This window comes from Python bivittatus, unplaced genomic scaffold (genome assembly GCF_059951505.1).
Source record: "Python bivittatus isolate LINGU-HERP-01145 unplaced genomic scaffold, Pbiv_v1 ctg000070_np1212, whole genome shotgun sequence".
NCBI lineage: Eukaryota > Metazoa > Chordata > Lepidosauria > Squamata > Pythonidae > Python > Python bivittatus.
The window spans coordinates 39,581,705-39,725,883 of NW_028277034.1; the positions used below are offsets into that span (position 1 = coordinate 39,581,705).

Genomic DNA, 144,179 nt, shown 5'->3' on the forward strand with positions numbered 1-144,179 from the left:
AATGGTGATTTACTCTTTGTTACTACAAAACATTGAAGTTAAAAATAAAATTTCAAAAGAAAAATATCACAATGTTAGAGTTAGTTATTAAGACTAAACCTTGAATGCCATGAAAGCTGTCACTAGAAAGCACTGTATTGGAAAGTATTACAAGGAATGTAACATATTTGAAAATTGATAATATAAAATTGGATGTCACTCTTTAAAACTTCTGGTTTCGACAGTTAGAATGCAAAATGAAGTTTTTATTATTAGTGTAATTAACAGAAAATAACTTCCTTTGACCAAACAAAAAATGTAGAAACTGCATTTATATAATATCATTTATCTCTTTACAAATCCAACAATCCTGGGCCTAATTTGATTATAAGCCATTTTATAACTCATTAAGAATGAGCTAAAGAAATAATTGATTAATCATTCAATTAAAGAACTAATTAACTGATTAATTAATTAAACATTATTACAGATTATCTTAAAGAAGAAAGGAAGAATAGGTAGCATCATAACATATTTAAAAATGATAATACTACAGTGAAGAAGTCTTTTGGACATGAATATTACAAAGTTTAAATTTATGTACGTGCCTTTCCTTCAGGAACTCAAGCATGCCATCATTATACTTTTGCCCATGAGAACCCTGCAAGGCATGCTGGTCTGACAGAAAATTACTGCCCCAAAGTCAGTTAGTGAACTTCCATGCTTGAGGATGAAATAGAATCTGGGTCTCTATATTCCTAACACAACACCTTAACTACTAAGAATCCATACCAGATCCATAATATCTGAATTATATAATAAAATACTCACATGTGCAAACATTTCATACACATTGATATAAACACATATCTGATTATTCCTAAACCAAATAAACACTTTCAGCTGTTTTCAGTATCCAAGTTTATTGTGATATTAAACTAAGATTTAAAAAGTCATTGTATTGTCAATGACAAGACTGAGCAATTTTTAAGAAATTATATATCAATCTGGGTTTATTTCTAAATGAAACATAATGGATTTAGTTAGAAGAGTATTTAATGTAATACGTTATGCTAACTACAGTAAAACATCACTAGTGTGCCATATTTAATTCTTTTTAAGTATTTCATGGACTGGAAGATACATGTTTTTAAAAAATGTTATTAGAAATGAAATTTGGGAATACATCAAACAAGTAAAAAATCTGGGAATGCATCAAACAGAAAGTTAGAAAGTTAGAAAAAAAAATTTAGAAGAAACACAGGACTTGGATATCTGCCCTGAAGTCCAGCTCCTATTATAGGAGTTACTTTGAGACCTAGAGTTTTCCAGAGTAAGAATGTTTGTTATATCAACAGACAACTACCACTAGCACCAAGCTTGAAAAACAGAAAGCAAAGTGTCTGTTAAGACATAGGAAAGGGTAGGAAAAGAGGTGTTGGATTTAAAGTGCCATAGGAATAAGAGGGGACTGCATTCTTATATTGATAGAGGACAATAAAGTGACTCCATGTTAGAATGCAATAAAGATTAATATCTAGCTGTGCTGTGCAAAGTTCTGGTTAGCTTCTGCTAAGTTTGAGCTCAGGAGATAGGCAGTTTGATTTCCCTCGTTCCTCTTCTCACATTAGCAGAAGAAGAGCCTATCACCCCACCTGTCCATGAGTCAGAACAATGGCTATCAATTCCCAAGGGATTCTGCTGACTCTCGAAGAGGTAGCCAACAATTTGCTTCAGAATCAACTCCATGTGGATATCCAAATGGACCATCTAGTGCTGACTATGATCCAGTTAGCCCAGAAGGTGGGACAAAATACATCACACCCGAGATGGGCTGTCTTGCAGTGATGGCCCCAAAAGACCTACAATAGTTACAGCAATGGCTGTTCAACCTGGGTTGCCTGCTTCCTTGCCCAACAAATACAATGGAACTCCAAGCATATTTACTGCCTTTCTCACTCAAAAAATGTTGTAGATGTCTCATTGAGCCTGGGCGCATTTCTTGACTAAGGCAGTGTAGTTGGACAAGCTGTTTTTTGATGGGTGGGATGAGGTTGTGCTAAGTTTCAAAATTACATTTTTCTTCTTTTGTCTGCCTTCCAGATGTATGCCTGTAGTTATGTAGGCACATCTGGCAAGATTTTGGCCATCCTAAAATGCTTACAGATTGGTACATACAGTACATAACCTGAAGAAATAAGTTGGGGGATTTAGATGTTAGTATAGCCTTAAGAATAGCAGTAGGAATAGAATTAAAAGCAAGATCTGAGGGACTACTTTTAAGATATTATTAGAAACACCTGTGCACAAGTAGAATCCACTAACAGCACTTTATTCTGAAGACAAGGGCATAAATTATTCACTTTTATAACCGTAAAAGTCACTTTAGTTGATGAAAATTTGCTATGTTGTCTGATAAGTTACTATCTTTTCCATCCTCTGACAGAGCACAGCCTCTTGACTGATGAAACAGCAAAGTAGACGTTCACCTTATTGTTTTAGGCAGGGCAGACTTGAATAATTACACTAACATTAAATTGTTCCATCACACACAAGGCGTATACTAATGCTGTGGACAATCTGGCCATTGAACACGAGGGTGCCTTCTTAATACCCTTTACAGTTCACTCAACAACCAGATGCTCCAACTGTACTTGGCCACCATTTTGCATGTTCCAGTTATTTTGGAAATGGACTGGCTTCAGACTCACAATTACCATATAATGTATATTGGAACAATAATGGCATTACCTTTGACTCCACTGATGGCAGACTGATAGACTTCAAGGATTCAGATCCTCATCAATCACTGCTTTGCAGGAGGGGGCTCTACAATTTTGTCCTCCAAATATTGCAGATATATTTAGGAAAGGAAAAGTACAGATGTCTGATTGTACAATTAATTTTATTCCTGGAGCTCCAATTCTACCTTTACTCTACATATGAAACAAAATTGAAAGATGCTAGAAAAAAAATTTTCTAAAAAAAAAATATATAGAAGAGATTATTTGTTCCTCCTCCTCTGTCACCAGTGCATTTTTTTTGTCAAGAAGACAGACAGTTCCTTATGTGCTACCCATGACTTCTGGTTACTTAACTCTTTAACCATTAGCAATAATTATCATTCTACCTAATTTCATAGTTTTTAGAATACATAAAGAGCATGCATCTTCACTAAGTTAGATATCAGAGGGATTTACATTCTATTCATATGAAGGATGGGATTGAATACATATTAATGGCTCTGGCTTTTGGGGGGTATTAGCAGTTTTCCAAAGTTTCATGAATCACATTTTTTATGATACCTAGACACATTTTTAATAATTTATCAGGATGTTGTCTCATTTACTTAAAGATCCTATTTTCCACACGGACCATGTTTGCAGATCAAAGTTTTGGAACATCTCTGTGACAACAGCCTATAGATTAAATTGGAGAAATGCACATTTTGATCTGCCTGTGTTGGACTATTTGGAATACCATATTTCCACTGGAGGAAGGTAGTTAGTTAGATAGAACAAAATTTCTATATCCCAGTTTGAGTGAAGGTAGTTTATGCAGAAGAAAAATAAAACCATCAGGATAGTTCAATGGGCATTTTGGGGTGTTTAAAATGATCTACCTTCTCTATGACTTTTGGCAGCCTCATGTCCCTGCTGACATCAAAAATTATATTTCATCATGCTAGACCTGTCAATATACCAAACTTTAACTCAACAAAGTTCCTCCACTGTTCAGGAATACAATTTCCCAAGACTTCATAACTGAGTTACCACTGAGTTTCAGCCTGGAAACCTGACATCGACTGCATCATTACACATACCTGAGCTCCAGCCCTATTTCTAGAGAATCATATTATCTGTCAGCCTCTCTGCTTTAGATAAATGTGAAAAGGGTAACAAAGCATTTTGTATGCCACGAAGTATTATTAAAATTACTTGAAATTATTTAAAGTGGTTCTGCTTCTTCCCAATAGAACACTGTTGATGGTTTGTTTTGACTTCTGATTTCCTTCTTCACATTCAAATGCCTAATTTAATGCTAAACATGTCCCCGTTAATGAACCAAGTATTTGTCATTAGTGTTTCAGGGCTGTAAAAATCCTGACAGTAGTAATGACTAAGAAGACAATTAATCTTCCTTGAGAAAGAGGAGCACACATGAAGGCAATCAGATGATACTTTAAGCATAATTTTAATATCCTACAGTCAATTTAACCTTGAAATGCATATCAAGTCAGTGAAGTGATTCCTTCTGTTGCATTGGCTACGAATGGTAAAGTGGCAATATAGCATTCAGAAGACTCATCATTTTGTTTTACCTCTGTTATTCCACTCTTGCTACATTCCCAAATAGCATATAACTCTGGCAAAGGTGGATAGCTTGTGTCTTTCAGATATTACCAAACTGCAACTTTCACCATTCTTCACCCATTCCCATGCAACAGGGCTGCTGGACCTGTTATTCAACAACAAGTGGCTATTCACAGAATTATACCCCATAGTTTAATACTGGATACCATTGGATTTGATTTCCTATGTATATTTTGTTTTTGCAAATTCCATTGTAGCACATGCACAAATGGAGCAAAAGTTGGCCCCAGTAAAGGTCTTCCTTTGGATAGAAGATCTTCTATCTCACATCAGACCACACCCCAAAAGAAAGAGTGAGACCACCAAAATCAAGTCCTTTGTATGGAGGGAACAGAGGCCATTATTCCAAGCCCAAGACGTGTAGGGGAACTATCTAGAGGCTTTTTATGATTACAGTGGGATAGAAAACTGATAAATAAATAAATTAGAATCATATAAACAGAGAGTTGGAAGCAGCCATCTGGACCATCAAGTCCAACCTTCTGCTACATACAGGAATCCACACTAAAGTATTCATTACAGATGGCTGAAAGAAAGCCCATATTTTTCTGGTGGTTTCACTGTCACACTATTCTTATTGTTAGGAAGTTTTTCCTTCCTTTCCACTGGAACCTGCCTTCCTGTAATTTGAATCCATTATTTCTTATTTTCTTCTCTGGAATTTAAAAAAAACAGGTCTTGATCTTCTGTACGATATCATATCTTTCATATGCTACCATATCTGTCCTCAGATTTCTTATCTGAAGGCTAAACATTCCCTGAACCTTTCATTTCTCTTCATTGGTGTTAGTTTCTGGACTTCTGATCAGCTTTGCTATTGTTCTCTGAAGCTTTGTAGGAGGAGGAGGTTAATTTGAGCAATTGCCTCACTCTACACAAATGGAGGGGTGCCAACCAAAGAATATTTCAATATCTGACATGATCTGATGACTTTGAATTCTAGGCAATAAAACAATTTAGCTAAAATATAATTCCAAGTGCAATTTCAATATTTAAAGTTTTCCTACCATTTTGTTTACTTGTTAATAAATTTTAATGGATAAAAATTTGATAGAAATTAAAGCAACCTATACTAAAAGGGAAGTCAAATGAATATTCTGTCTGCAGCCTCTCAGAGTTTTAAAAAACTCTTGCTTACCCCAGATCACAGATCCCCAGTGGGGAAAAAGATCCCTCTCAGATAACTGAGGCCATTTATAATCTTCCTACTTATCTATGTAATACCTGGTTGACTACTATGAGAAACTGGTTTGTGCTGGGCTAAATAGTCTTTTGACTTGGGCTAGCAAGCAATCTTAGATCAAATATATTTCCATTGGACTTGAAGTCACAATTCAGCACATAATAAAGAATCATCTGCTTTTTTTCCCCTGCTAAGTAATTTTAATTTTCTTATTCATCCCCTCTTCTTTCTCAGTGTTTACATAATTATTTTTAATCTTCTATTTGATATTTCATCCACTTTTTTTCTGGAAGTTTTGCCTAATGCATTATTGGTAACAATTCTGGTCATTGGTATTCATTGTATTCATTGCACTCGGGAGTGGGGAGGAGAAATGGGCCAGACACAGGAGAGAATCCCCACAGACATTTCTTGTTTCCCCACCACCACCACCACCACCACAGGGCAGAGAGAATGGAGAAGAAGGGATTACAAGAGAATAAGCAGGCACACAATGGGGAATACACCAGGCTGTTTGTGTAGCATGCTAATGGCTACTGGTGCCAGCACATTGCTTTTGATGTGTATTCCCCGTTGTGTGCCTGCTTACTGTCTTGTAATCCCTTCCTCTCCAACCCCTCTGCTCTGCAAGGGGAGAAAAAGAGAAAAACACAGGTCAGACACAGGACAACGCATACAAACTATAATGGCAATCACACGACTGAAAGACAGTACTGTCATAATTTCAAATGGCCGCTGAACAAGGCAGTTGGTAAGTGAGAACTACCTCTAGTTGAAAATCCTCTTCAAAGGTAGCCCATATAGACCATGTTGCAATAGTCCAAATGGGAGGTGACCAAGACATGAATAACCATGAGCAGGGTGCTTGATGTGATTGTCCCTGACAGGCTTCTCTTTGTGGACTAATCCTGAATACTTCCTTGGTTTACCAAAGATCTCTGGGAAATGAAGCAGCATAAGAGATTCTGAAGCACTAGTAGGAAAAGCAAAAAATGATTGTGCCAAGTATGAGCTCCAATTTGAATCTACATCATGGCAATAAAGGAGGCAAAACTTCATTATTTCTCCTCCCTTTTGCAACTGTGGGTGTTCAGCCAGCAGCCTTGTTTAGGGTGGCCAACTCCCTTCTAGGGAAGGGGCAGCAGGTAGATCTCCCTTCTGGCTGTTGTACCTGATTAGCACAATGAAGTTACTCAGTGTACAGGAATGTAGAGATAATGTTGATGAAGAAAAATATAAGCTGTTAGAGGGAAGAACGCTAAGGGAAGAAAGATGACAGCTCAGTTCTAGGAAAGTAGAAAGTGCGACAAAGAACTCAGAATAACCCCACCTTGATTCTGTTTGGTATAAATTAGGACAAAGAAATTGACAGGTTTCAAGTTTCTGTTGTCTACTCTGTAGCAATAAAGTAGCATTCCTGGAATCAGTTCAGTATCTGTTTCCATAACTCCCCTATGCAAGGAGAGGCTGTCAGTGTCTTGACCCAGTGCATGGATCACAGTGGCTCTGAGCCTCTGGATGGGTCAAAAGAGGCTGGAGTTGAACCCAAGTGTGACATAGTTGCTGTATGTTCACTGATGTTCTTTGACATTTTTGGAGTTGTCTCTTTTCCCATGAAAGAGCAAGTCCATAACTTAGGGGCCCTCTAGGACTTTCAGGTACTGCTCATTGTGTAAACGGAAACTGTGGCCAGGATGACATAAAATGTGAGCCCTGTTCCCTGGGCCTTGAATTGGCTTCCCATATGTGTCTCAGTGCAATTCAGTATTATCTTAATTTTTAAGTCCTACATAGCTTGGCACCTTAATCCTTGCAGGACTGTATTCTCTGACTAGTTTCAACCTGCTCAATTTGTCCATTCCAGGAGAACCTGCTAGTCTACAAAATAAGGGGCATGGAAGCATTCAAGTGCTTTTCTGTTACTGAGCTTTGGAATAGCTCCACCATCACCAAAAAAAAAATCAGTTTGCACATTGTTGGCTTTCCACAAGCTATTAAAAACCAAATTATTCTGGAGAGCATGTGCTATTAAGTCTTGCTATCAATTTTGCTGTTTTTGTAATTGTTCATATGTTACCTGCTGACTGCTTGTCTTCATTTTGTATTATAGATGTGTTATTGTGTTCCTTGTATTGTCATTTTTATTTTTATTTACTATACCACAGGCATTTTATTGTATTGTGGACAGATATATTGTAAACCGCCAACAGTCTTGTCAACTGTGGTGAACATAAATCATATAAATAAATAAATGGGCCATCCTCTGATCCCTGAGTCAGCAGAAAATTGCACTGACCCAACTGAATAAAGCTGGCAAGTGGTGTTATCCTTACAGTTTTAATGCAAGACAAGTTTCAGAAAATGATTGTGGACTCCTCTGGGTTTGTCTCCCTCACACCCAAGCATCACCTGCAACAGGACAAGCAACCATCAATTGTTCTCCTTAACTTCTGATGGAGCAGGCTTGGGAAGTTGGGCAACTATCTGGGGTGGAAGGTTTAGCCTCTCTTCAAGTTGCCCAGGTGACAAGTCAGAGGGGTGCTTGTGATCTATCATTCAGGTGATTTCTGAAAAGGTGTCCTGCCTTTTTGAAACAGTGCTAAACCCATGTCTGAAAATAGCCAGTACACAGGTTGCAGGCATGGAGAAACGGCATCAACTGAAGTGAGACGTCACTTTCCCAGTCCATCAGGAGACTACCAAAGAATAACCCCTTTCTTTCTCTCCAACATAAACATGACATAGCATACAGGTAGTCCTTGCTTAACAACTGCCCTGTTAGCAACTGTTCAAAGTTACAATGGCACTGAAAAAGTAACTTTATGACCAGTCCTCACTTTTACAGCCATTGCAGCATCCCTGCAGTCATGTGATCAAAATTCAGACGCTTCGCAACCAGTGGGCAGTTACAACTGCTGCAGCATCCCACAGTCACATGATCACCATTTGCACACTTCACAGCTGGTTTCTGACAAGCAAAGTGAATGGAGAAGCTGGCAGTAAAATCACAATTCACAGTCACATGATGTCTCGCTTAACAACCGTGGTGATTTGCTTAAGAACCTCAGCGGAAGAGTCCAGCGCAGTCACCCAATATTTTGCTTAACGACTGCGTCACTTAGCAATGGAGTTGCTGGTTCCAACTGTGGTTGTTAAGCAAGGACTACCTGTATTTACAGTAAGGGAGGCAGGGTCCAAGCAGAATATGATAGAGGACAAGCAATATAGTTTGTGTTTTAAAGATTCAGTCCGTACTGTCTATTCAGACTTGCAGTGGCTTTTCAAATTCGCCCAGTGGGGGCATTTTTCATACCCACTGACTGCTGCAGCTATGGTTAACTACAGTATATGTCCTACTTACAGAAGATAGCCAGCTATTTAAAAAAAAAAAACGGTCTGTCTGAAGGTGTTTCCCATATTAAGAACTTCACAGTCCAAGATTTAAAGTTTAGAGTACCATGGAAGGGAATGGGTTTGGGGCCCTGAAGTTGCCTAGCAACAGCTTAGAGAAGACTAAATTGATATAGATATCACTAGTCATGGGCTTCTTTTCTACTGTGATGTGGTCATGGTATTTCTATTTAAAAATTAAAATAATTATAACATTACATCCATATATATATAAATCAGTACATGGACACTTTATGCTTAAGCTGTCCATACCCTTAATATATGTTGTAGGGAGGAGGGGAATGATTTATTTCCTAATTATTGGCAAGGCATGAATGGCCTTGCAAGCACCATCACCTTGAGCTCCTATGTGAAAGACAGATATAAACCCAGTACAGTACAGTACAGTACAGTACAGTACAGTGGCTTGGCTTGGCTTGGCTTGGCTTGGCTTGGCTTGGCTTGGCTTGGCTTGGCTTGGCTTGGCTTGGCTTGGCTTGGCTTGGCTTGGCTTGGCTTATCCCTGCCCTTTCATCATACAAACCAGGGTTTGGCTGAGCTGTAAATACAGAAATCTTGAGGGACTGCAGAAGTAGTATGATTGATGGGACCAAGTCATGGCATATATTTGTGCAGCCACATTATTTACACATTTGCACACATACAGCCCCACACCATGCATCACCCATTCATTTATTCTCACTCACTCATGCACAAACATGCATGCATACAATCTTAGGATCACTGAGGGGAAGGGTAAATTTAAAGGCTTTCCTTCCTCACTTCTAGTGATCATTACAACACTGCCATTGTTCTATTTCTATTAGCATTACAATTATTTTGCTACAGATCACTAGCAGATAAAAACATCTCACTCAGCCTCCAGTCAGCCCTCCCCAAATCAGCATTACCTCATTGCTAATACTAATACTTAACTATCACTGAACTAGGTGGCAGCATCAAGTCAAACTGAGTTTAGCTAGAAGGTTGACCTGGGTTAGTACTTGAATGAGTGACCATGTGGGAAGTCCAGGACCATAGGGTAGGTTGCAAAGCTGAAAAAAACATCCTGGAGGAAGGCGGTGGCAGATCCCTTCTGTATCATGCCAAGGAAACTCCATGGATATGTCTGTATAAATTGCCAGGAGCCAAGGAGGAGACTTTTTCAGAGGAGACTTTACTTAATACCAGTAGTAAAAAAAGATTAGGAGAGAATGCAACTTTCATTTTTAGAAAGACTGATGTTTTCCAGGTGTTCTTTCTAAAAGTTGCATGGAGCAAGAGAAAGGCATCAATGCCCTATAGAGTGTTTCTTAGAGGGGACAGGCTTTAAAAGTGTTCCCTAACCCATCTGGATGATTCTTTAAAGGATTGCTGTTTCTCCGTTGCAGCCTTGCTCAGGGGTGGTAGATTAGCCAGACAGCAAAGGAAAATGATCGGAATTCCCAGGCCTCAGTCAGTTCCAGAGAGAATGGCTGAAATCCATAGGCAGCTTCAGGGCCACAGGCTTCCTGTCTGTGATCATCAGAGTAATCAGAGTAATTCTTGTACTAATTGTTGTAATCTGTTCAGATCTAAATAACTTGAAATGTTAATTATTTTGACACAGTTTTCATAATACCTTGTTTTGCAGCAATTTGTTCCTGACAGCATTACCTCTGGGTATTTTTCATAAAACCTCTTCTTTTAATAGCTCAAAAAAGTTGTCAGAAGCATGAGTTGCAAAATAGTTCCACTGATGCCAAACTTTAAAGAAAAGGGTGAGCTCAAAATATAAAAACTATTCTTGGTCCTGCCAGACTCTTGCAGGAGATTCAATGGGGCCATTACTGGGCAAGTCAATATTCTAAAGGAGAAGACAGATGCATTCCTTTTATCTTTCTAATTTAAAAAAAAAAGAAAGAAAGCCTTCTGCACATATCCTGTCAATATATAGCTTACATTCAGACAGCTTTGTAAGTTAACAGAATCTTTAAAAATGAATGAATCCAATAAACGTGTTCACTAAGATAATGAAGCTCTAGCTGTTCCTTTCAACTTGGATTGATCAAGGATTGCCAGCTCAGGAAATATAAAGGGGGGGATGCTAAGAAGCCTTTACATTTGTGCATGGAGGTGCAGGCTGTACGTGCGCCCAGCCTATACATGCCTATAATATATTGTACAAAAAGAAATGGAAAACCAAGGAAGGTTCAGATTGAAGAGTTTGGAGAAATCAAGAGAGCTGCCTACTCAAATGCTTATTAAGGTCTCCCCTGAGCACCATGCATTATTTAATTGCATCCCATTAAATTGCCATGTACCCCCTTCTCAGAGAGTCTTCTGAGGCAGCTGGCTGTGATCAGCAAGTTACTGAGTTGGAATAAAGAGTCCTTCAGATCTACTATCACTGACCACAGGGTACTTCCTTTCAAATATGGATCTGCTGTCTAAATGCTGCTCAACCCTACAAAACATAGGTGGCAGATGGTTAAAATTCTAGTAACGACTAGCAAGTGAATTCCTGCCTTGAGAACCAAGACTCCTTGTAATGGCTTATTGATGAGAAAAATCCTCTGAGTAGGAAAAGCCTGGTGGCCACTAAGCCTTAAGACTCCAGGAACTCGTAAGCACTTTCAGATCTAGACTGCTGGCTTCTAGAACAATATCTATATACAGGTAGTGCTTGGTTTACAATGGCAATTGGGACCAGAATTTCCATCGCTAAGCAATGCAGTTGTAAAGTGTGACATCATGTGACCACACTACTTAGTGACAGCAGTTCTGGCAATCCCTGGTTATCCTTGTTAAGTGAATCACAGCAGAACATTAAGTGAGGACCACATGTGACCACAACTTCCAACTTCCTGCCAGCTTCCCCATTCACTTTGCTTGTGGGAAGCTGGCAGGGAACAACAGAAATCACAATCATATCACCACAGCTCACTGTGACATTATAATCATGAGCTGGTCATCAAGTGGCCAGATCGTGATCACATGACCACAGGGACGCAGCAATGGCCAGAACTTTGAGGACCAGTCATAACTACCACTCATTCAGTGGCATTGTAAGTTTGAATGGTCACTGAACAAATGGTTGTTAAACAAGGACCACCTGTATTCGTTTTCTGTTGATTGTTTTGCCTTACTTCCTACCTGTTAATCTACCAGATTCCCTGTGGGGGCTGTTAGAGTCAGATGGGGAATAACAGAGTAAGACTGAATTGCTCCAGTATGCAGTGGCTTTGGATTTGCAGCCTAAAGATTCAGGAGAAATACCATCTTTGTCTCCAAATGGAGCTGCCCTCCTCCATTTAGAGGTTGGTTGCAACCTGGGGGTCCTCCTGGACTCACAGCTCCTGCTGTAACAACAGGGGACAGCTGTGACTAGGTGGGCTTTTGCAGAGTTATAACTTGTGTGCCAATTGCAGTTATTCCTGGATTGTGAGGCCTTGTTTACAGTCACTAACCCTAGTCACCTCCTCTTAGGACTACTGTAATGTGCTGCATATGGGACTGCCCTTGAAGAACATTCAGATGCTACAGAATGCGGCTACCCAGGCAGTGATGGGTGTATCTTGGCATACTTGCATGACCACACTGCTAAGGGAGCTACACTGATTGCCAGGCAGCTTCCAGCTGCAAATCAAGGTGCTGATTGTCACTATCATAGCTCTACATGGCTCTGGACCTAGTTATCTGAGGGACTGCCTTCTCCCCTATTCATCTGCCTGCCCTCCAGGTCCCATCCTTTCATGACTGCCATCTGACAGGGCTTTGGAAGTGGGCTTTTTTAACAGTTCCCCCCACCCCCTTTCTGGAATTCCTTTTCCATGGAGATTCATTGGCCCCATCCATGTAGAGAGCCATGGAGATGGCCTTGAGGGAAATATTCAGAAGTTATTACAAAAACAGAAAAGGCAGAAGCATTCCTTGAGCCTTAGGAAAGAGATAATATTTGGAAGAGAATCAGGCAGAAGGGGAAGAAAAACATACAGAGACTAGCAAGATGCTGTTAATCTAGCCTGTCTCAATAAAGCTGCATTCTAGTCTCTTTGTGGAGTCTGTTTCTGATCTGAACAACCTTGAAGGGCTGACAGTCCCTCCTGGGCTTTAGAAAAGCTGTTAAGACCCATTTGTACCCTATAGCACAGGAAGAAGAGAAGCTTTGGTTAGAAATGGGGTTATGAATGCACAGATTGTCCTTTTGCTGCTTTCAGGTTTTTATTCTGATTGGTCTTCTTTTGTATTTTTGCTCTTCTTTTTACTGATGTTTTATTCTACCTGGAGCCCTTTGGGACTGGGCCACATTCATTAAGTAAATTTTTAAAAAATTAAAAATTTCAACCAATTCTTAAGTTATAGTCAGTACACAGGAAGTAACACCCAGGTTAGCTGGACCTTAGTCTTCATACTTTTCCAATTTCTGCACTAAAGTGAAAAAAAAAAGTACACATTTAAGAAATCTTGGTCAAGTTTCTAATTTTCTGAAGGTTTTCATTCATTTAAAAAAATGAATTTAGGATTGTTACCATATGAAAAATGATGATAGGTCCTGAAAATTCTCTAATTCCCTATGAATATTTGCTGATACAGATTATTTTCACCAGGGAAAGCTATCTTCCAAGAAAGGTTAACTTTTATAACTTACCCTTTTATTTTATTTTCTATTGCTCAGTAAGGCCTGGTCAGCTTATTTGACCTGAAAATCACAGCAGAAATTTAATCCATCAGTTAAACAAAAGTGCTAAAAGATTAAAAAGGTGATTCTCTGGATTAAGATATACACCCTGGTGGTGATGTCAAAGGGCTACATCCAGCATGATACTGTCTTTGCCTACTCCATTGACTGAATTCATGGATCAATCCATGATGCATATCTCCTGTCAGAAATTGCAAGTTCTGAACGTAACTTTCTGAAATAATGATCCCTGCAACTTGCTTATCTGTATAGAACAATTTTCTTGGAATTCCATTTCACAAATTCAGTGGTCATCAGTTTTTCTGAACAGAACAGATGGTGCACTTAGAATCTGAGGATTTTTCAAATCAAAGGACTGGGGGACCTAATCATGCTACTTTGCTTTCATGATATTGGTACAGCTGTAGATTAAAGAAAAGTACTATCTGATATATAACCTCGAAGTACATCAAAACTGTATGCTTCAAGTTTCAAAACTGCATGTTCTTCTTCTTTTTTAGTTCTATGCTATTGACCAGTTAATTAACTGCTTCAGCAAGGGTGAATCATGCAGCATCACTGAGGAAACCATGCTTATCTTGTTGTTTTTCAGATATTGTGAGAAACAGGGATACTCAGCTGATAGACTTTTGTTCTTATGCTTCCACATTTCTCCATATCTTTGGGAAATGTCAATCCAATAAAACAGAGGTTGTTTACAGAGATTCAGTTATTTTTCTCATTCAGTTTGCCTACTGAGGACTGACGTTCTTCATGATTTCAGATTCAATAATTTTGGAATGGGAAAAAGCCACCCTATAGAGAGAGATGTAAACCTTGTTGAGAAGAGAATTCCCCTGTGTTAAAGACATTCAGAGAATGCAGCAATACTTAGTCCCTCTAGAACATCATGCAACATAACAATCTATATTTTAAATCACATCAATATACTCATTATATCAGCATGGAAACTCATTTTGTTTACTGGCTGTTGTAGATAGCAAGGTATTTCAGTTCTTTTCTCACAAAACCACATTAAAATCTCAAGTGACCTGGATTTCATTTTTATACTAACAAAACCCTGCATAATTGTATGCAATGACATGGGCAAATTCTTTTCAGTAAATGATTTAAAAGAAAATACAGTCTCAGTAATTCTCTAGGACTTACTGTATCCATTTTTTTTTTGAAGAATCCTATAGTGAATTACAAATTTCACTCAAATTCCTTTCATAGCTACAAATAATGAGGTATTCTTTTAGATTAAAAACAGCTCATTTTCCATTTATTCTCTGGATGGATTAATTTATTAGACGACACCATTGATGTACATGGCAAGTTCTCAAGTTAAAGGTGGTACAGATTTTGTTCTCAAGAAGTTTACACCCATTCTAAAGTAGACGGGGAATCAGCCAGGGAGGCGGGGAGGGGGGGTTCTCTAACAGAATGGCTGAGCCTATGGGCAAAAGGTTGGAGGCCTAAATCTCCTCTTCCAAGCCCCCTCTTGCCTACATGTGCCAGTTCCATGTCCTGCCTTGGTACAGCAGCTTGGTAGTTCACTTTCCTCTCAGAGAGAAGCATATACTCGGAAAGGCATCTCCCTGCAAAAGACAAAATGAAAACATCCATTTTCAGCTTCAACTCACTGGTAAAACATTCAGTGGCAAAGGAGATAAAAATAGAGAGCTCTTCCAAAAGTAGCATCTGGAAAGGCTCTCCCACAGAGAAACTATAAAGGACACTACAAGGTTCTGAGTACATTCCAGGATCATAGATCTGCTCATACAGAAGCACTTTGTGCCAAGTTGCATAAGAACACTTGATCTACTGAGCATAAACATACAAATATCAGAGACAATGAAGCATTAATTAGCAGACCCAGAAATTAAAGCAAATAAACCATTGTTAGTGAAGAACAATTAATAAAGCCTAGTTCTTAGCTAACTTTTCCCTTTCTTCTAGACAATAGACTAGCCTTGGAACAGATGTCTACCTCTGTGACAGTTTGTAACCTGGAAAATCAAATTTCATTCAAGTTCCAGCTTAACATATGTCTGAGAATGAGGGTAGGTTTTAAATCCCACTCATTTCCAGCCCCTCAGCCAGCAGCCTTTGCCTGATATTAAAAGGAGAAACTTTTTCTAACTAGCAGAGAAGGTGTCAAACTCCTGACAGCCAAGTGCACCCAAACATAGGATTTGTATGGAGGCTTCTCTAACCAGATTTATTAAAAGGAAAAAAAGGATTAGGTTACAGAAATCGCAACAATAGAATATCTTCACTTTTAGAGCCAATTTAGAGCTTTCTCCATTCCTTTAGTAACAATCCTTTGAATATCTAGCTCAGTCCTGGTTATCAATGTTCAAATACAGAAGAATGTGCAAATGAACTTGCAGTATTTTCCACAAAAACATTGGAAGAGAGTTGGGAGATCTGCCTGTTGCAAACATGCCAAAACCCATTTGTTTTGTGGGTTGTGTATTCCATATCTGGAAAGTAGCTGTCAATCTTGTGAACACTGGATGGCATCATAAGAGAAACTACTGTTTATTAGCCATTTCATTGTCTAAGAGAAGCAACTTCCTGAAGTAGACTGTAGTCTCAGAGATTACATGTTCTCCTACTACTAAGATAATTGGATAAGAAGCCTTTCAATAGAAAAAAAAGCAAGTGATTGAGATTGGCATCAGAATCTGAAGTCTACTCTCCATGGCAATCTGGTCTTTAAAAAGGAAAAAAGATGAATAAGCATGACTGGAGAAAGATGAGTATGACTACAATGTTTCAATTACAATGTCTAGAATTCAGTTTAACAGTACACAAGGCCATGTTCCAATGTGAAAAGCAAAGAGTGATAACCAGCAAAATATATGGTCAGTGTTCAATAAAATCCCAAACTGAAATGTGCAAAGGATTAGCATTTGAGTAACTTGTGCATTGACACCCACTATATGTCCTTTTTGTTTAACTCTAATGGTTAAGTTTTTTCCCCTTTCTTAAATCTGAGGTTCTTATAATAAATGGGTATTACAGAATTTGCAGCTAGGGGGAGGAGGATTGCTAGAGACCATGGCCTTTTGACATAATTTAAATGTGAGACAGCAGCAATCACTTCTTGCTGGTTACTCTTGGTGCAATGTCCCCTTCATTTCATGTTACAGTCGGTCTTTGTTTCTATGACAGGACTTCTCTGGGCTGCTATAGTAAAGTAACATTTAAAGTAACAATGCTATTAACTAAATATTTGTAAATAAAGTACCTATATCGGGACAAAAAGATCAGTGGCAAAGTAACTATGCAACCCCTCCATTTTGAGTTGCTCCGCATTGCAAACCTATATTAATTCACTTGGGATAAGTGAATTTATGAGATTATATTTCTGGATAAACACCAATACCATTGCACTGAACAAGCCTTGGAGGGGGGGAATCATCTTTATACCAAATACTAATTATTCTCCTTTAATGAATGGTACCTGAAATTTTCCATCATTTATCTTTCTTCCTGTTAGCATTGTCATATTTTGTATGTCACTATTAAAAATTGAATTAAAAAGAATTGTACCTGGAATTTCATAAGTGTACAGGAGATACAATATTAATTTTGCCCAAAACTTCAGGAGCTATTCATCTTAGATGTATGTGAAACTGATGTTTCTGTGCATGGAAAGTATCAACTGGAGAGGACCTATAAATAGCCCTTCCACTTACAGAAAAACACATCCACAGATTCCTTTTAAATTCTACATCTTTTTTCATAACAGAACAAAAACATGGTTGCAGAGCAATCTTAAAGCTACTTCAGGCAGAAGCAAGGAAGAAACGAGATCATTTCACTACAGTATCTTGAAGAACTCACATTACCACACCACACATTCTTAGAGCTCACATGAATAAAAGGATCCCAATGAAAGCACTGAAGACAAGCAAAACAACAATGACCAGAAAAAAGAACATTGACTTTTGCCAGCCTAATTGGAGGCCAAACACTCCCTAACAGTTCTCAACTAGTGAAATGTAAAAGCAAGATTAATATGGTATTCTCTGTAGCACCATCACTGGGAGTTTAGGAAAATCAAAGTCCAAACCCATTTGGAGACACCAGATGGAGAAAATTATGATACAGTATGCTAGCTTTAAATCAAAGGGCACTTCCAAATCACCACCTATTTCTTCCACCAACTCTCAATGCAAGGAGCAAATTATCCCTGCTTTTTCCCCATAGGACCTGGAAAAACAAAATCCTTCATCTCTGTTCCATTAAATAAATAATTTTGCTTGCATCCTCTTTTTTGCTGTGTACACTTGACTGATGACATGTTTAAAAAATCATAGTAGTTCCTATGAAGGAGTGCCACGAAGCCATCAAGCCACCTTCTTCTCTGAAAGATCTGCTAAGGCAGTGGAAGCCTAGGAGCTGGGAAGCCCAATGAAGCAAGAGTTCCTGCCAGCAGGGTAACAGTTCATCACTACAAACACACATACCAGCCTCATCCAGCTTTAAATAAACCATAGAGGAGTCATTTAAAAAAATGTCTCAGCTCTGAAAACTCCAATCACCAAGACTGGAGCTGCTTTAGCTACCACAAAGAGGCAGCACATGGAAGTGCTTAAACACAGATGTATGTTCATTTGAATTCATCAGGATCACTTAGCATAACCATGACTATGTAACCAATACAAACTCTGCAATATGTATTGGTTATCATTTTCCAGGGCCTCCTTGCCAACTAAACATCCAGTAATGCTGATTAAAGGAAGCTAAATACAGACAGAAGTGTGTTCTTTCTTTAGTGTAGCACAGTAGCTTTAGTGTGAGTCATAATCTGGATGGTTTTCATTCAAAACCTAACTCAAGTTTATTTTCAGTTCAGTTCTTGCTCCAAAGGAAATGCTGCAAGAACAGTTTTGTTGTGTTTTCAGGGGAAAGAGGGGCATTTCCCTTTGGCAAGAACTCCCACATTATCCTACCTGCTACTTCCTGGGAGGATTTACCCCAATACAATGGTATCTTGGCTTCTCATTCTCTTCAGTCTTCAGGTGGCATAATTTTGTTGCCCCCTCACAGCATTTTTTTTCTCTCCTGTGAAAATAAGACAACAAAGAGAATGGGAAGTAGAGTACAACCTGGAGGACCAGTTTCCTCACTCCCATATTGGCCAACTCCTACAGAAGACAAGGCCATTGGCAGTGTCCTGACTTAATTCTGTTGTAGGAACCACTGAAAGAAGGCTAGATGCCCTGTATGATAATCATTAGCACAGTGCTCTTGTGTCTTTACATCCCTTGATGCCTTCCAGAGTCCCTGTCCCAGTTTATTCTTTCATTTTTTAAGCAAGAATGAAATAAGAAGCCCTTTGAAATGAGTCCTTTGAAATGAGCCTTCCATAAGCAAGATAGGAAATTTTAAGATTCCCCAATTAGATCCCATTTACTCATCCATGAGTTACACCTTGATTGATTGATTGATTGATTGATTGATTGACTGACTTCTATATTTCTAAGTTGCCCTAGTCCACTAGGACCCTGGACAGCAAACACTACAACTGACACACACAAAACAATAATGTAAAAGTCAAATTAAAATTAAATATACAAGAGGACAAACTGGGGTCAGAATACCTGCTGGAAAAAAATTGTTTTAACTTGCCTGTTAAATTCAAGAAGAGTGACCCACCATCATCACTTCTGAGAATAAGGTGGGCCATCAGTGAGATGGCCTGTCATCTGGCCCATACTCCATGGACCTTGTGGAGTGGGAGGACCCTCAACAGGTCCTCTCTAGGTATTTGTACCAGCCAAATAGAATCAGGCATTGCCTGATATAACCTAGTGCAGCACCATGAAGAACTTTAAAAGTATGACTAGCACTTTGAATTGGGCCTGTAAGCCAGCTGGCAACCAAGGCAATTATTCAGGATGGGTGTAATTCTACTGGAGAACTAGCATGGCATAGTGATTAAACTGTTGAATTAGGAGCAAGAGACTCAGATTCTAGTCCACCCAGCCACAGAAGCTCAGTGGGTGATTTTGGGCTAGTTGCTCTTCGGGTTGCTATTGTGGGAACAGATAGGAAGAGAGAGCACTATGTATGCCACTTTGATAGAAGTGATAGAAAAAGCCAGATAGAAATGAAATATATAAATTATATAAAATACTCCAACAAGTTGTCTAATCAGGAGCCTTCTGAACCAGATGCAGCTTCCAAATCATCTCCAAAGACAGCCCTATGGAAAGCACATTACTGTAGTTTAACCATGTGGTGATCAAGGCATGAATTGCCATCGCCAGAGCAACTTGACCAAGGTATGGGCATAATTGGCCCAGCAGCTGAAGGTAAGAAAAGCCCCCTCCCCAACAGCTATGACTTCCAACTGCTGTTTCAGCAGGAACCATGAGTCCAAAAAGACCCCTAGATCATGCATTCCTTCAGGGCGACCACTATAAGAGTAATTTATTGGGTCCAATGTTAAAGGAATGCCCCAATGCTTACTGGCAACAACTAGCTCAGTCTTGGCAGGGTTTAGTCAGTTTGTTTCATCTCATCCAGATTCTGATTGCATCCAGGCACCAATTTAGGACTTCCACAGCATTCATCTTAGCCTGGGGTAGCAATACATAATTGTGTGTCATCAGCATATTGGCAACACCTCACCCTGAACCAGCAGGCAACCTCTCCCAGCACTGCATGTAGGTGTTAAATAACATGGGGAGGAATCAAGCAACATCATGTCTGCTCATTTTCTTGGCCAACACTTTGAATCTTCCCTTGAGTGTTAATCAACTGGCCTTGCTAACAGATGGTCCAACAGCTGTGGACTTATTTGGAACCCTTGCTATGTATCAGGAAAGGGGAGGGATGTGCAGTCTGGAATCAGAAGCTAAGGGCAGCGGGAGAGAAAAACCAGTATTGATAGATTGTCTCCATTCAGAGTGGCTGGCTGTGAGGAGCAAAAGGCTCTGAAAGAGCTTTGTTGCAAACTAGTGCAGCTATTGCTTCTGGCAGAGTTGCCCATATCTACCTCCCATCACCTCTGCTGAAGGGGTTAGTACCGTGTAGCAAATTTTAACACAAGGAAAAGTATTTTGCAGAGCAGCTTAATCTGTAATCAATGGGTTGTGGGTTTTTTGTTTGTTTGTTTTACATTTAGAATATCCAAAGATGCAACCACATTGCTTAAAAAAAGACTCTACTACATCCCTCTTGGGTCATATTATTGATTTAGGCTGTATTTCAAGACTCTCCACACAATTTGAGATTTTTATTTCATGTACTCTGTAATGCGTTCCTATGTAAATCCTATTCTGCCTTTCAGTTATCCAATATAATGGGAATTCTTGGATCAGGTTAGAACAAGGAATGACATTCTGTAAAAGGGAAAGGCTTATTCCTCACCAGCTACGACATTTGAGAGACAGGCTCTTAGTTATAGTCCAGGTGCTGTTGGCCTACAAGTCCCATTATCCCCAGTGATTAGCTACGTCAGGCGCTAAGGATTGGAGCTGCATTCCTACAACATTACGATATCTAAAAACGGGCACTGCTTTTATGGGAGAATACTACTCCATGCTACAATCCCAATTTATATTCCATCCCTTTCTGGAGCTCATATTTACTTTTTCTTTAAAAAGTAATTCCATTATTCTATTAATAGTTCATCATTTGCAAGGTTAAGGAAAACATGAAAGTGCCATATAAAGCCAGTATATATGCTGTTTAAGAGTAAGCATTGAAAGCTAAATAAATGTCAGCTGTTCAACAGTGCTGTATGATTGAATGCATGAGCAAATTAAATTGAATAATTCCCTCCAATCAGACTCAGCTAAGTACACTGCTAATGGTTTGAGATTTTCCAAAGGACATCTGCGGATCAATGGGGTGTTGTTCTGGTTTTGGGGCTTTTTTAAATTGTTGCTCTGTGTTATTTCATTTTTTGTACCATGGATATTTTAATTTGTATTGTAATTTTATTATTACTGTTAGCCATCAAGGGCCTTGATAGATTCAGCAGCATACAAATCTAATAAATAATCAAATAAAAGACAAAATAAAAGTGATAGTTAAGAATGTTAAATTTGCTAACACTCTAATGTTAGTTAGACAGCAATTGCAATGTTACAAAATGTCGTGGAGGGGATGCAGAGGAAAAATGTAACTCTCCTCCCTAGAAAATACAGTATATGCGTAATCTATTTATGTTTGTGATTTAGTATAAGCCATTTTGTCAAATTCTCACTTTTATGCTTTAAGCAGATATTCGTGCCTCAGCAACATTCTTACAAAACGTACAGAGAATAAAGATGAGCTTGGAGTTCAGCTACACACCATGTTAATCATGGTTCTTCTGAAAAATGAAAAACAATTTTTTTCTGCTTCCTGGCAGAGCCAGCATGGAATTCTGGAATGTGACAGACCCTTTGCTCTATGTTGAGGCCCTGACAGAATTCTTTTTTAGTAATGCCGCTTTCTCCCACCTCTTAATGCATATAGACAATGTTGATGGCCCATTCTACATTTGAAAGGATTAAGGTTCCTTGAACCCTATTACATGCTGCCTATTTGTGAAAAATTAAAACTACCTGATGATTTACACTATATGCAATTTGATCTTGACAATGTAACTGAAAAGAACAAAAAGAATCATAACCATATGTTTTCTAGGGAAGAGAATTAATCTTTTCCTCTACATCTTCTTCAGTCAGAATGCTTCTCATACTTCCCTAGTTATTCACTGGCTACTCAGTTCCAGAGTAGAGCATCATTCATATGGGAAATTACTATATGCTTCCTCTTTCTCTTTCAGCATTTCCCATCCTGAAGTCCTCTAAATATGTTAAGACCCAGCTCTCAGAATTCTCCTAAGTCAACTCCATATGTCTTAGCAGTCCCAACATATCTGGAAGCACTAAGTTGAGGATAATTGTTCTATGTATTACGGATGAACTGAGAGGCTGTGAGTTTACAGAATTAGGGAAAAACAGAGGCTACTTCCAAAAGAGTAATCCTTGCTCTACAATCAAAAGGCATAGCTAAACTCTCACATCCTTTTTATTAAATGGCTTCTTTTTCTGATAAAAAAAGGAAGATGAGAGGAATTATGAAAAAACATAAGGTTTCAAATGAAAGAGAACATCATCTGGATCTCTTGTAAAATTCCATAAATGAGGGCAGAGTAACTGCATGATAAAATATTTTCTGGAATATCCTAATATTTATTCTAAACAAGGGTGAGAGAGCCATTACGATTTTTTCTCTATTCATATAGAGATGAATGACCCAATGCATGCAGTCTACAAAAGCCACCAACACAGCCTCCAGAGCCCCTTCAGATGCTGCTGCAGAATATTTGCCTATTATTTTTGAATTGTGTGCATGCACACATACAGAAACACATATCTTTTCTATGAATATATTAACATACATTCTATGAATGTATTCTTCTATGAATGTATTCTATGTATTTTAGTAAATTCAGTTCTGCAAAGGGATTGAAAGTTGTGGATGTTCCTCAGGACACTGTTGTTTTGCTGTTGTTGTTTTAATGGTGGATTGTTGCTGGTTTTTGTAAGCTGCTTTGAGCCTTGTTGGATTTAGTGGCATGTGAACTGTAGGAATAAAATAAAGGTATTTAGCTATTTAGATTCCGTATGATTTACAATCTGAAATGGGATCAGTATAATATGAGATTGTCTTAAGCCATAGCAGAAACCATTTCAGTGTGTATCTTTAGCTTTGAAAGTGCTGGTGAATGCAATTGCCACATAAGTGACTATGATTAACCTCATTCAAATACCTTGATTTTGTGAATAAAAGTCTACATTATCATGATGAGGTAAAATGGAGAACCTCATTCTTCAATGATTGCATGAACTTAGATTTTGCAAAAGACTAAAACAGCAATACATAATGAAATTCATTGTCTTAGCTTTCTTTTTGCAATTATTTTACACTATAGAAAGGAATCGAGTGAATCATAGCATGAACTGATTTTCTGGATCAGTTTTCTAACTCTAAGGTGGTGTTTATTGCAACCCTAATTAGTTTTTAATTTCTCTCTGACGGTCTTTTGTGGAAACAGGATTATGAAATGGTTGTCTCAGATGCTGTACTGTGGATTGCTAAATAAGGCTGAGAACAGAAGTAATGAAAGTGAAATTGATCTGGATTCATTTACATTTTAAAAGATTTTCCAAGTCCCTAAAAAGCAATTGTGCCTGAATGTGTTATGCTCAACTACTACAAGTAACATCTCTTTTGAGTTCTAGACACATCCATACGGTTTTCTTGGGAGCATCAGAGAAATGGCTCTTGGTTTCTTCAAGGATGTTTTCTGACTTCTCAGTCTAACCTATAACCCTTTTATGCCCTGGCAGTCCAATTACTAACCAGCCCAACTCTGCTTACCTTCTGAGCCTAGGCAAGTTCAAACAGGTGCTGCCATCCTCTAAGTTCAAGTAGTAGGCTGTTCATAGGCTATCAAACTGAACGGTAGGGCTGTGCAGTTTTGAAAATGATTCAGAAGAGATATTCTAGACTTCACACAAGCACAGCACCCTTTTGCTGTCCATTAAGAGCCCAGCCTGCTTCAAGCTTCACCATGAGTATGAAAAGGAAGGTCCTGCTGCTTTCCAAGTCATCTTAACTATAATTAGTGGGTTCTTGGAGCTACAGCATCTTTTTTCAGGCTCACACAGAAGCTTGAAAAACAGTCTGCTTTAATGAACAGCAGAGAGGTGCGGTGTTTGCCATCATTTGAGGTCCATGTAGGTAATTTCTGACTGACAAACCTACTGAGCAAGTTCATCATATTAACAAGGACGCAAATAAAAAATGGGCAGGGCTTGGTTTGCATGGTCACAGTTGCTATCTTGACTTTTTTTTTTATCCTTCCCCCTTTCTGGATGCCCCTGCTTTATTCTGCCTACTACATATCTGCTATTTCTGTTTTATATATTCTGCTACCACTACCCGGTTTTTAGACATGGTCTGGAGATGGGATGGACTTTAGTGGTCTCATTGGCTGTACACAGTCAGAACAATATCGAACTGGTTCAGTTCACTGCCAGACTGGCAGGTTACTTGACAGTGGCCCACCACTACAGGCTTGACTGGCTGGTACAGCAACTTATCATTCTTGGGGGAGGGTTTGGGTACTCTATGGCCCAGCCCTACTGCTTGCTCTTATTTTATTTTATGATTCCATCAGGATATATGACCCTTTAGCAGCAATTCAGGCCACAGTGATACCCCTGCACCCTCAAGAAACTAATCACAAACAATCATGAAGTAACAGAAGGAGCGATAGAAAGACAGGAGCAAAGTAGGCAAATGCCACTACACACAGTTAAAGCCTACAGCTGGGGACAAAGACCAAGAGGCCACATCCAGATTCTGCAACCAAATTTCTCAACAGATGCAAATCATTAAAATTAGCTTTGATAAATAAGTTAACAGGAGTCAAAGGTTCCCATCTGGATGTATTTCATTTCATATGCTTTGGCTCCACAGCTGATAAAAGAGAAAAAAGAGGTAATCATGTGTCATAGTATTTTATACTGGAGAGTGACCTTCATTCTAATAAATGGAGCCAACAGCACTGCAACTCCATATATATTTTGTACAGGAGCTCAGACAGCTTACTCCCTGAAAAGTCCTAAAATGCTGAAATCTGGTGAATGTTGTTGATGTGTTTCACCTTAAAACAGGGGTAGTTAACCTAGATCCCCAGCAGTGTATGCATACCTCAAATCCACCTGTCATGACTTCTGGAGTTCTCCCTGGCCTCAGTTGTGGGAAGCTGGCTGTACTGTTTCCTGGCAAGAAACAAAAGAAAATTATAGTATAAGCCCTAAAATAAGAATTTTAAAAAATACACCCTAAACTCCTCCACCGTCCAGTCCAAATAGTCTCGCTTCCAACCCTCCACAACATTCTAAAATCCTTCAAACAATGGCACCCCTCCAAGCATACATCCAAACTCAGTGCCACGATGGAAAAAAAAAAAAATTGGCTCTCGCCACCAAAAGGCTGCCCATTCCTGCTTTAAAGCAAAGATGGATGCCCTAGTTCTGATTGGAGCCAGTGTGAAAGTGAATTTTTAATGTTTTCCCAACCTAAGATTCCAGCATCAGGCTTGATAAGGGCACCTGCTTCTCCTGAAGGGGGCAGAGGAATATAGAAATTAGGGCTTTGCGGTGATCTAGATTTGAAAGGCAAAAGGGGACTCAGAGCATGCATGAGCACACTTACTTCCGCTGCCAGCACTTCCTAAACTCAAATGCATTGCTTCTTGGGACTGTGTGCAAGCCCAGAACAATCACATCATTTCTTTAAGGAATTTTTGACAGTTGTGTTGTGCTTTCTCATGCGTGTTCCAAATCATTGTTTTTTCCCTCCCAAATTGCATCCCTGCACAGCTCTAATAATAATCTGTCTTAGGCTAGGTATAACATCTCTGACCTACAGAAAACTCTAATGCATTCATTTGGGACAGTATCAGCAACACAGTACTTGGCTCTCTCCGACCTTCTGTGCAAAAGTACTAGTCCTTTTTAAACACAGCCTACCACTTTTTGAAAGGACCATTAAACGTGTATTAAAAACAGACCTTATGGTCTTCCAAAAGAATGCTAGACCCGTGTATGCAAAGTGATGGCATAAAGTTTGAATAGTGGTTTGTGAAGTGCCAGTTAGACGTTACTCATGCAGGTGCCTCGGTGGAGCCTGGCATCATATCTCCCCTGAGCCCAAGGCAAAGTAGCCATGGATGGGAGTGTCCCGTGACTGGAGAGAAGGGACAGGCCTATGGCAGCTGAAAGTGCCTAATAGGAGCTAGGCAAATTCCCAGCATCGATTGCATATCACCAACATTCTCAATTGTTGTAGAATATCTGTATGACAAATTTGTGTTGGCAGAAGATAAAGAGCACTAACTTTAAAACTAGAACAGCTAAAGTATAGAATGCTTCTGCAGTGGGCAGGGAATGAGACAAAGACTAAATCATGAGAGTATGTCCTCTAAAAACCATTAATGCAACATCAAGGAGCAAGTGGCAGCTGTGGCCAGGAAAGCTTTGGCACAATTCGTCAGTCCTTAGGACGGGCACCTCTGTTTGGACTACAGTACTGCAATGCTCTCTACATGGGGCTGGCCTTGAAAACTATTCAGAAGCTGCAGTTGGACCACAGTGAAGCAGCATGGACAGTTATGGGCATGCCATGGGATGCCCACTTAACATTGCTGCTTCAAGGATTGCACTGGTTACCAGTAGGCTTCCAGGTGCAATTCAAGGTGCTGGCTATCTCCTATAAAGCCCTTTCTGGCATTATCTAAGGGAATATCTGTCTTCCATATCTTCTGCCCATCCTACATAGTCAGCATGCTTCGGATCCTATTGATTAGGCAGTGCCATCTGATGGGACTCAGGAAATGTGCCTTCTCTGTCACAGCACTGCTCCCTGGAATTCATATAGCCCCCACATCCTGACCCCTTTTAAACAAGCCCTTAAGACCTAACTATTTCCCCAGGCCTTGGGTTAGAGCGGTTGGTGGAGCTTCTGTGGGATGTTTGTCTTGGTGGTGTTGAGTTGTTTTGTTTTTCAGGATACTTGTTTTGAAGGATCTTTCTATTTTTCTATTTTTAATTGTCTCATATTATTCCCCATCCAGTCAGCCCAACTCAGATCAGGGATTAAATCAGGGACCTTTTGAATGCCAAACAATGTTGCCTGGAGAACTGATGCAAGAAGGTGGCATCCTTGCAGAATGTCCTTTGTGTTCCATTAGGTTTCCAATAAAGTTAAATGGTTAATAAAAATACATTTATCTCCTAAACACACCCACATCTTCATTGGTTGTGCTCATGCTACCAACTTAACTGGGCTAAACAAGAAATATTGTATGATAGACTGAAAAGTGAATCATTTTAGCTCAAAACTCTTCTACAATTATTTAGGGCCAGAATTATGCCTCCTGGTCAATTCTGTCATCCACACAAGGATTAAAGGGTGAACAAAGCATTAACCTTCTCTTCCTGCTGCCGGCAGGGAGAGGAAGTGCTAGAGTATGTTCACAAAAACATAGTGAAACTGAAAAAAGGAAGAAAGGGGAAGATAAGCTTCACCAGCATTGTCCATAGTGGTGCATAATCTGCTAGGCCATTATTATTTTCAATTTTTCTTCCAAAGAAAAAGCAAAAGCAGGAAGTGACATTCTTCCAGCCATCTTCCAGTCATCTAAGCATACAAGAATGTGTCTTGGTCAGCTGTAGGGTCACGCATGTTTCAGGCATGATTAGGAGGTAGCGTTCCAGATCTCAAGCAAATGGGAGCACATTGGCCCTCTGGAGTTTATAAAGCAACTCCTCTTTTATCAGACCTTTCAGATGCCACCCCACATTCTTTCAGACTCATAGAGAAGTGGGGCTGTTTAATGAATAACAAAGATATGCTGTGCTTGCAAATGGTCTAAAACAATTCTTCCCAATCATTTTGGTAAATTATCCATCGCATCCGATGCCTGCTAATGTATTGTTTGCTTCTGCAGGTTTAATTATTAAAAACAACACCACATTCAAGTGTATTTTTCCACTGAACATTTTTCTTTCTTTCTCCTTATTTATCAGTCAGTAAAGGACAGGATAGCTAAGGATGCAATTATTTTCCCTGATTCCTGGGAATAAGTCCCATTGAAAGGGCTTATTTATGAGGGGCATCACTAGGATTATGAGGGGGTGGTTATTCTTCTGCTCTGCATACTCCACAAATCGTTTGCCTTAATGTTCATGATTAGGAATCTTAATAAAATAATTAATGGGCAGTATTTGGGTTGCTGATTTGTCTGGCTGATTTTCTTAAAGAGAGAAAACAGTTTCTTCATTCACTCTCAAGAAAGCACTGCTCTATGTTTCAGAGCTATAATAGGTTGCCTTGGGAACAATCTTATGTTGCTAACATCTGTTGGGAGCAGTTCCTACTGCTTCTGGAGCCCATTCATAATTTAAAAAAGAATGTAATGGCTGCAGAATCTCAACTTCATTCTACAATGTTCTGGAAATTTTCAATTTCTTTACTGTGTTTTCTAGAACAAATAGGTTTTCTGAGATAAATACAGCCTAATCTAGCTTCCCCAAATGATAGCCCTCCATATCTATACCTATACCTATATCTATCCATCTACTAAAATTTATATAGCCACCCCTCAATACATGACTCTGGGTGGCTAACAGTCAATTAAAAGCAGCCAACAATAAACAAAGACAACTTAAAAACAACATATGGTACTTGGAGTTACTCAAAAAGCATAAAACTACAACACCAAGACAGGATCAGAACAGCCTAGCCCAATGCCCAGAGGAAGAACTAGGTCTTCAGCAGCTTACAAAAGGCCAGCAGGATCAGGACCATCCAAAACTTGGGACTATAATACCCAGATTCCCAGATACAATTGCCTTAATTATCTGATTAAAAAATATGGGGTTTATAATCACAACACATCTGGCCAGCATCATGTTATGGAAAATTGCCCTAATCAATAGATAACTTACTAGACATAATATTCTTTATAGATAGAAGATATCAAAATAATATTTGCTAGATAGGAAAAATGTGAATATATATTAAACTTAGGTATTGTATATTTAAGATATACATAGAAACATACACATCAGACTATTCAATTTTGGGTGAGCAAGTTATCCAAACGGAGGAAATACAGTAAGAAATAGTAAGCCAAAGAAATTAAATGCACAAGATAAGAAAAAACACTGCAAATAATTTTGTATTTATTTGGATTTTTTGTAGTTATTTTGGTTTATACCAGCAGCATTCACCATAATTCTCTATATTTTTCTCTTATTACAAATCATCCTTGATTCCATCACATCCATACATTGCTTCATGGATTGCCTTTTATTCTTCAAACTTCTAATCTTTTTCTGAGTATCTTGTCAATCTATTCAGTCATGACTTTCTTAGTTATCCCCTTCCTCTCAATTTGTTCACTTTCTTCATATGTTTGGCTATTCAATCTTCATTTTTTCAGTATGACCAAACCATCTCAACATACTTCTCTCATATCATCACTATGTTTTGTGTTTAATCCACATTCATTAACACCTATTCATTCTTGACCCTACATCTTCTTGTTTTTTTACATGCACTTCTTAAATACTAAATTCCCACTGTATTTAACTTAATTTTATGTTTCTTCTGACATCATACCCAACTCTTATTTCCATATAACAAAGTGGACATAAGCATACTTTTACAAACAGCTATTCTGGCTTCCTTCAACAAACATTCATCCCTCACAAGAGATAAGATAGCACAGTTTTTATACCAGCATTTGCAAATCTTAAAATTTCCCCATCGTCTCATCTTCAGTAAACATTTGAACAAGGTACATAAAATCATCTACTTTGGTTTTCCATCATTTATATCTAACTTGGAATTGTCCTCTCCATTTTCCCTGACAACATAGCTGTCATGATCTTTGACACATTAATTTTCAGATTCATACTCCTCATTCCATCATATAATCTATCTAACATTAGCTGCAAATCGTTCAGGTTCTCAGCCAACAAAACAGCATCATGGGCATACAAAAGTAAAAAGTACATTCACATTCCCAACCATCATACTCTAATGATTCCTTTTATGTTAAAGTGAGTTTAAAAAGAAAAGGGGATATCACATAACCTTCCCTTACATCTTGTTCAATGTGGAACCATTCATTAATGGTTTATAAACCATTCAATTATCCTCCTGCAGGCCTTCTGGGTGGCTGCCCCAGTCCTTTGGAACAACCTCCCACTGGTGATCAGAGAGATCCCAACCTTTTAGCCTCCCAGAGGACTGTGAAGACCTGGCTCTTCCCCCAGGCATTGGGCTAGGATGGGGGTTGAGCCATAAGGATGTTTGGTCTGGCATCTGCGGAGAAGGGTATTTTTAACTATGTTTTATGGATTGTTGTGAGCTGCCTAGAGTCATTGTATGAGATAGGTGGCCATATAAGTCCTGTAGATAAATAAATACATAAAAATAATAATAATTCATTCCTTTTTCATTTGCCATTAATGTAACTCTACACAACTGTCCTTACTTTTACCAAGCAGCTTTCACATCCTCTTTCCTTTTCCCAATTCCCATTTGGTTGTGAGATAAATCTATCTTGTAATACTTGTTCACACAAGACTCATACTTCCTCTTCCTAAAGTGATTCTATTTTCTATTATGCTGCTTTCTTTTGCTTTCCCTTCCCTTCCCTTCCCTTCCCTTCCCTTCCCTTCCCTTCCCTTCCTTATGTCCATTTTTCCCAAGTTCCACTCTTGACACAACCTCAAAAAGGTCTGGCCCACATTCAGAATCTCTCATCATCCTTACATCCTTTACTAATCTTTCATCACAAACAATCTTGCTTTTAGATTTATAGTATTGTTTTGCCATGCATATATATCAATAGACATGTTTAAACCATATACTAAAAACAGACCTTTTCTAAGCAGATACTTACCAAACCATCTTGTAACATTTGGCAGCCAATGTTCTTGACTAGCAGCAAGGCACCTGTTCTCATGAGGAGGGTGTATTAATGCTGCAAGGAAAAAGTGTTGGGATACTTGCATCCACGTCACCTGAGACATTTGGTCCAATCAAGATGGAGTGTGCATTTCTTACCTGTCCTTCACTGCACAGGTGGGAGTCAGGTGAGAATGAGAGGGCCTGCTGCTGTAGACCCAGCACTTCCCATGATGGAGGACCCAAGTGGGTGCTGCTTCACATCAGACTGCTGGAGATGGCTCATACGGCAGATAAGGTGAGCACAGCTAGGAACCACATAGCTGAGTGCTGGCTACCTGTGGCAGCCAAATCTCAACTATGACTTCATGGACCCAACATGTGACGGGCAACCCATTAGACACATGTTGTTAATATCAGCTGCACTGCTTCTATACTGCTTCTGATTGTGCAGGATGGTTTTGGTCTCTCAGTACTCTTATGGACAAGTACCATAAGATCACTCTGAAAAACATCAAGTTTCATTTTTTTAACCAATATAATGGGAAACATTAATGTCAGAGTAGATATAATTACTGCTAATAGCCTTATGCCGGCCCATTTTAATTATTATTCTGAGCTTCAATTCTCAGTGGAATTGATAGGTTTTGTAGGAAGCAGAAAGGTGCCAAGATTCAGTTGTAGAAGCTTTGTTTCCTAATACCAAAACTCAGCTGTGGAAATTTTGAGCTGAAAGTAACCACATTTGCAGAGTGCACTTGAGTAGATACCAGAGCCAAACTAGATGAGATACTAAATATGTAAGTTAGAACTTCATTATTACTAGTAATTGCAGAATTGGGGCTGTAGCATGAAAGGAGTGAATTAAGCCCATCCAATGCAGGCTTGTTAAAGTCCCACACAACCAAGTTGTTATTTATAGAATAAAGCTTCCATCAGTGCCAATGGAACACTGTGGGTTTGGACTAGATCAGAGAGAACTAGGTACATGTACCCATTTAACCACAGAACGTATTGGATGACTTTATGCCAGTAATTCTCTTTCAGGCCAATGTGCTGTTGTAGGGATAAAATATGGGGAAAACCCCATGTACACTGCCTTGTGCTCTCAGAGAAAGACAGTATTTAAATGTCATAATGAATATTTTAAAAAAACAAAACTGCTACCCAGATAGTCATATCTAGCCATGATTGATTGATTGACTGAAATCACTTCTGCGTAATTTTATGGAATGAAAAATCAATTTGAAATTCTCATCTATTGGAATTTGAAATGTGTTGGGTTCAAGTAAAATATGCTTCTGTATATCTGGAAGTCTCCTCCATAATTTCATTTCATAAAAACGAGTGTATGGCCATTGCAAGGTTGACTCTAGAGGATGTCAGCCCCACGAGGTGGACCAGACCGGGAAATCAACTCTACAGGAAGACCAAAGCTACACTTTATTGAGATTGGCTATAATAACAAAATCTTGCAAGTCTGATTGTGCTGTACCTCCTCCACTTCTCATATCCCACTGAATAAGGGAGTTGTCTGTCCAAGCCGCTTCCAAATATGTCAGCCCTTCGAGGTCAACCAGACTAGGAAACCAAAGTTATGAACACTAATACTACTTTTATTATAGGATTAAAGTAACAGAATCTTGCAAGTCTGAAAGTGCTTCCCCCGTTCCTGCCTTTATCTACAACAGAACTATGGAGACGTCCAATCTGAGACATTTTCTCAAATTACATTTGTGCTTTGGACTCAGATTTCTTTCATCTGATTGTTGTCTTGGTTGCAGCTCTTCCTCCTGTTCCTCAAGGTTATTCTCACAGCCCATTACATTATATTATCTTGTTTCCCAGGGCTTAAAGAATGTTTCAGCCCCTTTTGCTTATTCTTGCATATTTCTGTCAAAGTTATCTTCCTACTCTCTACAGACCCAATTCTTTTCTGTGCAAATATTTTTGAGTATAAATAGTATGCCCTTTATTTTTTCCTTATTTATTTATTTATCCAATTTTAGAGGCCACCTGACTTCTTAATGACTCTAGACAGCTTACAAATAAAAAAGTTAAACAACATATGAAGATACAAGTAAAAAGAACCCTGGCAGACTGGGGAAAAAATACACCAAGCCATTTGGCAGACAGAACAAATATAACAAAAAGTGACCGGGGGGGGGGGGGCAATCACCTAATCCCAAGACCTGGGAGATCAATCAGGTTTTTAACAGTTTCCTAAATGCCACAAGGGTGGGAGCCACACACATCTCTGAGGGACATCATTCCAGAAGGCAGACACTGCAGTAGAAAAGGTGTGCTTCCTGGGGCCACCAAGATGACATTGGTTAATTGACAGAACTAGGGTGCACCTATTCTGCCTGATCATACTGGGACGCAAAAACAAATGGAGATAGGCAGTCTCTCAGATGGCCCTACTCTATGAAATGAGGGGTTTTAAAGGTAATAATCAGCACCTTGAATTGCACCCAGAATCTGGCTGGTAACAAGAGCAACTTGTGAAGCAGTGGAGTCACATGAGCATAATGCAACACTCCCAAAGCTGCCTGGCTGCCATATTCTGAACCAGCTGTAGCTTCTAGATGGTCTTCAAAGTCAGCCCCATATAGAGCACAGTATAGTAACTGAATTGTGAAGTGACCAGGGCATAAGTGACTGTCTGAAGAGCACCTCAGTCCAGGAAAGGGTGCAACTGGCACACTAGATATACCTGTGCAAAGGCTCTCTTGGCCACAGCTGCTTCCTGCTCTTTAAGCAGGAGTTGAGAGTCCAAGAGGACACCCAGATTGCACACTGATCTTGAATGGGGAAGGGCAACCCTATTGAGAATTAATGATGGAAAATCCCCAGAACCAGGGGCACCAAATAAGCGTAGCCACTCGACTTTGTCAGGACTGAGCCTGAGTCTGTTCCTCCCCCTCCGGACCCACAGTCTCTATTGAGTCACCAGAGTCAGTTTTCACAAATACATTTTACTGAGTGATCTGATTGAGGAGAAACTAACTGGCTTCTGTAAGTACTGAATATGGATTTTTGTCAGCTGACATAATCTTACACAATCACGACTACTAATATGGTTTAATTAAACTGTATATCTCCATGCTAACTTTACAGACTCCATTTACTAAGCTTTTAAAATGTAAACAAGTACTTCCCCTAAAAATGAATGTGAATCTGGAAGCAAATTGTCTGGATGTAGTTCAGTTTATCTTACAGACTTACAAGAATCCAGGTCAAAGCATTTGCACAAATACAGTCTCTGCATAAACCTCCTCCAATATAGATGTGCCCACCCACTTCTCTTTATAATTGGGTTATTGGCCCACTATTGAACTACTCTTACTGTTAGGATGGGTTTTGCTTGGTTGGTTGGTTTATATAAATTAATTTGGGATCTGGCTTCCTGTGTCCATTATTTTGCCTCCTATACTCTGGAATGATGGATAACTGGTCTTCATCTTCTTCAGTGTGATGTCCTTTCAGGTACTATCATATCTCCCTCCCATCTGTTCTTCTCATTCCCAACTGTTTTTTCTTTTCATTTTCAATTCCTTCAGTCTTCCTTCAAAGGAATGATCTTCTTTTCCCCAATCATCTTTCTTTCTTTTCTCTGAACTTGCTCTATTTTCTTTGAATCCACCTTAAGAAGACAATGTGTGAAAAAGACTGCTTAGCAGAAAGGGCAATGTTTCTCTAATAGTTTTATCCATTACTAGATTCCAGCTGACTGGTGAAATGGACATCCAGGGGGTCAATGATATGACACCCTCCTAATATGATAGATTTGGGCCTGATATACTTAATACACTTTAAGACTGAACAAAACCCAGATATACGAAGACAGACAATGTAAACTAAGATCAGTTGTGGCATATTTTAAGTCTGTACATATAATTCTGTTTCAATCAATGACATAAATGTTGGAAGGATAGCTTTACTAACATCCAATTCTGTCTTCTTGAAAACCAGTTCTACAATCAGAACATACTAGGTATATCTCTAAAGCAACTTCCATTTCATTGACATATTCCCGCTCCCTTCACTGATAGTTCAGCTCTGTCCAACCTTACACCTTCCAGAGAAATTGGGTGGGGTGTGGAATTCTGAGTATAGCAGTCCCATTCACAATATATCTGGAGATCCCTAGATTGAGGAAAGATGCCTTACTTTGTTATGACAACATCTGGAATGGTATTTAGCCCTTATCTGCTGTAGATATCTTTATTTGCAGCTTCACAAATGAAAAATTTGTCTCTTTAACATTTAGTTCTATAATAACTGGACCATCATAGAATAGAATCCAACCCAAGGAGTCCTCTTGTTTTCATCAAGTGGGTTAGAATTTACTTGTGCTTAATTCTCCAGTTAAAGTCATTAAGAGATAATGTTTTGATTTGTTCAGACAGTACTGGCAGTATTTTTTAAGAATTTTCTTTACTGAAATATTAATGTCACTGGGCTAGAAGCAAGTTCCCTCTTTTTGATAATTTAGAAGGGCTCAGAACATATATATTTTTCCCAGGCCTTTTAATGCCCCCATTTTAGCATTTGTGTTTTGTGTATCTATTCTCATTATTCATCTTATTTTATATTTCATGGAGATCAGTGATGTTTTTATTGCATTTTGTAAATCACCCAAAGTTGTTAAAGCAATAGGCAACTTACAGATTTTCTAAATAAATAATGTTGATGGCATGCAAATCTATGCACCTAAAACTGCATAAAAATTAGACAGTTGGCTGCTGTATTAAATAGTCTGTTTTAGCATCCAAAGTTGATGGTGAAGCTTCTATCTTTTCTCCTCCACTCAGAATCACTCCAGATTCTATTCTAAATGTGCTATTTTGTTCCAAGCAGCAGCTGTGCTGCCTATCAACCCCCTGGAGAAGAATAGCTTCCTCCCCAAGCCCTAATAGCATTTCCACATGGGGAAGGGACTTTGAGTGGCTGCATTAGTCTTTCTGCGTTCAGTTGCAGCACGGTAGCCATTTAGTTTCATCAGCCATTCCAAGGAAGATGTATACTGTATGTGTGAGACTAAGTCTGCATCACACAAGACTATTTTTGTAAGTGATGGGCTCCAAGCAATTCATTATCATTAAAGTTTAACATTCTGTGTTTTTTAAAGAAATTTGTTAAATTTCAACAAAGAATAAAATATAAGAAAACAGACAAAAGGGGGAATGAAAAAAGAAGATCCGAAAAGAGGGAAATTTAGAGTGCAGAAAAGAAAAAGTAAAAAGAAACAGAAGGATAACTTCCAACTTTCTTTGGTACAGATACAAATATATAATACATTCAGCTCGTACTCTAATGTATAATCTATAGCCATAAAAAATATCAGTCATCAAATCCCAAAATTAAAATTTCATTTCAAGCAAAAAGTCCAAAAGCAGTTTCCAAATAGAAGCAAAGCCAGTCAAAGTCTTTTCTTTAATCAGAGTAGTCAATTTGTTCATCTCCGCCGACTCCATTAACTTCACCATCCATTCTTCCGTTGTAGGTATTTGGGGGTCCTTCCATTTCTGCACATATGAAAGTCTTGCTCCTGTTATCATATAGAGAAATAAAGTCCCATGTTTTCTTTCAGTCTGTTTATCCAGCATACCTAAAAGAAAAATCTCTGGTTTCAATTGTACATCCATTTTTAAAATTTTCTGAATCAAAATACATATCATATCCCAATATTTCTTAGCCTTCTTATAAGTCCACCAAAGGTGATTAAAAAGTACTCTCACATTGATTATATTTCCAATATATATTGGACATTCCTTTATATATCTTAGATAATTTATCCAGTGTTAAATACCAACGATACATCATCTTATAAAAATTTTCTTTCAAATTGTAGTTAACTTCAATCCTTTAGTCCACATATTCTCCTATTGATCAAACATTATATTGTATCCAAAATGTTTTGCCCACTTAAGCATACAGTCTTTAACATATCTTCCATGTTCCTTTTCAACAAAAGTTCATACATTTTGGCAATAACATGTTCATCATTAGTACACAAAGCCAACTCAAATTCAGTTTTCTCATAAGTAAAATCATGACTCTTCTTGTCCAGTCTGAATCTTTCTAACTGGGCATAGGGGGACGCAGTGGCGCAGCGGCTTAATGACGCTGAAAGTTGCCATCCAGAAATGGTCGACACTTCAGCGGTTCAAGCCCAGCCTTCACACAGCAGAGTGAGCTCCTGCTTCCCCCCCCCGCCCCCAGTTCCTGTCAACCTAACAGTTCGAAAACTTACATGAGTGGATAAATGGGTACTCTCAGTCCGGTGGGAGGAAAAATGCTGGCAGCGCCTTGCAAAAGGAGTCGGGAGCAGTTACTGGTAGCACAGAAGCTGCGCTCGCCCGAAAAAAGGCGCGAAGCAACGGAAACCCTGCCTCCTGCACTCACCAGCTGGGCTCTGCTCTAGGAAGGAGGCCATGGCAAACCACTTCTGAAACACCTTGCCTTGAAAACTGCAGGGACTCGTCCTGGCAGTTGCCGCAGAATTGGTCACGACTGAGTGCGGATAAAAAACAAAACAAAACTGGGCATAAGTAAACCATTGGCAGGTATGACCTTCCAGCTCCAATTCTTCCCTCATCTTCAATTTAGGTTCTTCTTCAAAAAAAAAGTCAATAAATCTGCATATATTGACCATGTTTGTTTAACTATCATTTCCATTCTACACAAAGTTTCTTGAGGTGACAATCATAAAGGAATTTTGGGAGACAATCTCACTTTATATCGATTCTCATTGTGTTTTAAGTGTCTCTTTCTTTGGCAGATAGGCAATATCTCTACAGCGGGAATAGCCTCCAAGTTTCCTTTCTGTGATCTCTGAAACATTTTTGACATAATTGTTGAAAACTGATAACAATGTCCCTCTGTGGTAAAGTGGGGAATAGATGAAAACTAACACAAGTCCTAAAATAGATTTATTATTAAAACAAAAAGCAAATTGCCCCATATGTCTTATACAGCCCTACTCACTTTGTGCCCCTCCCTGCCTGCCTAAAATAGTCAACTGGAGCTTTGGCCTCCAGAAAGTTGTTATGTCTACAGTATTCTGGAATAATATCTGTATCTGTATCTGTATCTGTATCTGTATCTGTATCTGGCCCAAATTATCGTTGCTTTGTCACAAAACTCACACAAATGTTAAGTCCTTTCAGCATTTAACTAGAACTGTTCTACAAAATAGGAAAATTGTTTTTTTAAAAATGCCCAAAGCCTTTCAACCTATACAATGTTCTTCAGCAACTATAAATATACAACCTGGAAGAAACCAAATCAGATCAAATGGACTGATGTTAGTTCTAAATATCTAAATTCAGTGGCTTGATAAAAGCACATCGAGCGGACAGTGTTAATTGTTTTAAAGCTGATTTGCCAAGAGACCAACTGGGCTAGGGATCAGATGTTTAGTCTTTTATAATCCATGCCTCAAAGATAATCTAGTGCTTTTTCTGAAACCTTCTTTTCAGTTCTATTGTAGTAACAAGGAAAATGGGTCAGATCCAATGGCTAAATAGCTGAGCATTATTTCCACTAAAATCAAGCGGCACTAAATTGTCATAACTATTTGTTTCACTGATATCCACAGAGGCTACATTTAAACAACTTAGCCTGTTTCCACCCCAATGAAAACTGAACCATAATTTCTAGAGACACTGGTCCCAGTTTTCTGTACTGTCCAATAAAATGACTTTGTGTAAAAAGAATGGTGTTTAACCCTTTCCTCTCTTGTAACTAAGCCTGGTTAGGAAAAAAAGTAAGGACATTTGCTAACTATGTATGAAACAGTCCCATATGATGATGGCATCTTTCTCAAATTATTAAAGAGAACAGCATTTCACACACTGGTCTTACTTCTGTCTTGTTTCAACCATTCCCTCACAGGGGAGGGGGGGCTCACCTGCTGCAAGGAAGTGCTCTTCACACAGAGGTTCTCCTTAACACAGAGAGAAAGGTCAGGAACACAAACCAAACTCTATTCTATAGACATACACATTTAGGGCATGGGTGTGAGATGAGATATGTAGCCCATGGATGCCACTTCAGTCTTAGCGTCTGAATAAATTAAAAGTAGGAATACTTCTTGGTAAAGAGGGCTAAGAAATATGTAGAGAAAAATAATATATTTATCAGCTTACCCAATTGTTTCCTACTCCCTTCATAATAAGATTCTTTATTTGACCAAGCCCATTTAGAATATAGTGCACAATAAACTTTATTTATTAATATAAGGAATTAATAAATGCAAACTCTGCATTGCTTCATGTGAACAATATGTTATACCATACCATAATACTCTGATGTGGCTGCCTCAGACAACCAATCTTCATCACAATTTTCTGGCTCAGTAACTAAAATAACTTGGTATAAGTAAATTTGATTTATTCAAGGCAGAGACTATCTCTGATTCATCTGCCAAAGATGGCTTTATACCTTTTCAAATAATGTCAGAATGATACATTTCTCCTTCTTATGTTTTAAAAAGAAGCCTAGAAATAGAGAAAAGAAAACATTCTTTCTTTCCAGAATTAATTGATCTAAGGGATTTAATGTAAGAATGATTCTACTGGGGAAAAATCCTTCTTACAATAGCTTCCAACATTTTACTGAACAACTGATCCCTGACCATAACAGTATTTTCATGTACATTTCATCCTACTGTAATACTTCAGCTGAATTTCCCTAACAGAACGTGCTATCTTCACTTTAACTCCTACCATATTCAACATTCTGTCCATGGCTGCAGTTATATTATTTAGTTGCTTGCTTGAATTTCACACCAGACAACATTGTTGGAATATAGCTGCCATCTGCTGGGCACATGACTTGCTATATTTTTCTGTCTGCTTCTGAACAGTCAGCTGCAAAAGTTTCCACATCTATATCCTTCACTGTCCGCATCAACTGACTTATATATTATGCCGATCTATCTTCATGTATATTGTTCTTCTTGAACTTGGGGCCTTCCAGATATATTTGCCATATGCTGGCTAACAATCTTAGGAATTAGAGTTCCAACACCAGACAGCACCAGCCTGAGGAAAATTGCTGTATATCATGAAATATATGTGCATGGATCTAGCATTTCACTAATGCTAACATGTAAGGCCAAGACAAGGTGAAAGCTATCATTTCTGACTCATATTCCATCTTCCCCTTGGGTTTCCCAAGGCCAAGACCAAGGAGTGTATTGGTTTCCTGCTGAATGGTTAGGCTGTCATCATTGGTTTTAGTTGTAGAATATCTCCTTCCTGCTCTGGGTTTTGAGGCAAAACAGGAAATGTCATTTCCCTTATAAATGTAAAGTACTGTGTTATGGTAGGAAAAAAAAACATACTTGGGTCTGGCAGGTGATCTGGTTCTTGCAGAACTTGTCTCAACCTAAACTATAACCTATCTGTCTAAACACAGTCTTTTTGCTATGTAACTGTTCTCATTTCTCTCAGTGGCAGCTGACAGATAAATCTCTTCCTAGACCAGAAGATCTCCTTTCAGTCTATATTTCTGCTTTCTACAACTGTTTGGTGAAACTGTCCTACCAAGATGTAAATTGACTCTTCCTGTCAAGAAGTAAATTGACTCTTTATTAATAATTCCCTATTACGGTGTTTATTTTCCCTATCTTCTAAATCCTCAATGAGACAGTCTAGTCACTGCACAACCTTTTCTTAACCCATAAGCATACATGTTATGGGGGGCAAATGAGTGAGTCATGTTGCAAATATTATGACTTATTTTCCCATCCTTGTCTCAGAAGTTGGAATCAAAGTATGTAAGGCAGAGTCATTGTGCACATGTTGTCATTGTTCCATGAATATGGCTTGCTGAAGACTGTAGAATTGTTTGCAGTGCATAACACCAAGCATGTAACAACATTCCACATGGAGGTACAGATATTTATTAGCAAAAAGCAGGTGGCAGCTCCAGATGATTCTTTCTGGGAAGAGACATCTCCATATAGTCACCAGAAGTTAAGTTTGACTCAAGGGACTCTTTATCTAATTAATTTTGAGGCAAATAAAGAGCCAGGAAACCCATGTTGGACCATGAAGAAGGGGAGGAGGGAAATCCTTCAGTTCTCCTCAACACCTCCAGCTGGGTTGCAAAGGGGTTTATGACAATATCCAAAAAAGGCTTCACACAATCGTGGGTTTTCTGTTCCTTATTTCACATACACCATCATGCAAGATGATCTGGAAATGACGTTGAAGTAGCCAAGAAAAGGTGCAGAGGATCCCCCAGGGTGTACCATGCAGGCAACAGAAAAGCTGCAACAGGGTCAAGGCAGAAGAGTTGAGAGTGACCCCTAGTCAATGGAGCGATTTGGCTTATCCAGGACACCTGGGTGGTGTCTCCTGGGTCTCTTTGGAGGGAGGCATGCAACGGACGTGCTCACCCAACAAACTCAACGATCTTGGGGTTCAGCTCGATTCATGCCTTGGGTAACCCAGCCAACTGGATTTCAGCACCGTGGGTGAACAGCGCCCGGCGGTCCTGGCCGGCCGTTTCTCGGGGCTACCCCTCGCGGCTCCCTTCTCCGCGGCTCCCGGGCAGGGAAGAGGCCGGAGCGTCGCAGCCAATCCGCTCTCCCTAGCAACAGTGCCCGGTTGACCTTGGCAACGCTCCGCGCAAACTGCAAACCGTGAAGCGTTTCTGCAGCGGAAGGCGCCGGCGGCGGCAGACCCCGCGCTCGCCCACTTTACCAAATGGCAGACCCCGAAGAACCGCCGGTGCCCGAAAATGAAGGGAGCCTCGAGCCCCCCAGCCAGGACCAGCCCGACCACCCCAGCGAGCCCGGCATAGGCCACGGCTCCGAAGCGAGCCAGCCGCCGGGCCAGGTACCCCTTCAGCCTCAGCGAAGCGCTATCTACCAGCCCGAGCAGCCGCGGCTGAACGTCTACGAGCAGCAGGAAGGCAGGGGCACCCAGTACCAGCCCCAGCAGGCCAGAGGCGCCCTTTTTCAAGCAAGGGGCGGCATTCCGGATTCGAGGGGCGGCGTGTCTTGGCAGCCGCCGCAGCAGATCGGGAGGGGGAACGTTCAACAGCCCTCCACTCCCTCCGGAGGCGCGCCTCCGGATCAGGGGTGTCTGCCGGGGGCGGAGAGCAGCGTTCATGGCTCGGCCGCCAGGAGCAGCCACGTCCTGCAGTCTGAAAGCGTAGGCCATGGCCCTTATCAGCCCCATGAACCTGGATACCTGTCTCAGCTGGGGATGATGAGCTTATACGAGGACCAGATTCCAGATCCGGGCCCCCGGGCTCTGGCGATAAAGAATGCCAAAGCCTACCTGTTGAAAACGAGCGTCAAAACGGGCGTGAGCTTGTGAGTAGCAGCAGGACCACCTCTTGGCCAGGAAGGCTGCCCCGCGGGCACCGATGGTTCGCGGGGAAAAAGCAAAAGAAATTGCAGGCAGTACTGGGTTCACCCACCCCGCTCCGTGTAACTTTTGTGGTTGTGGGAAGCCAGCCCTTGTGAGTTTTCAAGCCACAGATTAAACTGTGGTTTAACATATGAGCCAACGGGTGCATTTTAGAGCTGGACTGGGAAGCCAATCACAAAAGAATAAGAAATCTAGGGATATCTGATCTCTGCTGCAGAAGCCCGGCTGGACACTAGATGGCAGCAAAGAGACAGAGGAAACGTCACACCTTTGCATCCAGACCTGGATGTTTGCAATCCAGATCTGATAAACGTGCCAAATCTGCAACTCCAAAAATTACCAGAACTGATAGAAGAGGTTGATCTTGTTTATCTCCAAGCCCTTTACTTAAAGATATTAACCCCCATCCCTTAAATATTATAAAGGAGTACTGAGCTTTTAAAAACATTTAAGTTGAAAAATAATCATTTCCAAACATGTCGCTGGGTTAGTTTGCTTCAGTAAAACCTGAGTTGTGTGACCTATCTCAAAAATTAATACTTTTAATAGGTCTACTATACCTTGGTGGCAAAGATCCACATGACTGCTAAATGACAGCAAAGAGTTTTCAGTGTCTCTTTACTGACATCTGGATTTTTGAAACTCTAAATTTGTTATGGTACACACTTGTGGATTGCGCTATAATAAATTTAGCCCACTTCATCAGATGCATAACATATTACCTTGAGAACTGGACTGCGGACCATAAAAGTTTGTACCATTATTTATTTCCTATTAGATGTATATTATGCCTTTTGTACAGGAGCTCCAAGTAGTGTGCATAATGTTCCCACTTACTGCTTTTCCCTTGTGAGGTAGGTTGGGCTGGGACAGAGTTACTGGCCAAAGTCACCCCGTGAGCTTCTGTGATGGAAGGTGGACTAGAACCTGGGCCTCCTTCCTCCTAGTCCAACACCTTAGCCATAACAAAATTTGTTATGTCTTCAAGGTGTCATAGGTCTTCTTGTTTTGACAAACATGATTTTAAAGCTAATGAACTAGCATGGGAGAGAAACTGCCAGCGATTCGTGCTAGTAGTTGGTCAATGGCAATTCTTTCTCATAATTACATAGGTATGACCATCTTGCTGACATGTTGGCAAAGATTCTAGAAGAACGACCTGAAAATCCAGCAGATATAATTGAGAACATCAGTAAGGACATAAAGTGTGCTCGATTCCAGAAGAAATTGGACACCCTCCGAGATGAATTTGAAAAACATCCAACATTTGAAATGGCTGAAATGTATAAGACTCTGTTCCAGAGGGGTGGTGGTGATGGCACAGATCAAGAACCAGAAGAGGAATTGGTGAGTCAATCCAATATGTAAGCATGAAATCATACAGACATTTCCCTTCCTTAGAATGTGAGGTGTAAGATAAATGCTTGAACAAAGTATTTTCTTTTTCTTCCCTCCTTTAATTTCCATCCCTCTCTCTCTCTCTCCCTTTCAACTGACTCTTTCAATATACCTAAATCTTAGAAATTCACAGGTCATACCAGTGGGAAGAGTTATTTATATGTATTTTTAGAAGCTAATAACTTCAGCATATCTAAATTTCAGCATGCTCCTTTGATTTCCAAGCTGCTAAGCCCATTAATGGGAATGCCATCAACTGTTGCTTTGTGGAATGTTTCTGCTCATATTCCAGCCTACTCAGTTATCCTTTGGCTATTGGAAGAGAAGACAATAATCACCTATTTGAAACCACTTTGGCTATATAAGAATCTGTACTTAGAGAGGTGCTTGTTTTGACTACATACTATGCCATGTGAAATACGTGTATATGGAAGAAACCAACCTATACATCTAAGTTAAATTAGTACCAGATATGCTAAGGTGCAGATTTAAATTAGTCTTCAAGGGAAGTAAATGTTTGCTGTACAGCAGAGATAGGCAATTTTATGCCTTTGAAATATTTTGGACTTTCTCCAACCAGCATGGCTATGGCCATGTAGCCCCAAACATTTGGAGGACATAAGATTGTCTGCCTCTGCTACATAAACTTACCAGAAGGGCATGACATCTGAGGTGGAAATCTGATTCAGGATTGGGACAGGCCTGTATGTCTTATCATTCTAAATCAACCTGATGAACAGCACATCTGGAGGGCACCATACTCCAGAGAAGGCAGTTCAAAATATAACATTATAAATCAGCAATTGACCTTAGCAAGGGATGTGTACTCATTCTGCAGAAAGAACTGTTAGTGCTACCTTCAGCTTCATTCAGAATTATTGGCTCATATTAAATACTTAATAATAAACCATCAGCCCTAACTGGCATATTTTCTTTGATTGGGAACAAGTCCTTCATCCTCAGTTGTTCTGAGACTCTATACAGGCTCATTTGTCCACATCTGGATCTGAATCTCTTCTTTTTCTTCCCCATTTAGCTGCAGTTATTGCCAAGAAGTAGTCATTCCTCCCCAAATCCAAACTATTAATTAAAAAAATAATAACTTTGCAGGGTATGAGTCAATCACAAATAAAACTTAAAAACAAAGGTCTTTCAGAGCTAAAAATGGCTACAGTAGTTTTGACACTATGCCCTTTTTTCCTTTTCCTTAATTATTGAAAAGTGCAATAAAAGCTGCAAAAATTATTTAAAACTATAAACCCCTTACAGTCTATGAACATAGAACAATAATGCCAACCAGGGAGAAATGTGGGTCCTTACCTGTTATCCAAAAAATCTGATGGAACAGATACATCTTAAACTGATCCAGAAACTTAAAAATCTCCAAACAATAACTGAAGAGAAAGAATACTTGTTATTAAGAATAAATCTTAATGTATAATGAATTTTTGGCAGATATGGAACCCTAAAGCAGATTCCCACTAGATTTTAGTTGACAGGCAGATATGTAATGAGTCAGGCACTCTGATATATGTTCTTTGAGGTCCTTGTTCTCAGCCTTTTTTCCCCACTGTTTTTGAAATCAGGCTAATTTATTTACACATAGAATCCAAAGTTATTTTTTTAAAAAAACAGTAACTATAATAGGTGAAAAGCAACCAAAAGACCTTCATGGCAATGGGATTAATCAGTGTTGTACAAAGGAGATAGATAAATAGACAGAGAGACAGACAAATCTTCTATCAGTAGCAGATACTGTATTCATTCATAAATACTGTATATATTTAAATTACTAGGGGTGGAGATAAATGTTTGTGGGATTTTCCACATAATTTTCATAAACAATTTGATAGGGTTTGCAAAACCAGCTGTGATTTAGCTGGTCAACCTGATCAAATGGAGTATTATTTGCTGCCCCAATTAACGCAGTAAAATGTTCAGGGTGGAGCCCTGCACTGTAGCCTTGTACATACTAATTTTTCAAACCTATTCACTGCAGTAAACATTACATGAGAGGAAAGTTGAAAGGCTATGTATTGCTTGTGAGTGAATTCTATTCAATTCAGGGCATTGGGTTAGGTCATAAATGTGTTTAGGATTGTTCCAATAAGAATAAATGCTTATATATAATGACAGACTATTTCATTATTATACTTATCTAATTGAAGGTTTTCCCCTTTAGCCAGACACTCCTCTACCCAATGTAATGGAGACAGCCTACTATTTTGAACAGGCTGGAATTGGTTTGAGCTTGGAAGAATACTATCACATATTCCTTGCCCTCAAACAACTGGTTGCCACCCATCCAATCCAGACCTGTCGCTTCTGGGGCAAAATCCTAGGTATTGAAGCAAACTATATTGTAGCTGAAGTCGATTTCCGTGAAGGAGAAGAAGAGGAAGAAGCAGAGGAAGAAGAAATGCTTGAGGAAGGATTAAAAGAGGTAGCTGAGGTCAGGGATGAAGATGAAGAAGAAGATGAAGAAAAAGATGAGCCACCAAAACCCAACTACAAGCCACCGCCAGTAATACCAAAAGAAGATTATCGGACTGGTGCTAATAAATACACTTATTTTGTTTGCAATGAACCAGGCAAACCTTGGGTGAAATTACCCCATGTGACCCCTGCTCAGATAGTGAATGCCAGGAAAGTTAAAAAGTTCTTTGTGGGAAAGTTAGATGCCAACATTGTGAGCTACCCACCTTTCCCAGGCAATGAGTCTAATTATTTGAGGGCACAGATTGCCCGCATTTCAGCAGCAACACAGGTCAGTCCACTCGGGTTTTATCAGTTTGGAGAAGAAGAAGGGGATGAAGAAGAAGAAGGCGGAGGAGGAAGAGACAATTACGAAGAAAATCCTGACTTTGAACCCATTCCTGTGCCAGAGTTGTTGGATACCTTTTCTAACTGGGTGCATCACGTACAGAATATTTTAAAACAGGTATGCTTAGCAAAATCTGTACCTGTTGCTAAGTAGTATCAAAAAATATTTCAGAACCCCAGTAGAGCTGTAGTATCTATCAGTTAAAACTCTAGCAATTTTTGTTTTCTTATACATTCCAGAGAAAACTTCTATGAAATTTTCTCCATAATTCAAATCAATGGACAAGGATGGAAGCGTATTGTCGAAGGCTTTCACGGCCGGCATACGATGGCTGGTGTGGGTCTTCCGGGCTGTGTGGCCGTGTTCTTGAAGTTTTGTTTCCTAACATTTCGCCAGCATCTGTGACCGGCATCTTCAGAGTGCAGGAGCACAGACAGGAGCAGGGCACAGAGAGAACTGCTCCTGTCTGTGCTCCTGCACTCTGAAGATGCCAGTCATAGGTGCTGGTGAAACGTTAGGAAACAAAACTTCAAGAACACGGCCACACAGCCCGGAAGAGCCACACCAAGGATGGAAACCTTTATTGGTTTTGATCTCCTTGGTAATATAAGTGTTTTACATGCTCATTAAAAACATTAAAAAACAAGCACAGAATAGCCTTTCTTCTGCTTGTGTTCCCCAAGCATGGATACCGAAAAGTATCAGAAATAGTATAATGCTGGAAATTATATATTTATCAAAAAGTCACTGATAGCCTAATCTGCCAGTATTTATGTATAGAGATCCTTCTACTGATGTTATCTGCCTCTCACCTGTTATCTGCATTATAGTATTAATGATATGAAACAGGTGTAAGATTCTGATAGGGGAATAAGGGCAGGATAATCAACTTTACCTTATTTAGCCCTGCCATGTAAGTTTACTTAGGCTCTGGGATTAGATATATAAATATTGATGGTTTCTGGAAATTGACTATTTCTGCTCTATCTTAAAGCAATGAAATGGGAAATATTATCAGAATTCTGACAATGGAATAATAATTATGCATCCATATGATGGTTTTACATAATTATGCTTAATGTAGTTCACAAAGTATACAAATTAGCTTTCTGCAGTATTCTGAGCTACAGCAGAAGAGGATGTTTTAGATCTGCAATATTATTGTTGTTGTTATATATATAAAAAGGGGATATAAAAATATAACTCAACATGGTGAACATACCTTAACCTCCTATCTCTTCTTTTTCCCCACAACCACCACCCTGTGAGATGGGTTAAGCTGAAAAAGAGTGACTAGCCCAGAGTCACTAGCCAAAGCTTGAGATGGGCAGCTATACAAATTAAATACATAAATAAAGTCACCCGGCCAGCTTTCATGCCAAAGAGATGAAATTTAGAGTGCACTAGGCCCTCTACAACAAAATGTATGCACTTGTAAATAGGAAGTGTGATTGAAGATATTTCATAAATCTCATATGCTTACCAAAACATTCCCAATTATACAATACAAATACAAAATATTATATTTCTCATACATAAGAGAAAATGCAAATATATGACTGAAAAATGTTAAATATGTTCCTGCAGGCTTGGCATGATTTTAAAACACCAGGCAGCTCACTGGTCCTGCCAAAGCCTGACTGAGGAAAGCTAAGATAGGCCAGAGGCCAGTGGAGAGGAATTTGGAGTATGTGGTGGCCTTGTGGGCAAATGAAAACCACGAGCGGGCTTTTTTATCTTCCATGGTAGCAAAGGAATATTGTCCAGCTGGATAACTAAAAAGCCACCAACCTTGCTGTACTGTGACTCTTGTTCCTTTGGATGTAGGGGCGCTGTACCTGGGTTAATCCCTATCAAAAATCAGAGGAAGAAGAGGAGGAGGAGGATGAAGAAGAGAAACCAGATGAGCAAGAGGAGTTACAAGAAACAGGACCTCCACTTCTCACACCACTCTCTGAAGATGCAGGTACTACAGCAGAAACATAGGTTTTGTGAACATGGATGTTTTGGCCACTGAGAAAGTAGGCAATGGTCAATAATTGAGTGATTTTGCTAAAAGAAATCAATTCATCATATTTATTTATTTTATTTCTATAGCCACCTATCTCAACCAAGTGACTCTGGGCAGCAAACAATTCTAGAACAATAAAAACAATTAAAAACAATACAAAAATAAATATCTACGGCAGCTGAGAAAATTATCATACTTATCAGTATAGCCAGGAGACGGGGCCCTTAACACATTCTGGGCCCCAGGCCTGGGCACATAGCCAGGTCTTTAAAGCCTTAAGAAAGCCCAGCAGGGCCAGGGCCATCCTAATCTCTGAAGGGAGGATGTTCCAAAGGACATGGGCTACAGTTGAGATGGCACGTCTCCTGTTCCCTGCCAGCCAACATTTCTTGGCTGACGGGACCCGCAGCATGCCCAACCTGCCAGACCGAACTGGACAGGGAGAAACTATTGGGAAGAGAGAGTCCCCCAGGTAACCCGGTCCCAAGTCATGCAGGGCTTTAAAGGTGACAACCAGCACCTTGAATTGCACCCAGAAGCACACCAGCAACCAATGCAGCTTATGCAGTAGTGGTGTTATATGTGTCACATATCTGACACCATTTACTACCCGTGCAGCCACACTCTGTACCAGTTGAAGCTTCTGAATGCTCTTCAAGGGCAGCTCCATGTAGAGCACATTGCAGTAGTCCAAGCAAGAGGTTACAAGGGTATAGGTGACTGTAAGCAGGGCCTCCCAGTCCAGGAATGGGTGCAACTGGTGGACCACCTGGAGGTGTACAAAGGCCCTCCTAGCCATGGCTGCCACCTGCTCTTTGAGCAGGAGCCATGAGTCCAGGAGGATCCCCAGATTGCATACTGGGTCTATCTGGGGCAGTGCTACCCCATCCAGAACCAGAGATGGAAAACCCTTGTCTCCAGAAGGTCCAAATACCCAAAGCTACTCCGTCTTGCTTGGGTTGAGCTGAAGCCCATTGTGCACCATCCAGGCCACTACAGCCTCCAGACACTGGAACAGGACATCTATGGCATCATTCAGAGGGCCTGGGGTGGAGATATAAAGCTGGGTATCATCAGCATATTGATGATACCTCACTCCAAAATGACGGATCACCTCACCCAGCGGCCTCATGTAGATGTTAAACAGGGCAGGAGAGAGAACCGAGCCCTGAGGCACACAATTGGTACATAATTAAACTTTTTAATAAAAGGACATATTTTTCTACACACAGGACTATAGTGTCTGATCTTTTTCTTTAAGTTTATCCTGATACCATAATTTGCTAACAAAATATTTCTCAGTTATCCCAAAATCAACTTGTTTCTTAACAGACATTCAAAACATCCCTCCATGGTCTACTGAAGCTACAACACATTTAGTTCCTCAATATGCCCTTGCTTTCCTTCAAGCTAACTTGTGGCCTGGAGCATACTCCTTTGCTATTGGAAGGTAGGCAACAAGGATCAATTTGATTTTCTGATTGTTTTTGATTATAAAACCTCTGTTTTGGAATTTTCCATCTTAATATTTTAATATTTGACTTCCTTATTTATAGAGAACCTATAAGACACTACATTTATACACTTTCCATTAAAGTCAAGCCAGTAGAATTTAATGAGTAAACATTCATAAAATCATCTTTTCCACAACAAAATTTTGGATCAAGCTAAGTGGTGTGGTATACATAAATATAATACAATACATCCTTTGTCTCTTTCTGTTTCTAGCTATAAATTGTAGCACTGATCTGTTGGAAAGAAATTAAGGAGCTTGGGATTCACTGTGTCTGTCCATCAGCAAGATAGCTCTCTGAAAACAGAACAGAATGGGGTGGAATTTGTGGGGGAATGAGAAGCCAACCTGCAAAATAGGTTGCATCTAGCCAGTGTGTATGGAGAAAAAATTCCAGAAAAAAATTCCCAGTAAATCCCTATGGGAAAGGGAGGGTAAAGTACTGTACTAGATTCCTTGACGGAAATATGCAGAAGCTGTTGCCTGGACAAAAGGGGATGAAGCATTTTTTAAAGTCCAGATGGCCAGATGACATTTGGAAGCAGCTCAGACAGAGATCTCCCTAATTCACTGAACTATAAGGAAGAGGAGGTACAACACAGACTTGCAAGAGCCTGTTATTACAGCCAATCTAATTTTATTTATTTATTTATTTATTTATTTTATTTATTAATTTTTTCAACCGCCCATCTTCCCCCAATGGGGGAACTCTGGGCAATTCACAACAAACATTAAAAACATAAAATATATAAATACATAAAAAATTAATTAAAAACATTACTAAAGAGAAGGAGAGACCAAGAGGATGAAAAATCTGAGGCTGGAGGCAGAAGGCCTCTATGGGGCTAGCCATCCCCATGCTTGAGGTATTCCCACCCCACCCCAGGCCAGGTGGCAGAACCAGGTCTTCAAAGCCTTACGGAAGGCCAGGAGTGTGAGGGCCAATTGCACCTCCAGGGGCAGAATGTTCCAGAGAGCAGGGGCTACCCCAGAGAAGGCCCGCCTTCTGGACCCCGCCAGTCAAAGTTCTTTCACTGAGGGGGTCTGAAGCATGCCCTCTCTGTGTGATTGGGTGGGATGGATTGAAGTTATAGGGGAGAGGCGGTCCCTTAGATAACCTGGTCCCATGCCATGTAGGGCTTTAAAGGTGATAACCAACACCTTGAATTGGACCCGGAAGCAATCTGGCACCCAATGCAGCTCACGGAGCAGAGGCGTTACATGGGCCCTCCTTGGGGCTCCAACAATAGCCCGCGCAGCTGCATTCTGGACCAGTTGTAGCTTCCGGATACTCTTCAAGGGTAGCCCCACGTAGAGCGCATTGCAGTAGTCTATCTGGGAGATAACAAGGGCGTGAGTGACTGTTCGAAGCCTTCCTGTGGAGTTGTAGTTCCTGGTCTGATACTGTATATCTAGTGGGGCTAACAGGCAGCAAGCTAACTCTTCCATTTTAAGCCCCCTCCCACCTCTCTCCTGATCACATGACCCAGGGGGCAAGATTGCCCTGTGCTTCCCAGTACACTGGAGAAACACACTTATATGTAACATGGAGACACATACTATGGCCATGGTTGGTAAGAGATTAGAAAGAATTGTAGAAGCCATGCTTTCCTTACTGACTACTTTTTCCAAGCCAACATAATGCAAGGAACAAATTATATAAAGGGGATTGGGATTATTGCAATGGATTTGTCAGCACAAGAACCCTCTGAAATCTCAACAGAATGGGACCAAATTTGGTGTGAAGAAGCTGGCTAAAGAAAGGTCAGATTTAAAAAATGTGCCAGATTAAACTGGGAGGGTGTGGAGAAAAAAAATCCAGAAAAGTCTCCAATGGATCTCTCTGGAAGAGGGACATCTTTGTTTTAAGACTTCCTCCTTCCCAGGCATGTGACTTAGCCTGGATTGATTATTAAGAGGTTGGAAACAATTCCCAAAGCCATATTCTGCATGCTTTCCTCAACTTGCTCACACCTGATTTCTGGACCTGCACAATCTGCTCAGCATTGACCAGGAAGGTATAGCCACACCAAAGAGGACGTTTGTAATGTGTTCTGAGTTAAGGGTTGTTGTAGTGTTAAATTAAGCATTGTCTATAACCATGTTTTAATTCCACCGCTAACTAGAAAAGCAGTACTAAAGGGCCCTATTATACAAAATGTGTGTTTTGCATTAGTTTAGGAATTTTCAACATAGAGCTTTTTAATTACAGTGATGCACTATCAAACTAACTTTATAAACTGATATCTTAAAATTGATATTTAACAAAAGATGTCCATTTCATTTGCCTGAGTTTCTGGTTTTATGAAACAAAGCCAAAAAAATTAGTTCAACCATGAAAAAGAAATTGCTAAAGGCCAAACTAGATGTCACACCAATGTACGTTTTGTTGATAGCTAATAAGCTGCCAGTTGTGTAGGCAGAAGAATACCACTCTATGTATTTTTAAAGCTATAGTCTTGCATCTGTTTTCTGGGAGTAAACCCCAATGAAGAAAATTTGAATAGATGTGCTGTGCTGCAAACCTGCAACACATGCAGAATGGGCAAAAGAAGGAGAAAACCTGGTGGGACATATACAGTGTCTAGTCTACATATCAGTTTTCCCCATTTTGGTGCAATCCAGATCTAGTGATCATGTTGGCTGGGAATTCTGAGGCTTGGGAGTCCCACCTTGATTGGAAAAGAGTGGTATAGATTAGGGGGCTGGAGGAGAGGGGTGTTACCAATTAGATGTGTATTTTCATTAATGTTAGGATCTTCTGCTTTTTCTTTTAGGAGATTTGATAACATCTACATTGGCTGGGGTCACAAATACAGTTCAGATAATTTCAACCCTACATTGCCACCCCCAGTGCAGAGTGAATACGTTACTGGACCTGAAATCACTGAAGCATTTGATCCAACTGTGGAAGAAGAGCTTGCACTCAAGGCTGCACAAGAGGAGGCCCTGGAAGCAGAAGAAATGGAAGAGATGGAGGAGGAGGAAGACGAGGATGAGGATGATTAAGTTTGAAAGAGTTATGTTAGTTGTACTAGTTTTCCTAGGGATTGATAAACTTTTATACACATGTATTCTGATAAACACTGTATTGTATAATATATAGCTTATTTGTCAATTTCAAATAGTGCTTTGTGATGTTTTGTTCTGAACTGATATTTGATTGTGGGAAAACATCTTTGCTATGTGCAATATAATTCTATTATCTATTTTTGTCAGAAGTAAATCCCATTTTCATTGGGATATTTTCCCAGGCTTTACTGCCCTTCACAATATCAATAAATAAGGCAGCAATTTTAAGTACCCTTTAAGTACAGCCTTTGCTAACAGGACTTGCTTCTGAGTAAATAACAATTTATCAAATCCCTCCCTCACCCACAGGGTATAGTGGTTTTACCTTTATGATGTAAACTTTGACTGCATAAACATGACACAGAAAGCTGGAAGGCTTGGTTAAAAGGACAGGCCACAATGGTAACTCATATTTAACCAAGCTTTGCCCCTCTGTCTTCAAAAACCAGAACTTGTAATCTACCACAAATCTTGGATCCAGATCCCAGTTTTCAGCATACCTTTGGGGCAGCTGTTTCAGTTAAACAGGTTAAGCCTAGACTTCCATCTGATACACTCTAAAATAGGAACAAATGTTAAGATATGAACTTATGAATGTGGGCACAAAAGTATTTGATTATATTTTATTGCATTAAAATTTAATGTACTGTGTGCAGATACCAAGAAGCCAATTTGGTGTAGTGGTTAAGGCACCAGGCTAGAACCTGCTGGTCATTCTCTCTCAGCCATAGGAAGGAGGCAGTGGCAAACCACTTCTGAACAACCTTGTCAAGAAAACTGCAGGGATTTACTCATCAGAAGTCAACGCTGACTCAACATGCACACACAAGCAAGTTGGTAATGGGAGCATACAAATTGAATAAATAATCCAGGCTTCTCGGGTAGGTATGGTGAACTGAAGACAGCTCTCCGAAAGCAGAGCCAATGACCACTGCAAAGACCAAAGAACTGGTGAGTAGACCAGCTCCCTGGAACCTCTCCAGATAAGGAGAGGATGGGAGATTGCCCACATGTGCTCTGGAAGTCTGCTTCTTGTGAGGAAACCACAGGACAGGGGTCTCTTGCGAGTCTGAGTGCCAGGAGACGAAGGGATTAGCCATCTTGCTCGCAACCACGGTGGAAACTTTTAAAGGACACTTAAGTTCACAAACCTCAGTTTCTAATCACTTTTGGAAATTGCTCATTAACTACTTCTAAGCTATTAAAGACTTTTGGAATGACAAGTTTGAAAATGTCAGGTGAGTCTGCCTTTAATCCTGAATGAATAAGTTTAAGAATTTAAAAAATCTGAAATAAACAGCAAAAAGCTAAATAAGATTTTGATCTTAGAAAGTTATAAATGTCCACATAAAATTGGAATATTTTTTGTTATAAATTTTAATTGTATATTTATTTATTGTTTTAATATGTTGTGAGCCGCCCAGAGTCCCCCATTGGGGAGAAGATGGGCAGGGATAAGATAAATAAATAAATAAAAAAAAAATATTGAAACTCTTACAATAAGATTTTGGAATTAATTATAAAGTACAAACAGCTTCTTGTGGAATAGATCCTGTTTTGGTTTATATAAGACAACACATAATTTTATGATTTTAAAAACTGGACACTAGAGGGGACTAAAGATTTTAGGTAAAGATATATAGGCCTGCAAGATGGTTATGACAATAAAAATACTAAAGGAGACTTTTGAAGAATGGAATCAGAAAATAGTAGCCACAATATTAACTATGTCAGTAATGATGTCTGCTTCCATGGATAGATGTCCAAAATATGTTATTGAAGAAATTACAGATGTAGAACAAGTTTTACCTGACAAAATAGAGATGGTATTGAAAATGGATTTACAACTGACACACCAAAAGAATGATTTGGAAAAAGATGTTTCACTGGATCTACTAAAGAAACTGGGTGAGGTTTTAAAATTTAAAAAGGAAATACAAATGACAAACCAAGAGTGACCTGGATAATTTTTTTCCTTCTGGATTTACAAAAGAGACTTGTTAAAGCCTTGAAGAGCTCTGTGCGATGGGACAAAGAAAAAATGAAATCAAACACTACAACAATATTTTAACGAACTAAAGATTAAGACTGTTAGAAGTAAAAGGAAGGAAATACAAAGTTGGTTTATTTGATCAAGGTTGAAATAAGATATGTTGTTTTGGCTACCCTTTTTGGACTTTCTGCTGACACCAGGACTGAAAATCCATGTTTTATGGATTTGTTTATAGATAAGAGATGGGATATGAGATGAAGAGATAAATATAACTTTAGAGAGGGTGAAAAGGTACTAAATTTGTTTATACTTGTGATGAAAGTTAGAAGTCACTTCTTTATATATTTTTCTCTTTATTATATTCTTTTCTCTTTCTTTTTCCTGCACTATTTACAATCTTTTTAATCTCTCCATTTATTTTAAGTTTAGTTTGTATTAGATTTTACTATTACAAAAATTCTTAATCAAAATTATATATATGTAAAATAATCCACAATAAGCTGCATTGAAACTAATTAACAGGAGTTTAGTTAGGCATCACAGCTAATTACCTCACTTTCAGTGTTACTTTTCATGAGTAAATTAACAAACAAATAACTCTGAAATAGCATGTTTTGAAGAAAAAAGCAGTTCAGGACAGCAATAAATCTCAATTTATTCCTGTTTTAATTAAATTAGCTTCCAGCAGTTATGATACATCACCAAGACAAAAACAAAAAGAACAATATTTCTTAACTGCTTAACTGCTTTTGTAATCTCAATAAAGAAACACTTTCTTAAATATGGAACTGGTGGCAATCCTAGATAACCCACACACATTGCTTAAAACCACACACAATATAAAAAGCTCATAAGCGTTTTTCATATATGAGAAATCCGTAGAGTCCATGTTTTCATTCCAACGACAACACGTTTTATGCGAATCCCTCCCTTATTTTCCCAGCTGGTCGTCTTTCAGCCTTTGCTTCTCCCAGAGGGAGCACATAATCAATCACAGCGAAGTTAATTTTTTGATTTCCTCACAAGATCAGGTCGGACTACACGTCTGATCACAACAGCGTTTCGGTCTGGCCTGCAGCTCGTTCGGCCTTCTGGTTCTCTGCATCACGCAATCCCAGAAATTCGGTTTAGCACAGGGTTCCTCAACCTTGGCGACTTGAAGATGGGTGGACTTCATGGCTGGCTGGGGAATTCTGGGAGTTGAAGTCCACACCTCTTTAAGTGGCCACGGTTGAGGAACCCTGGTTTAGCAAACCACGACAGTTATATTGACCCTGGCTAAACGCACGTCCAGTACAAGAGGAAGCGGAGACGCTACCCGAACCACCCCAAGGCCTGGGACATCATTAAGGTTCAGAGATAAAATTTTCGACAAGCCGGAGCCCCATGGACTTCACAGCACTTCCGCGCTGTTTTCTGAGCTACAGCTTTCCGCGGCCTCAAATCCCGCGCGCGGAAAACAACGAAAGGTCTCTCGCGTTACAGCGCTTGACACAAGAAGGACCCAATCAGCATCCACCTTCCCGTTTCTCCTGCCTGCTAAGACCCGCCTTTTTAACTTATCAACACCACAGCTTTTTTTTTTTTTTGAAAAATAGCAAGGAATATAAACATCGTTGCTTCATTTTTCACGCTCTTGCCCACAGGAAGAAAAGAGATCGGAGTCCATGCAATATTGCCTTCTGATATTATGATTAATTATACCCTTTTTCCTCCTTACCACCCCTCAAGGGGCCGGATCCATTCGCCCTTTCCTACAACCCACTCTGAAATAATGGTTCAGTCCATCTTGGGCGGAAATGGGTGTCGCATCGCCAACCGGCCAATCAGAAGAGTCCTGGGAGAAAATTCAAATACTGAAACTCAATTTAAAAAGAAAGGTGGTAGGAAGGGAAGCGGGGCGAGATGGTGGAAGAGGGTGGTGTTACCGTTTGTGTGAGAGTGCGGCCGCTTATTGCAAGGTGATTTTATTTTTATTTTTGGATGTGAGACAGGGATTTTTGGATGTCTCGTTTGTTGCCTTTCTTTTATTTGCTGGTTTGGGGTCTTTGATCGTGAGTTTTGTAGTCGCCTTTCCTCCACGAGTTCAAGGTAGCATATGTAGGATTCTCTTTTCCAATTTTCCCTTGCAGTACGGACCTTATAAGGTAGGTTAGACTGGAGGAGGGACAGAGAAAGAAGAAACTGGCCTTATCCAGTATATAGGAAGGGAGCAGACCCCTCACCCCACCTTTCTCTGGGTCAGTATAGTGAAATGTTTAATATTGAACTATGATCTGGATGGCTTAAGTTCAGGTTTAACCTCACTATTCTATATAGTTTTCTTGAAAATGTGTCTCTGTCTGAAATGCAATCGTTGTGGAGAAAATCTGTCTATATGATTGCTTAGAGTTGACACCGACTTGATGGCATGTAATCAATCGATCTGAAATGCACCAGAAAAGACTCCTAATCGCCATAGAGGACAAGCAGCAGTTCTAAATAGCAGTGAATCAAATGGCTGTTATTCCCATTTTATACTTGGGTAAAACTACGAATGAATTCTGTACACTGTTTCTCATGTTAGTTTGCACACTAAGTTACAGAGCGTAGCATGCATTTCCCAGAAGTTTTAATATCAGAAACTACGAACATTGTACCTGGGTAAGACCAATCAACTTAAAGCTCATTAAGGGGCATGGCAATTTTTAGGGAAGAGGTTTCTCTCTATTCCTGAAATAGTCTACTAACCTGAAAACCCTGATTTGTTCTTTAAGAGAAAATGAAGACCTTGATGAAAAGGGACAGGTTTCATGGAAAAGCGAAGACTGTACTGTATCACAAATAGATGGGACCAAGTCATTTGTCTTTGGTAAGCTCTTGATAAGTCCTGAAATGTGTATTTGTGTGGCATTCAACATTAATATCTGTAAATTAGTAGAAGAACTCACAAATGGTATTTCTTGATTAATTAAAAATGCTATACTATATTTATTAACTAATACTCCTGACCTTAGTATATACATGCATACTGATTTTTTTTAAGAGAAGCATTGAATATAATTCATTGTTTCAGTAATCTGCATTTTCTTTGGTGGCTACAGGTGGCATATAGAGAGGGAGGATGTCTCTCTTCTTCCTAAGCCCAGAACAGTAACACTTGTAAATGTATGGATGAGTAATAACACTTGGACTAGTTGCACTGCTGGCACTGCTTTATCTTCTACTGCTGGTCATGCTACATTCAATACTGCCTTTAATTTTTACCTCCAAGGAGTAGCTGTTTTTTGGATCGATTCGGTTAGGACAAAGATGGGCAAATTGTAGCCTGTAAGATTCAGGTGCCCCTTCTCTGTATTTCCATGAGTCATTCTAGTGAAACTTGGCAACAAATGGGCTAATTTTTGTGACATAAATTTTCATTTAAAAAATAAGTTAGGCAAAATATGTAGCTTAAGGTTCTGTGAGGTAGAAAGCATCTATTGTATTGATTTATCCTCTAAAATATTAACAGTCCTCCTATTGATGCTCAAATATCAGAGGAGCCCTTCTTGGAATATGGTAGATTTGTTCAGCAGTCATCATTCTGGTGATACATCTGTTACTTTTCTTTATGTTGTCTAGCTTAGTTGTCTCTTTGAGTTCTGCCACTTAATATCATAAAACTTCTGTTACTTTCAGCAAATCCTTTAGATTACAAATAAGAGATTTCCCTGTTTGTTCTTTTAGTCTTTAGCCCTTTTTCTGATTTTCCGCTTTCCAACTGACTTCATTTTTCTGTAGTTCCTTTGCTAGGAATTTTATGACCTCATTCTGTCTGATCTTTTGTCTCTGGTGAATTTTCTTACATCTTCCTTCATCCCTAGAAAGATGAACTACAGTGCATTTTCCAGGTTATATTCAGAATAAATTGCATGTCTAATCATTAAATATGATATGAAAGATAATCAATATCTGTGATTAGCATAAACCAAATAACTGCAAATGCTAATATCTATCATACAGATCATTCATTATACAGTACAATTGTTGCTCACTATTGGCATAATATATCCTCAAGGAATTGGTTTTGGAGGACTGAATGTGAAATGCTGGTTTAGCTTACAAAGTATTAGCCTGATATTTTCAGGGACTGGGTTCAGTATCTACAAATTAAGTCTGTTTTTCTTCTTTTGAAGATCGTGTGTTCCACTCTGAGAACAGTACAAAGGAAGTCTACCAAGGTGTGGCTGCTCCTATTATCAAGTCAGCTGTTCAGGGATATAATGGTACTTTAATCATCAATCCTTTTGCATACTTCTGCACGTGGCTATTGATTTGAGCTAATCATTCTGCTTCTTTTTAGGGACTATTTTTGCTTATGGCCAGACAGCGTCAGGGAAAACCTACACAATGTTGGGTACCCAAGATAGTCCAGGTATCTTACCCATGGCAATTAATGATGTCTTCAATACTATCTGCAGAGTAAGTGATTCTACTGAATGTTTATATTTCAGCTACCCAAATAGTTTTGCAGAAACAAGTAAAACTAGTATTCCTAGCTTCACTTATGCCAGTATTTTTCGGAGTGTGTGTCATGACCTCCCAGAGGCTACAAAAAAATGAATGGAGGGTTACCAGAGAGTCCCCTTCTCTGATTTACCAGCTTCATGCAAAAATATGCTGAGTTCAAACCAACTCTCCAGAGCCCTTTATGGAAGCTGTGAATGTTCTTTTGATTTAACACCACTCATGTGCCTTTTAAAGGAAGAGTAATCAGGGAGGATTCTGTGCAAAATTCTGGCCACCTGACCTGACCTTCAGTCTGTACAAGGATTACAGTGGAAAGGATGAGAGGAGGGGTTGGGGTATATCAGTGGGTCTGCCAGAGCCAAAACCAAACTACAGCATGCTCAGAGTTCTCACTGGAAAGCGTGCTCATCTGCCCAGAAAAAGTTGGGGTCATACAGAACTCATTGGGAGGCTAGACAAAAGGATGTGGAGTAATCTCATTAGTTTGCTTTCAGATGTAATTAGCCATGCCTGAAAAATAATTTTGGGAGAGTGCCCACAATATGCTTTCAAAATTCAAAACAGCAGCTAAAGCTTTTTAATCTTATAGAGAGAGTAGGGTTTAAGTTCACTGCACATTCTGTAACTTGGGACTGTTACAAGTTGAGGAACGGTAGAAGACTGCATTTTAGCCAGAAAATTCTTATGGATAATAGTGTGTTATCAATGTATAAATTTGCCTTTCTTTAAACATGAATCCTCTGATGTTGGATTGCACCTTCCATCATCACTGACCAAGATGGCTGGATGTAATTAGAGTTGTAGTCTAGCAAGTAATAAACTATGGCTGGGAATACAGATAGGAAAGCTTTATGATTAATGGCATTGAGAATAAAAATATATTTGCAGAACAAATTGTCTTTAAACATATTGATGAATGCAACATCTCATAATTTTTAGATTCCAAATAGGGAATTCCTACTCCGTATATCATACATGGAAATTCATAATGAAACTATACAAGATTTGCTATGCAGTAACATTAGGAAAAAGAAGCCATTAGTTGTTCGTGAAGACATCAATGTAAGTACATGAGGCCAAACAGATCCTTTCATTATGGAACAATGTGGTCTTGAAATCAACCTTGTTGGCAGGGTGTCTGCTTTATTCTTGTGTGGTTCTGGTTTGCTAAAATAATTCTGTTCTGAAAATTGGCAAATTCATTTCTTTGGTTATAAATCCAATGTACTATCTTAAAATGTAGTGTCAGAAGACTGATCTGTAGATTCTGATCAGTCAGTGCCGCAGATGAGTCAGGCTTTTAAAATTTCTAATAATTTAACAAAAACAACCTTGGGGGAAAGATGAAGCTGTTGTGTTGTTTGAGTTCTCTGAGTATGTTTTGGGTTGCAGATGTTTCATTTCCATATTAGGTGTCATAATCAGTGTAGGAGAACTAAGGATGCTTAATTATGCTGCTGAAACTAAGGGAGGGAGAAGCATTGAGAGGGAAAACATAGGTTTGAATAACTTGGAAGGTCATCCTTGGATCCTGTAAATATCATTTTATTTAAGTATTTATTTCCAATATTTGTATGCTGGTCATTGCCAAAGGTTCTAGGTGGCTAACAATTAGACACGTGTTAGGAAAAAAATCTCAGTAAAAACAAGCCCACTGGTGGTGGAGGGATATCAATAGCATCATAAGGGGGAGAGAGAGATAGATGAAGTCATGTATCCACCAATGCATTCCAGCATTGAAAGCATGCCTTCTTCCTAGAATAAATGGAAAAACTGGAACCTAACTGCTCCCTGAAACCCAGGAGGGAAGAGGTAGACTGGATATCCATAGAAAGGGATTTCTAAAGTATGGGAGTAGTGATAAGAATGCCTCTGTTCTAGCTCCCATTGGATGGTACTGCAAAACGCTATAGTAATCAAAATGTGTCCACAACAAGAGGCTGAGTTTGATACCCCCCATTTTCAGATCACATTGCATTTGCCCCAGGACAAAAACTAGATCTAAGGTGTGACCTCCCATGTGTGTTGGGCCTTTAATAAGTTGGGTCAGGTCCATGGTTGTGGCCATGAAATCCTAGGTAGCTCCAGACTCCTCACCAAAGGAAAGCAGGTTGAAGTCTCTCAGCACAAGCAGTCTGGGAAACTACACAACCATCCATGTGATAAAGGTGAGCCACCAGGGTAAGGGCAGATGCCACTGTGCAGCAGGAAGGATGGTATACAAGGATCAAACCCTTTGGGCCCTGCTGGACAAATAGGGTCTCATATCTGGTTATCTGTGGAGTAGTCCCTCTGGATGCCAGCAGAGTCACGTGGATGAAAATGACTACCCAACTCACCTACCTGGGGCCATAGCTTCAGGCCATAGCTGGAGTCAGACCAGAAACCCATGTGGGCAGTTCTCCAAGAGGGAAACGTCCCCCTCCTCCCCCAAGAAGTGTTGATGATGCAGGCCATATCTGTTCTCTCTTCCATGATTAAATCATGGATGAAGATGGTTTTTATTACAAACAGACCTGGTGTTCCACAAAGTCCTAAAGCTCCAGAGACCTGAAACCCTAGCTCTTGGGATGAAGACTGAGAACTGGAAGTGGGAATCAATCAGAGATATCTATCCCTCCTTTCCTAAGTGTGGCCCACTCCCAGCCTTCCACCATACCTCCCATTGCCCATCACAACCCATGCCCATCTTGGTGTCCACCATTTGCTAGACCAGGAAAGCACTCAAGCATCAGCGCTTCACCCAATCACCTTTGGTGTCTCTTGAGCTGTATAATCGTTCCATTTACCCCATTTTCATCCACACAACCCACGTTCCATACTACTGTCACTAGAAGTAGATTGATATCCAGTACAGAAGATGCCCCCCGTGAGTGTTTTCATGTGAGGTGCAATCTCTAGGGAGTCAGGAATAAAGTCCAGTGTCCTTACAATCCCAGATTGCGATTAATAGTAAGTCTGTAACATAACACCTACCCCACCCCAGCAGCTGCAGACCTTGATCTCCTGCAACAAACCAAAACATTCCTTGGAGGTCCCAGCTACTCCTCCTCCTAGGTGTTATGGCCCTGGAGGAGGAGGAAGTGGAGCCATGGGCATTTAGTAGCAACAGTCCTAGAGTGGGTGATTCCAGCAGAGTTGAGGCCAAGGCTCCACTCTGGCTGAGGTGGATCTAGCAAGCTCCCAGAACTCCTTTCTTGCACCCACTGACAGCTTGTCAGACTCTGAACTTCAGCTACCCAGTCCTAAGCAGAGGCGTGTGATAAAGATCCAACACCCAAAAGCTGAGCTCTGTAGGTTGGAGAGACTTGCCAAGAAGCAGGTCAGCAGAAGAACAGTAATGTACCTCAGTTGGGTAGAGGCTTGGCATGGCTGATTTATTGACCTCAGTCCCTGAGAGAAAACACCGAGAACAAGTTTCAAGTGTCATCTCTGCCGTGTTTTCCTTGCTGTGCTTAGAACTCTGGATTCTGCCCCATCGTGTCTCCTGCCTCTGCCCTTGGATTCATTGTTTGATTAGATTCCTGATTTCAACCTGTACCAAGCCTGTTGACTAGGTTTGCTGTTGCCATCCTAAAATGCTGGTAAAGAGGACTTTTTTCTTCCAAAAGACTGTTCTGCCTAAGCTCCTATATCACTGGACTGGCAGGTATCCAGCAGTTCCAGCACAGATAATTGGTTGTCTGGAGGCATGGGGTGATCCAGGAAACTAAAGAAGCCAGAACAGCTGAGGCAACCAGACTCAAGATGGCAGTTGAGAATCTGAAACTATTCAGGTCTCCAGACTGGAGAGCAAATGGACTTCCTATGCTTAGAAAAAGCACCTATGTCCTGGTGTGCTACAAATCAAGGCCATGGCACACCACTTTCTTCCAGCCTCCACTCTTGCCTCACCATTGGATTGGCCTCCATGCCTCTAGTGCTGCTCTCCAGCAAGCCTCCCCATTGCAGCCACTCCCTCACCAATCTCCATTTCTCCGGGCTGTTCCTGGGCTGGCCAGGGTTTTATGAAAGTTTTATTCATGATTTAGCCAGAGTCAAACATTGAGCCCAATTAGGGATGCAAAATACAATACTCAGAACTGATATAAACTGTTGACTGATGTAATAATAACCTAATATTTCAATCTCTTGTAGAGGACAATCTATGTTGAAGATCTGAGTGAGGAAGTAGTGGTTTCTCCAGAGCAGGTTATGAGCTGGCTGGAAAAAGGAGAAAGTAAGATTTCCTATCTGACATGGTTTAAGCATACAGAGCATTTTATGCGAATCTCAGGTCTCTAGACCTGTTAAAAGTCAGGCCTGAGCATCTGCAAATGAATACACACCATCTTCAAGACACTTTTGCTTATCGTCTCCTCTCTAGAGCATACATAATATGCAGATAGATACCCCACCACACAATCTCTCTTCCTCTTGCACACAGAGAACATGCTTATGTGTGCTCACATATATAATTTTCTTTCTGCCTCCGTCAGTCACACACACAAACATACGTGCACGCATAGCAATGAAAGCACTATGCTGAAACAGCCACTGGTGGTACAGTAAGTTTTAGCCCTTTCATTAAAGATAAAAGATGAGGAAATTGCTGTGCTGCTGCCACCACTCACAGCAGGAGTGGGTGATCTGCCTTTTTGGGGAAAGTAAAGAGCTGCTATGAGAATTCCCAGGAAAGATGTGCAAAATTGGAAGGGTTATGTAGCAGTCTGATGGGTATGGGAGCTGGGGGGGAGTCGTGTGTCCATAGGCATCATCTGCTGAGCCCTAGAATAAACCAGTTCTGTATCTGATTTTTCTTCTAAACAGAAAACAGGCACTATGGTGAGACAAAAATGAATGAGAGAAGCAGCCGTTCTCATACAATTTTTAGAATGGTAAGTGATTGCTAATTTTTATGTTCCTGCCTTTTAGTTCCTGGCTAGGTGTTCAGTAGCATCTGCCACGCAGCTACTAAATAAGCACGTTATACAAAAAACTGAATGGTACTTCTCTTCCACCAGGTAAAAGAACCTGGGCTGAGGGCCGTATAGATTGAGGCACTTATGTTTTTAGTGACTCCTGTAGGACAAATAAGGCCACAGGCATGATGAAGGAAATCCTGACCTCAAGGTTTTGGGATTTATGATGATAAATTTAATGCTCCATTGGTGACTTTGAGTAGCATGTTCTTTATTGATTAGAAAACCTTAACATTGTTGCCATCTAGTTTCTTAGCATAGATACGACAAAACCTGGTTTAATACATGATTTCACAGAATCATAAGGTTGGAGGTCTTCAAGTCTGGCCCCCAGACCAGACCAGGAATCCTGAGACCATCCCAGACAAATGGCTGTTCAATCTTTGCTTGAAAACTACACTGATAGAACACGCATAATTTTGGAGGCAGGCTGTTCTACTGGTTGATAGCTCTCAGGGTCAGGAAATTCTTCATTATTTTGAGGTTGAATCTCTCTCTGTACAGCTTCCATCCATTGGTTCTTGTCCTGCACACTATGAAGAATCAATCCACACCCTATTTCTTGGGATAGCCCTTCAGGTGTGAACAGACTCTATGATGTTTTCCCTTAGCCTGTTCTTCTTTATACTTTGTACTGGGCATTATTTTCTAATAAATACAGGATACTGATAAATAAAGTAATTCCTTATGGGAAAGTATATACAATAATTAGCATCACCCAGAGATGTGTTGGGACTGAAACTCCAAGGATTCTGAGACAACATGGTTTTTGAATGGTGTCAGGCTGGGAAAGGTTGACTGTTGTTCCCTTAAGGTAGGGGAAATTAACCTGGTGCACACAGTGTACTACAATTAGTGTGATCTGTGATTCCAGTTGTGGCTTGGTGTTATGTGAACTGTAACTTTTTTTAAAAAAATAGTTCAAATAATCATGAAATATTAATTAATCCTAGATTAATAATTGGTATACATTTATGTTTTATTACTGTGTATTGTACATTGGGCTGCCTTGGAAAGCAAACTAGACATTTCAGGTAGTGCAAAATAGGCTAACTGGATGAACTTGCTGGTACAGGACTAGTTAATATAATCATATATTTTGTCAGGGTTTTGGTATCTGCACAGACCCAATTCAAAATGCTGGTTAATTTTTAAAATTATAAATAGAAGGAGGTTATCTGATGAACATCTGTAGTTTTTTACTTATTTGGACTCTAAGACCATTGTTTGGGCTCTCCTCCAAGTGTTCCTTCTTAAGGGTACCAGGTTTGGACTACAAAACTCTAGATGACTACTGTATGGCAGGAGAGGTCTTTCAGCTGTCATCAGGCGGTCCTCCAGTTTTTTGTAGCCCTACTACTGCCAGATAGGGTAAGATCTTATTAAATTATATTGATTTATCTATGACATGCTTTCCAAGAAAAACTTAGAACCACTGAGTTGGAAGACTTTTTAGGCCCTCAAGTCTATCCTGTATTCAGAAACTAAATTAAAACATCTCAGACATCTAGTCTTGTCTGAAGCCTTCCAGAGAAGAAGACCCTACCAGTTCCTTAGGTAATCAGAGCCTCTGTAAATTGCTCTCACTTTAGGATGCTTTTTCTGAACTAGAATCTGTGTTCCTATAACTTAAGATCATTACTCCATGTCCTGCCTTCCAACCGTATACAGATTAACTATGGCTTACTATTTTGAATGACTTGGATGTCACTTACACAATGCCTTTTTCTGTATTAGTTGAATGCCTATGTATTCTTCCAGGCATTTTAAGGACTTTTTAAAATAGTGTTTTAGATCTTGCATTGCTACTGCTCTTATGTTCATTTTGTTTGTTTTTGTTTGATCATGTATGTGCATTTTAATGTTTATTGTGAATTTTTTTGTCTAGTTCTGTTCTCTAATATATGAAAGTGCTGCTAAATCTGGCTCATGGTACTACTTTTTTTTTAAAGATCATTGAAAGCAAAGAAAAGGATACTTCTAGCTCAAGCTATGAGGAAGCTGTAATGGTTTCTCATTTGGTGAGTTATTTGTAAGAAAGCACATGACGTATAAGTGGGATATGATAGTACACTGGTGTAACTTTATAAATATTAAATAACATTTATTTATGCTCATCCATGTGTCTGGTTTAAACTCAGAATGGATAAGCTCATAAATTTCTAATATGCATCCTATCAAATTGTTTATGTTAAAACAGTAGCAGGAACCTCACTTTTTTATATTAGTGCTTTCTGAATTTCAGTAAGTTTGACTCATCAGTTCCAATAATTTATTGTGCTCTTCAGCAAATTCCATTGAAGGCAAAAGGGTTTAAACTTTCTAAGTGAACTTAAATAAAATCTAAGCCTAAAAAACTCTGTCTTAATTTTTCAGAATTTAGTAGATCTGGCAGGAAGTGAAAGAGCTAGCCAAACAGGGGCTGAAGGTATGTGTCTGCTCTTCAGTGAGATTTTCTGTAAATCTGTAGTACCTTGTTCTTAATTTGCTGTATTAAGTAGATTACATTCATTTCCTGCCATCCTTCAAAGGTACTTAGATTGGCATGGACATACAGTAGGGTTCTCCCCTTATCTTCTCCACAATCTGTAAAGTAGAGAGATTCTTCCAGAGAAACTCCTGTTTTGAATTAATTATAGTCATGTGGAATAGAGGATAACATATAGTTGTCCATTCCTAAATGAATAGCTCTTAATAAAGGAAACATATTGATCACCAAGAACTGTAATGTTATATCTACATCAACTTAAATGGCCGTTGTTGGCTAGAAATGTAGAAATAGAATCTCAGTACAGATAATTTTTAATAATGTGTGCTAGATTATGTTCTCCCTTCTGTAATCACTTAAGGTTAGATATCCTAAAACATTAATGCCCTGAAATCAGTATGGACAACTTTAGAAGGGAACTAGACAAATTCATGGAGTGTAGGCTGTCAGTGGCTCCTAGTTGTGGTGGCTCTGGTATCTCTGTTGTTGAGGTCCCATGCCTCTCAGTTGCAGTTGTTGGGGAATCTGAATAGGAGGATTCAGGATCCAGTAGTTTACTTGTCAGTGAAAAGGATCCAGTAGTTTACTTGTCAAAAAAAATGCTGGACTATGTAGGTTATATATCTGATTCAACACAACTCTTCACATGGCCTTAAAATGATAATTTATTTATGTTGTCTTAAATCAATACAAGAAAGTCTGAGGTGGTGTTTATTATGTATATGCTTAGGGATTCGACTTAAAGAAGGGTGTAATATTAACCGGAGCCTCTTCATCTTGGGCCAAGTTATCAAGAAACTTTGTGATGATCAGTTTGGGTAAGAAAAAAATAATAATTTCATGTTTGAACTGGAGCAGCAGAAGGTTGATGAGCTCTGAATCTCCTTTTTTCCAGACTTTAATTTTTAACATGCATCTTTTTTCACATTTTTTCATCTATATAGTTTTATTGCACTGGTTAATGCTCTCACTTTGTCCTAAGAATAATAAGTTGGCTGTTGAACCTGTTTTCCCTCAGCCTCATACGTAATATTTTATTCTTCCTTCTTTCATCCCATTGCATCAGAGGCTTTATCAACTACAGAGACAGCAAACTAACAAGAATTCTTCAGAACTCCCTGGGTGGAAATGCTAAGACTGTTATCATATGTACAATTACTCCAGTATCATTGGAAGAAACTCTTAGCACTCTCCAGGTAATTTTTAAATGTTCTTGCTAAAAGAACATTTTGGGCATGGATAATCACAAGCAGAAAAGTGCAAACAGCAATTATCACTTCAAGACTATGTGCCATAATTATTCTTCATATGATTATTCTTCATATGTTCTCCCCAAGTATTGTGCTATGTAGCAAATGATTAGTAGAATGTCTTCTACTTAGTTTTATTTTGTTGATTTGTTGTATTTTCTGTTTATCTTCCAACTTTAGCATCACTACAAGTCATTGATTCTGAAGCTCTTAGAGCTTGTATTGCTACTCCTTAGAGGCAGATAGCTGAAAAGTATCCTTTGGGGTAACTGAGCCCTATGTACAGGATCTGTTCATACATGGATCTAAACTTAAAAGTGGGGTTAGGTAGGAACTTGTGGCCTTCCAGGTGCTATTCTGTGATTGAGTCTGATGAACTATTGGCTGATCCTGTCTTGGAATTCTTATATAGTAAATCAACAAAGGGCAGAAGTAGCTGTTGTTCTTATCTATGTCTCAATTTTATGTTTGCACAAGCTGCTATCATAGGGGGAAAAAAACGCTCTCCATAATGAAAAAAGTATGCATTATAGCAGAAATACCCAGTAAGAATAGCATGTTTTCAGTTTATAATTTTAACCAAACAAGATTAAAAAGTGTTTCATTCTGGTTTCTATTATACTACTGATCTTCTCCACATATTTTACCTCTTCTAGTTTGCTAGTACAGCTAAAAAGATGAAGAATACTCCCAAAGTCAATGAAGTTCTTGATGATGATGCCCTTCTAAAGAGGTACCGTAAGGAAATAGAAGATTTGAAACGCCGACTGGAAGAAGTAAGTTGCCTAGCCTAAACGAGGTGCCCCACAGACCAAATCCAACCAGGCCCCTTGAAAGTATTCCTCTTCTAAAAACTCCTAAGTCATCGGCCCAGTTTCTTGAATGGTGCATGTTACAGACTTTCAAACTCTGAGCTTCGTTGCCTTATAATGATTACTATGATTTATTATGTATGTTTAGATGCTGCCTCCATTTTAGTTGAATCTGGCAGAAGTATTAGGACAAACTGAAAAACTGGAAAAAAATGCATCTAGGGTTAGGAGCAGGATTAGGGTACAAACAGAAATTTCTAGAACTGATTAGAAGCTGGACAGAGTAATCTGGAAGAACCCCAAAACCTGTGACTCATGATAGCCACAACAGAAGGGAGGAGCTTCTTATTATGTTTTAGTAATCTGTAGCTAACTGTTTTTATTTCTCCTCTCTTGACTTATAGTCAGAGAGACTTAGAGAGAAAAGCCATGTCAATTTCACAGCTAGGATAGATTTCCATTTTTGTTGGGAAGGCGGGGGAGCAGGAGGTGGTTTATCCATTGGATCCAACATTTGTCTTGACTTTCAAAGTGTCTGATCTTTCTATGATCTCCATCTGAAGAAGTCAAAAATATCCTCTGTTTCTTAGGACATCATTCCACAGATAGTATCTTTCTTGGGACATCTTTCCACAGATCATATGGTTGCAGTTTTAAGTAACTACCCTGTAATATGAATGATAATGTTCAAATTGTTCCTACTGATTTCCTTGCAGACCAAAATTTCCATTTGATAATCTGCACTGATGTCTTTTGTTTTAGGTTTCATCGCATTCTCATACCAAAAATCAGTTAGCGCAACTCTTGGAAGAGAAGAATTCTGTTCAGAAACAGCAGCAAGACAGGATAAGAGCACTCACAGAAATGCTAGTGACTGCATCCTCTTTTTTGCAAGAACGGGAGCTAAAAGTATGAAAATTAAATCTTGCAGAATGTTAGGAGACACATTTGTTGCATGTTTTGAAATTGTTATCTTTGGGAGGGTGGGCATAAACATAATGGCCCCCATCCTTTTAGCCTTTTGGCCATCAAGACTTGGCTTTTTACCCAGGTACTGCAATACAGTGAGTATGTCTGGAGTTGGTTGTCGGGCATGCCAAGGGGATGATTGAAGTGTCAGGTTTTGTTTTAGTGTTATGTTTTATGGTCTTTATAGTTCTGAGTTTTATTGTTGTGAGCTAGAATTGTGGTTTCAGAGGGGCAGCCATGCGAATCTTATAAATAAATAAAGCAAGGCTACAAGGATGAATGGTTGCATTTATGATATGGGAAATATATTTGGACAAACCATAGGATACTGATGCAAGAAATAAGATAATTCTCAAAACAGGTAGCATTTCTTAAATTCCAGATCTTTTAAATTCTAAAAATGCCTCCAATGTAGTTCAGAATAAATGAATATTGATACATAAAACATGAGATACATTTTAAGGCACTGGTGATTTAAACATTGGAATAGGAAAAACATGGAAAGTCTTCATTCCCATCTTGGTGATAGAAGTAATTGTAATTGTATGAAATGGTACTTTTTAATGGTTCTGCAATTACTGTTAGAGAGAATAGTAAAGTCTCCTCTAAATCAAATTCAACTTCTGTTGTCTTCGTGAAAATATGTCTTCAACTGGCAGTTCATCATGTTGGTCAGAACTCTAGCTGAGTTCCTCAAGCTTATACTAATAGCATAGTATTACCTCTAGACAAAACTTTACCATTGTTTGTCAGGCTCTTCTAAATTAAAATTAGTGGGTCATAATGACAGGTACTGTTACATTTATGAAAGATTCTGCTCTACTCCTTCCCTGTCAAAGTTTACTTCAGAATCAACATTGCCAATAATTTTGCTAGAACTCCTAACACTAGTTTCTGCTAGAGCTTCTGTCTCTACAGAGAACAAATTTCAGGTCATTTTTATATCATCCTTTCCCAGATTGGTACACTCCAGGTACTTCTGCATGCCTCAGAATTCCTTAACCTGCTTGCTGGCTAAGAAATCCCATGTTTGGAGGGTGGGGAAGGCTGACCAACATATTGTGTGTGTTTGTTTTTATTTTAAGGCTAAAAAGAAGAGGCGTGTGACCTGGGCCCCTGGGGCAGTAAGCCAAGATGGGGGAAAGTCTTTCTTGGAAGACTTTCCTGGTAGAGCTAAACGCTTTAAAGCTTCTTTATCTTCTCTCACAGAGATGGAAGAATGTAAGTTCTTTTCCTAAGAAAATGTTTTAATAGAATCCAATATCCTGAAAGGAATACACCAGTTAATTGTGGCTTATAGCAAACTAAAATTTGTCATTTGTAGAAAATTGCTAATAGTAAATGACACCCATATGCCTCTTTAGAAGGTGTGCTTAAACTACATGTCAATTACCTGATGCTGTTGGCTTCTGTTAGATATGAGAGGAACTGTGAAGGATGAAGTTCCTGGCTTTAACTACAGGTGGTCTTCATTTAGTGACCACTCATTCAGGGACCATCCAAACTTAATGATGGTGCTGAATGAGTGATGATTACGACTGGACCTCGTACTTTTGGCCGTCCCCACGGTCACGTGAACACTATTTGCAACTTTCTCTGCCGGCTTCCTACAAGCAAAGTCAATGAGGAAGCTGGCAGGAAGTCGGAAGTTGCGATCACATGAAGTCCTCTAACAACCCATGCGGTCCTCACTGAACAATGGCAACTGGGACTGCCAGAACTGCTGTCGCTAAGCAGCGTGGTCACATGATTTTTTTGACTTACAACTGCGTTGCTTAACAATAGAGTTTCTGGTCCCAATTAGCATTGTTAAACGAGGCCTACCTCTACCAAGTTCAGTTTCTCTCTCAGTTGCTCTGAAGAAAATTTGAATCTGACAGCAGATTCCAAGGATTGGAAAGATCTGAGTGTCCAAACGTATTGATCTAGCAGATGCTTGTGCCCAAGGCACTCAGTGTGGCATGACTAGTATAAAATCTGTATTGTTCACTAGGACAGAAGCCACTTCACAGAGTTAAGTAAGCAGCCAAATCAAATGGAGAGGAGCAAGGAAAAAAGCTCAGATTGCTTAAAGTTCACAATTAGCTGGTATAAAAACATCTAATGGAATGGTTGCCACTTGGTGACAATTGAGACTAAAAATAGCTATTCTCTAAAACCTTTTCTCTAAAAATGTTCCATAGAATTTCCCTTTCCGTTTAATTTTACATTGCGGGGGGTATTTTTAATTCTTAGCTGTCTCCTCGGAATTCTCAGAATATGATGATCAGTTCATGACAGCCAGTGTTGTAATACCTGAGGAAGAATGGATCCCAGGATCTGAAATAAACTTTGTAAGTATTATGGACTGACGAGAACACAAAGCAGAATTTGCCAAGAGGGTTGGATCTATTGTTAGACCAATTTTTCCCATGCAATGGGCAAACATGCATTGGAAGTATTGGAAATTAAGGGAAAATATTGCCTGTAGAAAACTGTCTCCCTCAATTCCTCTTTTTTTATGTCAGAAGCGTCTTAATCGCTCTGTAAACATTCAGGAAAGAAACAGAATGGGTTTTCCTTTTTCTCATTATTTTCATTCCCAGCTAGGTCTATATGATTCAGTGGTGTACAAATCCAATAAAATAAACATTATTTCCACATTATTAAATGTAATGAATGAGTTTTTCTTCCAGCTGAGAACTTAATTTGATGATGAAGAAGAATGGTTTTAAGCAACATCATTTTTGAGGCTCCATTAGATTGCTTGATATCTTGCAAAGTAGAAGAATTTTGTTGCCTACTGAAATGTTTTTGTTCTAGAGTCCTAAAGACTTTGCCGAGTCAATTCAGCTTTGCCAAAGCCTTTTAGAAGAAAGGGTGAGTCATTTTGGTGGGTGCAGGATATTCAACCAGAAGCTATGGGTAAAAGATGTGACTTCCTCCATTCCTTTCTTGTCTAGGATAATGCTGTCACTGAACAGCAAACTATAAAAGCAAAACTGGATACTCTGTGCTTCGAGAAAGAACAGCTGGTCTATGAACTCACAGAGCTGCGTGAGAAAATGTCAACCAGTGAGTTTGTGGCCCTTGAGAAAGAGGCCTCTGAAGAGCAGGAGGTGAGGAAAAAGGATTGTATGTGTGCATATGAAATAGTTCCATAAATTTTAAAGGCATTATTTTATTGTGAATTGCAAACAGACTAAATGCCACTGCAGTTGCTTCAGAACATGCAAAATTACATTTCATTCAGTTATAGTTTAAACTAACTGGAAATTCCAGTTCCAATTTTTTTTAGGGTTGATACAACAGCGAAATACTGTATATTTCAGTTTCCATTCTGAGGACATTCAGGGTGATGATATTTAAGCCATCACTAACAGCAGCCATAGTAAATTCAGAAAAGGTGCAAATATGTAATATCAAAAAGTTTTTTTATCTTCAGCTGTGGCATTTTCTCCTCCACTGAATGAATTGTTTTAAGTTTTATTATGTTTTATACTTGTATCTTTTTCTACCTTGAACTGCCACAAATAATCAGTTATATAAACTAAATGACATCTTTTGAGATGTGAGCTTGATCTTTCAGGTAGGAGTAAAATCCCATCCAGAATTAAACTTCTTGTGAACAACAATGAAATATTAACCTTGCAACCAAGGCATTCTATTTTGAAAGACCAAGAAGTAATAAACAATTACAGGTAGTCCCCAGGTTAAGAACACCCGGGTAACAGACCACCCATAGTTAAGAATGGAGCTTACTGTAGCAAAATTCAAGTTAAATACACAGTGATTTGAATTAAATACACAATTGTTCGAGTTCATTACACAATACTACTTATATAGTATTATACAATAATATTGTTCTAGTTTACATACAAATTCAACTTAAGGACATACCTTGGGAATGAAACTCATTCTTAAACTGGGGACTACCTGTACTGGATTCACACATCTTACAAAGCTACGCTTTGCTTTTGACTAAGTACACATAATACACTGAGCCATGGTTTATGTACCACAGTGATTAAGTTTGAGATGAGCCAAAACATGGCTTATTTCATTTTGGCTTAGTGTTATGTGCTAACCAAGTCATTATTGCACAGCATCATGTACAAACCTAGCCACTCTGTTAGTAACCCAATGTTGAGATTTTGTTTCCTAGAATTTTTCTCCAGTTTAAGAAATGCATAAACAGTATTTCCTGCAGTACCAACCAGATGCTTATCTAAAATTGAGTGGTTCTAACAGAATCTTTTAATGCAAAGCTACTTATCTTTCTGATGGTGATGGCAGATAAACTAAACTGATGGGTGCTTCATAACTGCTGTGCTATTTGCTTCACTTGCTCCACAGATGCAACTAATGCATGAAATTTCCAACTTAAAGGCTATAATTTCACATGCAGAAATATACAATCAAGACCTTCAGGTGAGCTGGTGGTGGTGGTTGCCTTGCTTATAATAAAACGGAATGGTAGCATGAATGGAGACAATTCTTGTTGCATTTAGTATAGCACCTTGAATGCACTTGAGATATGCTTTTTGTTTGTTTGTTTTACAGCAAGAAATAAAGTCAAAAGACATGCAGTGCAAGGAACAAGAGGAAAGAATCAAAGCATTGGAAGAACACACTGAGAAGCTTAAAAACCTTGTAGAAGAGTTAGAAAGGGAGAAAAGAGATGTGCCCATTTTAGTAGTAAGCCTGAATCATCTTAATTTATTAATACTGTATTAATTAAATGATCCATTGAAAGCATATATTTGTGTGCTTGAAGTTTAGATCCTTTCCTTACATGACTAGTGAACATTCTTACGATGAGGAGCTACCTAGAATGGTAGTTACTTCCCTATTGCCTTCTCTATCCTATCAAGTCATACTCGTTTCTTGACAACGCAAAGGAAGTTGTGGAAGAGGTCCGCAAGCTGCTGTTAAGGGCTCTAGTCAGTTTCCCTGAGTGGAGAATGCTCGATACTTCTCTGTGGCTAAACATGCATCACTGACCAAGATGGGTGGGAAGAGATGTGAAATCACAAGTTGTGATTATCTCATTGGCCTGATTCACACAGAGGGATCATGCTACGCTACAATGTGATTTGTTTGGTTTTGCATTAGCGTACTGCATGAACCTCGCAAATAGTTCCTTATTCAGCAAACCATGATTAAGAAAATCATGGTTTACCATAATGCCTAAACCTAGTCACAGAGGAACATGTACTGCCTTTTCCAAGTAGCCATTAGAGCCGGTATTACCAGTGCTCAGCATTCATTGTCCACTTAGCAGTCCTGGGGCAACTTTGTAAATGTACAGTATTTTTTGGCAGAAAATTCTCTATAAATCTGCTACGTGATTTTTTCATATAAATACAACCGCATGGGTTAGCATAGTTTTACGGCTGGACGATACACTTCTAAAGTGGTTTCAGCTTTCGGAGTTGTAGAGGTGACCCATCACTTCACCAAAGAATGACAATTTTTGCTGATATTTTTGCCCTGTTTTGAGATAGCTGAAGTGGCAAAATGGAGCCAGTTGGGCATAATATGTTTTACCTCTTATTCTGGAAAATTAACTTCATCGTGATGTGGAGACCACAAAAATAGATTTATGAATCATCTGCTTTGACCTTCCTGGCTATGACACACCAACCTTACAAAATAATTCATTTTCATTTTTCCTTGATTCCTAGAATATTTATCTCTATTTATACCACACTATTATAATCTTCATTCTTGCAGCAAACTCCAAGCAAAAACTTGGATGAAACGCAGCAGTTAAAGCAGTCTCTCAGAGATGCTGAAGCAGTTGCCCTGGATGCCAAGAAAGAATCTGCATTCCTCCGAAGTGAAAATCTAGCACTAAAAGAAAAAATGGTAAAAAAAAAAGAATTAAAATAGTAGAATTATCTGCTGAAAATCAGTTCTATGTTTAAAAAAAAACTTCAGAACTCCAGAACAAGTCTGTTTGTAAAGTGGCTATCTGTTTCTCATTAGAAGGCTGCTATGCAAATGGCAAGTGAACTGAAAAATTTTGGGGCATCTTCCCTCAGGATCTGGGGTAGATGCAGAAGAAGATAAAAACTTTAAGAAGCCTATTGAAGTAGAGATTTACGTTTAAGATCTCATCTTGTAGATTATGCTGGTTTCCTGGAAGGAATCCAGTGACAATTTCAGGGGGGCAGGGGGTGAGGCAATGTTGCCTAAGGTGGTTTTCCTATAAGCTGGAAAGGGGAGAGCACAGACCTACTATGACAACGGCCCTCGGGTATACAAGCAAGGACTCCACAGTATACTAGCTTGCTCTAAATCGCAAATATGCACTTGGATGTTCATGGGTTGAATAATACTATGCTAACTTATTCCCCCATAGAACCAGCTCTCAGATACTTACACTCAAATGGAAAAAGATCTTGGATGCTACAAGAGCCAGTTAGAAGCTGGAAAAGTCACCTATAAAAAAATGCAATCTGATCTGCAGAAAGAACTGCAATACTACGTGCAAGAAAACGCAAAGCTGGAATCACTTGTGAAGGTTAACGATTCAAAAGGTACTGTTCCCAGGAACTGGCTGCCCTGTCCTTTAGAAAACCCAGGGTTGTTCTGGATGCCAAAAAGCTGGAGAAGGTTTTATGACCTTCATAAGTCAGTAGCATGCTGGTAGGAATTCTGGGACTTGTAGTCCCATTACATCTGGAGAGTACCTCAGATTGGAAAAGGTTGCCCTAATTTAAGCTCCAGTGTTTCAGGAAAGCTTTTGAGAAGTGGGGATGGGAAGGTGTCTTATTTTTTCCGCTCTGTTGCTTTATTTTTGTCTTTTAAGATTGTTTGTTTTGCTTTGTTTTTACAGTTTGTTCTTGTACACGGTTTGGGCCTGCTGCCCCCCTCTAAAGTGAGATTTTTAAAAATCTGATGAAGTAGATATCTTAGTCTTTTTTAATGAAACCAGCAAAAGGGTTTGTGGCATTTTAAAGCTTATCAGATATATTATAAGTTTTCATGCACCTCATGGAAACATTTAATTTGGCTGCAGTATCTCTGTCCACAGAACCATTGCAGCTGCAGTGAAAAATATTCTGAGGAGGAAAATATTTCCTCCTAAAATGGGTTGTATGCCGAAAGGACACTCACATCCAATTTGTACCTACCTTCCTGTACTTAATGAAAAGGATATAACTGCTGCTTTGAGGTTTCAAAATGTAAAATTAGGTTTAAAAAGTAGAAGTCATAACAGTAGAATGGGAGTGAAGCTCAAAAGAAGAAAGGAAGCTGCAAAACTGAGAGAAAAGGAGCAGAGAGGAAATAAGCCAGACTGTATGAGCAGCAAAACCTTACTTTTCAAGGATGCAAGGGAGAGGGACTTTGTTTGTTTATTTAAAACATTTCTATAGCTGCCCATCTTATATCAAACCCTTCTGGGCAGCTCCCAACCAACAGTTAAAACAACATCAATATACCATTAATACTTACATACAGGTAGTCCTCACTTTTTTTTTTTTTTTAATATTTTTTTATTTTTACAACAAACACAAAACATACATGGACAAACAAAACCATAAAAAGGCATTAAAAAAAAGCATCTTCCATTTTATAGCGTGTGTCAACCAGTTACCAACTCGTTGGTGCCCCTTTCATAATCTTAAATTCTCATATCATCTATTCAAAATATACTTGTATATTTATCAATTAACAATTATTAATCATTCATAGCTAATCTATAAAATCATTTATTACAAGAAATTTTAACTTTCAATAGGATTAGTAATACATTTTCATCTATCGATTATATGTGTATATATATAATAATTAATATCAAATTTCTATTATAAAGTTTCCTAATCCATTACATTACTATATTTTCTCATCCAATCATTAATAAAAACAAGTTACTTATCTTCTTACTCTAATTTCAAATCTCAATTTAACTCATCTCTGCACATTTCATAATTTTCAATAACTTCCTCCTGCATAAGTAATTTTTAATTTTTCCAATTCTTAAAAGTTACAGTTCTAACCAGTATCAGTTACAATATCAGTTACAGTTCTAACCGGGTTACAGTTCTAACCAGATTCTTCACTACATATTTCAACAAAAAAATCTCTAGTTTAAAATCTATATGTTACTATATTCAACCATATATAAATGTCTAATCTCTTAGAACATTTAGAATCAAATACAATTTTTAACTATATATCTCAGATTTATACTTTATTCCAGCGCTTGCATAATTTTGAGTTCACCCTTTTCATTCAATATCCCAAAATATCTAGCTGTTTATTCCTTTTTCTATATTATTGGATAAGAGAAAGCAATAATAAATGTCCTTTCAAACATTCTGCTTTTTGAAGCTTCTGTCAGTTCCATCATTGTTGTATTCCCCTCGTTTTTTCTTTAAACATCTAAAGTAGTTTCTTTCAATATTGTTTTACTTCTTCTTTTTGTGCATTCTTTTAGTACGATTTTCCATTATAATCTTGTATAATCTTTTTCTCACCCTCAGTGCCAAGAACAAGTCTGTCCCTCTTCATTTATCAGTTGATTAAGCCTTTTAATTCTCAGTTTATAAGCCTCACAATAATTCTGTTTAATGTTTCTGATTTCTTGTACTATTTCTTCCTTTTCCATTGATCCCGTTTTATGTTTAATTAAGTCCATTTTAGCTTTAGTATCTTTTTTCTTTTTTTTTTTTTGCGGGAATTTCTGCAGCTCTTCTTCCAGTTTTTTATAGTCATCCTCAATAGTTTAAAGATCTTTTTCTGCATTGTGTTTCTCGTATAGTTTATTATCTTGATAAACCTTCATTGAGTCAAAGGATTCTTTATCTTTGTTCTTGCCAAAAATAAAAAAAAGAGAAAAAAAAACAAGAGAAAAAAAAGAGAAAAAAAAAAAAAGAAGAGGAGGGAAAAGACTAAGTCTCTTTAAAAAAAAATCCAACTGAGGGGGGAATGGAGAGCAAAGCAGAGCTTCTAGCAGAAAGAAGAGCTACTGCCACTAATCAGGGCTCTTGTGACTAGCTCAAACTTTCCATCTTGATATTTTCAAAATCGCTTTCAACTCCACTTTCTTGTTTATAGTTATGGATGGCACCTGTATAAACATGCACATCCCACTATCTTTTTAGAAAGCACAGGGTCCTTGAGCATGCGTCACAATAGAAGAAAAAAAGCACTATGTTGAGCCTCTAGATGGTAGTGTAACTTTCTTTCATTTACTTTCTCTTAACTCCACTTTCCCCATTTCAAAATCAAAAAGTATAAATTTCTTACAATAAAGAAATCTTAGTCAAAAAAAAAGGCTTAAGATAAAGAGTTATTGAGTATTAAAAAGAAAAAGCCAATCCAGTTAAAAATATATATTTTTTTAAGAAAAAAACATCTTGCCAATTCCACTAAAAAGGGAAAGTTGAAAAGAAAAAAAAATCCCCCCCTTTTTTTATAAGGCTCGATCTCGCCGCTTAATCCACTTTTCTTCACTTTTAAAAATCTCTTTAAGTTACTTAAGGTGTTCTCTAAGAATAGTTAAATAGTAAAAGTCCATCTCACCCAGTTGACACCCTTCTCTTCCTTCTTCCTTTGGAGCTGCCCCGGCTTTCGCAGCCATTTTGGCTGGCTCTCCTCCGCCGGCTTCAAGAGCTTCTCCCCGGATCAATCTGGGACTTGCGGCGTCCCTGAGATCCGCGGGACGTGCCCTTTGCGATCGCCATCTCTACGGGACGGCTTAGGTCCATCGGGACCGTCCGGGGGAGGAGATATCGGCTGCCATCCTGGGAGCCCAGGATCGCCCGCCGTATCGCCGCGACGCCAGCTCCGCCCTCTCCAGGTAGTCCTCACTTAATGACCACAATAGGGATCAGACAATTGGTCATTAAGCAGGGTGGTTAAGCGAGTCACCACATGACGACCCAATTTTACGACCATTTTTATGATGGTCGTTAAGCGCATCACTGTCATTAAGCAAATCACATGGTTGTTAAATGAATCCAGCTTCTCCAATGAACATTTTTTGCCAGAATTTGCTTAACGACCATGGTGATTCGCTTAATAACCGCAGTGATTTGCTTAATAACCATTGTAAAAAAGGCTGCAAATCATGATCATGTGACCACAAGGGGTGGTGCAACGGTTTGCAACAGTCGTAAGTGCGAGTACAGGTTGTAAAGCACTTTATCTGAGGCTGTTGTAACTTTGAACCATAGTTAAACAAATGATTGTTAAGTGAGGACTACCTTTATATCTATTAAAACTTGGCATCAAGTTAAACTTTCACATACAATCCATAACTACATCCTCTCCTCAATTTCACTCTATCCCAGCACTTGGGGGGAAAAGCCAGGTCTTAAGTGCTTTTTGGAAGGCTAGAAGGGTGGGGGCCTGCTGAATTTCAGGGAGAAGGGTGTTCCATAGAGTATGGGCTGCCACAGAAAAGACATGCTTTCTAGATCCCATAAGATGGCAATGTTTAAGGGAAGGGGCTAGGAGCATGCCCTGATCTGGTAGGACGGGTAGATGTCCTTGGGGGGGGCGGTCCTGCAGATAATCTGACCAGATGTTTTGTTGTTTTCTGTTTCTTTCAGCATTGTCATTTGCAAAACTCAGGATATAAATTACTCTGTACTTTAGCAAGGAATTTCACTGCAGCCAAAATGTACAAAGAATAAGAACTGGGGCTGTAGCTCAGAGATAGATCCCTTGCTTTTCATGTGGAAGGTCCAAGGTTTGATCTCCAGTATTTCCAAGTAAGGCTGCAAAAATGCATGAAAACAAAAGAGCTGTTGACAGTATGGGCTTCCCATGAGGTAGCTTCCTGTGTATAGAACAATCAATTCAGCAGTACAATCGTCCTTCATTTCTGTGATCAAGTTTGGCCATGGGAGCCTAATCCGTCTCTCTCTCTTTTCCAGACTTGCTATCATGTGTGGAGTTGGAAAGGCAAATGGAGGATTTAAAAAATGAGCTGAATAAAGCTTTGGAAGAGAACATGAGTTTAAAGGAAAAAGTAATTGCATTATCAGAAGCAAACTCTGGATTGGATCTTGAAATCTTCCACAAAGAGGTAAAACTATTGCATGAATTATTGGAAATTATTAGATACCATTTTCTATAGCACCATCCTATTTTCAGGTGAAATATTTTGCCTTTTCAGAATAAACAGTAAATTTTCTTTACTGTTTCCTAAAACAGAGTTCTAGCAGTGATGAGCTATTCCAGCACTGTAAACAATTTTACTGATTTTTAGCAAAATTTGTGTCCATCAGTAATTAGTTACTAGAGCTTTGCAAATCCTTTGAAAGAGATGCTTTCAAATGCACAGGAATAGGGACCAAGCACCTCTTTTCAAGCAGTGTCTTTTCCCAGGTGTGCACAGTTACTTCAGAATCTGCTCCCAGCAATGTGAATAGTTGTCTCCTGGAGTAGCTTCCAAAGCAGCTACCCAGTACTGAAAAAAGAGGCAGCTGCTTTAATGATTTCAAAAGCATTTGAAAATTGTATTAGTAATCACAGTGCTGCTTGTCCTTGGGGCATTATCTTCTGATTTCTTTCATATTTGGAGAATGGAATGTTAGAGATTGCTAAAATTGGGCAGTCTAGAATTTGTTAGAAGGCAGGATTGATTGGTAGTGGTGATGATGATGAAATAGCTGTAGACATCAGCCAGGAAAATAGAGCAAGACTCTACAAGATTTTTTTCAACATTAAAGCAAGATAATGATATGTAATCTTTTGATCATTTTGGAATAATTAAGAATGGACATCAAATTGATTTCAATTTAGAAAAGCAGGCCTAGAAACTAAAACAATTATCTTCCATTATTTAGTTAACATGCAGTTTTGAAAACACAACAGAGGCAGCAAAAACTGTTCTCTAGTATTCTGTTCATAACATATGCCTTTGGTCTTATTAACAGTTACTTGAAAAAACTGAGACGATTACTTTGCTGATGTCAGAAAAAGAAATGTTGCTCTCTCAAGTTGCTGAAAAGGAGAGAATGGTTCATGAAGCAACTCAAGCGTTGACATCCAAAATGGATTTAGCAAATGATGAAGTGATAAGAGGAAACACCACAGCTTTTGAAGAACTGAAACACCCATGTGATAAACTGGGGCAGAAATCCTTAGATGCAGCTGAAGAAAGCAAATCCATGAAAAGCCAAATAGATTCCTGTTCCAGTGAAAGCCTCAATGCATCCATCAGTGATATGACCCAAGAGGTAAATCCCCATTCCATAATATCATAAGTCAATAAATAAATCATTGGGCCATTTAATACTTCATCTTTGCCCATACTTGCTTATGTTAAATATATCACTGCTGATATATTATTGCACAAAGGGTTGGATTATGAATATTGTATCCTTAACATGTCAGTCTTTGCAAATACTCCACATTATGGTGCCAAGGACTTGGCTGGAGTCATTAAATTATTTGTCTTGGCCATTATTATCTGGGACATCGTTCCAGAAAGATTTGTACTGTTAATTACTCAGTGTGCTGCTCAATTCAACAGCTGCAAAAGTTCATGCAATCTTGCCTACATCAACAGAAATAAGCTGGAGTAGCATAGCATGTGATGCTTGGCTAAAATGGGAGCTGCTAATTGTGTTGCCTTAGCCTAGTTCATACATGCTATCATGTTAAACTACAATTTAGTTTTATTTTAGACACAGTATATTATGTGAACATAGGAACTATGTTTTGTTAAATCTAAACTTGGACCTGGAGCATGGTATGAATCCATCCATTGTATCCAGGTTACAGGAAGTAATAGACTCATTGTAGTTTGTGTATCAAATTATAATTGGTCATTATAAGGGGCTCTTCTGAATTTCCCTTCCAAGACAGTGGTAGGCAGAGCATCATACCAGGCCAGGCTGAAGAACCTTCTAAATTTAGGTATTATTTATATAGTTCAGGTAGCTTGCTGGGTCAACCTCTTAAGAGAAAATGTATAGCTAAGGAGGCAAAACTACAGTGCATTCCGAAAGTATTCAGACCCCCTTCACTTTTTTCAATTTTGTTATGTTACAGCCTGATACTATCATTCAAATTCATTTTTTTCTCATTAATCTACACTCAGTATCCCATAATGACAAAGTGAAAGCAGAATTTTAGAAATGTTTGCAAATATATGAAAAAGAAAAACTGAAATATCACATTGGCATAAGTATTCAGACCCTTTGCAACAACACTTGAAATTTAGCTCAGGTGTCTCCCATTTCTCTTGATTGTTGCTGAGCTGTTTCTATACCTTGACTGGAGTCCACCTGTGGTAAGTTAAATTGATTGGACATGATTTGGAAAGGCACACCCCTCTCTATAGAAGGCCTCACAGCTGACCATGTGTACTGTATCAGAGCAAAAGCCATGAGGTCAAAGGAACAGCCTGCAGAGCTCAGAGACAGGATTATTGCAAAGCACAGATCTGGGGAAGGCTACAAGAAAATTTCTGCTGCACTGAAGGTTCCCAAGAGCACAGTGGCCTCCATAATTCTCAAATGGAAGAAGTTTGGCACAACCAGGACTCTTCCAAGAGCTGGTCACCCAGCCAAACTGAGCAATCTGGGGAGAAGAGCCTCAGTAAGAGAGGTGACCAAGAACCTGATGGTCACTCTGAGCTCCAGAGATCCTGTGTGGAGATGGGACAAAGTTCCAGAAGGACAACCATCACTGCAGCCCTCCACCGATCTGGGCTTTATGGCAGAGTGGCTAGATGGAAGCCTCTCCTCAGTGCAAAACACATGAAAGCCTGCTTGGAGTTTGCAAAAGAGCACCTGAAGGACTCTCAGACTGTGAGGAACAAGATTCTCTGATCTGATGAAATTAAGACTGAACTGTTTGGCCTCAATTCTAAAAATTATGTCTGGAGGAAACCAGGCACCGCTCATCACCTGCCCAATACTATCCCAACAGTGAAGCATGGTGGTGGCAGCATCATGCTGTGGGGGTGTTTTTCAGCAGCAGGGACTGGGAGACCGGTCAGGGTTGAGGGAAAGCTGAATGGAGCAAAGTACAGAGATATACTCAATGAAAACCTGTTCCACAGCGCTCAGGACCTCAGACTGGGACGAAGGTTCACCTTCCAACATGACAACGATCCTAAGCACACAGCCAAGACAACACAGGAATGGCTTAGGGACAACTCTGTGAATGTCCTAGAGTGGCCCAACCAGAGCCCTGACCTGATCCCTATTGAACATCTCTGGAGAGACCTGGAAATGGCTGTCCACCGACGGTCCCCATCCAACCTGTTTGAGCTTGAGAGGATTTGCAAAGAAGAATGGCAGAAAATCCCCCAATCCAGGTGTGCAAAGCTTATCACATCATACTGAAAAAGACTGGAGGCTGTAATTGCTGCCAAAGGTGCTTCAACAAAGTACTGAGTAAAGGGTCTGAATACTTAAGTGCTTGTGATGTTTCAGTTTTTTCTTTTTAATAAATTTACAGACATTTCTAAAATTCTGTTTTCACTTTGTCATTGTGGGGTACTGAGTGTAGATTGAGGAAAAAAAATTAGTTTGAACAATTGTAGTATCAGGCTGCGACATAACAAAATTGAAAAAAGTGAAGGGGGTCTGAATACTTTTGGAATGCACTGTAGTTTGCCACTCTGTATTCAGTATACATGAGTTTATCATTTTGGCTGCCTGCTTATAGGTTAGTGTATTAAGGGTTTCCCAAGATAATCCTAACGAATGGAGTTTCCTTTCCATCATTATTATCTGGTGTATGATAGAGTTATTGCCTAGTGCATGTAGAATCAAGCCAACTTCATAAAACACTTTTTTTTTTTAAGCCAAAAAGCAGAAAGGCTTTAAGCAGGTGTTGGACAGCTTTCTGCACTGCAGATGCTCTGTTGAGCAGGGAGTTGTTCTGGATCAAAGGTGCATATCCTGAAGCTTCAAGAGTCCCTTGAAAACTTTTGGGGAAGCCCTTCAAAAACTTCTAGGCATTGCTTGCCAAATAGTAACTACTGAGAGTTTTTAAATAACTGAAGCATAATTGTACTAACATATTTAAAAATAATTTATATTAATAAAAGAAAACAAACTTCCATGGTGTTTTCCCAAATGTAAATGCCCTCCAGGGTCCAATATCCATGAGAGATTTCCAAAAAAGAGTTGGTGAAAGCTAGTGTGATCATCATTTTTATTAAAGTAAATACTTGCAGGATTAAACATGCAATGCTCCCTGGGACGGACACCAGGCATCTATGCAATATTCCACCATGGAATGTCCATGCCAAGGTGTGCATTTGTAAAGCTTTTATATCCAATGCACTCATTCATTACTCATGAGTGCAAAACAGACTGACAATTAAACTGACTTATCAGCCTGTGAAATGCCTTTCCTGTGACCTCCTCAGTATCTCTACACCTGGCATTACCCCCACGTATATTCCCAGGCCATGCTATGCATCTACTATTTTTTATATTACAAGTTCAAGCAGTGATTAAATAAGATGCTAGCTTGGTTCAGGGTATACACATGGCTGCTAGTAGTCTTGAATCTTAGTCTCTCCAGTGATAGTCCAGTGCCTTAGCCATTGTACTATATTGGCTGTCTATACGAAAGAATCATTGCTCAAGAGAATGTTGTTACAATACGCTAGAGAATGTCTTTGTGATAACAGCATCACTTCTACATACATGCACATATTTGCAAGCTATTTGATGATGTAAGAAGAATGTGGAGGGAAATTGATAATTATTTGCAAGCAGTTCATTTCTAAGATTATTGCAGAAGAAAGTAAAATAGAATTGCAAAATTTGACAACTTTTGATGCTGCATTTTCAATACTTTTCATTGTGTTTAACATATTCTCCTGAAAATTAACATTTTCTCCTGAAAAATCAAAGCAATCTAGCAAAAATGGAGAATTGCAGGAGAAGGTCTTGGAGCAAGAGGAGCTACTCACTCTTAAAGAACAACTGTATGAAGCTCATCAGAAGCTGAGTGAAATGGAAGAGCTCAAAGATCAGTTGAAGATTTGGGAGTTTAAAATGGAAGCTGAGGAAGCACAGAAGCTGGACATCATGCAAAGACTTCAGAAGGGTGAAGAAGAAATAAGAGTCTTGACCCAAGAAAGAAATGACTTCAAGCAAAAGCAGGAAGCCCTTGAGAAGGAGAGAGATCAGATTCAAGAAGATATACAAGATACTATCTTGACAGTAAGCTAAACATTGCAGAGTAACACTAGAAAAAGGGCAGGTGACTTCTTTATGGCTGTGGAACACATTTATCCTTTTATAACTTTTAATTCATTGGGGAAGATTAGGATCCAGCAACAGTTGTATTCAGTGATATTACCATGCACATAGCCAAAACTATTGGCCTTTTAGGGAAGTTAAGGATGATAACAGGCACGTCTTACCTCAAAGAGGCTGAGCATCGCCATTTCCATCCTTACATTCATTTTATGTGTGCTTTCCAGAAATATGCAACCAAACCATGCCTGCTTTGTTGCTAAACTTTGTAGCTTGATCTTGGGATTCTTGGGAGACTGCAAGTTAGGCCTGGGGTACTACATGTGACATCAAATTGTCCATCCTTGCACTAAGAGAGTGACTAAGTGTAGGAGAAGAATTTCTTAGCACCCACGCAATACATGTTGTGTTAATTCTAATGCATGTATGTATATATTCTATCTTTTTATGAAAGAACATTGAAGCACAGGAGGGGTTGAGGAATGCTCAAAATTCTTTGAAGCAATGCCAGAAGCACATTGAAGAACTTGAAGAAACCATTGCAGAGAAAGACACACAAATTTCAAGAGTTAAAGAAACTTTAGAGATCACTATTGATGATCAAAAACAACAGGTAAGATGTATCTGTAACAAAAACATATTGACAGAGGAAATTTTTGATTAAGTTTCTTGATCTGGGATGTACATTTTCTTTTAGATCAAAGGCTGATCATTTGTTTCCTCCAAATGAAATAACATGGGGAAAAATATGCTGTTCTTATACATTGCAGATACTGAAATTAACAGAAGACTTGAAAGACTTCAATATAAAGAAGAGTCAAAATGAAATAGATACAAATCAGATTCCACCAGAAGACAATAATGAGCTTCAGCAGATTAAGGAGCAGCTTGCCACTCTTCAGCAAGAGAAGGTGGTGTTGCAGCAGCAACTGGAGGATTTAGAAAAGGAGAAGAATCAGTATCTGGAAAGCAACCAATTGGTAAATATCATGTAGTTGAAAAGCTCTATTTAGCCCACTGAGTCCTACTTCCGCTCAGTGTAGGAACATTAAGATAGTGGTATATAATCTGACTGCTAAGGGCTAAATGTCTTCCAAATCCATGGAAACCCTAGAAGCTATCAAAAAGTACCTGACAAACTCTAATTTTTAATGTGAATCATATCAATTAATTATGTTTCAAGCACTGTTGTAGACCTTGAAGTGATGGAAATCCTAACGTTTAGGTTATGGGGGAGGCAATTTAACCAATGGAGAGGCGTATTTGGGTGGAGCCAAACTACTTGCAGTAGGTATGACAATTACGTGAAGTGGGCAGGCAACATGATATAAGTAGGTAGGGCTAGATGTGGGGAGCTGTTTGAGTGGGTCGGTAGGTAATTTTCATGACTTTCTACTGTAGCATAAGCATGCATACATGCTCTTTATTTACTTATTTATTTAACAATGATTAAAAACAAAATAGAAACATAACAAATATATAACACATATGGCAGTTGAGACAGAAAACCAACCAACATATTAATATAATCATGATATGAGCTCAGTCTTACACCGGGGCTCAAGGCTAAGTGGCAAAACCAGGTCTTCAAGGCCTTATGAAAGGCCAACAGGGTTAAGGCAAGTCAACATTTCTGGGGGAGATGTTCCAAAGGCTCTCTTCCTGGGTCCCACCAGATGATACTCCTTCATGCATGGGATCTGGAGCATGGATCTCCTGCTGGATTTGATGGGTAGATACAACTGGGGAGACACAGTCCTGCAAGTAAACCTTCATGATATTCTCTTTTGGGGTAAACATAGAAAAGGAGCAATAAATTATAAGCCAAAGAAATTAAAGACACAAGATAAGAAAACAAAAAGGAAGTAAACCTTCATCAACTTCATCACACCTCTCCACACCTTTCTGTCCTTGCAAACCATCCTTGCTTCCAACATGTCCATACCTCAATTCATACATTGCCTTTTATTCTTTAAACTTCTCAACTTTTTCTTTTCAAGAACTCATCAACACCATCCAATCACTATTTTCTTGATATTCCCCTCCTCTCAACCCATTTGCTTTCATATTTGTTGGGCAACTTGATCCTTGTTCATTCTTCCCATATGACCAAACTGTCTTAATGTGTTTCTTTCTTAAGGTCACTCTCTTCATTTTCAATCTGCATTAATTCAGCACCCGTTTGTTTATGACTGTCCCTTTTTTATTTTATCACACGTATTTAAGTACCTTATTTCTGCTATATTGGTTACTTTTATGTTTCTTCTGACATACCTGACTCTCACTTCTATGTAACAAAATGGGCAGAACCAAATGCTTATACACAGCCATTTTAACTTATTTTAATAAACATTCATTTCTCGTAACAGACTGCATACTATCTGTTATCTTTCTATTAGCATTTGCGTATCTTAAAATTTCTCTATCCATTTTCCATATTTGGTAAATATTTTACCAAGGTACACAATTAGATCTACTTTTCCTAGTTTTCACTGTTTATGCGTAATTTGCAACTGTTCATAGTTGCATATATAAGAGAGGGCATAGCCCGCAGCTGCCTAATGGGTGGAGAAAGAGGATCAGAAGGGACCCTCCCTAACTTCTCAGACTGTAAAGGAGTCAGCAGGAGATTTGCACTTTCAGAGTTGGGAGATTCTGTTAATGTAGCCTTACAATAAAGTAGAATTAGCTCATCTGGTCGTGTTTCTTCTCTGGTCTACCTAGTAAGGCTGGCAATAACACAGCATCTGCATGATCCATAAATATGTTGAACAACCAACAGGAGACATTGAATCATTAGCTAAGCATTCTATTTGTTCTCCCACATGCATTACATCTACTATATACTGCTCTTACCTCATTTAGCAACCATCCTTCACCTTCATATTCATGTAAAATATTCTATAATTTCAGTACTATTCACTTGATGTTTTCTCTAAAACAACAACTTTTCTTGCTCATATAAATAAATATTCTTCCTTATATTCATGTATTTCTCAGTGATCTGCCAAAGCGAAAAACATATGGTCTGTTCAACCTCCTATCCATCATAAATCTGCACTTCCCAAATTTTGCTCATTGTCAGCCCTTGTACCCTTTCAGTTAGAATTCTATCAAATACTTTCCCAGACACACTTAAACTAATTCTCCTGTAATTCTGCCTTCACTTTTGCTATCTTTTCCTTTGCAGGATAATAACAATGGCATTTTTCTAATGGTCACATACAAAAGCAATCTTTGCACACGTGTTAAACTACTTACTCAGCCGCTCCATAATCAAGCCACATTCATATTTACACAGTCTAGACCTGTAGCATCATTTTTCAACATTCTCACAGTATTTATGACTTCATTTTTTTCTTGGATGTTAATATTTACAGTTTTGTTTCAGTTCCAGTCTTCAACATATCGCTATCATTCCCATAGAAATCTATAAATGTTCTTTTCAGCATTTCCTCATTTCAGTGTCATCCCCAATAATTCCATCACTTTTATTTTTAATGTCAGTCATACTGCTCTAGGGTCTTTGCTTAAACCTTTGCTTCACTCATTTCCAACACTTTTTTTTTTTATTTCCATCAAGATTGCACTGTACTTTCTCTGCCTGTTTTACTTGCTTGTTTTGACTACACTCTTTGCAGCTATCTTTTTGTCTCACACACATGAAGTATCTTTCTCTTTTCCTAATTTTTTGCAGTGAATTTTTTCTAAAACGCATCATTTCTTCCATTATCACCATTCTATAACATGCAACTATCCCCATCCTATGGGTTTTATGTATACCCACAGCAACCTAAATGACACCAAATCACAAATTTTAGCCTTTTCATTCACAATTTTATACTTTAACTTTCCTGTCTACATTCATCAGTTCCACTCCACTAAATCAGACCACCCTTTTGTTTTCTCTTAGTTTTACAGATATATAGCATACCTTTTTTTTTTTTTCATTTTATGCATTAATTCCTGCTCTTTATTATTTTATCCTCTTGCATTTTATGCAGGCCCACAGATATTGACATCTGTCATCCATCATAGTTTTGGTCAATTATGGCTTAATACTTTTTTGAAAAATACAGAAAATGTAGGCTATATTATTAGCCTAATTCATAACTCACATGCAGCATTCCCTGCTTGTGATAAGGACAATATCAGTCAATTTTGAAATATTTTGGCTAGTATGCCACAAGCACAACCAAAATCCCATTTTGTGTCAAATACGTTCAGTCTTTTCTATTCAAGCTAAGATCTCTAGAATAAAGACTGTTGCCCTCATCCCACCAACTAGAATGAATATATAATATACTGGCACATGCTGATATCCACCTGAAAATGGTGGAAAACAGTGCTGCTGATTTTTAAGGTTTGTACCAAATGGCAAGTCATGAAGGACTCATGAAGTGTGTAGCTTCTACCCATTTGCTATCTTTCCTGGCAAGGCAGATTAAATCTCTTTTATTATCTGCAGTAAAAGAATCGAAAGCATGAAAGTTTAAGACCACATTGTATTCCCAGTTGGCAAATGGTCCACAAGGAAGAAAGTGATAGGTTAGGTTAGGTAATGAAATGAGATTGATTTTGAACAGCCATAAGAAACTTTTACTATGCATTTTTTATGTTTCTTTAACTAATTAAAGCTATCTGGTATGATACAAGAGCTGCAAGATAAACAGAAAGAGCTAGGGTCCTTGCTTGAGGAGAAAGAACAGCTCTTTGAAGTCCAGCAGCAGCAGCATATATTAGATCAAGTAAAAGAAGAATTAAAGGCTAGGGATTCTGACCCTGAGGCTGAAAAGATGGAGAAGTTGGAAATGATCCAAAGAAGTTTGAACAGAGAAGAAGGGACAAGAGCCTTAAGCCAAGAAAAGGATTCCCTACAGCAGAAATGCAAAGCTCTCCAGTCTGAGAGAGGAGCCGTCAAGGAAAGCGAGCAGAAAATCACACCGAAGGTAGGTGGGTCAGAAATGTTTTCCCTTTTGTTCACGAGTAGATTCCTTTATCTGTTCCACCCCTTTTATACAAAACTAGACAACCCAGGACCCGTTGTGTTCACGTTCCAGAGATATTTCTTTACCTAAACAGAGAAACAGAATGACTACAGGTGGGCAAAAAAGCAGTGGGAGGGGAGTGACTTCTGACTTCTTGCTGGCTTCCCCATTGACTTTCCTCGTGGGAAGCTGGCAGGGAGCACTGGAAATCTTCCTTCCTTCCTTCCCTCTTCCTTCCTTTTCTCCCACCCTCATGCACCCCTGCACACTCTTCCCAACCTGCACCACACCCTCCCCAACCAGCACTCTCACGCACCTTTCCTAACTTGCACCACATCCTTGTGCATGCTCCCTGACCCTCACTGCACCTCTTAGGCACCCTCCCTGATGTGCACTGTGCCTCTTGCGCACTCCTTCACTCCCTCCCCCACCCAGCAGCAGCCACTTACCTGCCTGCTGGCCTTGGACTTGCAACTTCCTGCTGGCTTCCCCATTGACTTGTGGGAAGTTGTCAGGGAGCATTGGAAATTATGATTGTGTGACTGTGGCAGCACTGAAGTGGCCACAACTTTGCCAAATTTCAGATGCATGGGAGTAATGGGTCCCGGATTGTGGACACATTCTGTAAGCCCATTTGAAGTACCTTGGTTCAAAAATTCTTGCCCTATGATGCACTGTTTCACCCAGTTGAAGGTTACAGACACAAGAGTTTTAATAGTATATAGATGAGCTGGGAAATGAAGATTTCCATTTGGAATCAATGAGATATTGTGTGATGAAATTTTTATGGGTTCCATGAAAATGAATTATTTAGAAAAATGGAAAAGATTTACAGGTAGTCCTCAACTTATGATAGCAATTGAGACCAGAATTTCTGTCGCTAAGCAATGTGGTTGTAAAGCACAACTGCATTGCTTAGTGACAGCAATCCCTGCAGTCCCAGTTGCCGCTGTTAACCAAATCCCACGGTCATTAGGTGAGGCAATTTCCTGCTGGTTTCCCACAACCAAGTCCATGGGGAAGCCAGCAGGAAGTTGCAAGTCCCAGGTTGCTCGCGAGCAGGCAGCAGGCAGATAAGTGGCTGCTACAGGGTGGGGGAGGGCACAAGGGTGCAAGGGAGGAGTGGCAAGTCTTGGGGAGAGTGTGAGGGAGGCACAGGGAGGGTACACAAGGGTGTGAGGGAAGCACAGTGAGGGTCAGAGGGTGCACGAGTGGCTGGTGCAGCATGAGTGCAGAGGGACTGGGGGAGGGTCCTTGGGGGGAGACTTACCCCAGCGATTTGTGATGTTCCCTGCTGGTTTCCCCATTGACTTTCTGGGAAGACAGCAGGGAAGGTCACAAATGGCCATCAGATGATCATGGGGCACTGCAACCGGTTGTAAGTACAAGCCGGTTGCCAAGCACCCAGATCACTGTCACATGACCTCAGGGGTCCTGGGACAACCAAACTCCAAGGACTGGTTGTAACCACCATTTGTTCAACACTGTCATAACTTCAAATGGTTGCTAAACAAATGGTGGTACGTCGAGGACTGAAAAATAAAATGAGAATTTTCAACTACTCTGACATCTGTGATGCTGTTCCATTCATTATGCATAATCAATCTGTCTGCTAATAAGTTATATATTACTTCTAGCCATCAAAAGATTCGTAATCCCTCCTCTAAGACCATGGCATATCCTTTCATCCCTACCCTTTCATAGAAAATGAAAAAGCAGAAATGTGCAAAATCATCTGATTGATTCTTCTTCATAAACATCCTTTCTCAAATCCAACAGCTAGAAAGAAAGTCCTTTGACCTGCAGCAGTTGCTCCAAATGAATCAGCAGAATGCAGAAAGTTTTAATGACATGGACCATCTGAAAATTATTCTTGAATCTCAAATGGAAGCCCTGCAGATTGAGAAAGCAGAGCTGATTCAGAAGCTTCAGAGCACTGCAGAAGATGTCAAATACATCAGCCAAGAAAAAGAACGTCTGAGAACGGAGGTAGAAGCTCTTCAAGCTGAGAAGGATAACATGACTCAAACCGTCCACCGTCTGGGTGAGACTATAGAGAGGCTTGTTCCAGCGGTAAGAATTTAATCACTGCCACCTTTGGGGAGATTCTTTTTATTGGATTAGAATTTAATTTAAACGCGGTGGCTGATTTGATTGTGTGCGGCTTTATTTTTTATTAAAGAATTTGGAACTGCAGGAACAACTGAGGGATGCTAATAATTCTCTCAGAGAACATAAAGACATGGTAGAAGAACTGAAAGGAAAAATCATAGCCACAGATTCTCAGACTTCAAAAATTCATGAGGAGTTGAAGCAAAAGGTAAGAAAATGTGTGGCGCATTAAAAGCATTACTATTATTTATTATATTTAGAGTCCACCTGACTCCAGAACAATTTTGGGCAGTTTACAGTTTTTAAGACAGAAAAACAATAACAAAAGCATCTGAAGCATCTGAAAACCATATCCCATATATTCCCCCCCCCCCCGAAAAAAAAAATATTCCACCACCAACAGGGCTCCTCAAACACCCTACTCCAGGGTTTTCAACCTTGGCCACTTGAAGATGTGTGGAATTCTGGGAGTTGAAGTCCACACATGTTCAAGTGGCCAAGATGAGAAACACTGCCCTCCTCTAAGCCCTAGAGAAGCGACCAAGTTTTTAAAGATATTTTTGAACACCATCAGGGTAGGAGCTACATAGATCTCTAGGACAACAGGCTTCCTTTTTCCTGATAAATGGCATTGTTTAATTGAAAGGACCCAAAGTACAGTGACTCTTCCTGATTTTACTGGACAGTCAAAAACCATGAGAGATAGGCAGATAAGGCTTTATAGGTTATAACCAGTGCCTTGAATTGCACGCAGAAACTCACTGTCAACCAGTGCAGCTCACAGAGCATGGGGATTCCAAGGCATTCCCAGTACTGCCCGCACTGCTGCATTCTGAGCCAGCTGTAGCTTCTGAGTAGTCTTCAAAGGCAACCCAATCTAGAGTGCATTGCAGCAATTCAACCATGAGGTGTCTAGGACATGAGTGACCATCTGAAGGGCCTCCCAATCCAGGAACAGATGCAACTGGTGACACCAGATGAAGCTGTGCAAAAGCACTCTTTACCACAGTTGCCACTTGCTCTCCAAGGAGGAGCAGCATGTCCAAGATGACACACAGGTTAAGCACCAGTCTTGAATAGGGGAGTGCAGCCTCCTCCAAGAATAAAGATGGAATGTCTCCAGATCTGGAGGGCCCTAAAGTCCATAGCCACTTGGTCTTGACAGGATTGAGCCTGACTCTTTAGATATCTGCTGTTTAAAGTTCTCCACTGCCCTGGTCAATAATTTTTATTTCAACTAAAGTTCATAATTATAGGAACTCTTGGGGTTTTTTTTTTCTTTGTTCTGTTTTGTTTTGTAGAGCAGAAACTGATGTGCTGACTGATTTTATTTCACAATGTGATGAGTTTTCTCTTTTTCTACATTTAAGGCCGAGGATACTCAGTTAGAACTGGAGAAATTGTTGGTGTACGTAAAATTACAAGAAGATGAGGTTAATACACAGAAGAATTTAGTTCTTGAGAAACAACAAATGTTTCAGAAATTTGAAGAGGAAGTTGAAGAAGAAACAAAACACCTGAAAGAAAAGGTAAGAAAATTATAAGTAGGATAATGTTTATAAATGTAGCTAAGAAAGTTCAAAATGATTTTTTTGGAAGTAAGTTCAGGTTTCTTTGACAATATGTCCCTTTTATATTTCAAATGATTTCTAAAAGCCTCTAATTTAAAAAATTCAAGATTGTACAGCTGAAAAGGAACTCTTATGCCAAAATTACACAGCATGTATTCAGAAAATGGAATTGGTTATGAGTTGTAATGCTGATAGCTTGGGAAGGGGATTAACCAAATTAATAGAAGAATAGAGCCTTTTTCCAAATGCCAGAACATGAGCATGTTATCTTGCTGATGTCCTCTGTGAGGAATTGATCTTAAGGGTAGAGAAAGCTGAACTGGATGGGGCTTTGGTTTAATCCACCATGACTCCTTCGCATTCATAGTCTGAACTTTTCTTACAACTGATACAAAATAAATTAAAACAGATTTAAATCTTGTCCTGACTCTTTCAATTTTGGATGATGCCATTCCAGTTTGATCTGTACCGAAAATCCTGCTGCTAAAGTTATTTATAAAGCACAATTCTGACCTGTAAGGATTTCAGACAAGGCTCCCAACTTGCCCAGCTCCTGTTCATTTTTTTCATAAATGTTATGGTGGGTCACTTAGTGAGTCTAGACTTTAACTTCCTAAACTGACAAAGAAACACATCTTCATTCTGCTTTATGCAGACACAGAAGAGCACTAGTAGGTCTGGCTCAATTTTGCAAGGAGGATAATCTGGACATAAACCATCATAATACCAAAATCATAGTATTTTCCAGGAGACCAAAGATCTAATCTTATGATTTAAATACATGGAGCTGATTTTCTATGATTGCTCTAAGAAGGTCATAGCAGCTATCTTGCACAATACACCCAGAGAAGTACTACAGAGAAGTCCTTAGAAAGCAAAGTCACTGGTACAAATTTATGGCCCTCAGTTGTGTCTCTTTTCAAGCTCTACCCCCCTGGAACTCAACCAGCTCAAATTTCTAAGACCAGTATTCCAGATGCCCAGCTTTGTCTCTTAAAATGGTCTACAACTGGAGGTAGGCCTGGTGAATGTGGAGGCCAGAATACATTTGCAAAAAAACAACCAAGCTCAGAGAACCCCAAGGACTCCACAGTTCAACCCTGAGCTACACATATTTGCTTCTATTAGCCAGAATATGTTGTCTGTATTCAGGTCTAGCCGTCCCCACACACACACCCCACCACTGCCACTGGACGTTGGATACCAGACCACTTGTAACATTTTTCTGGTCAAACTATGGGCTCTTCCGCCCCCCGCCACCTTTATTTTTTAACTCTGTGTTAGAAACAGGCCAATGCATTCTTTATAGGCATATAGTGGACACAGCACCAAACTCTAAATCTCACAGTCACTGAAAGTCTAAGATACATCATGATACTATCGTGCATCGCTAGAAGCTCTAGCACAGAAGACTCTTCACTTCGGCTTGCTGCAATGCCCTCTCTTTAGCTTTGTTAGATGGAAAATAAAGGAATATTCCCTTCCAGGTATATCTGTGCCCCATGACACTGGACCAAGTTGAAGCTACTAAGCGTGTCTTCCTTTTTTGCTCATTTTACAGAGATCCACACTATTCTTCCAGTATTCTCAGTGTTGCTAGGCCATACAGATTAATTCTATATCACCCCACTCCTCTGTTTTTAATCTCCTTATAACACATAATGTTGCCAACTAGAGCTAATCAACACTTGCCAGACTATTACACTGCCATCTCCACTTTCACAGTTTTATAAAGTTCCTTTCCCACAACTTAATTTTTAATTTATTTTTCTTCTTTTAGCTCTTCTAATAGTACAATATATTATTATATTTTATTCATCAATTGAATTGTGTCTAAACTCTAATCTTAGGGAACCTTATAACCTTTTTGCAGTGTTTTGTTTTATATCAATTTGTCTGGCTTTTATCACGCCATCTTTTAAATTATTGTTGTCTTCACAAATGTTTGAGACAAGACAACCTGTTAATTCCAAAAATGATGTTTTTACTTGCTGGGTAAAGACCATAATAAAGATACTATGCTGACTATACTTGGGGAAAAAAGGAGATTTAAGCCCAGAGTAGCTATCCTGCAGCTCTAACGTTGCAATCACTCCCAGGGGATCTGTGTTGTAGAGTCTCCAGAAATTGGAAATGCATGGCACAGTTTTCTGCCATGTTGAAGGAGAGAACAGGGGATATGGTATAAGTCCAAAAATATCCTAGGCATCATTTTTTAAAAAGGGGGAAACCTCCAAATTCCCCCCCCCCTTCCATGCACATGGGGGGGAAAAAAACCAGGAAAAAAGTTCTGACATCTGTGACACTGTCCCATTCAGTCATCAGCCTGTCTACTGTAGACCTTGCCTAGACAAAAATGTTACCTCTGGATTCTGATTATTAAAAAACATTACTCTCTTCTCTAAACTCTTGGTGCCTTTCTTCCCCCATTCCTAAATAATGACAAGTTTTGTGTTTACGAATAATCAGGAGTAAGTGCAAAACAGCCTAATTCCTCTTCCTAAAAATCACGTTTCAGATCCAAGAGCTAGAAAATAATTCCCTTGAGCTGCAGCAACTGCTCCACCTGAAAGAAGAGGAGAACCAGCAGAATGTAGAGAGCGTGAACGATGCAGAACAGCTGAAAATTATCCCTGAGTCTCAAATCAAAGCCCTGCAGAGGGAGAAAGCAGAGCTGATTCAGAAGCTTCAGAGCACTGCAGAAGATGTCAAATACATCAGCCAAGAAAAAGAACATCTGAGAACAGAGGTAGAAGCTCTTCAAGCTGAGAAGGATAACATGACTCAAACCGTCCACCGTCTGGGTGAGACTATAGAGAGGCTTGTTCCAGCGGTAAGAATTTAATCACTGCCACCTTTGGGGAGATACTTTTTATTGGATTAGGATTTAATTTAAATGTGGTGGTCAACTTGATTGTGTGTGGCTTTATTTTTTGTTAAAGAATTTGGAACTGCAGGAACAACTGAGGGATGCTAATAATTCTCTTAGAGAACATAAGGAAATGGTAGAAGAACTGAAAGGAAAAATCATAGCCACAGATTCTCAGACTTCAAAAATTCATGAAGAGCTGAAGAAAAAGGCAAGAAAAATGTATTTTTAAAATTTTTAATATTAAAAAGTGTCTGCTGTTTAAAGTTCTCCACTTCCCTGGTCAATAATCCTTATTTAAACTAAAGAAATTACAGGAATCACAATTACAAGAACTCTTAATAGTTCCTTATTTTGTACAGCAGGAAATGCCTGATGTCCTGACTGATTGTATCTCATGATGTGATGAGTTTTCTCTCTCTCTCTCTCTCTCTCTCTCTTTATTTATTTAAGACTGAGGATAGTCAACTAGAACTGGAGAAATTGTTGGTGTATGTAAAATCACAAGAAGATGAAGTAAATACCCAGAAGAATTTGGTTCTCGAGAAACAGCAGACATTTCAGAAATTTGAAGAGGAGATTAAAGAAGAAACAAAACACTTGAAAGAAAAAGTAAGAAAATGACATGTCTCGAATTTAGAAAACAAGTCTGGACAGGTGAAAAGGAACTATTTTGCTAATTTACAGAGCACATATTCATACTATGGAATTGGCTATACAAGAAGCAGGATTAACCAAATTTAGAGAGGAATGAACATTCAACAGCTATTAGTATATGATGGTTTTGCACCCCCTCCCATTTCAACAGCAGCCTCTTTCTGAAGACCAATGTCAATGGGACATGGGTGTATTATCCTGCTCATGTCCTTCTTGTGGGCTTGTAGTAAGAGTCTAATTGACTTTCCAAGAGACTGGATTGGAATTTGATTTGATTGATTAGAACTCTTTCATGCTTTTAGAAGTTAGACCATTCTTTACAAAATATATTAATTCCTTTAAAACAAATTAATTTTTTGGTCCTGATTTAACTTTGGAGCATACAGCTTGAAAATCAAGTGTGATCCACATCTTACAAATGTTTGTGGTCCTGATCTATATACCAAACATTCTGACCCCAAGGGTATTTATCTAGAATGTCAAACCACACTATTTACTAACTCCATTCGTGTTCAACTTTATGAAAAAGTTCAGAGTGGGCCACTAGAAGAATCTGGACTTTCACACATGCATACACATGCACACACCATGTTAGCAGAGAAACACATGCCTTTTCTGCTTTATGCAGACAACTCTCTGATTTGCTCTAGGATACTTATAGGACTCAGAAGAAGACTGGTGGCCCTTAGCCAGTATTGCAAGGATGATACTGTGGAAATAAAATACCATAAAACAAAATCATAGCCCTTAGCAGGAGATCAAGAACATACTTTAATTTTTCTCACCACCACCCCGCCAGTAGCTTTGTAAACTGAAATTAAAGAATTTGCTGCATTTCCTGTACTTTGAGGTTACCCTTTCCTGGGCAATTTAGAATTGCTATTTCATTTAAGTTCCTGTGATTTCAAAGAAACTTAAGTCAGGATTCTTTTTTAATATTAGTTGCATTCACACCAAGCCATGATTTGCCTTAATTATAGCATACAAAATAAAGCAGACTAGGTTGATTTATACAGCATGCAAAATTGTAATGGTTATAGCTGCATGGGATACGAAGACTGAAAAAACCATATTATGGGATACCATTTTCTGTGAACATGAATTCAATGCCTGCACTACTCCAACTGTGGCTCAACATATGTTTTAGCTTTTACTGCTTAAAAATGAAGAGGGAAAATCTCAAGAATTGATTAACTATCTTAAGGACAGTTTAACAGAAATGTGGCCTCTTGTTTAGAGAGAGTCTTGAAAAACAGAATGAAAGCCAAGCGTATTCTGAATGGATGGCAGGGGAATAATAAAAAGAGGCAAGGCGTTAATTGCATGATCACAGCCTCATCCTGGCTTTTAGGAACCCCTGCTGACACCCTGGAAGAATTGAGTTGCAGCAGGGGAAAATTAATGATCAAGTTAGGCTTTCTAGAATGCATTAGAATAGAATTTATAATCTATTTATGGAAGTGGTGACATTTTGAAGGTAAGCTGATTTATGAATTGAAGCATTTATAGTAATGTTTATGTTCGTACATAAGTATTTCAAATATTTACTGAACTGAAAAGTTAAGAAAATAGCATTTGCGAATCTAAAATAATTTGAAATATTTAAAAAGAGCAATAGAAGGGATTCAAGCAGTTTAGGGAAACAATTAAGCACATTTTAATTTCCTTAGTATTATTTATCATAAAGTTTAATGCTACACAGAGTTTGATTTAGCTTTCCCTAACTCTGTGTCCTCCGTATTCTGACACTGAATTAGGAGTGTTAAAAGCTGCCTTTATTCTGGAAGGTACTAGCTGGGGAAGGCTGCTTTAGTAATGGTGTAACATTTAATTTCTTAGATAATAAAATCAAGTGAAGAGATAAGCAGCCTTACTGAGGAAAAGAAACACTTGTCAGCCGAACTGAGAGAGCAAGAGAAATACGTACAACAGCTGATGAAAGAAAACACCTTGCTTCAAGAAGAGAGAGATGACCTTCAGCAGGTTATGCAGAGCATTAGAGAAGAAAATAAAAGCCAACTTCAGGAAACCTTACCTGAGAATATTGCAAAGGTACAGGGTGCCATCCAGGGAATGGAATTTCACTGATATGTTGTTTCTTATTATGTAAAACCATTGGTGCCAGATGTTTAGGTTCAGCTTTCAACCTAAACATCCCATTGTAACTTTCCTGAAACTGTGGATATAGATAACGCATCCTTGGGTGTTGAATGCTTTATGTCAAGGCTGGGCACCCTTCAGGTAACCTTTAACATTTTTAGGATGGGTTGAGGATTGATGTGCAGTGAAACATGTCATGCAGCCAGGTAGGAACTGGATTTTCTGGGATGAGGGGATTCTTACATGAAATTTATTTCAGGTTTCACATTATAAAATGGTAGAAAACAGTACCACTGATTTTTCAGCCTTCGTCCAGCCGTATGGTCAGTGAGTGCTATAGAATATCATGTACATTTGGTTTTAATGTACATATAAAAACCTTCCTGAGTCGCTTTTTAACAAGATGGGTGATGACAAATTTGATATATAAATAAATAAAAATATGGCTCTAAGACTATATATTGCCCCCCCCCCCCCCCACGTTTCACCAAGTTGGAGCAGAAGTGGGAGGAAATGAGACTTGTAATACTTGGTTTTTAATCCATTTGGTTTGACAGCATCAATTTAAAAAAGATTAAATAAGACTTTCTAAATCCTAATTTGTATCACTTTGTTGATAGATATAGAAAATAATCACTGAGTCAACAAATGTCGTCAATATTTACTAGGGGAATAAATATGAATGGAAGCAGCATCAACCATGACAAAGCAAACCCGACTTGAAAGTTGCCAGACTGTTTCTCGTTTCAATCTCTCTTTAAAGCCATTTGTTAGGTGTTTTTATTATTATTTATTTATTTATTTATGGGAGGAAAGTCTGTTGATTCACTTTTTAATCAGCATCCCTATCTTAGGCAGCCAAAAATAAGAAACTGGGTGTGATTCTTCTATTTTTTTTTATCACCAAGGATTAATGCATGTAATAAAGGCTCCCAGATAAATCTGAGACCCTTCTAACTGAGACCTTGCAAAACCTTTAAAAATTGTCTACACTAACTAGTAAACCAAACTGGGGTGTGACTGAGTTCTTTTGATTATCCTAGTTAGTAGGAAATAATCTGCTCATATTGAGATAATAGCTTACCATTGAATATATATTCTTCTATCCAGGATTCTGAAATGAATATCAAAGAAGAAAAGCAAGACTGCCTTGAAACTTTGGAAGTGAAAATATTCAGAATAATGGTAAATGCTATCACCATTTTTACTGTATTTTCCATTTATTAAATCTGAATTAAATGGAATTATAACTCTTACCTCTTATCGTTCCTCTGTCTGTTCTTGCACAAAGACTGAACTCCATCTCTAGCTATATCCAATCAATCTGTGTTCTTGTGTATTATACAAAAAATTAGAGGAGCAGCGCCTATTTAGGATCCAGGAGGTCTTGGTATAGAAAGGTGAATTGTACATCTAGCAGGTTCCTCAGTCCAAGACTGTTCTATTTTGCTGCTGACCTTTGCAAAATAAACTGCTTTTAAGACTCAAGAAACTATTTTATGGGTAAAATAAAGAATTATTTTTTGCAGTTCTTTATAAGAGAATTCTCAGAGTTCTCTCTTTAGCCAACTTCCAGGATGATCAGGAAGTTCTCTTTTTCCTTTGGCAACTCTAAATTGTCGCAGCAAATTGGTCCTATATATTCATCCATTGTATCTGAAGGGTTTTTCTGGTGGTATCCCTGATCCAGGCTGCTGGTGAGGCAGCTTGGCTTAATGGCAGTGCAGTGCAAAGCACCCCATCTTGAAGCAACTACATCCTTTGGAAGACTTGGTATCAGGCGTGTCTGCAGGGTATGGTAAAAAAAAGTCAAGATGGCGGCAGTAACAGTGCAGTCGAAGCTCCATTTCTTTTTTATGCACATTGCATGTAAAAAGTGGACAGAGTGTTGATTGTCCTATCATGGCTGCCATTTTGACTTTTTTGATCACACCCTACAGATATCCCGCATGGCATGGCTACTTTTCTGCAGCTGACTGTGAATGTATATGTGCTCTGCTAAGCCCACCAATGAAAACACATACACAGAAGTGCAAGGACAGCTGTAATGTTCAAGAAAGAGTACAGTATTTTGCTCACATGAATGCAATTCACAAAGCGCACTGAGTCATGGTAATGCTGGTTGACCAAGATACGTTTCTTAACAATACAAGATTATGATCCTTTTGAGTATGAAATTTTATTTTATTTTATTCCTGCTATGACTTTAGTGATTTTAAGAAAATCACTAAGTTTAAAAGATGAAAACTTTAGTCAATAGCTATCTCTTTGCCTCTTTGTAAATGCATGAATACAGTTTGTAGGTAGGCTTCAACCTGATTCCTTTTTATTTCAGGAGGTCCTGAAGAAATTTCCAGTGCTGGAAAAAAGATCAGAATATTTCATAAATATATCTCTTCAGATTAAGAATCAGTTTGATAGCAAAAAAGCCCTAGTAGCCAAGTGGCTTTCTGACATTTCTCCACAGGAAGCCGATAATATCAAAAGGCTTCAAATGGAATATGAACGCATAAATAACAGCCTGTACAATTTGTTGAACAAACTTCAGGTACTAGTTTTAAATGCTTTATCATACCACATGCTAAACCATTGAGTGATTTGTTTAGTTTTAGCCTTGTGTGTATGTGAATCTATCCTTTGGGGTTAAAAAACCATGATTTATGGCTTAGTATACCTTATAAACTCAGATAGTTGTGGTGTTTGCAGTAAACTCTGTTAAACAAGTTCCTGGCTTAAAGTCATGTGTGAAACCTATCTCGGTTATTTCTGTTGCATGATTTACATTAATTATGTTTAGACTTTAAGGCAGATTTCTGTTGTATCAGAGCAGAGGTCTATCTAGCTCAGCGTTCCCCAGCATACGTATCCTCCAGACATGTGCATTTCACCTCCCAGAATTCCCTACCCAGCATATTCTTTGTTGAGAATTTGGGTTTTAACATCTATGTATCTAGAGGGCACCCACGTTGGGAAAGATTGATCCAGTCCAAAATTCTGTTGTTCACAGACTAAGAGGTATCTCAGGAAAAGAACAGCACAAATTCTCTTTAAAGATAGACAGCATAAGATTCCAATTAGTGGAAGAACAGGCTGTTGAGGATTTTAACAGGGATGGTAGCCCCCATTAAACAAGCCAGATTTTGTGGCATCTTTGAAAGTTTACCAAGCTTATTATAAAATTGAAGTCTCATGGGGTACAGCCTAAAATGGTATGAAGCTTATCCCAGGATAAGTGACTGAACCCGACTAGATTTTGAGCATATATGTTTGGTTAATTAACTTCTTCACCCTCAACAGTACTTTTTTACCTGCTTGTGCAACAGAAGAACTGAATACTACACAAACGTCAGCAAGTACACAAGGGAACTGTTTGATGAGCGAAGAAATCAACATGAGCTGCTAATGCAAATTCACCGTCTCAGAAAGCCTCACTTGGAACAGCAGGGAGCCGGATCCCAGCAGTCTGGTGTCTCCGGACTGATTCAGAGCTTGGATGATTTCACAGAGGTAGTGCTATGTCAAAGGTTGCCTGGTTGGTGCCGGGCCAAGTTTGGGCTGGGAAAGCAACATGCCAGGACATTGCTATACTTCCAAGTACCATTTACAACACCCCTCCCTCAATTAAAATATAGTTCAAAAGAATTACATGGCCAAAATCTCATGTGATTGGCAAATCTCATGCAATCTCACATTTGGATAGGGGAAGTGTCTTGAGCATTGCATAACAGGACCTGAAAGATTTGCTGCCCTGTGTGTGGCCTGTGGTAATAATTTCCATGATCTGCTGATTTAAGATTACCGTTAGAGCTGTTTCCTGGAGACTCATGTTCCAGAAGCCAACAGAGAGCTAAAGGTGATGCCTCAAGGATTCTGCCCCCTGATCCACAATGATATTGTACAATGCCACTCAAAGGCTCAGGTCTGTCAGAAGTCAGTGGAGGTCTAAGAGAGCACTGGGCTTTTTTTGCTGCATCTTTTGTCACTGCATCTTTTCCACCTGGATTTGGAAGGAAAACTACCTATGCTTCATGGAAGATAGGTTATAAACAAAGTTAAAACTTTTACCTTGATATAATAATAGGTGGTGTTATTACTGGATACTGTTTTTCCTTCCAAGAGAGCTCAGAGCACTTTATGAGAGAAGAACCCAAAAAATGTAAATAAAACCATCATATAAAAAATTGAGTATTCGGTCGGACAAAAACAAGGATGTATATTTACATAGTTCAATGGGTGTGCTACTTTGCCAATTGTAGCTCAGCAGAAGAAGGAATACTAAGCCAGAGTTAAGAGTCTCTCCTAAAGGCTGTAATTCAAGGCAGAACATTTTCCAAATTCAGTCCTTAGCATGTCCGGTTAGGACTGTAGGGAGATAATAACATCAATGTTACTATTTTATCCCTGCTATGATGCCCTGTGGACAGACAGGAAGATAAGTCAGATCAAAGGTTTCCCTTCAGTGCTGTTAACAGAGCTAGAAGGACTAATACTGTATCTGTGTTAAGGAGCTTCTGTATAAGTTCTTCCCCAGTTACTGTGCTGAATGGTATGCAAAAAATACTTCAGTTATGGCACATGTCTTGACAAATCAGCTTATTCTGATATATTTCTTGGCACAGCAAATTTTGAAAGAAGCTTCTGAAATGGAAGAAGAACTCAGTAGCACAGAAGTTATGTTACAAGAGCTGGAACGCGAGAACATAGAGATGGAACAGTATTTGGAACGATGCTCAGATTATTTTGATATACAAGATTTTGAGGCAAGAATAAAGCAAAATAATGAAAAGCTTTTGTCCATTGGTCGATCCCTAAAACCCAAAGTTCAGGTATGAGGTGCATGTTTAAAGTGTATAGCACGATATCCTTGTGTATGTCTCGTTGAGGGTGGGCATGGAAATAATGCTGTACTTGTAGTTGCATGTTTCTCATAGCTTAATAATCCAAAGCAACTTGGACTATTGGACATGTTGGTCTGGAGTTTGCAGAAACTGAATTCTGATGTTGTTGGATGACTCTGTATAAGAGATAGCAATGTAATACCCTCCCCTCAACATTTGTTGCTACCTTTATATTACAGCCCTATTTTCAAGCTAGATCAGAGCTAGAAGCCAGAAGTGCCAACTACTGCAGAGAGATTGACGCTACCCTGAAAGCATGTAGAGAAGAAACAAAGGAACTGATTCTACAGTTAGATATGTTAAAGAAAGAGCAAAAATCCTGTGGTGTTGCTAATATGGCTCTAGAAGAAGAAAACCATAAACTAGCATATAAACTGAAAGCAACAGAGCAAGATATAAAGGTGTGTTTTTGTTAAACTCCTATTTGGTGCCTTAGTCTGATCTCTCTTGTTTAATTTGATTAATACTAGGGGTTTTTTTCTATGCAACTTTCCCTGTTATACCATTTATTTAATTGCTGCTTAGACTCTGCTTTCCCAAATATGCAGGGTTCCCAAATCCACTCTAGTTCTTATAGAAGTTTCCTGACAGTACATTAATTTTATCCAACTTTTCTAGTTGAAGAGACCAGATGGTAAAAAATTTGCTTCACCTGTGTGACAAAGGAATTGACTTTGAGAAGTCATGATATTCTGATGTAAAAGAAATCTATAGAATGTTGCTTTTAAATCTCTGATTACAGAGAAACATAGTGGCAATTTGGGCCATATGAACACAAAGAAAAAGGGTGTTTCCCCAATAGAACATATGAAATGGCACTGGTTTACCTTCTATGAATGAAGATGTGTACTGTTGTGAATTAGTTGCTCTTATATTCATCCTCCTCTTTGATACCGCAACTCTTACTATTCTGGTAGAAATGGTCTATTTTTCTGATCATTTTCATTGTTATCAGGCCACACTTTTGGTATAAAGAGCCCAGTATGCAAAATATTGGAGATGTGGAGATACTGGATCTCTGAAGATCATTATGATTGATCTTGAGAGCTCCAGGTCAAAGTATCTCTGCAAGTTTCAGGGTTTTTCACCAGTAACAGCTGAACTTTTTCTAAGAATATAAAATCTGGAAGAACTGTTCCATTTTCTAATAACACACTGTCTTTGTTCCAAGAATCTAAAGTTGAAAATCCAAGAACTGGAAAGCGTAGCAAATAAAGCAGGAAAAGATCTCCAGGAAAAGGAGAAAATAATAGCCATACTAGAAATGAAACTTAAAGTGAGAGCTTCCAGGAGCGAAGTAGTCAGGCTTCAAGCTGCATTAGAGGAAAAAGAACATTGCCTAAGAAACACAATAACTGAGAGAGAAACACTCAAGGTATGCATTAACATAAGTGATTTTTGTCCTTTGATGCTTCATGTTGGGAGTAAAGCATTCTCATTTTTAGATCCATGGGATTCACACAAATGTCTCATACATTCAGACAAGGAGCCCTTCTCTCTACAAGCCTTACCAATTCCTACCTAAAACTCATGCAATGTTCTGGGCTGTTGGACATTGGAAGGCAAGTTTCCATAAAAGGAACCATCAGTCCACAATGCTCTGCTTTCTCCCAGCCTTGCCCTGGCCACTGGTTGTGGCTGAACATGCCCCTCTTTAAAGAAAAAGAAAGTGCTCTGCAACTTTGGTCCGTCCTCTAGTATTTTTATGCACCCCAGTCATTTGTGGACTGGTTTTTGCTGTTACTGTTATGACTGATCCCATAACAAAACCAATGGGGACATGCAATTTCCTGCAGTTTGTTCAGTTATGCCATCAACTGATTTGACAGGGTGCTAACTGTGATCTCTTGCTGGATTGGAACCTCCCTCTGGAAGTACTCCTAGTATTGTTACTTGGATCTGCAGAGAGATGTAGTGCTCTTGCTAGAAGCTCTGTAAATCAAAATGCAGCTTTTTGAATATGGTGAATTCCAAAAGCCTATTACCTAACATGTTAAATGATTTCATTTGCTAAAGTCTTTGGCATATTAGGCACTTGGAAATATATAGCAGTCATTTTCCGCCCTCTCAAAAGATAATGTTTTGTTTTCTTATCAATTAGGCCCAGGTGGATAAAGGTGTTGGATTATATAGGGAGGAAATTGAAGTCCTGAGAACTCAGCTTGCTAAAGCTGATATGGCAAGAATGAAGCAATCCAAACTGTTTGATCAAGAGTAAGTTCTATTTCACTAAAAAGGCAATTCTGTAGAGTAATAGTTTTAACGTTTATACAGGCCACCACCTAAGGCATGGAGCAGTAATCCAATGCCTCTGTGCACCCTGATGAGTTTCCCCGAGACAGCATCTGTAGGACTTCAAATTTTTTAAAAAACCAATAATGGCTAAGATTTTGCATGATTTTGGTCTTCTCACCTGAAATCTCGCAAAATTTCAAGTAAGAACTCCCAAAAATTTCACAAGACTTCAGCCATTTTAAAGGTTTCTTTTGATTTCTGAACCTGAACCACAGACTAACTAGAGGATCTTTGCATACCACAGGTTGGGAATCAAGTGCTTAGGGCTTACCTGTGCAAGAACTGACTAAGAGAAGTATTGTGTTACTATGCTTTAAAAATAAATTACAATTCCAAATTGTTCTGCAGCCTGTCTCCCTACCACAAGCATTCAGTTATCCTAGTGGATTAAAAAGAAGTCCTTTGTACGGGAATCTCAGTATAGTCCTAACTAACAAAGTACATGCAGTGTGGACCACCCAACAAGCCATCTTAGTATTGCCACCACCCCTTTGAAACACTCTCCCCCCCCCCCACACACTTCCAGGAAGTACCAATGGCCCTAACCTTACTTATTTTCTGTAGACAAGGTGAATCTATACCTGCTTTTGAACCATAGTTGTTTGGGGGTGTCTAATAATAAAGTTCTAATTTCTATTTTAAAAGTATAAATTGTATGTTTTACTTTTTGTCACTTACCCAGAATACATCAGGATTGGTGCAGTATCTAAAATATTGTTAATTAAATAAGACAAGTATAGCTAGGGCAATCAGGGCGCTCTTCAGGATTTGCATTCCTTGTGAGAATGTAGACTCTGGGCAATGGCAACAAGGCCCCATGTCTTTTGCTCATTGTCCAGTTATTTTTGTAGATGGGTACATAATAAGGCCTGTGATCATGATCACAGGTATAGGTCAAGGTGGTCTTTCAAATGATTTGGATCCAAACAGACTTTTAAAAGTGAATTCTAGCACTTTAATTTGGATTCAGAAACTTACTGGCAATCTGCAGCTAGTCAACAGATGTTTTAGATAATCTAGTCATCAGCTGTAGCAGTAACTGGTACCCATTTCAAATTTCAGATGTTTTGCCACCATTATGCTCTGCCTCTTTAGCATATTATAGTCTTTAACTGAGCCTACTTCAAAACAGAGCGGTACCATTTAATTTTTTAAGGATCCATAGAGGATACATGTGAGGCAATCCTGGAAACAATGTTTATAGTTGAAACTGGAATTTTGCTTTGGACTCTTCTATTTAAAAAATAAAAATTAAATCAAGTGGGGCATGAAACCTTGTAGTCATCCCATTGGGGATCCAGGATAGATGGATGGATAGAGAGAGAGTAACTTTCCCAACATATATTATGGTACAGATAGTCCCCTGCTTACAAACAGGTTACGTTCCAAGAGGCTGTTTGTAAGTCCGTTTTGTTCATAAGTCCAACCAAGTAAAAAGTAAACAAAAAAAGGAGGAGGCAGGGCAGCGGTGCGGGCAGAGGAGCCCTATCTTCTGCTGCCAATGCATCACCAAGTGAGGCAGGAGAGGGAGTGGTAACGGAGGAGAGAGGAGCGAAGGATGAGCCAGTGGGGCACAGCATGCTCTGTTGCTGGGTGAGGCAGGAAACCACCTCCCCCTGTCCTCTGCCACTGCCCCTTCTCCTGCCTCACCCAGCAACGGAGCACGTCGCGTAAACTAATCTTTTCTGGGAACTCCGACTCGAGCGCAAACCTCCAAAGCAAACGGAAGGCAGGAGAAGGTGGAAAAGGGCTAGTTTGCAGTGTGCCTTCTCCTGAGTTCTGGTTCCTACTTCTGGCCCAACGTCCAGTTCTGACTTCCAGGTCCATCTTGTTTATATTGGTGAGGTTCGCAAGATGAAAATTCGCAAGTAGAGGACTATCTGTACTGGAATGGTCCTAGATTGTCAACAGGGCTTTTAGGAGGTTTCTAACTGAATGCAACCTTGCTTGCTTTTGCAAAAAGTAATTGTAGACTAAGATAATTGATAATTGTATCTAAAACTGAGTCTTCGCTGTCCTAGAATGGCCAATGCAAAAGCTCTGGCAGACCACAGGGAAGAGCAAATAAGAAAGCTAAAGGAAGAACTTCGTAAAGCACAACAAGATCATGATGTAACAGGTAAGTACAAACCAGAGCATTAGCTTCTGACTGTATGAAATGGGTTTTTAAGGTTTAGAATTACACCAATGAGAGTCAAGCAGGAAAACCTTTTCATCTTTGAAACTCATTCCTTCATGTGTTCCCAAACTACTAAGAAACACTTTCAGGGCTATTTTGATAAAGTCCTACTTGAATATATTTATGCTGGTTAGTTTCCCTTATTGCTAGCTCTTTTTAATTGCCTCAGTTTTTTTACAATCATAAATGTTGGAAGTCTCAAATCCTGTGATAAAATCCCTATCCTGAGCCACTGTCTCTTGAATATCTGGTCCCAAATTATATCATGTACTGCAAACAGGTGGTTTTGAAAAAGCTGTGATGTTTGAGTAGGAATATTGCCACCTGCAAAAGACTTACAGTGCTATATCTTCTTAGTTTCTAATAACCTTCTGAACAATGTTTCAGTAATGTCTAACAAAGACCTTCCTCGGCCATCTCTACCAATTACCTGTGGTGGCGGTAGTGGAATTGTACAGAATACCCAGATGCTAGTGTTAAAATCTGAGCATGCAAAGCTGGAAAAGGAACATGCTCAACTCAAGAAAGAACATGAGCTTCTGTTGACGTAAGTCTTCATATTCTGCCTGGAAATGCTGCTTGCATTGATTGTATGTATCTGAATGTTTCATGCTGAACAGGTAAATTTGTCTAAAAGATAATTAAGCTCTCCACACATTTGAAGATATTGGCCTGGCAAAATCCAAGCGTAACAGAGGGCTTGGCAAACCATTCCGTGGAACTGATTGATTACATTTGGCCTGCTCCTCGGTTTTATCAGATCTTTGAAATGTTTGCACAAGCAAATGAACTGCTGCCTGGCTTTCGGGGGGGGGGAAGCTTTTCCCCAACTTTTTTGTACAGTGAGCACATTTAGAAAATTGACAGCATGTTCTAGATGTCTCCTGGTAGGGTTTAACCATTCAAAAAACAGCTAGCATGGAATGATGCCAAGGAAAATGTCTGTGGGCACATTGGAGCCTGTGAGTGAGGACCATCACTTTTGGGGGGATCATCTCATAATTAGTGTTAAGTAAACCCTGGGGAGATTGCCAGTGAAAAACGATAAATAGTTGCCAGTGAAAAACAAGCTTTGCCCCAAATTCATGATCTCATTCAGAATGGCTTTTCCTGGCACCATGTTTCTTGCTTGCCAGCTTTATTCTAAAAGCAGGAAGCAAAGTTCTAAATTCTAAGTTAGGCATGAGCAGTCTTTTGCTGGCTGGTAGCCACACTTAACTTTTTTAAATGGCTGAGGATTGCAGTGGATTGAGTGATGATACAGAATGGTTAAGACTTAGGTTTTCCTTTTTCTTCTGAGCTTTGGGGGTACAATTCTTAAAAAACTGTATATTAGTGCTCTCATATATTTTTCTGGCTCCAAATGGTGGGAAATTACTCCACTAATTTTTAGTAGTCATGCCAAGGAGTGACACCAAAGTTCACAAAAAGAGGGTTGGAGGTCACAGGTTGCCCACCTTGTTATAAGTCATGCATGCATGGATAACAAAGGGACAAGCACGCAAGCTCCTACAAAAAGCCAAGTATAAGCATTGCTTAGAAGAAGAAAATGAATGGGCTAAGAATATGGGAATGTAGAATAAGGGAATAAAATGATCTGGACATCAGGTGATTAAATATATCTAATGTATATTTTAAGAAATGAACTTATCTTGAAAGAAGAAATTAAGAAATGGAAGGAGCGAGCTATGAAGAGGAGGGAGCGTACCTTGGGGGACACCAGTGAGGAGCAGAAAATCAAATCTCCAAGGAAGGTGGCAGCCCCATCTCTTTCAGCATTGCCAGCTTCTCCCTGCAGGGAGCGCTCCATGCAGCCAATTTTGCCTTTGGACACGCCACAGTCAATGCCACTGAACTGCCCAACAAATTTCTTTGATAACTCGCGCTTAGGAATTATCGCAGGTAGGTGACAGTGTAACACATTCTTAGATGCTAAGACAAAGAGCCTATTTCAGGGTAAGATTTTTGTGTGGATCACAAAAAAGCTGCTGTGTTTACCACCTAGTTTTGGAAGGGTAGCTTTCTGATCCATCTGGTTTTTTGTATGGATTGCAAAAAAAAACAAAAAATCACAAAATTTTATGACCAGTAGAAATATTTTTTTCAAAAAACTGCAGGGTAGTTATTCTTTATTCACCATATGAGATGGCCAAGGGTTTCTGATTATATCAAATAAGGCACTGGGTCTTTATATGAGGTTTCAAGACACTCCTGTGCTGGCATCTCCCACCTGCTGTGGAGTAGGTTTACTCCTATGTAACTGAAAGCAGTAGGAAAGCCATACAAGACAATCCTTGTCCATAGTAAAATCAGATTGTCACAGTCTTCCTGAACATTCCAACTTAGAAACAAATACAACCTTTCCAAGATTTAACATTGTACTACAAGAATGCATAGTTACAATTGCGTTCTTTTAAAGAAACTAGATTTCTCTTTATAGAACATCTAGATTTAGGCAGATGAACTGTGTAGTCAAGTGTGTCCATAGGTAGAGTGTGGGGAATGACTGGGAAGTGAAAGTTCAACTTCTTCATTATATCTTTGCTACTTATTAGCTCCTTGGTTGATCTGGTTACCAATGTTGTCTGCTCTCGTAATCTTAATACATGTGGATTTGCTAAATCTATTATTTGAAAATTTGAACAAAGTAGGGTTGCAATCATCAAAAACATCTGTCTCTCTCTTGAAGAGGCAAGTAAGTCAAGTGGAATTATACATCTTGCCAAACACCTCATCTATCCTTGCTTGCTAGTCTTGATAATATCATTTCATATCTTCCATCCAATTTAATTTTTAATGAATTCCCCATCCCCTGGTTTATTTTCAGCTCTATGAGAGCCACAGTTTAGTTTGCCATTTAGCAAATGACATATCCAGGAAATAGTGTGCCAACATGTTATTAAATAATCTGCTCATCTGATATTATGCTTCATAATATTGAGTTTATGAGGATTAATAGTGTGATGTTTTAAAAACAGAAAGGCTCCAAATAGCTACCATTTCTGATCAACTTATTTCCTTGTTGTTATATTGAATACTGAAATATTTGTACCTATTGTTATTAAAGTAATTACCAAATGTTCTTTCTAACAGACACAAGATCTGGCAGAACAGAATCCGAAGAAAACAGTTTAAAGCACTGGCTTTCAACGGAAGATAAAGAAGATGTTTCTAATTGCAAGACACAGTGACAGTCAGATTCTCATGGACTCTGGGCAAGACCGATAGATGCTGCTCAGTTTTTCCCCTTCTGGCAAAATAAACCTGATGGTCTTTGAACTTACATTTCATCACACTCATATGTATTTCTTACACTTGTTTGGTGTCTCTCCATTGCATATTCATTTTGTATTGTGTTTTTAAATGTATAAATAAAATGCGCCTTTACATAAATATTTCTACTGTTTAGCAGTGTGGTTTTCAGTTTAATTGTAAGTGGATTTGTTTCTTTTTGTAAAATAAAGTCTGTCAGATTTAATGCTTGTATTTGATCCCTAGAATTCTCCCAAAGTCCAAATAAGGTCAGAATTATTAGTTCTCTCCACCTGGTGACACCTCTAACATCTCTCAGCTAAACACTCACATTCTGTAAGTGCACATATATATATACATCCACATGGCCCCAGACTTATAAAGATTGCCTGATCATGACTATGGCTGAAATAATGCTGATAAAATATGAACAGTAAAGCCAGGATCCTAAGCAGACATTTCGGTGGATATAGAGATTAGGAATGTTGTTCATTAATTTTCTTATTTTATATACCACTAGATCCAATCTGCTTAGCTTTTTGAGATAATCTGAAATTGGCTAGATGCTTAGCTAGGCTTACAAAAAAATAAACACATAGATAAAGATAATTGACCGTAAAGCCTAGAAGATTTCCTAAAGGTAGAACAACCATGGGCCAAACACAGCAGGCAAGGGAGTACGTTCCATAGCTTAGGAACAATGCAAAGGAAGACTGTTTCGCGCATGCCCAATCATTGGGCATCTGAGAACAAGGATGCTGTATGAAGGGGCTCTTTTGCTGATCTTAAAATCAAAGCAGGACTTTTAAGGATTTATGAAATCCACAGAAATACTAATATTTATTAGATAATATATCCATCCAGCTCCCACCCTGATGAGATTCCAAAAGTCCTTGAAGACCTGGCTATTCTCCAAGAGCTGGGGGGGGGCAGTTTGAGTGCCTCTCAGTTTTTGTTATATTGCATATTGTTTTTTAGACATGCGTGGTTCTTTGTGGCTTGGTTTTAGGTTTTCTCATATTTTTAATTGTATGTCACCATAACCATTTAGAGTCAGCAGCCTCTAAAGTTAATAAGTAAACCAATAAGATTTTGCCCAACTAGATGTCAGAATCTAACTGACATTAGCTGATCTAGAAAGCTAAACAAGATTGAATGGGTGGCCTGGCAAATCCAGAGTGCCAGGATAGACAGGGAAGTGAAAAAATAAACTAGAGGACAGTTGCAAAATATTCTCTCATACCAAGAATCTGGCAAGAATCCAGCATGACTAGAAGGTTGTATTAGAGTTTGGGAGCAACAGTTAAAGAATGTGTAAAGGTAATCTAGCAGTCTCTAAGTAGTTTGCTGGAAGGTTGCTATTGTGAAAATTAGGAGGAATAGGACCCTTGGAGATGCAAAAAAAGGGGGGGTGACATTGTTTACATATCAGGAAATTGGCATTTTATACAAGTGTCTTTGTTACATTGCCATGGAAACAAATTGTTGCTGTGATACACTGCATCTTCTAATTTTGTCAACTCTCAAGAATTCTTAGCATGATACTTGCTAACCGGGATCTCTGGGGATTGTAGTCTAACATACTGTAGCAGGAGGACTGCAACTTGAAGAAGGCTGGATGGAGAACATGAAAAGATCTGACTTGTTGGCATTCTTCAAGCTGGCACTTGAGTTCATTTCTGCTATGAGAGGTGATGTTCATTCTTAACTATCCACATCTTCCCTACCACAACTTACTTTCATTAAGCCACAGCCTTCTGCAAATAATTAACTTCAGTGCAGCCAAATAAGTTGAAATCAGAAGTTCACTAGATGGCAGCATAAACTCTACAGTGCCGGAACTCTAAAATAACCTGCCACTTCCTTCACTACAAATCCCACCATGCTTCAGAAACAGGAACCCGCCCCCTGGGCAAAAGTCCTGGCTGGATCCCTGTGGTGAGTTTCTACTTTTTGTTCATGTTGATTTTTAGTGCTACGAAGCTCTATGAGAAGCAAGTGGGAGTTTTTTTGTACCTCCTGGGAGCAGTTTGAATGAATTGCATTAGGTTTTGCCGTGCAAGATATTGGAAGCCAAAGCAAACAGCTGCACCCAAGCTTCATTATGTCTATGTTACAAGTTTTCTCCAAACAGCTGATGGAAACCTACCTCTTGTTTCCAGCCTTGTGAGAAAGATCCCAAAAGATTAAGTTTCCATAATGGATTGTGTCATGTCATCAAAGACTACTGGATATTTAAGTCCTTCTGTGCTCTTTTAAAAGGGCAAGCAATGCAAGCAGTTTATAGCTGTGTTTGCTCAACACGTTGCCCCACTGTTAACGAAATCATGGTCTGTTTGACCCAATTTGCTATGTTTGCTTGATATGCTGAATCATAAGCTAACCACAGAGGCTGGCTCGTCAGAATTAGCATGAAACTTTAGTATTATACAAGTTCAACTTGATTTAGCCTGGTGCCACCAGATGTGTTGGACTTCAGTTCCTATAATGGTCATGCTTGTTAAGGATTTATGGGGGTTGAAGTCTGGAGGACACCAGATTGGAAAATATTGTTTCTGGAAATATTGCCATATTAGTTTGTATTTCTCCTGGGACATGTGCACTCAGCATTTGAGAGAGTTAATATTTTTTATTTTATAAGCATTGATTCATTAAAGTCCTTAAATGTCTTTAATTACTAGTATTGTGATGCCAGGCAGTATTCACAAAAATAGCCAACTTCCTTCATCTCAAGCAAAATCAATATTGGGAGAGGAATGATTTTTATGAAGTAAAGGCAAGGCAGATGTCCCAGCCCTTCCTTCTCCAGGATAGGAAATGGTTTTGTTTTTTTTAAAACCAGAGGCAGAATTTAAGAGAAGTAGACATTTCTTCCTTATGGAAAATTATTTCATTATCAGTTTCTCTTGTAGTGCCTCATTCTTTGAACTAATCCTCATCCTTCCTTCTCAGCTGGAGAGATACCACTCCTTTGACTGTTTGTTTAAGAACTGCTACAAATATTTGAGAAATTGCTTTCAGTTAGGAAGACAAACCTACCTTAATGCTGCAGGTCACAATTATGTATACAATATATTTTGCTTCTTAGGGCACCACCAATAGAAACATTTTTACTTCTTTTTGTTCCCTTTTCAAGGTCTCAAGTCAGCCAAGTACAACTCTTGATTTAGAGCAATGTTTCTCAAAGTTGGCAACTTTAAGATGTGTGGTCTTCAACTCCCAGAATTCCCCAGTCAGCATGATTTAGAGCAGTGTTGTCCAAACTTGGCCACTTTAAGATGAATGGACTTCAACTCTCAGAATTCCCCACCCAGCATGGCTGGCTGGGGAATTCTGGGAGTTGAAGTCCACTCATCTTAAAATGGCCAAGTTTGGACAACACTGATTTAGAGGAAGGATTTGTTAGAGATCCCCCATTAAACTTCCTTGTCAAATTCAAAAACTCTTGATAACTCCTCACTCAGTGAGCATAAAAGGGCTTCTTACTGTAACTACAAATTAAAGAGTGGGCTGATAGGCTTCATGTATGAAAAAGAGTAGTTTATGCAATGAAATAATTAAATAACCCATTCTCCAACTCATAACATTCAAATAATGTGCAGATAAATGAAGATCTGGATAATTAATGAAGAAGCAGCCTTGTCAAATTATTCCTCTAATGAATGTGTTCTGTAAATTAAGTTCTAAAATCTAAACTTTATAAACATGAGAAGTACAAAAGAAGCATAGAGATCTCTTGGGTTACTTTATAAATGGCAATATAACTAACATATGCTGTCTTGCAGCTGTAATCAACACCAATCCATAAGGCCCTGCAACTGATTGGAACTGCCTCTAAAATGGGGCGGCTTGACGGGAAGGTAATACTACTTTCTGCTGCAGCTCAAGGAATTGGCCAAGCTGTGGCTAAAGTAAGTGCAAAATTATTTATTGGGTATCCTTGTGGGGTTGTGCCATTGATTCCATGGTTTCAGGAACAAAAGTACCTTTGCTTTAAGGATGGGAGCCAAAGGCTATGTGCTGGAGGGAGCAGGTGAAAAGAAAAACCTAAAGAGAAAGGATTTAATATCAGAATAATAGCAATGCTGCAGATGCTACATTGCATCCAATGCCAACATTTCATGATCTTGGCAGATCTTGAAACAAGCTGAGCAGGATCAGACCTGGTTAGTACTTGGATGGGAGGCTAGCAGGAAATCCCTGGGTGGTAAGCTAGAATCCAAGTTCAGAAACAAGTCTCAGAAGCAAGCAATGGCAAATCACTTCCATATTGTTGCAGAAGAAAACTGTGCACCTGTCCATATATAGACACCAGAAGCGATCTTCATCTAGAGATGTTACAAATGGTGTAACATATTTGTAAGTTCACTCTCTTTGAAATCAAATGCATCGTGTGTATATTTGGGTTCTTTTATCTAAGAGGTGGATATTTCAAGTGATATTCATTCACAGCTATAAAAAAACAAACTTTAAGGGGCAGCTTTAGAGTACATAGAATCATACAAGATAAAAGTCAGTCCTAATTTTAAAAATAGGGCAATTTATACATGGGAAAATATTATGATCTTGGTTTGTTCCATTTATACATATTCCATTTCCCTCTCTAGGAAGAGACTTGCATGAATTTTTAAAGTAAATAGTATGATGTAAGGAATAATATTGAAGATATAATTATATTTAGCTAGGATTTGCAGTAAAAATTGCGAGCTAGCTAGCCAGCTTCTTCCAGAAAACTCCATTGTATTCCTATTCCCATAACATTTTTTTTTTCATTCCTCCACTAGATTTGTAGTGATGGTTAGGGATTAGAAGGAGGAGTTTTAAGACTATTTTTTTCTTATACTTTTTTCTATTTTTGCAAACCTTCAGGATTCTCCAATTTATTTATTCAATTTGTACGGTTGCCCATGTCAGCAAGTAATTCTGGGTGGCAAACAATCTTAAAATAAAATTAAAAACCATTCCTATCATAAACACAAAAAATTAAACACACAGCAGCCAAGGAAGATGTCACAATAGACCATTGTTAGCACAACCAGGAGATGGGATCCTCTACACGCTTGCGGCCTTGGGCCCGGGCTCATACAAAGATGTTAATACTTCCCACTTTGGGGGCTAAATATCACTATCCCATCACAGCTCACACTGATTTTATTATATCATGTAATTTTTTTTTCAGCCAATTTATTTTTTTGGTTCGTCTTCTGAATATGAAAGTTAACGTGCAGTAAGTCTTTTCATTTCATGTGGAAATTCACACATTTTCTCAAGCAGATTGTTAGTTCACGGGAGGGCTTGCAGAAAATGTTATGGTTCTGTCCTGGAACACAGATCACTTTTTTAGCAGTTTCAGAACTTTTCACTGACTGTAGAGATGCTGTGGTATTTAGGAACCTGTATCAGAAATAGCAGTTTCAGAGTTGCCAGAACATCACTGGAAGAATTCAGTACCTAACCAATTTTGTAGGCATAATTCTCTATCTTATTGCTGTGTTGTTGGTACTATTGTGTTATTGTTACTACTGTACTGTTGTTGCTTGTAAGCCACTCTTCCACTGGAGCCCAGAGCAATGCACAGAATAGCATGATAATAAATAACAATTTAAAATAAACATAACTGCTATTAAAACACAAAACAATTTATGTGGTGCTTTTAGCTGTACAGCTATAAAATTGTTTATCAAAATAAATACATACACATACAACAACAAAGAATAATTAGCCAATTCTCGGCACATGGGGTAGGAAACCGCATGATCCACTGTGCTGAGGTATATTGACTCTGGAAATGTTTGCTTTTAAAGGCTTTTGCAAAAGAAGGAGCTCAAGTTATTGCTACAGATATCAATGAGGCCAAACTTCGAGAACTGGAAAGCTACCCAGGTATTCCTTGAATTACTTGGAACCAGAGCTTCACAAAATGCATTATGTGATCCCTCATACTTGTGGGGGTCCCATCTCCAGTCCACCGCCCACAGAAGGCAAGCAGAGAGCTACTGTTACATCCTGTTGTCCCTATTGTTTATCTGTAGAAAGGACTAGTTGCCCTTTATCATACTGTATATCAGGTTCTCTCCTCTGGGTGAAGATTCAGCAAGGCAGTGAGCAGAGAAAGCAAGGGGCTGCATGGCCTTCTCACTTGCTGTCTCCTCTCTCTAATACCTCAGTGAGGTTGTGGCCCAGAAGGCCTAGGTGGAAGGCAGCTGTGCAAATAAGAACCTCTGGTAGCTTCTGCTCATAGACCTCCCTTCTATCTTGAGAGGACAAATGAGCAAATCATAAAGCATCTATCAAAGGTTGTGAGCCTGTTCTGCCTTCTCAGCCTGGGCACCTTCCAGACGTGGGGACTTGAATTCTCAGTAGTGGTTATGCTGACTGGGAACTCTGGGAGTTGAAGCCCAAACATCTGGATAGTGCCCAGATTGGAAAAGGCTGTCATAAATGAACTCTCCCAAAGTCTTAGGTCACAGCAATTGCCAGGTGTCATTTTGGGGGGATTGTGGGGCCAAGTTCAGGTTACCTCCATTCCATTAGATCATTTCGATTTAAGTTTCTAATCTTGTGCTCATTTGGGAGTGCTGCCAAGTCTTGTTTTCAGCTATATAGGTGTCAGCTCTATCTGTATCTTGACTCTTTCTTCATTTACCTCTGATGTCTCCAGAAATTCCATCCCTTTCCTAGAGCCTCAAACAAATTCCAAAATAGTTAACCTGAATGCATTCAGAGCAGACTTCAGTTTTTAGCTGAATTTAAGATTTAATATCCCATTCTCTCATCAATGTTATTCCACACAAAAAGGCTTTTATTCAGGCAGCTGGGTGTGGTCCAGTTATTTCTGTCTTTGATCTCCAGTTGTACATTTTTCAAGTAAATCAGAACATTATTCACAGTGATTCAATAGAAGATGCAAATGTGTCTGTGACTCTGTGTCATAACTACTAGAATATAAAATGTTTATACCACTGCAGTGTTATTCAGCAAACAGAAATAATCTGTAACTCAAACATTTATAATGTAAACTTGTTACTGTGAACAGAGCACCCTTAATTTTTATGATGCTTTGTGTACACTTTCAAAGGAGCTAATATTGCATGTAGACAATCCCATAAAGAAATAGACCAGTACAACAGAAATCCCTCCATGGGTAAGCCTACAGGTTGTCATTTCTTCACAATGCCAAGAAGGAGAACCAGCATCAGTAGTATCTGCATTCTCTATATAAAGCTACTCCATGCCATTAGGAAGTACTGTACGCACAGTTCTGTTCTACACTCCTTTCATTCTGACATCATGCAGTGTGCTGATGTCAAGAGACATCTTTTTTTTCTTCTTCTCTCTTGCTTGCTTCAGGAGTTTGCCTGAATGTGTGACTGCCAAGTGGGGATAGTTCTTATGTCTCCAGAACTTACCTGCCCCCAAGAATTTCTCTTTCATTATACAAAGCAAACACCTTGGTTGCTAGATGGTAGAGGGCAGAAGTGACATCCCTCGGCTATTCCCCTCTTTTTTGGGAGAGAAAGAGAAATAGGTTACTTTCATGTTCTGCATTTCTGAACCATCCTTAGGAATCTTGCTAGTTCTACCAGAGGAAAATCGAGAGGGTACCAAATTGTTCTTTTTCTCTTAGGCAGCAGGATATTTTGAATTGGTTCTGCCTGTCCCCTTCTTCTCTGACCTTGCCTTGCTAAGATGGCATGAGCCAAAAAGAAGTTTTTATTCTTATTTGAATGCAAGTTGAACTTGTAAGAAGGATTTTGTTTTTGAAAGTATTGTATGGTGCCTTTATTTGTTTGGCTGCCCATTTTCACCCTTTGTAATATGGATGCTTTTTTAATTGTGGAAACATAACACACACTCATCACAGCATAGATTATCTTAATCTCCATAACAGGCATTCGGATTCAGGTGCTAGATGTCACCAACAAAGGGCAAATTGAAAAGCTGGCCAAGGAAATGAAGAGAATCGACGTTTTGTGCAATATTGCGGGGTAAAACATTGGCAGGTTTTTAGCTGTTTTTTCTAATCTTTCTGCTTTCTGAAATCAGGCTTTTGTTTCAGCTTAAGTTATTAATAATCTAAATCAAAGATGAGTGGGCAATGCAGGGTAAATGACCAACAGCAAATTGGTTCCATCTACTGCAATCTTCTTGACTTTGCCTATCATGACGTTCTTCCACCTCACCAGCCAGATGGGCACCAACCCCTGTTAATATTAATCCTTGCTTCTGCCAGTGTGGAAGCATTGGGTGTATCCAGACCATCTACTATGAGTCATTTCCATATTTACTTGACCATTCTGAGAGTCACATGTAGAGGTGACTAGCCTTTCATATTGTAGCGTTGAACACATTGTGCTGACTGTCTGCAATCGCACTCAAACTGTTCCTTCAGTTTGGGTTGTTAAATTCATCTGATTTGAAGCAGCACTTTGATTTGGAAAAGTTGCTCTGCTTTGAACTGCCACATTGAAATACATCAGTTTGCTTCGTGGGTCCTTTGCACATGTGTATATGTTAGACTGTTTGATCAAGATGGCATGGAAATCTAATGAAACATTTCATTCCTGGATATTGATTCACTTTTGAGGGGTGCTTCATTCAAAACCCTGTTGAATTGAAGTATCATTCCAACACTCTGGACAGCATGCATAAAAAGAAGAAGTGGCAGTTTGACTAATAACACAGGAAGAGAGATTCTTAAACCCTTCCTTAATACTTCTGTGAGCAAACCTGTCTTCCCATAATTAAGTGAACCTTTATTAGACACCTCTGCGGTTCCAAATCTGTGCCAGTGTGTTTGCCAATCTTTCATTTCTCAAAAGATTAAAACGTGGTTGCCTACTTTGTGGATCATGTGGGTTGTCCAAACTCAGCCATCATCTTTGAAATTCTGAAACAACAGTCATGATTTTAGCATACTACAACTTGGCCCTGACCCTCTAATTTATGGTTTTGTCCTGTCCCCTTGACAATCTCAGTTTAAATGTTCCAGAGAGTAAGCATTTTTTGTTGTGTCTTCTGCTATAGTTTTGTTCATCATGGCACTATTTTGGACTGTGAGGAAGAAGACTGGGCCTACACAATGGAGGTCAATGTTCGTAGCATGTATCTCATGATCAAAACATTCCTGCCTAGGGTAAGATTGAGTTTCCTTCTCAGGTCTGTAGTGGAACTGAGCAAGATAAGAAGAAATAATGTTTAATATTTGGAAGCTGAAAAAAGTTCTCAAACCATTTCATATGCATTATCTTTTACAGAGGTAGGCAACCTTGGTAGATTGGAGGCACATCTGGAATCCTTACAATAATCCTGTAAGGAAGAAGCAGCTGTTACCTTTCATATTTTTGGTCTGCAGATCTTATCTGTTGCAATTAGCCATGGTGGCTGGAGCTAATAGAAGCTGAGATCAAAAACTTTTGTGACTGTTGGCACAGAAGTTTATGGGATTAGACCAAAAACATATAGGTTAGTCATTCTGAACCTGGAATCTCATGTTTTCAGCTACAGGCCTCATAATTCTCAACCAAAATGCTGGTTGAGAATTATATAATTTGTAGTTGGACATTTCAGGTTATACCAAACTGGGATAAGTTTGCCTTTGTATCAAACATTTGTGGTGCCTTCTGTGATCCTTGTATGTGGAGAATTAAAAACAACTCATTTACTAGTACTTTAAAATCTCTACCTGTAAATCATTTTTTTAAATAAGACACTCATGACATCACACTATTTAACATTTCAATTTTGAACAGATGCTTGAGCAGAAATCTGGTAACATTATCAACATGTCTTCTGTGGCATCCAGTATCAAAGGTTAGTAGCTGATAACAACTGGTTCTAGCTAGCATGAAGGTTGGAGCAGAGCATATCTGCCCAAAAAAATGGACAACAAAGTGTGTAGTTAACATTTGTATGCATACAGAATGCTTCCCCCCAAAAAACAGGAGGAAAAAAGAGAAAACAAATAGAGAGGAACGTGTCCATATAATCAAAACTCAGAAATATGTATAAAGCAGAGAATTGGTCCATGTACAACATATTCCTTATTAAAAGATAACCAAAGAGAAGTCTGGAGCAGCTCAAGACAATACAAAAGAGCCACTACAGGGCAATACTGAAGTGGAACATGATCCCTTTTCATTATTTAGTATGATTTAGTTACCTGATTGCTAATCCTATCTCCCTCAGGGGTTCCCAATAGATGTGTCTACAGTACTTCAAAAGCAGCAGTTATTGGTCTCACCAAGTCTGTAGCTGCTGACTTCATTGAAAAAGGAATCCGATGCAACTGTGTTTGTCCTGGTATGTAATATTCTACAATCTCTGTTTTGCTTTTTTGCCCTTCAGAGTTGTACAAAAGAAATCAAACCATAGTTCAAAGGTGAAGATCTTTACTATCTAAGGGATTATGTGCTTGGAATGTACCAGCCACATTTACTTTCCAGTACTAAATATTTTCCAGTCAAGAAATCAGAAAAAGACCCATCTCTCTTCATGATCAGCATGGTGACATATTTAATTAAATATTGGATATGTTTACAGGCACTGTTGATACTCCTTCTCTGAGGGAAAGAATCCAAGCAAGACCTGATCCAGAACAGGTATATAACCCATTTTGCTATAATACACAAGTACACAATGGGGGAACATATCCATAGCAGCTAGTTCTATAAGACTTGTTTCCCAAATATTTGGGGGGGGGGGAGATTTTGCTGGAAAAGTTCCTATACAGAGACACCATGTTACCGTCCAGTGGGACATTTGAGAAGGCAAGCAAAGTGCAATTAGAAAGATAAATAGGACAATTCAAAATTATAAACCTGATTGTAAGTTGCCATGAGCCCACATGTATTTGGTATCATATAAATGCAGTAAAGAAATAAACTTCACCCAGAAATCTAGTTTACAGTATTTTCACAGTATTTTTTTTTCTAGATTTGTCTAGTAAGCCAAATAAATAGGTTGTTGCTGATGACGAGTTGACAATCAGCCTTTCAGTGGCCAAAGAGGAAAAACTCAAAAGGACCACAGCAAAGCCTCAGGGGAATGTGTGTGCTACCTTTCCTGGTATAAAGAAAAAAATAATTTATTTGCTTGAGCTTCCATTACATAGCCTTACAAGAATTACAGTACATTTCTTCTGTCTTCATCTGAGATCAGATTTCCATATTGTGATGGCAGTAGAGATGTCTTCTGTTGTAGGACCTCATGGAGTCCTACTAGGCTAACTGAAGCTAGCTGAGGTATCATGAAAAGCTCAGCAAATTATTACTACAATTTTATTCTCAAGGGACTGTGCTAATGGCACTACTTCCCTAAAGGTCAAAATAAGCTGGATAACTTTTGAAAGTGCCTTTCTCAGTGGAATTTCCTCCCAAAGGATGAATGATTGTCCTTTTTAGTCTTTTTGGGTATACAAAACAGGCACTAGAGACCTGTTCCATTTCAATTAGTTTTTAATTTATGTGAGTTTTATTGGTTATGCTAATTATTTGCTGCTGTGGTTGGTGATAACATTATTGTATACTGGCTCTTTTTAGATCTTACAGTACTTATCTGTGCCGTACTGATGACATGCTTGAGAAGATTGTTCAGAAAAGCAGCTGGAAAATCTTTAAAATAAATATGTCTTGAATTTTGGGGGATGCAACTGTTATTTTGTGTGCTATTTTAATTAGCAAATTATCTCAGACTGGAACTTGATAATGTTTATTCTTTGAACCAAAGAACAAACATGCCAAATGTCCATACAATATTTTACAATAATTAAACTGTGTTAATTTGTCTTCTAGGTTTTGTAGGTATCCTACTTTTTTGAGAAATATCTTGGAAAGAGCATAAGCTTTTAATACACATCAAAACATTTGAAGGGGGTGTTGGAATTCTGGTTTGTGGCCTCTGATGATGAAAAATCAGAAGGAACCTAACTCTGGGCCTGAATATTTACTGCCAATGGCATTTTTTCCCCCAGGCACTAAAAGATTTTCTCGCCAGGCAGAAGATGGGCAGATTGGCTACCGCTGAGGAAATTGCCCACCTCTTTGTATATCTGGCTTCTGATGAAGTAAGTTACTTGGATCAGCCACATGTTGTTTGAAATAGGACCTTCCTGCTGTTTTAAGAAATTGCTGCTAAAATGGGAATGTTGAAAGAACAATACTATCCTGAGATATAAAATCTATAAATCATACTGTTATAGATAACTGCAAATATGTGCAGTGGAATCTGAATCCCAAATTATAATTGCACCACCATTTGTTAAGACCCAATTTATATTCAAGTTTTTTTCTTAAATATTTACTCTCGTTGTCCTGCTTTTAGTAGGTCAAGGATAGGGAACCAAGAATAGGGAATCCAAAGCCATCTACTTCCAGACATTGGTTAGCTATAGCTTCTAAGTTGAAAGTTTGATAGCTTGAAAGTTTATTAAAAACTTTAATAGTAGGCACAAAGTCACCAAGTTAGATTAAGGTGCCACAGCAATCTTGGTCCCCACTGATGTCCTTCTGTGTTGTATTAGAACAGTGTTGTCCAAACTTGGCCACTTTAAGATGAGTGGACTTCAACTCCCAGATGATATGGCCAATTGTAAGGGGTGTTGGAGAACAGGCATATCTGCAGAATGTGGTCAAAAAGTCAAGATGGCAGCCATGATAGAGTAAAGCCCTGCCTGGTTTCTATGTTGACTTTTTTGACCACGCCCTGCAGAGACCCCTTCTGGGAATTGTACTTAGAATCATCAAGAGTTACAAGTTTCCCACTCCTAACTTACTGCCAAGTTTAAAATTTAGAAGTTTATGCAATTAGCAGTTGTGTGAATGTTTATTAAAAACTTTAATAGTAGGCACAAAGTCACCAAGTTAGATTAAGGTGCCACAGCAATCTTGGTCCCCACTGATGTCCTTCTGTGTTGTATTAGAACAGTGTTGTCGAAACTTGGCCACTTTAAGATGAGTGGACTTCAACTCCCAGAATTCCCCAGCCAGCCATTTCGACAACACTGTATTAGAAGAACAGTCCCATTTAAAAAATGCACATGATTGCATGCCTAGTAATCCCCCCAAAATCTGAAAATACTTCTGTATTACTTTTAGAAGATTAAGCAAGTGTGATATGCACAAGGATGAATCCTGGCATTATATTAATTTTAAAAATCATGTGCCGTAAGGTATTACGGTCATAGTGAACTTCAGCCCTTATTTCCCTGAAGCATAAATCAAGCTCTGTGTGGTAAATGCACCATTGGAAACATGTCACGCACATATTTATTGCCACAATGAATACTGTGCAAAATGGTTTATTAAAGAAAGGATATGTGTTTTTCATTCATATAGTAGTTTTAACTCTGGCAGCAACTGCACTGTGTGTTTCAACTGGGGAAAAGTATTTTAACAACTATTTGACAAATCTAAATCTATCTGAAATGCAAAATGGTTCATCTGTAAAACTCTACATTATATGGCTATGTCCCATAACCAACCAAGGTGGCATTGTTTGGGGACTTATGTACTGTATAGCATTTCAGCACCATTAAAAATAACTTTATAACAAAAATTAGTTGGTGTTTAGTTATATAAAGGGATGAAATGGATTCAACTGGAAAATGGATTTGCTGAAACATGTAACTATTTTCCCAGTTAACGAAGTAGTGTTTTCCTTCAAACCTTTTTTTTTTTTAATGTTTTCTTAGCCAGTCCCTCAGAACGAAAGAAAGGCGTTTTCTCCTCTGTTCCTAATTCTTCCTGCTGCTGTTGGCTGCTAGAATGAATGAGTTATTTCATGACAACTAGCTGATGTTCTGTAGGTCAGGTCTCTGCTTGAAGCTTTGTAATACTCCTCTGTGCGCTTGAAGTTTCAATGCACATTCACAGCACAGCTTCTTACTCTCCTCAGCCAACGGCTGCAATCTTCCTGCAGATGGGTCTTTTCAGATGGTTGTTTGTAGCTCTGCCCGTCTACCAACAACTCTGGCCTATTTGCAGAGAACCATCAGCCAGTCAGGGCTTGCCCTTTGTGGCCAATAGCTTGCTGCTCATTTCAAAATCTGGTTGGCATTTCCTTTATCATACACTCTACATTCTAAAGAGTTTGTGGCCCTGAGTGCTCCAAAGCCCTTTTGTGCCTTTGAATCCAATTTGCTACACAGCCTTAAATATGAGGCATTGATCAAGTCTAAAACCAGCTTGTTCCTCTGCCATGATGCGTTTTGAGTCTAACCAGTCTAACAGCTCTGCGTGCAGATGTTTGCCAGAGATTTTACTGCTTGGGTGGTCTCTGTTAATGTTCATAAAAATAGGAATACATATTGCTGGTCCCACTCATTTGGAATTCTAGTTGAGTTATCAGTAGACATCAAGATTGGGCCCACCACTCAGGAATTTTTTAGCCCACCCAGGAGGGATGGAGTCTGCTCTAGGTATCTTACCCGTTTTCAGCTGGTTGATCAGTTTACATATCTTGAGACCATGACCAGCAGCCATAGTGATAATGACTCAGTGCTGGGGGTCCCTCTGTTGCCTCTTGAAGTGTACCTCCCATATTGCTCCTGGGATATGACACTCTGCCAGTGATGCTTCATTGTTCAGACAAGCCAAAACCAACCTCCATAAGAAGGTGGAATCAGCAAATTAATTGCTGCCATGAATCCTTTGATGCTCTCTTTTGTGTTGCCAACAGTCTTTTATATTGTCTTTTATACTGGATGATCCCCTGATTGGGAGTGTGTATGGAGTTTGCCATATAGGCATAAACTCAATTTCTGTACATTTATTTGTGAACATTTGTCCAGTTTGACAAAAAATGCCAGAAGCAATTTAAGAGCAAAGAGGTTGATTGCCATAATTATATAAACAAATGCAGTAAAAACCCTCAGTGGTCCTCAGGGTTGTCATGCATTTGGGGGAGGTTTCCAAACTCTTATTATTCTTAGTGTTCTGCATGAGGACTAGTGTAATACACTTGGATACATCTATTTTCTATGTTGTAATTGTGGCTAGTTTTTGGAATTAGTAGCCTAACAGTTTTTATCACCATCTTGGTAAATTGTGCCAATGCTTCTTATATCTTATATATATAGAGAGAGCCAGTTTGATGTGGTGGATGAGGCATCAGACTGGAAACTGAGAGACCGTGAGTTCTAGCCTTAGGCATAAAGCCAGTGGGTGACCTTGGGCCAGTCACTCTCTCTCTCCCAGCCCGAGGAAGCAGGCAATGGCGAACCATTTCAAAAAACCTTTGCCAAGAAAACCTCAGGGACTAGTCCAAGCAGTCGCCAGGAGTCAACACTGACTTGAAGGCACACACACACAAACAATTTCTTATATCAGACACTGAATCAAGCCTCAGTTTATTTCCCAAACCAATATGGTTTTGAAAGAAAGAAGTATATGAATAGGGAAAGAGAGCTAGAAGAAAATGTTATCAGCTGTCAACACAATTTATTTCACTTCCTTTTACATTTCTAAATAAATCCCTAGGAGCGTTTTCCCACAGATGACTTTGTGACAAAGTACAGAATACTGAGAGTCAATGAAATTTAACTTCCTCTTTTACCTAATATAAGCAAGCATTTATAGAAACAAGGTGAAAAGCATTTCGTAATTACAGTACAAGATGGTCAAAGCTTATCTTAATTTCTTTAGAAGATTTCAACCTCCAGTTGTAGATCTTAGCTGAATGCCCAGTTCAATTAAAGATCCAGACAAACATGAAGAGAAACAAGCACAGGGAAGTTTGAGAAGGTTGGACTCAAGTCATAGCAACAGGAGTGATGGTTAAGACCCTTGAAACTCAAAAGCAACTCCCCTGCCTTTTTATACCCTCAGGATCCATTGGTGGTGATGTCATTTTCTTCTTCTGATTGGTCATTTCCCTTAGCTTTGATTGGACCTTTTCAAGCCACCTGGAATGTCCTGGAACATGCTAGAACATGCCATCATCTCCAACATGTTTTCAATACATGACCATCAGTGGTTATTATCGTCAGCTTGACACAAATTCAACATTTGATGTCAGGCCCAGCCGAAGAACAACGGTGAAACAATCAAGTCGAGTACAGTGCCTTTATTTGCTTACTCCTTATAGACAGAATCTTGCCAAACTAAATCTATACTACAGCAACTAGTGGATATACTCCGGGGAGTGGCTACTCTGAATCTCTTACTCTTCCCATGCTTAAAGACTGTGCTGACCAGTTGGCTGGGGTTTTCACCAAGATCTTTAATCGGTCTTTATCCCAGTCCACTATTCCATCCTGTCTGAAGGCTTCCATCATTGTTCCGCTGGCAAAGAAGTTCCCTATTAACAACCTCAGCAACTACAGACCAGTGGCACTCACGCCTATCATCATGAAGTGCTTTGAAAAATTGGTCTGTAGGCACATCATTTCCTGCCTTCCACATACATTTGATAAACATCAGTTTGCATATAGAACTAATAGATCCACAGAGGACGCTATAGCCATCACTCTCCATACTGCTCTGACTCATCTGGAACAGCGGGGGACCTATGTGAGGATGCTTTTTGTAGACTTTAGCTCTGCATTCAATACAATCCTTCCACATAGACTGGTGCCTAAACTTATGGATCTTGAGCTTCCATATTCAATCTGTTCTTGGATTTTGGACTTCCTGTCTGGCTGCTCCCAGAGAGTTAGATTAGGCAATTATATCTCCTCAGCTCTTACTCTCAACACTGGTTCACCACAGGGCTGCGTGTTGAGTCCCTTACTTTACACTCTTTATACATATGACTGTACCCCCACTCACTTCAGCAATATTATCATTAAATTCGCACATGATACAACAGTGGTGGGGCTTATCTCCAAAGGAGATGAGTCTGCCTACCAGGATGAGGTGGACCGGTTGCTTTCGTGGTGCGGAGACAATAATTTGGCTCTTAATATCAGTAAGACCAAGGAGCTTATAGTGGACTATAGGAGGAATAGATTAGATGTCCAGCCCCTGGTTATCAATGGAGACTGAGTGGAGCGGGTGGCCAGTTTTAAGTTTCTGGGTGTTACTATAAAGGAGGACTTGACCTGGGGCGCTCATATTGCAGCCTTGGTTAAGAGGGCCCAGCAGAGATTATACTACCTGAGACTTCTCAGGAAACATGAAATGAATGAAAAACTGCTGGTGACCTTCTACCGGTGTACCATTGAGAGCATTTTGACCTACTGCACCTGTGTATGGTTTGCTAACTGCACAGTGGCAGATAGGAAAGCGCTGCAAAGGGTTACCACCACTGCCCAGAGGATCATTGGTTGCCCTCTCCCCTCTTTGGAAGAACTTTATAGTTCCTGCTGCCTTAAGAAAGCTCAAAACGTTCTTAAGGACCCATCCCACCTGGGACATTCTTTTTTTGAACTATTACCATCTGGCAGACGGTACAGGATAATGAAAACAAGGACAAATAGGCTGAAGAATAGCTTCTATCTTAGAGCTGTAACTATACTGAATTCTATCGTACAGTGCAGTATTAATGCAGCATCAGGGGTTGTGCAATATGGAATGTGAAGGTTGTGTTTTATGTGTTTTATGTGTGATATGATATGGAGATGAGGAACTAGTAGATTCTTAGCATAGTGAATGGTGGGGAGTGTGGGAACTACAGTTCAGCAACATCTGGAAAGCTGAAGTTGTTTGTTGCAAAAATCACCTAAGAAGATGGAAAATAGTCCTTTAAAATAAAACATAATGTAATCAGAATCTAAGTACTGAACTCTCTTATATTGGAAGAAAAATGGAATAGATTACAGGGTTTTTGCCTAGAAGAATTAGGAACCATGCATCTGGAAATGCTCTTGAAGGGTACCTCATCTGAGGATATCCAGACTCAAGCCAGTTGTGATTACTAGAGTCTTTTAAGATAAGATTGCAGATCCCAATATTGGTTAAAATAACCAGTCCTTCTGAAGCTGGGGTTCACCCATGCTAAGCCATGGTTTGTTTAATCACAACTGACTAAGTTCATACAGCAATAAAATATAGTTCAAAACCACCACTGGTGGAAGTTATGCAACAAATTCAACATTTGTTGCCATGGTTCACACACCCACAGAGATCATTTCTTCATAGAAACCTGTAACATCTTCTAACATTGTGCCAAAGTAAAAGTAATGAGGACAGGCTATACTTTACTCCAATGATGATTTGGTGATGCTACAAAGATGCTATAGTTCATTACTAAGTTCAAAACCAACTAAGCCACATTATCAATGTGTGGCATAAATCTTATTAGTACTGCATTTCCTACTATTGGAGAGCCAGTTTTAGTTGGTTAAGGCTCCAGGCTAGAAGCCAGGAGAATGAGTTCTAGTCCTGCCTTAGGCATGAAAGCCGGTTGGGTGACCTTGTGCCAGTCACTCTCTCTCTCAGCCCATGACATCAGGCCAGTCATTCAATTCCTGTTGCAACCAAAAGGATTAACATTCGGTTGATCCCAAAAAACCAGACCCTGCACCTGCAAGAAAAATGCTAGAAAGAAAGTGTTTCCTACTATTATATGAGAAATCAAATTCATTTCTGAAGCATTTTAATATTTAACATGTATTTATATAATTGCTACTTATCTTTTGAATGCCATGTTTCTTTTTGTTTTCTAACTTTGTTCTTATTTTTTTCCCCCCCTATATTTCAGTCAGCATACATGACTGGCAATGAATGCATCATTGATGGTGGCTGGAGTATGTGACCAACATCTGCAGACATTCTACCTGCAAATTAAAGTGTTCTTGGTATTCCAGAAGATAAAAAGGACAACCTACATGCACATGTAACAATCACATCAAATTAATTTCTATAATAAAAATCTATACGGGTTGTTAAATATTTGATGGGGGTGGATAAAAAAAAATCTATCATTTCCTAAAAGGCTGTTCACACAACAGATTTAGTGCTCATTTGTTATGCACTTGTGTCCAACTTCACTCGAGTCAGTTCTTCTATTGTTGGACTGATATATTTACTACTTCATAAAGAAAATAAGGTAGTTTCCCTCAGTCACACTTGACTTCTGATGACTTGATGGACATGTCCATGATGTTTTCCAGGCAATGATTTGTCACTGTCATCATCTATCTTTTTTTTTTTTCACTTCCAAGTCTAGCCTATTGCCCTAGTATTCCTTAGGTGGTCTCCCATCTAAATATTAACCCAGTCATCCAACTCTTAACCAAGCATGACTGTATTTAGTTTCTGAGATCAGACAAGATCATCCAGATGCTACCAGCCACAAGACTCTTCTCTCAAATGTGAAAAATATTTATCAACCTTTTCTCTTTGCTTGTTTCAAGTCCAAGATTTCTTCAGTTGCAAAAGTTCAGTGCAGGAACAATTGCTTAGAGTTCATTTTTTCTTTTTAAATGGCAAGTGTCCATGATGCCTCTCTCCCTGCTTACAATAGACACAAGTACACTGCCATGTTTTGCAACAAATACAAAAATTAAAGGGGTGAACAATCAGGATATTGGGACACAGCTATTTCCATTTGGGGAAAGACATCATGGTAATATAATTATAGCGTTTAAATATAATCACTTTCCTGGAGTATTCCATAATACATACAAATTGAACTAATACAAGTTCATTCCTTTCAATCTTGGGTATGTGGGATAAAATATGAATGTCTCACTTGACCTTCCCATACCAGCCATCTCTGCCTTCTGCTGGTTGCGCACCGCTCTGGGACACCACTATCTTCTATTAGAAGTAGATAAATTAATTTCATTTTTTTGTTGTTAACACCAATTTTCACAGACAAATGGTTTATTAGTATGCTGCTGTGGACTATTCTAACCATAATCCTGACAGATCAAGAAAAGGAGCCAAGAAATTACCAGGTACTGAATAAGAGCATTTTGGTGGCAAGGGGAATTTCAAGAAGACAACAGGCATCAGGAATTTCAACAGCATCCAATAGGATCAGTGAGGAGAGCAAAATGGATACACTATCTAGCAGAATTAGGAGAAAAGGGAAGAAACAGAGGAAGAGTGAAATGTTTTGTTTTAAAGTGAGGGAAAATGTGAAAGCCTTTCCTTCCTAGCTAGTCAGAGCTCAAGCTATCCCAATCAGCCTTTGAGATAATCAGCTCCTTTCACAGCATGTTCTGGCCTTTTTCAATCTGGCTGTTATAGAGGAAGCTGGGGAAGATATGGCTGGGGTGACATTATTTAGGAAGCTTGGAGCTTTACACAAATGCATAAGGGAGTTCAAACACAGAGTCTGGGACAGAGAAGCTCTCAAACAATATCTTCCTGAAGTCTAGATTGCCCAGAGAAAACTAACAGAGATGGGGAAAGAGAAAGGAAATTAGCTAGCTAAATCTTGGGGATGCCTGTTGCAAGGTTTCATGTAACACAGTAGGCTCAACTCCCAGCTAGACCACAGGAGGAATTGTCTAGGAATTGTAGAGGGAATTGAGTAGCCCACTCCAGAGTCATATTGCCTTGATTCACCCATGTTTCACTCATGTAACCTATAGAAGGTCAGCAGCTTCAGTTTTCTGGCAGAAAGGAGCTCTCTCCTACATACCAGGCTGACAGTTTTGAGGTCACTGTGGAATGAAGCAAGGATGCTGAAATGGAAGTGAACCAAAAGCAGCAATGGCCAAGGCAAAGAAGTACAGGCCTAAGAGAAAGTCTGCAGTCCTTGAAAGATGGATTTGGCATTGGCAGATACCAGGAATGGATCACAAGAAAACCTCCGAAAAACACCTGCTGAGTGGCTGAACTGAAGGACAGTTACAGGCTTTATATTAGGGACACAAAGGACAGACTTTAGGAAAGCTTGAACAAAGGGTGAATAGACCTAAGTGTAGTTGAACAAAGGATGCAACAGGTTGGCTCTGGAGGTGGACGCCTGATTTGATTCATTTAAGCTAAATGAATAGCTAAATAGTACAAATCCATGCTTCCAAGAGACAATTAGCTAGAGAACCCTAGAACACATAGAGCACCTGGAACAAGGAAGTGCTTTAACTTGGTGAGGATACTTTGAGATTAGATCATGTTTCTGGCTTTACCTTGGTATCAGGATTGGAATTACAATATGAAGTCAGAAGAATATTCTGATTTATCTACAGTTCTCAAGCTTTGCCTACTGCAGCCATGAGAAGTGTTTCATGGGTAGTAACAAGGTGGTTTTAATGGACTATGCCAGCTGTTTTTACTGTATTGGGGTTTACATTCATGGTCTACATGTCCCCTGAAACCAAGCATACCAATCTGGAGTATGACAAACTTTGGAGTTTATACTTTCTCCCTATCTACACCATAAACTGAACTGGTTTATGCTCTATCTGTGCCCAGTACTGAGGTAGGAAAATTAACAGAAACAAATAAAAAGCAGCCTGTGTTCTTTGGTAGCAGATCCCCAGCCGTGACCAAGCAGAGGCGAAAGACACTAACTATCTTTACAAGTAATAACTATGCAGTAGCCATCTCTATTTCCATCACAGCATTATATCTGCGTTACGGGAGGCTGCTGTCAGAACCGTATCCCCTTGAGACTCGATGCTTGCACGATGCAAAACGCCAACATGGCTTGTTCAGTTATGGCTTGGCTCGCTGCATGAACCCAGCTACCGTGGTTTATAAATAACCGTGTATTGTGTCATGCCAATCCAGGGATTATGGTTTATGCAACGAACCACGCCGTGCAGACCTGTTTAAGAACGCCATGTGGGTGTTCTCGTTGCGTTTTCCCTCCTCGGCCTTTCATCATCCGGCGTACAGTAATTTCTTTTCCGACTCTCGAGCCCCGCCGAGCAACACGCTCGCCCGCCCGCCCATGCTCTGAAATGGTACCGTCCGCCGGGATTCTTCCATTTTTGGTGCCGAGCGGTGGGTTTTGGAAACAGAAGCGCCGTCCTCCCTCCTGGACCCGGGTGAGGGAAAGCTCCCTGCCTTGGCACGGACAGCCGCGATGGCCCTTCCAGCTCATCTTTTCCTCGCCAGAGGCTCTTCCCAGCCGCTCCTCCCTTTGCCGTACAGAAGGGAGGGGAGCGTTATTAATATCGGCGGCGCGACCTCGGACCGGGGAACGAGGCGAAGGGTTAGAAGGCGGCCGGCGCCCAGTAGGTGCGCTGCAACCCGCAGCTGCGTTTTCCTGCCGCCCGGCTTGAACGGGGTCGGCAAGCGGGACGGCTCGTCTTCTGTCGACCGCAGGCAAAGGCCGTTAGCCAAGGGATCAGCCACCGCGCTGTTGCAATCCCTGGAAGATTTCCTGCAGAGGATCCGTCGCTCTCCGGGGGCTCGTTGGGCTCGGTACGTTTTGATCTCAGCGCTTTTCCTTCCAGGTTTCTTGTCCCGCCATCCGAACCGGGCAGATGTATTCACAGTGGTGCATCACTGAACTAGCTTACTTCGGTCCCCGCTCTAGTCCGTCCCTGCCCACGAAATGCAAACCGACCTAGATAGAGATCCGAGGTTGGAGAGCAAGGTGTCGGAGACTTACCCCACGCGTGCCCCCTTCTCCTCCCGCCCGCTCCCGAATGGGAAGAAACATTTGTCGGATACCACCGTCCGAGAGTTCAGATGTATTTTCTTTTGCAGGCACCGCGCGCCTAGATTGTCGTAGCTTGCTACCTCTTGTATATTTCTGGTCTTAACTGCCCCACTTGTCCAGAAAAATCAGCCCCAATTCCCCCGTTCTGCTGGAATCCTTTATTCATTGAAAGTTTGTCGGCAGCAATCTGGTTAATATTTCTAATACTAAACTTTTGCTTCTGTGTCTACTTCTTGAAACGAATGAAGTACTGTACTCTCGGTTTAGAAAAGGAGGTTTGGAGTAATTCTAAAGGTATGTTAGGAATAGCGCTGACACAAATGCTAGTAGACTGAGTGGCAATAATAATCTAGAAGTACTTTCTAGTTCATTGTACAGGCCTTAATTAGGTGCACATAATGACAAATTAAATGTAGACAATCTTTGCACTGATCCCTTGAAGTGAGTGGTGTCCAAGAGAGTTTAATGTTAATGCCAGTGCTGATAGTGATCCTGTCAAAGTTCCTTTCTCAATGCAATTTAATTTGGAAACAGAGTTTGAATCCAATGAGGCACTAAGCTCCATTTCTTGCGCAGGTGGCTGCAGGAGGGAGGAGAGGAGAGGAAGTGGGCACAAGGGCAGGCAAATGGCAAAAAATTGTCATGATCGTACAACACACACCGCACCCAGTGTTGTGATGCAAGTATGGGCGGAGCTTGCACTGTGACATCAGAATATACATTTTGGCATCCTTGTGGCTAGAAACGGATACCTTCGCTTGGTTTTTCACATTGCGCTGGTCTATGATGTAATTTGTCTGGGTTTGTTTTAGAATGTATTATATGAACCCACCCATTATAGTTTATAAACCATGGCTTATGTCTTATCCTTAAATATGTGATTTATTCAATAAAACACGATTGAGGCAAATCATGGCTTTGTGTGATGTGTAAAACCAATAATTGAGTTCAACCCCATTTATTCTTAAGGATAGTGTGGACAGCCTGAAGTGCTAGATCCCAGCTGCAATTACAAGACTTGACATTCCCGAAGATAATTGACTGGCTGTTGCACAACAGATTAGTGTCTGGGATTACCTGAAGGATAGTACAGTTGTGGCCACACTATTCAGGGAGCAATTTATTTCTGCGTAAACTTGTCAACGCCTTTAGTAACAGAGGCAGATGCCAAAATGTGAGCACAGGTGCAGTACATACCCATGCAGTTACTATAATCCACATTACTGGCAAGATATATATCTGCTCCTGATCGTCTTATAGTTAGAATGTGTCTGTCCACCAAGGAGACTCATTCAGCTCTTCATTATTATTTTGGCATCAGAGTATCAGTAGAGTATCCCCAGGAGAGTCAGAAAAAGTTAGGAAGGCAGCTGCAACTGTGCAATGAAACACAGTTTTACATGTGTTGCTTATAAATATATGTTTATATATGCATCCATTAAAAAATCATTTGTTCTTAGTTAAAAGCAGTATCCATCCATAATGATAAAGGATTCCATCTTCTCCAAAGTAATATTTGCAAAATGGAGGTAAAAATGCTCAGGTAGATTTTTACTAATCTTCTGCTATTGTTGCATTGCTATTTAAATTGATATAAATTTGCCTTTTATTAAAGGCACATTCTAAAACAACGTATTTGAAATCCTTAAATATGTGTCCTGTATTGTGTCCAGTCCCCCTTTTCCCCCTCTTTGATGTTTGTTTTTTAGCTGCTTTATGGCTTATAAACATCTTTTTTCATAATGGGACCTTATACCATTCTATATCTGTATGATATAAATAATATCAGACTTATCATAAATGGGGCATATTTGAAGTGATTTCTGTGTCCAGAATTCCCCAAGGCCTGCTGGCTCCAGATGCAAAGATTAGCATGAGATAATCCCATTTCTTCATTCTTGGAGGTTCTTTTTTTAATCCCTATGATACACAATTTTAAACATCTGCATCAAGTTGAGGCACAATTAGGCAAAGATTCATGTCCTAAAGCTGTTTGTGGAAATCTGTCCCTGTTCTGTGAGTTGAAGATACCTTGTTCTAAACTTTACTCGATAACAGAAATATCACTAGATTTCAGCTGGCTGATCTTTCTGTGATTGTCATTTTCCACCACAAGCCAACTCTCCAATCCACTGCATTGTTACAACTCCATTTTGCTACTGGATGTCACCTCTGCATCAGCCTCTGCCATGTCAGTCAGCAGCTCTGGAGTTTATTTTTGAATTGCAAGTTACTTGTGGTGCTTGTTGCACTAAAGTCAAAAACTGAACCATCTTCCTTTGTAGAAGTCTTGACTGAAGCTTCTTTGGTGCAGATGAAGAGGCTGGTGGATATTTGCAAGTTTTTTATTAGCCTTCCATCCCCTGTCTATTCATATTACTTTTTTTTTTTTTTTTAGGAATCCATGCACTACATTTTACATTACCTTTGAGCTGTAATTAGCACAGGGGGCTGCATGTATCAAACAGGTATGCTCTTCAGGAAAATAGGATTAGCCATTTCTCCCTGACATGCACACCAAATAGGAAATGTTCTTTAATTCTGCATGATATGTAAAGTGGAACAGTCACTAATGCTCTTTCCATTGTGTGCTTTTACACCTGTTTCAACACTTGATCTAGTAAAGCAAACTTCATTATCAGCCCAACTCAACAAAGCCATCTTGTTCTTTATGATGAGATGAATTTTTCCTCTCAGTGTATAAATAAAAGGAACAAATTCTAGGCTTAGAAAGAACACTGCTTCTACCAAACATTTGTTAATGTGGCAATAATTTTAGTAGCTGAACTGGCATTTGAGAAACCCTTTTGTACTTTTTAAAAAATCAGAACTAGTAAAGAAGGTAATTCAATTTCAAGCTGCAAAGTTACATAATTGTGCTTTGGATTGTGCCTTGATATATGCATCTGGATATGTGTTGTTCTAGTTTTAATAATCTGGAAAGGATGTAACATTATTTTAATCAGATAAAAATCTATTCTGAACATTTTCCAGAGTTCACGCACAAATCAGTGTTAGTCAGCTTGATCATATGGATATACTCACTGCACAGTCATGCTCCAGAGTGCTTGTGACTTTTCACATTTTTGCACTCAGCTCTAGCATCTGGACCAAGAATGTGTTCATGTGACTAGTTACTGTACACTGATTCAGGATAAGATGAGCCAGAAATAACCCTAACAGAAAATATCAGATCAACTGAAATAATCCTCATTCACTATCCTCAACAGGTAACCTTTAGAATTGGCCTTAGGAAGAGTTTTGACAGTCATCTACCCAAGGTAAGATCAGATGTTCACACTCTTTGCATCCTTAGCCATGTGTTTCCTCAGCCAGTGATTCTCTCTTCAAAATAATTTGTGCTATCTCTGCACATTGTGGCAAGAGTTGTAGAAAGCTGGGAAGATAAATTAATTTACAGATATATTCTGAGGACCAATGTACACATACATACATACATACGTATATATAGTGAATGTGAGAAAGGGGGAGGGGGAGAGAGTGCTTAGATGAATTTCATATTGGAATCCATTTAAAAGTATTATTTTTCTGGGATGAATTCAATCTATATAAAATAGTCTTGGTTTATGCTGATCACTTCACAAATGCAGACCCTCACTGGATGTTGCAGACTGAGTGATGCTCATGTGTTTATGAATATTCCCTCATTGCTGGAGTTTTTTAAATGAGGCAATATCTTTTTTTTTTTCTTTTCATCTAGGTTGATCAAAATGGCAGAAGAACCAATGTCAGGAAGCTGGAACCCAACAGCACTATCTGCAAATGCTAGCAATAATATAATTCCCATGCATGAAGCAACTCAGGTATTTGTTGCAATTGCTGTTGCTGTTTTAAAACTATATTGGTGATTTGTTTACATTCATATATCCATAACAGTCTTCCCCAGTCTGGTGCACCTTCCATAAATATTAGACTTGAAATCCAGTGGGGGACTCCAAGATAGGGAACCATTGTAGGAATAGGGGAATTTCTGAACTACAACCCCCATCCTCCCTCACCACTGGTCATGCTAAGTGCTGCTGTAGTTCTCTAAACCACTAAGTTCCCCATCCAATCTACTGTACAGCGAGCAGTCCAACGTACTGTGATTTTATTAATTTTGTGCAGTAAAAGGGAGAGTTGAGCTTGACTTCTATGACTTCATGGACACTTCTATGCAGTTTCTTTGGAGGTGTAAGGAAATACACAGTGCTTTTAAAGAAGGCAAATTCCATGCTTAGGATCATTAGAAAAGAGACTGGCTATAAATTGGCTATGATTATAATGACCTCATAAAAATCTGTGGAGTGGTTACATCTAGAATATTGTGTACAATATTCTGGTCACCATATCTCAAGAAGAATATTATGGAGCTGAGAAGGTGCAGAAAAGGACAACCAAGAAGAGGAGGGGTTTGAACGCCTTCCATATGAGGATAGGATGCAATGGTTGGGGCTGTTTAGCTGGGAGAAATGACACAAGAAGATATGACTGAGGTGATAAAAGTGTGCATGGGTGAATAGGGAGAAATTCTCCATATTCCGTAATACTAGACTAGAGGCCACTCAACGAAACTGACTAGCAGAAGATTTAAAACTGATGCTTTTTCATACAATGTATAATCAACCTGTGGAATAGGCTGCCTCAAGAATGTGTTATTGGCTGCTTATTTACAAGTCTTCAAAAATAGCCTTGATTATTGGGTGCTGCCTCTTTGCACAGTAGATTCGTGGAACTGACAATGGGAGAAGAGACTCGATACCCTATAGGTGGCCTTCCTAGGTGCTTCTTGTGGGCCATTCTTGAGATGGAATGTTGGCCAGATGTTCTCAGGATGTGCCACTGCCATTTTCCAGGATGCTTTTTCAACTTCCGAGTCTGCAGCAGAGCCCTGGAATTCCCAGCAATCTCCCAATCAGGCCAGACTGTGTAGTGCAGTGTTGTCCAAACTTGGCCACTTTAAGATGAGGCTGGCTGGGGAATTCTGGGAGTTGAAGTCCACTCATCTTAAAGTGGCCAAGTTTGGACAACACTGGTGTAGTGGTTGGGTTACTTTTGAGTAATGAGTTACTCAGGGCTAATATATAAATGACTGTAGCAGTTTAATAACACTTTATAATTAACAGACCATGCCTGTATATGAATAAGTTGAGAGAGCCGCATTATTAATAGAAAGATTTTGTGGTCAAGTAGAAAATGAAGCTTTCCATGTTATTCCTTGGATTTACCTTTTTCTCGTATTGGCCTAAAGAACAAATGTAATGCGCCCTGCTTAGAGGACTTGGCCCTAAAAAAAACCACATGAAGTTTGTATTACAATTAAATAAATTATTGGAATCAGTTCTCTGCTCACGGATTTCACTCTTGAGCATTATACGGTATCAGTTCTCTGTTTAAATTGCATAACGCCATACACCAGGAGGGTAAACTTTTTTAGGATTCACGGTGTGCCTTATCTGGGGACTGTAGGGGACATGACAGGGAATGCCATGCTGCCACTAAAGTGGGCAAGGTCAAAATATTTGGCTTCTATTGTTCTGCTCTGAGGGGCATGAGGGAGGTGCCTTAAGGGGCTAAGTGGAAGCCTTCAGCTTTTGCAAGTTGGGGAAATCACAGATGGGGTGCTGGGGCAATTCACAGCCTGCAGGTTATCTACTCTATCTTACAGTTTTTCATTTCTGAACATATGCATGAACATATGCACTTACATGGAGCATGGAATGGAAGGAAAAAAACCTCACCATGTTAAATACCCACATCAACTATAATACAACAATAACACTGTATTTCCTGAAGCTAGCTGCAAAACTGCTTAGTGATAAACCCAACCCTGCTCTATGTTTTTAAGTAGGAGTAAATTGCATCAAGACAAACTCTTAAATTGCAGTTATAAACCACAGCGCCTCCTTCTCCAACCTATCACTCTCGAAGGAAATTGAACTTCAACTTATTTTATTTGCTGCATCATCACAGACCAGAAGTTAGCATAAAAATCAGAGCAATGTATCTAAAAGCAATTTAATTAGGACAAAAATCATAAAAGACCAACAGACTTCATAAACCAGCATATTTATCAACATCTGTTCGTGTCTGTGCATAGTTCAACTGTTAAACCACCTTGCTCAGTTTGGTGCCGTTATTAGAGTTAACCTATAGACCAATTTTCTCCAGACTGATACCCACCAGACAAATATGTTTACTTAAAATTAAATCCCACTGAGTTCAGTAACTTTTGAAAATTATAAAAATTAGGACTTTAGCCGTAGTATTCTGATAAAATGTGACAGATGGTTGTTACTGATATTATTTCTTGGTTTCCACTCAGGAGGTCAGTATTTTGGACTCCAGAGCCACCAGTGGCATTGTACAAACAAAAGAAGCAGCTCCATTGAATGGGTGCGAGTGGCGCACTCAGGGACCTCTGGCCCAGTTAAAGACCTCAGGAAGACGAATATGTGCTTGTCCTCCTCAAGGCATCCTTGCCAGAATTGCAACAAATGGTGAGAAAAAAAGAATGAAGAAAAAAGCCCCTGTTTTCTGTGGAGCCTATTTATTTGATGTATTGCATTTTAATCTGTTCTGGAGTAGATCAGCATGGAAAAATTGAAAATGAAGAACAGAACCAGTTTGGTCTAGTGGTTAAGGCACCAGGCCAGAAAGCAGGAAACCGTGAGTTCTAGTCCTGCCTTAGGCATAAAAAACCAGCTGGGTGACTTGGGGCTAGTCACTCTCTCTTAGTCCAAGTCATCTCACAGGGTTGTTGTTGTGGGGAAAATAGGAGGAGGAAGGAGTATGGATATGTTTGTCAACTTGAGTTGTATATGAAAAAAAAAGTGGGATAAAAATCTAAAAAAAAAATGGTCTGAAGAAAATGTGACTTGCCCTTTGGCCTTCTTATAATTCACACTGGGTAGCACACGCAGAAAAGTGTAGGAGTAATAGAATATATCATTCCGGTGTATTTCTTCCACACCCACTTCTTGTCAATTTTATCTGCCTATTAGCTGTCTGACTTACTCATAGGTTATTGTGTCACTAGTGAAATTGTAATCCACCCAATAGGAAAGTATTGATTGTTCACAATGCTAGTTCCTTCAGCTATGAAAATGGTTCCTAATGAGTCAGACTCTCTTCAGTCTTGTTCTGTTCCACAGAGCAGAAGACGCTATTTAGGCCACTTAGTCCAAATGGTCTTGGAGGTCCATTTTTGCAGCCCACCACCTCTGTCCAACCATTCTGCGAACGTTGCTAATCTGATTGATGAAAATCAACAGCATATGCTCTTGTAATTTTGAGATGGGATATTACAACAAATTGGTTCTGTAAACTCTAGAATAAGCTCAACACCATTAAAACAGGGGTGGGTAGGTAGGGGGGACTTATTGTCAACCCTTCCCAAAGCAAAGTTTGGAAAATCGCACCTCTTATTTTGCATTATCCTTCCACACACTTTGCTAGACACACTTCAACCTTCAGACCCTCCTAATATATTCGGTAAGTGTACCAGTCACCAGAAGCTTGTCACTACCACCTTTCCCCACTTTTCTATATTACAGATTCTGATTCATTTCCTTGTGCAGGCATGCACAATGTTTTCTGGGCCAAGGTAAGGGTGTCTCCAGAGAGGGTAAAAAAGGTAAAGGTGACATCTGCAGCCATGCGACTGAAGTCCTGCCCTTTTTTTATGTGCATCACATGGTCATAGATGCCATCTTGACTTTTTGACTCCCTCCTATGGATGACCCAAGCCAAGGCCATACTTGGTCTTTCAATTTTATGATGAAGGTGTAACAGTATGTGGGAATGACCTTGAGGGACGAGGGGAAGAGACGCTGCCTAGGGAATGATCAGATAAAAGGGAGAGGAGCCCACAGCTGAATAATGGGCAAAGAAAGAAACCGAAAAAGGATCTGCCCTAACGTATCAGGCTGTTAAACGTGATGGCAGGAGATTTGTATTTTCAGACTTGCAAGATGGATGTCAGCCCTCCCAGGTAAACCAGACAGCACCATATGACCTAGATTCTACTTTATTGTAAGGCTAAATTAACAGAATCTTGCAAGTCTGAAAATACAGATCTCCTGCTGTCACTTTTAACAGCCTGATACGTTAGGGCGGATCCTTTTTTGGTTTCTTTCTTTCCTCATTATTCAGCTGTGGGCTCCTCCCCCTTTTATCTGATCATTCCCTAGGCAGCGTCTCTTTGCCTCGTCCCTCAAGTTCATTCCCACATACCATTACAGAAGGTCATATTCCAAGAAGTAGTGGGTGATTTCCGTTCACTTACATGTGATTAA

The 144,179-nt window shown here is 39.2% G+C and overlaps 4 protein-coding genes across 8 annotated transcripts in view; all 4 read left to right on the plus strand.

Annotated features, from left to right (window-relative positions):
- The first annotated feature begins 41,826 nt into the window (after positions 1-41,826).
- LOC103060178 (radial spoke head protein 6 homolog A-like) lies at positions 41,827-53,253 on the plus strand. Its single transcript, XM_007440481.2, has 6 exons — positions 41,827-42,440; positions 43,611-43,845; positions 46,079-46,837; positions 48,548-48,686; positions 50,064-50,181; positions 53,022-53,253. The coding sequence occupies exons 1-6, from the start codon at positions 41,827-41,829 to the stop codon at positions 53,251-53,253; spliced, it is 2,097 nt and encodes a 698-aa protein (XP_007440543.2).
- A 3,946-nt stretch (positions 53,254-57,199) lies between these two features.
- On the plus strand, positions 57,200-113,519 carry CENPE (centromere protein E). Of its 2 annotated transcripts, XM_088133015.1 has the most exons (45): positions 57,200-57,270; positions 58,066-58,160; positions 59,467-59,556; positions 59,634-59,752; positions 60,740-60,862; positions 63,938-64,019; positions 64,610-64,677; positions 66,714-66,782; positions 67,138-67,189; positions 67,980-68,067; positions 68,316-68,445; positions 69,156-69,275; positions 70,074-70,220; positions 71,366-71,501; positions 72,516-72,613; positions 73,083-73,139; positions 73,223-73,378; positions 74,616-74,690; positions 74,823-74,957; positions 75,996-76,130; positions 76,627-76,804; positions 81,155-81,306; positions 82,160-82,462; positions 86,108-86,419; positions 86,910-87,068; positions 87,226-87,435; positions 91,093-91,404; positions 93,223-93,516; positions 93,626-93,763; positions 94,926-95,084; positions 97,645-97,959; positions 98,069-98,206; positions 98,449-98,607; positions 100,492-100,704; positions 101,863-101,937; positions 103,088-103,300; positions 104,050-104,259; positions 105,372-105,578; positions 105,830-106,051; positions 106,822-107,025; positions 107,752-107,864; positions 109,967-110,064; positions 110,512-110,671; positions 111,764-112,026; positions 113,218-113,519. In XM_088133015.1, the coding sequence occupies exons 1-45, from the start codon at positions 57,215-57,217 to the stop codon at positions 113,313-113,315; spliced, it is 6,936 nt and encodes a 2,311-aa protein (XP_087989141.1). In that variant the 5' UTR covers positions 57,200-57,214; the 3' UTR covers positions 113,316-113,519. The 2 variants fall into 2 exon arrangements, with proteins under 2 accessions (XP_087989141.1, XP_087989142.1); XM_088133016.1 differs by lacking the exon at positions 74,616-74,690.
- Positions 113,520-115,239: 1,720 nt separating this feature from the next.
- Positions 115,240-132,224, plus strand: BDH2 (3-hydroxybutyrate dehydrogenase 2). 2 transcript variants are annotated; one of them, XM_007429805.3, is made up of 10 exons: positions 115,240-115,314; positions 117,162-117,287; positions 119,181-119,259; positions 121,268-121,364; positions 122,404-122,512; positions 123,129-123,189; positions 123,565-123,678; positions 123,919-123,977; positions 125,348-125,440; positions 132,016-132,223. In XM_007429805.3, the coding sequence occupies exons 2-10, from the start codon at positions 117,216-117,218 to the stop codon at positions 132,067-132,069; spliced, it is 738 nt and encodes a 245-aa protein (XP_007429867.1). In that variant the 5' UTR covers positions 115,240-115,314; positions 117,162-117,215; the 3' UTR covers positions 132,070-132,223. The 2 variants fall into 2 exon arrangements, with proteins under 2 accessions (XP_007429867.1, XP_087989143.1); XM_088133017.1 differs by lacking the exons at positions 119,181-119,259; positions 121,268-121,364 and adding an exon at positions 117,656-117,735 and having other exon boundaries at positions 132,016-132,224.
- Positions 132,225-135,252: 3,028 nt separating this feature from the next.
- SLC9B2 (solute carrier family 9 member B2) overlaps positions 135,253-144,179 on the plus strand; it is a 24,322-nt gene continuing 15,395 nt past the window's right edge. Inside the window, exons 1-5 of one of the 3 annotated variants that reach the window (XM_025167674.2) lie at positions 135,253-135,641; positions 138,281-138,350; positions 139,113-139,163; positions 139,604-139,706; positions 142,208-142,382. In XM_025167674.2, coding sequence (XP_025023442.2) covers positions 139,614-139,706; positions 142,208-142,382 — 268 coding nt within the window. In that variant the 5' untranslated portion in view covers positions 135,253-135,641; positions 138,281-138,350; positions 139,113-139,163; positions 139,604-139,613. The remainder of the gene's footprint in view (positions 135,642-138,280; positions 138,351-139,112; positions 139,164-139,603; positions 139,707-142,207; positions 142,383-144,179) is intronic. The other 2 variants (XM_025167673.2, XM_025167672.2) reach the window with 2 other exon arrangements.

Bases quoted from the DNA above. Each gene is read 5' to 3' on its own strand.
- LOC103060178 (XM_007440481.2), top strand. From the start codon at position 41,827: ATGGCAGACCCCGAAGAACCGCCGGTGCCCGAAAATGAAGGGAGCCTC. The intron at 48,687-50,063 runs GTACTACAGCAG...GTTTCTTAACAG, and splicing joins ACCACTCTCTGAAGATGCAG to ACATTCAAAACATCCCTCCA. The intron at 50,182-53,021 runs GTAGGCAACAAG...TTTTTCTTTTAG, and splicing joins TACTCCTTTGCTATTGGAAG to GAGATTTGATAACATCTACA.
- CENPE (XM_088133015.1), top strand. From the start codon at position 57,215: ATGGTGGAAGAGGGTGGTGTTACCGTTTGTGTGAGAGTGCGGCCGCTT. The intron at 59,557-59,633 runs GTACTTTAATCA...GCTTCTTTTTAG, and splicing joins AGCTGTTCAGGGATATAATG to GGACTATTTTTGCTTATGGC. The intron at 97,960-98,068 runs GTAAGAATTTAA...TTTTTGTTAAAG, and splicing joins TAGAGAGGCTTGTTCCAGCG to AATTTGGAACTGCAGGAACA.
- BDH2 (XM_007429805.3), top strand. From the start codon at position 117,216: ATGGGGCGGCTTGACGGGAAGGTAATACTACTTTCTGCTGCAGCTCAA. The intron at 122,513-123,128 runs GTAAGATTGAGT...AATTTTGAACAG, and splicing joins TCAAAACATTCCTGCCTAGG to ATGCTTGAGCAGAAATCTGG. The intron at 123,679-123,918 runs GTATGTAATATT...ATATGTTTACAG, and splicing joins ATGCAACTGTGTTTGTCCTG to GCACTGTTGATACTCCTTCT.